This window comes from Astyanax mexicanus, chromosome 2, assembly GCF_023375975.1.
Source record: "Astyanax mexicanus isolate ESR-SI-001 chromosome 2, AstMex3_surface, whole genome shotgun sequence".
Lineage (NCBI taxonomy): Eukaryota > Metazoa > Chordata > Actinopteri > Characiformes > Acestrorhamphidae > Astyanax > Astyanax mexicanus.
Genome location: NC_064409.1, coordinates 17,277,660 through 17,421,838, shown reverse-complemented (window position 1 = coordinate 17,421,838; position 144,179 = coordinate 17,277,660). Strand labels below are relative to the sequence as shown.

General features: G+C 38.4%; 4 protein-coding genes across 8 annotated transcripts; 2 read left to right on the top strand and 2 right to left on the bottom strand.

The window, feature by feature from the left end:
• Positions 1 to 32,202: 32,202 nt before the first annotated feature.
• On the bottom strand, positions 32,203 to 57,184 carry brd1a (bromodomain containing 1a). 4 transcript variants are annotated; one of them, XM_022671327.2, is made up of 13 exons: positions 56,844 to 57,184; positions 52,422 to 53,805; positions 51,870 to 52,026; positions 50,748 to 50,879; positions 49,937 to 50,065; positions 47,304 to 47,616; positions 46,065 to 46,316; positions 44,563 to 45,054; positions 43,298 to 43,424; positions 39,458 to 39,594; positions 38,521 to 38,630; positions 36,722 to 36,876; positions 32,203 to 35,150 (listed from the first exon to the last, which is right to left on the bottom strand). In XM_022671327.2, the coding sequence occupies exons 2-13, from the start codon at positions 53,786 to 53,788 to the stop codon at positions 34,967 to 34,969; spliced, it is 3,555 nt and encodes a 1,184-aa protein (XP_022527048.2). In that variant the 5' UTR covers positions 53,789 to 53,805; positions 56,844 to 57,184; the 3' UTR covers positions 32,203 to 34,966. The 4 variants fall into 4 exon arrangements, with proteins under 4 accessions (XP_022527048.2, XP_022527049.2, XP_022527050.2 ...); XM_022671328.2 differs by having other exon boundaries at positions 39,458 to 39,591; XM_022671329.2 differs by having other exon boundaries at positions 44,764 to 45,054; positions 56,844 to 57,183.
• A 2,641-nt stretch (positions 57,185 to 59,825) lies between these two features.
• On the top strand, positions 59,826 to 68,782 carry zbed4 (zinc finger, BED-type containing 4). Of its 2 annotated transcripts, none has more exons than XM_007232394.4 (2): positions 59,826 to 59,972; positions 63,820 to 68,782. In XM_007232394.4, exon 2 carries the CDS (start codon positions 64,003 to 64,005, stop codon positions 67,804 to 67,806), a length of 3,804 nt encoding a protein of 1,267 aa, XP_007232456.3. In that variant the 5' UTR covers positions 59,826 to 59,972; positions 63,820 to 64,002; the 3' UTR covers positions 67,807 to 68,782. The 2 variants fall into 2 exon arrangements, with proteins under 2 accessions (XP_007232456.3, XP_007232457.3); XM_007232395.4 differs by lacking the exon at positions 59,826 to 59,972 and adding an exon at positions 60,123 to 60,379.
• Positions 68,783 to 72,561: 3,779 nt separating this feature from the next.
• Positions 72,562 to 82,870, bottom strand: alg12 (ALG12 alpha-1,6-mannosyltransferase). Its single transcript, XM_049473637.1, has 9 exons — positions 82,679 to 82,870; positions 79,261 to 79,393; positions 78,209 to 78,382; positions 77,211 to 77,405; positions 77,014 to 77,116; positions 75,996 to 76,220; positions 74,870 to 75,039; positions 74,695 to 74,770; positions 72,562 to 73,052 (listed from the first exon to the last, which is right to left on the bottom strand). The coding sequence occupies exons 1-9, from the start codon at positions 82,835 to 82,837 to the stop codon at positions 72,815 to 72,817; spliced, it is 1,473 nt and encodes a 490-aa protein (XP_049329594.1). The 5' UTR covers positions 82,838 to 82,870; the 3' UTR covers positions 72,562 to 72,814.
• A 3,168-nt stretch (positions 82,871 to 86,038) lies between these two features.
• creld2 (cysteine-rich with EGF-like domains 2) lies at positions 86,039 to 97,019 on the top strand. Its single transcript, XM_007232393.4, has 10 exons — positions 86,039 to 86,368; positions 87,395 to 87,477; positions 88,106 to 88,216; positions 88,671 to 88,762; positions 89,918 to 90,094; positions 91,728 to 91,826; positions 92,320 to 92,403; positions 93,837 to 93,932; positions 94,032 to 94,172; positions 96,663 to 97,019. Exons 1-10 carry the CDS (start codon positions 86,240 to 86,242, stop codon positions 96,740 to 96,742), a joined length of 1,092 nt encoding a protein of 363 aa, XP_007232455.3. The 5' UTR covers positions 86,039 to 86,239; the 3' UTR covers positions 96,743 to 97,019.
• The last annotated feature ends 47,160 nt before the right edge of the window (positions 97,020 to 144,179 follow it).

The window sequence follows — 144,179 nt, the reverse complement described above, 5'->3', positions numbered from 1 at the left end:
AGAATGACAAATCAGGCACTCAGACGGCACAGGCAGTGAAGTCATGCACTTCAGCAGATGGTAAAAAACATTTCCATGAAGAAGACAAGCTTGCTTCTGGGAATCCTGACTGGACCATTTGCCTTCCATAGTGGGGGACACACTATGGTGACACACACTCTATCAGAACATCTAGAGACAGAAATGTGTCTCTTTACTCATTGGGACCAAATGTCATGCACTTAGACATCTCAGGCTGTAAAATTTTCATTCAAGCGTATTTTGCTGTCCAAAAATGCTTAGTTTTTTTGCTGGACCACACACTGAGCCCGAGTTGTATAGCAGGGGTCGGCAATTAATTTTGGCCATGGGCCAGATATTTTTCAAGCATCTCATAACTGTGTGAGCCACAAAAAAAATCAGTTATGGAAAATTAAGTGTAATGAGATACAGAGTGACACAGACTAGTAGCTCTCCAGCCTAGAGGGTTGTTGAACCCAATTGCAGAAGAGTTGATCTCAAAGCAGGTAAACCTAAGAGGAAAGGAACAAATAAATGAATAAACACATCTCTCCTCACGCGGGATCAAACCTGTGTCGTCAGGGTCATGGTTGAATATACTATCCCTGCCCCGGCTACTGAATTGGGAAAAAATCGCCCTTATAAGGAAATAGGTAGCCCGAGAACAAGCGGAAAAACAAGACAAGGCAGAAACTAAAGTCACATCAAGCGGGACAGAGTGACAGGGGAGGAATGTAAACAAAAGCTCGCCAGAGAAGCATTTTATTTTTTACTTTTTTCATTATCGTTCATTATAGTTCAAACAACCTCGCGAGCCAGATTGTTGACCCCCGTTGTATAGTCTCTGCTCCAGGTTGAATCTTGGACAGATTTTGGCTCAAATGTCCGGCTGGAATCTGCCTGAGACAAGTGTGCCTGAGTCAACACACTGGTTACTGAGTATAATATGGCAAGTGTCAAAACTTAAGTTGCCAAGTATAATACAACAATTGGACCAAACACTTTGGTTGCTTGTTATAATAACAGAATAGACCTAAACAGCATATACCAACACCCCAGTTGCTGAGTTTAGAATGGAAATCAGTATAAACCAGTAGAGTAGAGACATTTGGCTCAATACTGCATGGTTGATACAAAGCCTCAGCTGATGCTGCCATATATCAGCCAAGCTTTTCAATTCCTCATGCTGTTTGGGGCCTAATTATTATATCAGACCAAATTAGTCCAAAAAAAAGTTAATTCACAAAAAATAGAAAAAAAATATTCACAAAACATTTTAATAAAATTGGTAGAATTTTGAACTTCCATGCTACTTCTTAGCAACATTAATGCACAGATTTTTTTTTAGATTTTTTTAGAGCCACTCGATATTAATTACCTACCGAACCGATCAACCAGCAACCACTAAACCACTCTATAGCAAACAACTGGTAACTGGCAACACCATCTTAGCCACCTAACAACTGTAGAGCCACTCGATATTAATTACCTACCGACCCCCCAGCAACCACTAAAGCACTCTTTAGCAAACAACTGGTAACTGACAACACCTTCTCAACCACCTAACAACTTTAGAGCAATCTAATAGAAATTACCTACTGAACCAATCAACCAGCAACCACTAAACCATTCTATAGCAAACAACTGGTAACTGGCAACACCTTCTCAACCACCTAACAACTCTAGAGCAACCTGAGAGAAATTACCTACCAAACCGATCAACCAGCAACCACTAAACAACTCTATAGCAAACAACTGGTAACTGTCAATACCATCTCAACCACCTAACAACTCTAGGGCAACCCGATAGAAATTACCTACCGAATCGATCAACCAGCAACCACTAAACCACTCTATAGCAAACAACTGGTAACTGGCAACACCTTCTCAACCACCTAACAACTCTATAGCAAACAACTGGTAACTGGCAACATCATCTTAGCCACCTAACAACTGTAGAGCCACTCGATATTAATTACCTACCGACCCCCCAGCAACCACTAAACAACTCTATAGCAAACAACTGGTAACTGACAACACAATCTCAACCACCTAACAACTTTAGAGCAATCTAATAGAAATTACCTACTGAACCAATCAACCAGCAACCACTAAACCATTCTATAGCAAACAACTGGTAACTGGCAACACCATCTCAACCACCTTACAACTCTAGAGCCACTCGATATTAATTACCTACCGAACCGATCAACCAGCAACCACTAAACCACTCTATAGCAAACAACTGGTAACTGGCAACACCATCTCAACCACCTTACAACTCTAGAGCCACTCGATATTAATTACCTACCGAACCGATCAACCAGCAACCACTAAACCACTCTATAGCAAACAACTGGTAACTGGCAACACCTTCTCAACCACCTAACAACTCTAGAGCAACCTGAGAGAAATTACCTACCAAACCGATCAAACAGCAACCACTAAACAACTCTATAGCAAACAACTGGTAACTGGCAACACCTTCTCAACCACCTAACAACTCTAGAGCCACTCGATATTAATTACCTACCGACCCCCAGGAACCACTAAACAACTCTATAGCCAACAACTGGTAACTGGCAACACCTTCTCAACCACCTAACAACTCTAGAGCAACCCGACAGAAATTACTTACCGAACCGATCAACCAGCAACAACTAAAGCACTCTATAGCAAACAACTGGTAACTGGCAACACCATCTCAACCACCTAGCAACTATCTGTTATACCATAGCAACCACCTAGTCACCCTATTTGACCAAGTTGGTGAATGCATATGAGCTACATTGACTAATTACCTGCAACCTTTTATCATTTTATCCACAAAATGTTGTTTTCTAGTTTGAATAAAAACATATTTTTGTAGAGAAATAAAAAAAAAACACATTCACATTCTGCAGTGACAGCCTGCTTTTTTAGTTTTATATCAGTAATAAACCATCAACAGGCAAACCCAAGAGAATTGTGACCCCAGGATTGACTTTTGAAAGCACTGTTTTAGGCTGAAAGATGCTGGAGTGATTCCTTCAACAAATCATCCATAGAAAGGTTCTTTAAGGAACCAAAGGCAGTGCAGCTCTTCTGAGGCATCACTGAAAGATAGCTCACACAGATAGCAGCTAACCTCACCATCACTAACAACAAGGGCCCTGCTGCAAAATGGAACAGCTCCGCGCTCTTCCCTCTGCTTACTTTGGTGTGGCAGAACATCAGGGCCTGTCTTTGTCACGTTTTCGCGAGCTCTCGTTGAACGGAGAATGTAGAAGTTCGCTTCAAACACCAGAGGGAGTTATCAACAGGCGGGGAATCGGTCTCATCTTCATGCATAATGAGGAGATCTATTTCAGGAACATCAGGTGGTGCGCGTTTTTTCATCTGTATTTTCTTTTTTTTTTTAATTTCCTATGTTTTTTTTTTTTTTGAGTATTATTTTATGGAGGTTGAGTTGAGATGTGATGATTCTATTCCTGGGCTGTGTGTGTGCTTCGCTTCAGACCACCCCAGAAACAAGAGCAGTGGGAATTCAACATGAATACAGAAGCATAATTCAAAGTTGCGGATAAAAAAATCTTGTTTGCAGTAGGAAAGTTGGGAAGGGGGTGGGAGGATTGGAGGGGGTTGAGAAACCGAATCGGCTGTGCTCTGATTCTTTAAATATGATGGTATTTTAACTGCATTAAATATAGACGCCCCCCATAAATAGAGGAAATCCACAGCAGTGTCAGAGATTAGCCATTGGCTGCCATGTGTTTTCACAGGAACGCTGTATTCCATTTCAGCTACATCTTCCGGAGAAACAGCCCGAAATAAACAAAGAGCGCGAGAGCTTTGGCAGAAGTCGCAAAGTCATAACAAATAATTCCTTTTCTATCACTTTCCGTCTGCCAGTAAAGCATTTGAAATAGCTCTGTGTTCGGGGACGATTTAAAGATGAAGGAATGCAGCAGCAATAACCTACAGGAGAACACATCTGAAGGACTGCAGGAATTGGATGCTGGGAGATTGGGAGAAGCTCTGTCACATGACCAGGTGCCTCAACAACTCACCTCACATAGGAAGTTTTAGTACATGATAAACAGACAGACAGACAGACAGACAGATAGATTGATAGATAGATGGTGTATATAATATATATGTGTGCTTGTAAAGCTGCTTTCACACTGAATGGATAATACATCAGGTTTAACTGCACCTGAACAGCTGCTTAGCTCAAACATGAGTAGTATATTAAACAGTTGGGTTGGATCGAGTTTGGATCATGTTCTCACTACAAACAAACCGCTCTAGAGAGTGTTTAGGACCACACCAATACATTGGTGTGCTCATAATTACTGTTCTCACACTGATCCGGTTTTAATTTGCTGTGTTAAAAGCAAACCAATGTGTACATAACATTGTTTTTTTTTCTAAACTGCAGGAACTGCAGGACGCTTCACGTGTAATTTCTCATGTGGCATTGAAATCACCTCATGTGAGCAGATTTACATTTAAATGTTAACTGTTCCCAGAGTCATACATGAGATGTGAACCAAAATTCTGTGGAATCAAAAATTAAGTCAAGAGGCTGGTATTGTTACTCCCCTACAATGTAGATAACATAAAAAAGAGTCACATAAAAATATATTTTATTTATGATGCAAGGTCGAAGTGAAGTATGACTCAAAAAATGCCTCGACTTGAAAACTTCCATTCATTTCTTCAGAGCACATTCACACTGTTACAGATGAGGAAGGGATGGAGGTAAGTGCAGAAATATATATATATAGTTTTATTAAATTAACAAACTAAAACAAACCATCAAACAAAATTAACCAAAGTTACACTAAATACAAAACTACAGAAGACTTAAACTAGAAAACAGGAAACTAAAACAGCATGAGACAAGAACCAAACCTGACAAGACTACGGACAGCAAACAAACTAACAAAAGACTAGACAAAGAAGGCTTGAAACAAAGGGGCTTATATACACAAGGAGGGAACAGGAAACTGGAGACACCTGAGGATCAATCAAGAGGGGGCGGGGTTACAAATAACTGATGACAGGGTGGGGCTAGGGCGGAGACAGGACCAAAAACACAACAGAAGCACATGGCTGGGAAACACATGACAGGTAAACAGAGGGGCAGGAGCACAAGAGACCAAATGAGGGAGAAACAGAAGACAGACATAGGCTAATATGTGACACACACAATGTCAAGAACCATATAACATTATTTCCTAAGAGTCACTGGGTTGAAATTACTGTATTAATTACTCTATTACTGTCACTGACCTTTAAATATTTGATACATTTTAAGATAACAATATAGAATTTAGAACTGAAGGGTGAATTCATCAAATAGGAGAAAAATAAAGCTTCATTCTGCGTTGCTTTTTGCTCTTGTGTCAAAAGCCAAGATAAACTTTACGTGTACTCCGTAACACATCATTGCGATATGGGCCTATAATATTTATTTTAAAAAGAGACATCGCCCCAAATATTTATGAGGTCTGTTTCCTCACTATCACACTACAGAAACCCTTCCTTACTGCTTTCATCCATTTTTCTTTCTCCTCAGCAAAAACTGGGTTTAGGATATTTTCATCTGCTGTGTAAGGTAGCCTTAACTTAAAAACAAACTTGGAATGGAATGATTAAAAATAATAATTAAATGAAAGCCCCCCCCCCCCCCCCCATTGTTTTCTCAGAATATAAGAGTAAAGAAGGTCAGTACTATTTAAAGAACTGTAAGATTCTTCATAAGTAGAATAATGACATTTATTTCCCTGTTGGCTCATCCACCATCCCTTATGGTTAATTTCCTGAAATGTTGCATTTGTATTTATAGAAAAAGAAAAGCATAAGAAAAGCATATTTAACTCAATTCAAGTCAAGTCAAGAGGCTTTTATTGTCATTACATCTGAGTACACAGTGCAATGAAATGTTACCCAATGTTATGTTCCTCCGGAACCATGGTGCAACATAAAACAACAATACAATAAACATAGACGAAAATGCAAACATGCAACGATTGTACAACATAGAACTAAAAACACTACAATAAATACAAGAGACAATTTAACCTACAGGAAAGTGCAGTACTGATGTGGTACATATGAAATGTGGTACTGTAAGTGCATTCACTCTTGATTGTTTCTCTTTGGAGGCAAATCATGGTGTTATAACCATCCCATGTTAAAACTGTCCCTGATTACTTCTAACAAGTAACAGGAACTGGTTCGTTTTTTTAGTACTTGTTTACTCGTAGTTTTAAGTGGAACAAGTAGAGCTAAAAACAGGGATCGAAAGGTCTATTACACGGATTTCCATTTCCTGTTTAAAAATGTCAGTAAAATCTAATTAAGCATATTATCCAGCTTGTACGGTCTAAACACTTTCTTCCTCTTGAGCACACAACCTTAAGGTATTTCCAATGAAAGCTTTTTTTTCCCCGTTGTTGTTAATCAATTTCCTCCAATTTTGTAGAATCGCCAATTATGCCCATTCGGCCGGTGGCTTATTAACGAGCGTGAGGCGGTGATTTATCAAGGCATTTGCGCAATCGCCAGGGCCGTCCATTAACAAGCAGCTAAACTAACCACTTCATCCATTTCCTGTGAAAACACGTGCCTTCACCCCTCCATAATGGATCTGTTAGAAGGCTGGTCGAGAGCCAGCAGTGACAGCCCAGAGATTGATGCCTATGGCCTGTGTGGCTCTGATAGGGAAGCAGGCCACAGCAGGCCCGGCTTGGCGAAGGCCGCTGGGGGAGAATACACACTGGACCAGCCTACAGAGCCTGACCTCACTCCCACTCTCAAATCTCAACATCTGGGTGGTCAGGGCATGTTAGGGACCCTCACATAGAGAAAGAGAGAGTGGCAGAAAAGTGGTACAGGGGAAAAGCAATAAAGCCAAGTATGTGCAAGGGGATATTTAACACATTCGCTCAGGGGAGAGTGGGCCAGAAAATGTCCTGTTTCCAAAAGGAATGAAACCCACCACATAATTTCTAGCCATTTTCTGCAGCAAACACCACATTATTTGCAGGCAGGCATTAGTGAGGGGTGAACATTTTATACCCACTCTCTCATCTGCATCTTCTATTTGTCTGTGTCAGCTTGTCTACCCACTCTCTTGCTCACTCACTAATTTTTCCTGACCTTATTTGTCTTTTTCCGTTTTCCCCTTCTTCCTTTTTTCTCTAATAGACCCTAATAGTCCCTATTCTCCCACCGTACCCCTCTTCACCCCAACCCCAACACCATCTTGGACCACCCCATTGCTGTTCTGGCCTTCACCACCGCCACCTTAGCAATGTAAATACCCTTACCCATCCCCACCACATCCCCATAGCGTCCTTCCCTATCCCTAACCCTTTCTTAAAGCACTTTTAATGATCTCTGTCTCATCCCTGTAGTACTGTCATCATCCCCACCCCATATCCTTTTAATACCCTTCACTTTTCCCAACCCATCCTAGTAATACCCTTCACCAAAACACCTCATTGCTGTAGTACCATCAGCATTCCTATCCCTGTAGTACCTATTACTTTCCCCACCCCATTCCTGGAGTGTCATCACCATCCCTTCCCCATATTCATTTAGTACCCTTCACTTTCCCCACCCCATCCTAGTAATACCATTCACCAACTCACCTCATTGCTGTAGAACCATCAGTATCCCCATCCCTGTAGTACTGTCATTATCCCCACCCTGTCTTTGCAGTGCCATCCCCATCCCCACCCCATATCCTTTCAGGACCCTTCACTTTTCTCAGCCCATCCTAGTAATACCCTTCACCAACCCATGTCATCCTTGTAGTACTATCAGTATCCCCATCCCCTTACTAACCTTCATTATTACACCCCATCCTTTTTGTATCATCAACCCACCCCATTGCTGGGGTGCCATTAGTATCCCCATTCACATAGTACCTATTTATTTCCCCACCAGATATCTGGAGTGCCATTACCATCCCTACCCCATGTCCTTTAAGTACCATTTACTTTCCCCAACCCATCCTAGTAATACCATTCACCAACCCATCTCACCCTTGTAGCACCATCAGTATCCCTATTTCCTTACTACCATTCATCATCCCACCATATCCCTATAGTACTGTCATCATCCCCACCCCATATTCCTTTACTTTCCTCACCCATCCTAGTAATACTCTTCACCAACCCACCTCAAACTTGTAGTACCACCAGTATTCCCTTTCCTTTACTATCCCTCATCATCCCACCCCATCCCCGTTGTATTATCAATATACCCATTCATGTAGTACTGTCACCATCCCTACGCCATCCCTACAGTGCCATCACCATCCCCACTCCATATCTTTCCTCACCCCATCCTAGTAATACCCTTCACCAACCCACCTCATCCCTGTAGTACTACCAATATCCCCATCCCTGTAACTCCCAGTACTTTCCCCACCCCATTTCTGCAGTATCCTTTATCATCCACACTCTCTCCCTGTCATACCATTCATCATCCCCACCACAATCTGTATTACCAAGCCCATCCCACCCCTTATCCCCACAGTAACCTTCATCTTCCCTATACCCAATCGCTGCAGTACTGGTCATCATCCCCTTCCCATCCATATAGTACCCTTGACCATTCCCATCTCTTCCCTGCTGTACCCTCCACCATCCCTAATACATTTTTCCAGTACCAGTCACCATCTTTTTACCATTCCTGTAGTAACCATCATAATCCCTCATCAAATCTGCCTTCCATTAGAGAGATTTGTCTTCAAGTATCTGAGATTCTATAATTTAAATAGCTGTCTATACATATTCCATATTCAGGATGCTGGCCTAATTAGTACATATATTGCTCTTAATGATATTTGTTTAAATACAGAAAGTGGAAAAATGCTTATTTTACACCTTTTTACATCTGCCTCTGACACGACTGACCACAAAATCTGTAAGGGCAGACGTGAGAACTGGGTTGGACTCTCAAGAACGGTCCTTAAATGGTTCAGTTCATACCTGCAAGGAAGGAATTACTTTGTTAAAATAGAAAATAATGTTTCTGAGAGTGCTCCACTGACCTGTGGTGTCCCCCAGGGTTCTATTCTTGGGCACATTTTATTTAATTTATACATGCTTCCTCTCAGCCAGGTTCATATCACGGCTGTGCAGACGATACTCCGATTTCTGTGGCCCTTACCCAAAACAACTACGGACCCCTTGACTCACTTAACAAGTGCCTTGAGCACATCTCTAACTGGAGGGTACAGAACTTTCTGCAGTGGAAAAAAGATGAGATTATTTTATTTGAGATTATTTTATTTGAGAAGAGTAATGAGAGGCACAGACTCTGCCGGCCTAAAAGAAGGCATGGGAAGTCCACAGGGCCATAGGACTGTCTAATTTTGCTATTCATCCAGGTCCTAGGAGGGACAATCTACTTTTTTGCAAACTTCCAGAAAGTTCACTTGGCTTCTGCAGACTTAGCTTGCGTAATTGCCCAGATGCGGATGTGACAACATTAATAAAAAAGGACTGGGTCCACAAACGGTCTACTTTATTATCCTTATTTATTGTTTTGAATCTTAACACAAAAAATAGTTGCATCCAGAATGAATCAACCGACAGGAATGAACCTTGGTGGCCAGTTGTGCCAGATGACACAATGGAGTGACAGCAGGTCATTTTCAGCAATTGTTGTTGAGTTGTTGTCTTGGTCACCCAATGGCATTGGCAGCCCAATGTTTTTTCACTATGTCACTATGTCTTTTCACTATTTAACAGGACAATGCACATCCATATACTCCTGTAATCTCAAAAAACACAGATGCTATGCCATGTCCAACCTCATCGCCAGACCTACATAAAAATATGTGGAATGCTATTGGACACTCTACCAGCTCTATCAACACTCTATCCATCTCTACAACAAGTTTAGCAGAAACTGTTTGTGACCATTTAAGTTGCATAGGTTGGATTATCAAAGAACGCCATTAGGAACCTCTACAACTCCATGCTGAGACATCTGGCATGTTGCAGTGTTACACACGCATTGCACTCTATTTCTGTATGTTTTATTTATTGTTGCTGTTAGCTGTTATGTTCCTTCTGAACATAAAATTAGTATTAAAGCCCTATTGTTCTTGTAAGCATTTCTTTTTAAAATGTAAAATATTGTTATTGTTTTCCTTCTTGTATTATTTTTTTCTTTTTAAGCACTTTGTATGACCTCTTTGTACTTCTCTTTCTTTTTTTTCTTTCTCTCAACCATTCCCTCTTGGATACTTTCTCTCTCTCTCTTTCCCTTTCCCTTTCTCCCCTCTACTCCCACAGGGGGCAGACCTCAGACCTCCAGCATATAAATTACTCTCCCTCCCACTGGAGTCCATTTCAGGCACCCACTCGCCCGCTCGCCCACACAGGCCTGCCCTGCTTCCCAATCTGCCACCACTTGAAGGCCGGAGCCTCAGGTCCAGCCCGGGGGCTGCTTCAGACTGGAGTACTGTACAGAAAAGAAATGAAAAAATAAAAAGACACACAAGAGCACTGTCCAGTACCTGGTTGCACCAGCTGAGCGTAGCCTAGTTTAAACGTGTACTGCCCCTAACGGTCAAGGTCACGAGCTACTAAACGAGATACTATAAAACCTAACAGTAGGTGTAACCTCTGCCATAAATAAAGTCTTTGAGATAACATAAAAAAAAAACATAAGACAACTCCGTTTGGGTTTGGAAAGCAATCTCTGAAAGCGTGCCTGTCTCCCCTGCACTCAGCTCTACCTGCGATCTCTGCAGTCTCTGGACTACAACACCCAGAATGCACTACACACTGACATCCCTCCCTCTCACGATCACATGTCACTGCACACAGCACCTCCAGGAAGTCAATCACCAGAATATTGAATTCACCTGTCCTCACCCATATCCCAAATACACCTTCATTATGCACACACACTGCAGAGCATTATTGGTTTGGACTTCTGCAACGTGTTTATCCTTTGCCTGGTTAACACTCTCGTTTTCAACCTTGTTTTGTTTTTTGACACAAATTTCTGCCTGATCTCTCATATATCCTGACCCTTGGACTGTCTCTTGTTTATGGTATGTCTGCTCCTTCTTGCTGCTGTTCAGTAGTGTTGACCCCTACTTTCTGTATTGATACTTTTTTTAAATAGTCCTGTACAATCATGACAGACAAAGCACACCCTCTTAATCATTTTGCCGACATCTTTTTATATTCAGTTTCCCATTTTTGTTGGTCAGAGATTAAAAGGATCACAGACTTCATAGCTGTACTACTAGTTAAGCTAGTTACTCGCACCTTTATGCAGATTCAAGCGTATGCTCATTTTCATTCTACTTTCCATAGCCAGAATGTTACCAGCTAGGGGGGGCTTCTGCACAAACATGTTAATTCTCTGTGGTGCAACTAAAAAATTCAACACTCTGTTAGTTTTAAACTAACTACGTTCAATGGGTGGGTTAATTTTACATTCAGCTGAAGCAACTGGTTACAGGTCTGTCCACAGAACTGTGCCTGTGTCTCACAAAGCGAGTGACTATCATTTTTCCCCCGTATTGACCCCTCTCCCAGCCATGACCACCGTTTTTTTCTCTCTGCTGCCGCCGGTACGAGCCTGATTACGCTAAATCAAGAGCTAAATTCATCATCACACTAAACACAGAGCCTAATTATTATGCATAATGCATTTCACATAATAGAGAGCTAAATTTCTTAACAGAGATTCGACAAGTATCAGCTATTTAACACACACTCCAAACAGTCCCACTGTGGCCTATGGCCGAGTGTAGATATCGCTCTGTTGGGACTGATAAGCTTTCTCTGACTCATTAAAATAGCCAACCTTTAGAGAAAAGAAAAACACGCATTTAACAAAAGCACTGAATTAAATCTGACTAGCAACAAAAGAAAAGCAAACGAACGGCAGTGTGATGTTATTCTATGATTAAGCTGCACACAGGCAGGCTTGCTATTGCTAGCTGCTGAGTCATTTTACAAGACAGCTGCCTTTTATGACTGCAACATTTAATGAGATGTGTACAGTATTTTTCGCACATTTGAAAAATGCATTATCTGAACTAAAGATTTAGGGGTGATTTTCTTCTAAACTTGGCCTGAAAACTCAAAAATATAGAGCAGACTTTGCATTTTTACAGTTTGTATACTGTGTAACCTGAGGTACTAAGAATTTAAGGCCATAGTAATCTGATAAAACACCAACATTACTTCCAATAATGAGCAGCTAACCACTAACTTTCGCATTATAAGGGGCACCAGATTATAATAAATGCCTAATGTATTGTATAATTTCACACATGATTATAAGACAAATTATGTGACACTAATAAGGAACAGAGGTGTAAGGAGCAGCCATGTTTTCCTTCTAATTCAGCAGGTCTCATTGCTGGGGAGCTTGTAAAGCTAAGCTAAGCTAAGCTACGTCAACAAAGCTGTAATTCTGAAAAAAACATTTTCTTTTAAATTCAAACAAGCACTGGGTGTTAATCTACACAGATTTCTCTGAAAACTGTTTATTTGGGTGAGTAAAACACTTCCCTTCATTTACAGTAAGCTTAGATTTCCGGTTAGCGGCTAATGTCGCCCGACAGCGCTACAGTGAGGAACCACTGTGATGTGTTCTGGTGAGCCAGGGGGATATTAGCTAGCGGTTTGTCTCACGTAGCTTGTTTTACCACAGTAAACACACAGAATACAGACTGATAATGCTCACCTCTGATCGGCAAAAGAGCTAGTGCTAGAGCTAATGTTGCTCCAGCAGTGCTAGCTGAGGTTAGCAGCAAGCTACAGGCCAACAATACTTATCTCTGGTCTGCGAAAGAGCTAGTGCTTAGTGCGATTAGCGGGTAATGCTAATACTACTTCAGCAGTGCTAGCTGGGCTTAGCAGCAGGTTACAGGCCAATAATACTCACCTCTGAATGGCAAAAGAGCTAGCACTTAACACAGTTAGCAGGTAATGCTAATACTGCTCCAGCAGTGCTAGCTGGGCTTAGCAGCAGGCTACAGGCCAATAATACTCACCTCTGAATGATGAAAGACCTAGCACTTAGCACAGTTAGCAGGTAATGTTAATACTGCTCCAGTCTCTGTGCTGGACAAAACAAATTTATACATAAGGTGCACCAGATTATAAGGCACACTGATGATTTTTGGGAAAATTCAAGTATTTTAAATGCACCTTATATGCAAAATGCAAAAAATGCAAAAAATATGGTAATCAACACTACGCATGTCTGTATGTGTATGATGATCTATACACAGCTGGGTATTGGTTGCAGCTTGGACAGATTTGACTGCTCCGGGGCAGAAGATCTCTCTCATGGTTAGAGTTCTGATGATCCTGTAATGTTTTTTCTCATGGTAGAGGGTGAACAGGCAGTGGTGGAGTGTGTGTATATATATTTGTGTTTGTGTGTGTGTAGGGTGTGAGATGATGCTGCTGGCGTTACTCAGGCATCTCTCAGTGTAGTGACTGTGCGGTAGGAGAGTCAGAACAGAACCAAGCCGAGACGTTTTCACCAGCCTCTGGAGAGCCCTGCGGTCAGTAGCGGTGGAGCTGTTGATACTCAAAATAAGTCAATATCTGACTACAGTGTCTTATAGTAACAACATTCACACACCCAGTGATATGCCTAGAGTCTGTACAGGCCCAAGGCAAAAATACATGGGGGGTCCCTCCAACCATACCTGTCAAGTTTTAGATTTAAAAATAAGGGACATTTTCCTCTGTCCACTCCCACCAGCCCACCAGCCCAACGAAGGTTCAGTATCCCTTACATTTTAAGACAGGTTTAAAAAAATCTAAAATAACCACATGTGAAACACTTACAGACTACAATTAGATTATCAGAATCTGAAATGTTGTGGACATTCCTACATATGTCATTCTTTTAATACAGCCAAATTAAAACCCCTTTTCTAGATATTTAAAAAAAAGGTTAAGATTTCATGTCTTTTTTGGCATAATGCACTCTTTTATATGATATATTTTTTTTATTTAATGGATTTAAAATTGAACAAAGAGTGCACAAATTCTGCAAAATGACTGTTGGTGACCTAAAAATAGTATCATGAGCTTTTACTAAAAGGACATGGACCAGATATATTCTATCAGTAAAAATTAGTCCTAAGGGGCCTACTAAATTAATAATTTTTAATTAATACTTCTTTCTTTTGATCACTCCTGATCAGTTCAGTTCATTTCGGTCCTCTACACATTTCTAGTTAAACTGAGTCACAAACTTTATTTTTTTTATTTTAAGAGGTTTAATCTGTGTGTTTTATTTCGGAGACGAGTATTTTTAAGCAGCTATCAGAAAAATCTCATCATAGTTTCCATTAACCTACCGTTACCTTTCTTTTAGAAAAATCGCTATAGTATATCCAGATATGTTTTAACATCAGCTGCTCCGACGAGCTGCCTGAACTCACAGCGACAGGGGGCTTACCTACACTGACCCTCCTTTGCAAGCTGATTGGCTGTTTCTCCTGAAAGGCGGGACTTTCTCCTTGAACCGGCTCCACGATTGGTTAAGAGACACAGAGCGGTCAGTGCCCTGTCTCCTCAATAATATATGTTTTTTTTATTTTAATATAATACGGGACATTTACGGGAAAATAATAATACGGGAGGACGGCGGGAAAAAGGAGTAAAATACGTTAGTTTCCCGGCCAAAACGGGAGACTTGACAGGTATGCCTCCAACCTGTGTTCATCACTATTATTTTATATACAGTATCTGATGACAACAAATAGGAAAATATAAACACTTTTTAATTTATTTTTTATTTATTTTTTTTTATTTCTGTCTTTACCCATTTTCTGCCCAATTTACACGCCCAATTACTCAGCCCACTCATTAGGACTCCCCCTATCACTAGTAATGTCCCAACACAGCAGGAGGGTGAAGACTATCACATGCTTCCTCTGATACATGTGAAGCCAGCCACCGCTTCTTTTCGAGCTGCTGCTGATGCAGCTTTGCCGAGCAGCATCACAGCGCACTCGGAGGAAAGCGCAGCGACTTGGTTCTTATACATCAGCTCACAGACGCCCTGTGCTGTGGACATCACCCTTTAGTGATGTGCGAAGAGAGCGCCATCTACCCGCCCGGAGGGAGCAGAGCCAATTTTGCTCCCTCTGAGCGCCGGCAGTTTGACCACTCGGCGCCCCAAACACTTTTTCCACAATACTAATATTATTAAACATAAATATATATAACACTTTCTATGAATGTCATGTCTATTAGACTCTATTACATTCTATAAACTCATAACACATTGTATTGCATCCATAAAGAACTATCAACATGGCTATAAATATTTAAAATAATAAATAAGACATTATAACCTTGTTTATTATGCAATATGAATTATGATTATAACGCATTATCAGCTTTTTATAAGATTATATATGTAAATACCAAGAACCTCAAGCATGCTATATATACTCTTAACCAATCATAAAATATACTATAATATATGTTAAATATTATAATATCTAATACTTATTTATAACTTATTATAATGTGTCATTGTACACTCAGTATCAGTATAGTAACAGATGTCCATTATGTGAGTATATTAATAAAAATATATATAATATTTTGATCCAAATGTGTAACCTATTATAAGCTTATTACATGGCTTATGATTATGTCCACAATTCGTAATGCATACTAAACATGGCTATAATGTGTCATACATGCCCTGTAAATGCCAGAAACTTTAAATATTACCTTAAGAAAAAATAATATTCTTGGGTGTAGATTTCACTTTTCATTGTTTAATATTTATTCAAACTTGTTGTGAGGATTGAGGATTTAAATTGTTTAACTGGCAACCAACAGGTTACATAATGAAAATATACAGTTTTGAATGGCATGAAACCACTAAGCCTTCACTGCATATGTAGCAGAGTGAAATACATTAATACACATACATGTATTTGAATTTAACTTTATAACTTTGCATTCATGTCATTTCACACAAGTCTTTGCCTAACTAATGTTAAACATCAAAGTAAACAAAATAAATAAAGTGATAATAGTGGATGTCTCTTGTTTTATCTCCCCTTTTTCATCTTTAGTTTTTTGATGCACGCCACTTGCAATGGGAGTGAGTGCAGTCGGATAGGAACCCCTTTAGACAGATCATTGCGCAGTACGGCTGTATAGTTTATAGCTTGTCAGCCCTCAGGGCCCTTCACTGGCTTGGGGCAACAATCAGTTGCCTGCCTTGCCTGATGGAAGGCATCACCTGTGCGTACACCCACAAATACACACACACACACACACGGAAATAATGCACCACTCCAGCATTCAAAGCAACAACAGCACTCAGTGAAGGCTAGCTGAATTAAACTGCTTTGACATGAGGAGCGGCAGAACGTGCTGGAGATGGCGAGATAACACTGCAGGTAATTATCCTGCATCCTCGTGCAATTCACAGGGCATTGTCCCGTCACTTTTGTTCTCTGATCAATACTCAAAGAGAATGAGCAGCAGCATTTATTCACTATTAATCAGTCAATGCGGCCGGCTGAGCGGCAGAGACGGGTAAAGGACGCCCGAGCTGAAGCACAGCAGGTTATCTGTTCAGCAGAGGAGGATCAGACAGCGGTTTAACACCAGTTACAAACTGTTCTATTCAACGTTATAAAAGAAAAGTTCGTTCTTCTGTCCTTTTTTTTTATTTTTTATCATTTAAGCACCTAATTTAACTGAACCAATTAACACCACCAACCCTATAGGACTCCCTATCCCCTATCACTTGCAACACTATGAGCATGTGGACAATTACATACCTCCTCTGATATATGTGACATCAGATCCTGCCACATTTCCAACCTATCAGAGTTTGGTTGTAAGGGAAATATTTGGTTTAACACTTGGCTTTACACTGCCTGGCCAAAAAAAAAATGTCAACACCTGGATTTAACTAAGTAAATGATGTGGGGTTAAAGCTGCAGTTGGTCTGCAGGTCTAGGTTCAGCAACAATATGTGCTGAAAGAATGAGGTCAGCTGACTACCTGAATATACTGAATACAGACCAGGTTATTCCACCAATGGATTTTTTCTTCCTGATGAACACAAGCAAATTCCAAGATGATAAAGGCAGGATTCATGGGGCTGGAATTGTGAAAGAGTGATTCAGGGAGCATGAGATCATCATTTTCACACATGGATTGTTCACCACAGAGTTTCAGTCCATTTTAGTAAAACATGATAAAAAGTACCTACCTTTAATGAATAGCACACCTCCGTTCTCCCATAACGTTCTGAGATTCAGAAATTTTAACAGTTTGTCCAAACACCCTTTAGACTGGGTGACTCAGGGTATAATTTGCCCCGATAAATCGCTTTTTCCACCCTTTTCCAGGCTCAAAGTAGCTCCACATCTTCTTTGCTACATAGACTCTGCATAGCGTAGCAGCCGGCACCAGGAATAATGGCGGCGCTTAGGGCTAAAACTCGCGTTATGGGATGTAAACAGTGGTATTTAATAAGTTATTAATGCCTTGTTTTAAATGTCAGGGCTCTCCAGGTTCTAGCAAGGAGGTGTGGAGCTAATTTGAGCCTGGATAACGGTGAAAAAAAGAACAATTTATTGGGTCAAATTATGCCCCATGTCACACAGTCTGAAGGGTGTTTGGACAAACTGTTAAAATTTCTGGATCTCAGAACACTGTGGGAGAATGGAGGTGTGCTGTTCATCAAAGGTATGTACTTTTTTTTTTTTCACTAAACCGAAAGTCCATTTTACACAGGAATTCTCCTTTAATATTTTAAGAATTAAGAAGGTTTCACCACAACAGTGAAGTTAGGTTGCGGTTTGGAAAGAGTGCAGGAAAAAGCGCTGAAGTGTGTCTCCGTCTTGCTAAAGCAGAAGAACCAGCCATGACACTGGATGTCTGCAGGAGTGACAGAGCTTAGCGACGGGATGGATATCTTCCAAATTCAGTGGGATAAAATCCGGGAAGTGGCCCTTTTCCACTGCAGATAAGACATATCACTCTAATGAAACGTTCTGCCGGTTTCAGCGAGGGGAGAAAGCTATCTCAGACAGGTAGAATGGGCTCGGGTGTGAATACTCTGGGTATGTAAAGAGAAGACACTGACTGAGATTGACATTAGGGCGGCCCAGTGCAAGAGCCCGAGCAGACATAATGCCTTCAGGCTGAGATAAGAGTTTTTTTTTAAATATACATAATGTGCTCGGCCTCCTCCCGCAGAAAGATCGTGCCTGGGTTAATGACAAACATTTCATTACGTTTCATCAGTCCTCAGAAGCTGTGAACATTGGCAGGAGCAGTCAGGAACCATTAGAGCGAGGCACATTACTGTTATCTACAGCATCTTTAAAGAACAAAGACCTGCTGAAAGCCAGCTTACCTAGCTACAATACAACTAATGCTTTAAAACTGGCTGTATTTGTACTTAAATGTGCAAATCTCCAGTGTATAACAGTGTGAGGAGCCTCCTAAGTGAACTGATACAAAGTACATTGATGAAGGATGGAGGGTGAAGGTTTGTTTTCCTTTATGTAGCACACTCTCGTTGGATACGCGTAGGCTACGCCATAGGTTCGACGCAGAAGTATAAATTGGGCTTTAGTCACCAACCTGACATTGTAGCAACTGCCTAATAACACCATAGCAACCAACCACAACATTCTTTCAGTCAGAAGATCACCAAAAGTTACAATATTGGTTATTCACATGTAATTCACAGTTATTATAGATACAATTGAATAATGGTATACTTAAATTCTGCTTCAAAACATAGAAAATAGTCCTATCTGAGTAATGTTCTAATTCATATTACTGCACAAACTACTCAATTAAAGAAAAACATAATTTAAGAAATAAAGATCATTCAAGAAAAAAAAATCAACAACTTAGAACGTATTCTCAATTGCAGACTCAAAGACCATCAAAAACATTATGATGGAACTGGCTCTCATCAGAACGGCCCCAGGAAAGGAAGACCAAGAGTAACTCTGTTGCACAGGATGAGTTCATCAGAGTTACCAGCCTCAGAAACTGCAAGTTAACAGCTTAACCCCAGATAAGAGCACCTAAATGCTTCACAGAGTATTTTGGTTTGTTCAACATTTTTAAGTTACTACATGATTCCTTATGTGTTCCTTCATAGTCTGAATGACTTCAGAATTATTACAAAATACAAAAATTATAACATTGAGTGAGAAGATGTGCCCAAATGTTTGACTGCATACTGCATAAAAACATAAAATTGGACAAAAACAATCTATTACGATGTGTAGTAGCTCTTTACATACACAGATACTTTCTCTCTCTCTCTCTCTCTCTCTCTCTCTCTCTCTCTGTGTAAACTCTCAGGGCAGAGCCCTCCACAGCAGCGAGTCCAGAAACACAGATTTCTCCACAGTGCTTTTTACGATGCTGCTCTCAAAGCAAGGTAATTCTGTTTGTTAGAAAGAGCAAAGGGGCAAAAATGACAGTGTAAATCTAACAAATCTCACGCAGAAGCCCCCGGCAGAGCCCCCCAGGATCAAATCCAATTCTGGCGAGATACACATTAAGCCCTGTCACTCACAGTGCCGCCCTTGAAAAAAGCAGAAAAAGAGGCATGTTGATGAGACTGGAGGAAGAGTTCTCCCAGGATACAGTTTTTCTCCCACAGGCCTCCCTCCTCATCCTCCTTTCATTCTGCCTCTCACACACACACACACACACAAACACATATATACAGTATATACACACATACACACATATACACACAAACAATTGTACACCACAGGCGTGTCTACACTGTACTTTTTATACTGTAAGTTAATGTATAGATGCACTACTGTTCACACTGCATAAAAATAACATTACTAGAAAATTATTAGAAGAATATTAACCCAATAATGAAAATTCATGCTATACCATGACATATTAATAATGGAAGGCAGAGTGTCTACATCAATTGTATAGAATTACTCAGTTCAAGATTGTTGTTCACTAAACTGAACCCAAACCCTTCGTTCTAAAACTTCGGGGTCACCCATTCCCTCATTACAATAGTTTATGCTTGCATCTATATTATCGAATATTAAGGGAAGACACTTATATCTATTTTTAGACAAGTTGAAATAGATCTGAATGGGCATTCATCACTTTCACATAAGGAGAAAAAGAGATTTAAGGGCTCTGTCACTTTCATGCAAATAAGCTCTTGCTGGCCACGCCCCAATGAATATGCTTAGCTTTACCACATTAGTGTTAGCTTGTGCTCAATGGCACCAATGCTTAAATGCGATAGAAGCAGGGCTCCGGCAGCTGATGGCAAGCTGCATGACCAGAATTCGAACCAGGGGTCTCCCAGTCATAGTGGCAGCGCTTTATACCACTGGAAAAAGCCTTACCTAGCTTTAGTTTGAGTTCAGGTAGTTTCACACTTTTTCTGTAGACACTTTTAAATCATTTACTGATATTATTTGTTTTGAAACAATATATACATATAATATAATATAATATATGTCTGAAACACTAAAGGTAAATAATATTGGTTGGGGAAGAAGATCTCACTTTTTTAGGTGTTTTTCTCAATGGGTTTCTTGTAGACGGTTTACCGCACTGGGATGTCATATATTTTTAGTTAGTAAGTTCCGCCCTTTCTAACCCTATATGGACTCTGTTTATGTGTGAAGGGATTCCTGAGTAATTAAACTGAGAACACAAGGTGCGATTTTGAACATAAAATCCGTCAGTAAGGGTTAAAGTATTAGCATCGTAATATGATTCTTTTACGCACAAAATTAGATCTTCTGCAGCCATAGTCTATCAGATATACTTACATAGCCTACATTCAACCCAAACCCTTCTTTCTAAAGCTCCACGGTCATCTACTCCCTCCTCACAATAGTGTCTGCTCTCGCCTCATTTCTGATGCCATAATTAGCTGCTAGCTTATGTACAGACTTGAGCATGCAGCGCTGAGTCTATTTACTTTAAAGCTGGACTTCGCTAATTATCTTCACTACACAACTAATTACACTGCACTTCAAAGCCTCCCCCGATGAGGCTCGGTCCCTGTTTTCAAGGTGGACTGAATCCTGACATTTATGGATAATTGAGTAATAACATGTTGCCTGCAGGAGAACGTGGCGGCGCTTGTGATTGGCAGACAAACGCAAATCGCGTTTCTCGCCCTTTTGTTGTGGGAACAGAGGACAAACACAAAAGCAGCGTCTCCGTAGCAAGGTCGTTCCGAATGTTTGTTTTAGCCCGACAGCGGCCTGATGCAAATCACAACCCGAAAACCTGAAGCGACTGGTGAAAGCGGGTCATGTGTAATCCATTTTCTCTATCTAAATATTTATTCCGTTTGTTCATCTCGCAGTGCTAACATCAATGGCTGCCGCAGTGTTCCTTGTTACAGTTTGGAGGGCTCCATTAGCATAAAAATCAATTCTGTGTGTAAGTAAATGTGGCCCACCAACAGAGTTTGGCAATGAAGAGGAAGCTCATCAATAACAAATGAGCCCGGGCTTGCCATTTTTTAATCAGGGATATGATTACAGACTGTGTTTGAGAGATGGAGCACAAAGAACCATTTCTGAACCATCATGTTCACTGTGCCTTGAAGGAAGATTCAGAGATTTCCAGATTTCCAACATTTCTGTCATCTACATCTGTATCATATACGACCAATCAGCATGGAGAGTCATTCAGAAGAGTACTGATTCAGTAGACACTTAGAAAATGTGGTAACACTTTATTTGAACATAACAGCTTCATAACACATTCATAAGCAGGGAATAATGTACAGTATTTATTTAGCAGTGGTAAAATATGCATGATTAGCTTATACCAGTACAGGAAACATAAAACAACATACATTTTATCAATTAAACAAGGCAGTATTGATTTAAAATCCCTATTGTTTTTTTATATCATACTTATATAATATTTTTATAAAAACCTTAATATGCATTGTCCCGTATACAAGCTAAAGGTGTAGGTGATACAAAACCCTTATTCTCTGCAGTAAATTAACTTATTTATATTCTGAAAATTTGAGGGCTTTGAAATCTCCTACAGGACACTTGGAGAAGCTCCCCTTTTTCTGTCTACTCCACTTAATAATTCCAGATCAGGAATCAACCCAAATTCTGCATGTGTGAAAATAGACATAAAATTAGACAGACAAAATAAAATGAAGAGTTTGGAGAACATTAACTGTTTGATTTCTATTCAGAAAAAATATTGATTTTATAAAGTTCAGAAAAGAGCCAATTTTATGATTTCATTCTTTATATTTTGACAGTTGCAATTTTACTTTACTATTTTTTTTCTATACTTTCTATTACAATTACAATTAGGATTTCCAGTAACGTTTCTTATCAAACATGGAATCTTTTTATATGTAATGCTTGAATAGAAATCCTCAAGATATTTAGGGGTGTTGTGTCAGGCAAAAAAATTGACAAACATCCTGACCTGTTAAAGGGTTTTAAGGCAGGATAAAACAATGATATGAGGCATGACATCACTCTTCTTAATACATACACAAAGAGTCTAGTGAATTCTGCTTAATAAAGGTGTTATGAATGTAAAATGTTTTACCACTTAAGTTTAAGAGCTTTAAAAAACATCCATAGAAGTGATATGACATCCTGCCAACCAATGGGAGTGATGCTTCATAGCAGTAGTTTCATAAATGAGCCACAGGTCCATCACTTTAAGGGGTTAAGGGCTTCAAATTCCTTAATAAAGCTAAAAAACATGTTTCTTAACAAACAAGTACCATCTGGATGGAATGTTTTTTTATTTTATTTATTTGTATTTATTTCTCTACATTATAAATTAATCTACAGTGCTGTTAAGTTTGTTGAAATTATCCTGTGCAACAGAGGTAACTCCTGGTCTTCCTTTCCTGGGGTGGGCCTGATGAGAGCCAGTTTCATTATAACATTTTTGATGGTCTTTATGACTGCACTTGAGGATACTTTCAATGTTCTTGAAAATGTTTAAATGGACTGTTTTTTATTTTTTTAAGTATTGTTTTCTTTACTTAGTTAAGTAGTTCTTGCCATAATATGAATTAAAGCTTTACTCAAATAGGGGTATTCACTGTATACCTGTAACTCTACCTCTTCACAACTTTACAACTGATGCTCTCAAACACATTAGGAGGCAAGAAATTCAAATAAACCTTCAATTAACTCTTGACAAGTTCAGCACAGCTGTTAACTAAAAGCCTTTTTTTTAGGTTACTCTATCTCATAAAAACTGACTGAGAAAATCCAGTCAAGATATTCATTAAACTGTCATCTAAGCAAGAAGTGCTACTTTGAAGAATCTAAACATGTAAAACATTCTGGTTTATTTAATACTTTTTTTTAAATAAACTTTTTGAAATAATACTTTTTTTGCTATATAATTATCTCATATGTTTCCTTTTCATAGTTTGGATGACTTTAGTATTAATCTACATTGCAGAACATTTTACAACGATGAAAACAACTGAATTTAAGGTGTGCAAACTTTTGACTGATACTGTACATTTTTTGCAGTATTAAATTGCATTTTGGAAAGTGGAAGCTCTTGTTTCATAAAATGACTTGCCTGTACTGTTATATAAACTGAAATAATAGCTGAAGTTATGATGTGGTGAATATGTTTCGCATCTGAAATCTTCAGCTCTTAGCTGTTATTCTGAGCTTCAGCAATGCCCAACATTTGACGATACCGAGTCAGTCTTTTAGCGTAGACGACCGTAGCGAGGTCTTTGAGTAAGTTTTAAATGTGTGTTTAATGTCAGCGAACTAAATGGAATGCAGAAATAAACTTCTGATGTTTGTTGTTGACTTGGCGTACCTTGTAGGCCTTTGTTTTTTTCCTCTCTCTCGCTCTCTGAGGGAGCTGTAGGTTAGCTAAAACAGAGCACATTAATATTTATTTAGCTGCTGCCTACCCAATATTATGCCGAGTTTCTCTGGCTGCCACTTGAGAGGGGGTCCGCCGAGGTAAGCGATGAAGTGCTTTCCGCACTCAGAATATGACTTAAAAGAAAGTGGAACTGTTTAATTCATTTCATTCCATAGTTTACATCTCTGAGATGCCGCCGGAATCTGTTCTGGCTGGTCTGCTCACGGCTAAATCGGTCAAATATGGTTTGTCCTGAGAGCGTGAGGAGGCATCTTTATTTAAACTGTCACCTCTAGGCTGTGGATCAGTCATTATGAAGCTTCTACAGTATTGAAACCACACTGCAGGAGGCCTGGGATTGACCTGTGTGTGCGATATTCAGGTGTAAGTTTCGGAATTCGGAATTAAAGAATAATTTGTTGGAGAAATTCCGCAGTGAGTTGGAAATAAAGTCATTCAGAGTTTAGGGTTTGATATGTAATGGTGCACTGCAGAGAAACTAGGCCTTACAACTCAGCGCATACTTTCTGAAGAGGTTACAAGTTTGCTTTAGATTGCCCTAATTGCACCACAGTGGCACAAATGGATTTTAAAAATGTCTCTTATTCCAAAAACTTCCAGAAGCAATGCCTCAGGCATCAGAAAGAGTGAGGACTGAAACATTTACTTTCACTTTTATTTGATAGCAGACAGTTTGAACCATATACTTTTTATGTTTTGTCTGGTCAACTCTATTTCGTTTGCCAATATAGCGCCGACAAGTGAATATGGAAAAGCCTGTTAATAGATATAAGCAGTGCAAAAGTAAGATATTTGTTTAAAAAAAGCTGGGGTAGCTGGGGCAAAAGCAGCTTGCATTTCTCGTGCAGAGAATGTTAATTCTCTGCACGAGAAATTAAAATGATCACATAATTTTAGAAAAAGAACATCATATTGAACGTAAAACATGGTGGTGGTAGTGTGTTGGTCTGGGGCTGCATTGATGGTGTAATAGTTGAAACCAGGAATTCTATTTTGTTTGCTAATATAGCGCCGACAAGTGAATATGGAAAAGCCTGTTAATAGATATAAGCAGTGCAAAAGTAAGATATTTGTTAAAAAATAAAAAAGATAGGTTTGTGTGAAAGTGAGGTTGCACATCTAAACCATATATTACGGTAGCTGGGGCAAAAGCAGCTTGCATTTCTCGTGCAGAGAATGAAATTAAAATGATCACATATAATTAAGAAAAAGAACATCATACTGAACGTAAAACATGGTGGTGGTGGTAGTGTGTTGGTCTGGGGCTGCATTGATGGTGTAATAGATGGAACCAGGAATTCTGCTGTTTACCAGACAATCCTGTAGAAGAATGTCCGGCCATTGGTATGTGACCTCAAGCTCAGGTGTACTTGGGTTCTGCAGCAGGACACTGACACAAAGCACACAAACGAGTCCACCTCTGAATGAAAAAAAAAATAAATAAATGAAGGTTTTGAAGTGGCCTAGACAAAAAAACTCCAATGTGGCTGAATTAAAACAATTCTGTAGATGTGAATCAATAAAGCTTGATTGCAGTTGTTGCCGTTAAGGGTGGCACAATCAAGTTACTAGGTTTAGGGGGAAAACAGTTTTTCACACATGGGAAAGATTGTTTTGGATATTTTTTTCTTTAATAAATTAAATTATCATTTAATATAGTAATAAAAATTAATTAATATGACAAAAATGCAAAAACAAAATAAATAGTTTTTCAAAACACTGAATATATATATATATATATATATATATATATATATATATATATATATATATATATATATATATATATATATATATATGGTGAAACTTTTTCCTCTGGTCCTTTACATTTATTTCCTGATTCTTTTGGGAGGATTTTATTTAATTTCGTTCTGTTTAGTTGGCTCAGCTCCTAAACTGGCTTGCTGTTGCTCAGAGACCTCTTGCTCTCAAACTGAAGCAATTTATTTCAGACCACAAAGAACCCAAACAAAGAAAAACTGAGCCTGACATAAACTTCAGTTCCTGATCCACTGATACACTAACGTCCAAAACTACCCAGACATTTCTTCTAACTACTGAATTCTGCCACTTTATGGTGAACCCATTGCTCCTACATGTGTGAGGAGGTTAGCAATCAGACCATAGGTCATAATGAACATTGTGCTTTTATTGTATAAACTACAAATATAAAAATATTGTCATTTAGAGCATTTATTTGCAGAAAATGAGAAATGGCTGAAATAAAAAAAAGATGCAGAGCTTTTAGATCTCAAATAATGCAAAAAAAAAAACAAGTTCATATTCATAAAGTTCATAAATCAATATTTGGTGCAATAACCCTGTTTTTTAATCACAGTTTTCATGCATCTTGGCATTATGTTCTCCTCCACCAGTCTTACACACTGCTTTTGGATAACTTTATGCCACTCCTGGTGCAAGAATTCAAGCAGTTCAGCTTGGTTTGATGGCTTGTGATCATCCATCTTCCTCTTTATTATATTCCAGAGGTTTTCAATTTGGTAAAACCAAAGAATCTCATAATTTTTAAGTGGTCTTTTATATATTTTTTTATCTAGAGCTGTATAAAATACAATATTTTGTCACAGATTTGCAGCACATTCCTGTATATTTGTAACACTTTGAATGTGAACCTCAAATTTGGTATTAGTTGAAATGTGGTGTTTGTTATCCATTCTAACACATATATCCACATCCCTCAGTCACTGTTTTGTTTATTTGCAGCAGTAGGATTTTACTTGTGGTCTTAAGCTGTGTTACAGTGGATTTGAAATGAATAAGAACTCATAAACTCATGAATTACAGCTCAGAGCATGAAATTATTTGCTACTCCAGTGACATTCAAGAGCTGTGAATTGAGAAAGTGAGGTGAAGTAAAAAGATAGCCCCGCAAAAATGCAAAAATCTAAAAACAGAGCTTTTCTTGGCATATGGCAGAAAGGTCGGTTCCGGGAGGCAGCAGGTTTCCGCTGGAGTTGACGCTTCCCACTGAAGCCTTCGCGACACCTCCATGCAGCGAGTGTGAGGGATTATAGAGCCCCTGGGTCGTCTCCGGGCTTCACCTGCTGACTTCGATCAGAGCAGCTCAAAGCCCCTGTTCCGAATGCAGCTAGGCCTCCCGAGTGCGTCCGGATAATTAGGGCACTTTCGGCGCCGTCAAAGTCATTTGATGACACTGATGTGGTAGATTGATATTCATGCTCCACTTGCCACCCTCTCCACCTAAGCGTGGCGCTCACCTCCCCGTGCAATTAGTATCTGATAGCAAAGAGAGACGACAAAAGTGGCGCCCGTCCCGTATTTGCATTCAGCGCCGCACATTCGACAAGCTCTAAGCAGCACAATCAACAGCTAGTTTGGCCCTTTCGACACGGGCAATTTCAGCACTGAAGATGTGAAAGAGTTTAGAGATTTCTCCTGATATTACTGATCAGGGGTTATTTTAGGCTTTTATGAATACTGAAACGTGGCCCTGATTAATATATGCGCATAATTTAGTCAAGTTTAGTCAAAGTTAGGCTGTGATAAATAATGGTGATAGCGGCAGAAAGGTTTGTAACCTAAGTAAAATGACTGGACTGATCAAGTACACTGATCAAGCATAACATTATGACCTTGTAGATCATATAGGACTTTATAGTATATGTATATGTATCTGTATCTCTGTATACTTTATTATCCTCCTTTCACTCTGTTCTTCAATGATCAGGACCCAAAATGACCACCATTAGGTATTATGAGCTGTTAGTGTGTGTTGGTGTATCAGACACAGCAGTGCTGCTGGAGTTTTTAAACACTGTGTTCACTTACTGTCCTCTCTATTAGGCACTTATACCACTAGCTGCTCCGCCTTGTAAATACAGTAAAGTCAGAGACAGAAGCCCTGAATGAGTTGCTGCAGTTTGTGTGGGTCATACTCTAGACCTTCATCAGTGATCACAGGATGCTACCCTCAGGACACTGCCCACATGATGCTATTCCCAGTCAACTAATGCCACTGAGGTGTTTAAAAACTCCAGCAGCACTGCTCTGTCTGATACACTGATGGTGTAGACAGGTGTAGTTAATTTATTCATAAGCCATGTAATTCATACTGGTGCTAATGTTGCTACAATCAATACCTCTATAATCTATAGACTATGAATAGCTAAATGGCTCTGCGAAACATACACACAATGATTACATCTTTTAATTTAGAAATACATACTAGTTGTAATGGTTTTAATTCCTTAAAATATGTAAGCTAAAGGAATTGGCCATGTATTGCAAATACTCAAAGTGCAAACATAAGTGATAATGGTGCACTCTATAGTCTTTGAATAGTATTTATAGTCTTTAACCTAAAGGAATTGTCTGGACTGTCTTTTACATCAGTATGAATTACAAGTCCTTAGTAATACACACTGGTGCAAATCCTGCAGTCTGTAAATATGCCTTTTAATCTGTAACCCAAAAGACATTGACTGGACTGGACTGTCATACAAAAACTCAGTAATACATACTGGTTACGCTAGTGATGCAATACGTTGTCTATAAAATAGGCCATCAAAGGAAATTTGCTGGACTCTCAATTTTGCACTAGTATGTGTTGCAGATACTCAGTAATACATACTGGTGCTAATGCTACAATATATACTCTTTAAAATCTCTAACCTTAAGGAATTGTCTGAACTGTCTTTTGTACCAGAAATATATAAATAAAATAATAAAATATATAAAATAGTCAATAATACACACTGGTGCAAATCCTGCAGTCTGCAGTAAATACACCTTTTAATCTGTAACCTAAAGGACACAGACTGGACTGTCATTTCCTCAAGTATAAATTACAAATACTCAGTAATACATACTGTTGCACTAGTGCTGCAATCTGTAACCTAAAGGAATAGCTTGAACTGTCTTTTGTACCGGTATGTATTACAAATACCCAGTAGTACATACTGGTCCTAATGCTGCAATATATACTCCTTAAGACCTGTAACATAAAGGAAATAGACTGGACTGTCTTGTGCACCAGAATGTATTACAAATACTCAGTAGTACACACTGGTGCTAATTCTGCAAAATATATACTTCATAAAATTTGTAACATAAAGGAAAATTGACTGGACTGTCGTGTGCACCAGTATGCATTACAAAAATACACAGTGATACATACTGGTGCTAATGCTTAGTTAAATATATAATGATGCAACACATACTGAAGAATCCACTTATGTTTCTGGACCAGGTGTTATTTCAGGTGTTTCAGGAAGAGCAAAAATACTGATAAAGACTCCTTTATCAGTGCAGTTTAATCAGCTCAAAGACTGGTGTGGTGACAGTACCACAGTTTATTGTCCTTAAAATACATAACCTAAATTAAACGTCTGCTCTGACAAGCCTTTATATTTCACAGTAATATGTTCTTGATTTCATTTATTTATTTATTTTTTACTATAAGTATGCTATTTGTGTCTGTGTTATGAAGACTAAATGAGGACTATGATACATTTGGAAGAAGCCACATCTGTAATTCATACAATGTCTTTCATATACATGAAGCCACAGTGCCATCCAGTGGTTCAACCTCACAAAACTTGAACCAACAGCGTCAAACATTTAAACCAAAGAAAGAAAGCAGTGTTCTCTTTCTCACTTTTTTATAATAAAATAATACCTTAATGATTTGACATGATCCATTATTTAGTTCTTATTATTTTTTTCTTAAGTAATTATTTTTATATTTTTTATTCCACCTGTGTTTTAGAAGCCTCTACCTCAAAATACCTCCTGAGGAATGCATTGAAATGTGTCCATATAGATATAATTTTTTATATTTTTCTACTTTGTATCCTATTTTCTCCTCAATTTTCAAGGCCAATTACCCAACCCACTTATTAGGACTCAACACCAGGAGGGTGAAGACTAGCAAATGCATCCTCTAATACATGTAAAGTGAGCCACCTCTTTTAGAACTGCTGCAGTATTGCCGAGAAGCATCACTCGAGTCATCACATGACTCGGTTCTGATACATCAGCTCACAGACGCCTTCTGACTATGTAACTTTTTTGGACGTCATGGAGACGTCTAAGACATGTGCAAGTAATTGTTATTTTTAAAGAATATATTTATTTTTTAAATTATAACATCAACATTGTTGTTATCAATATCATTAATCAATATGAATTGTTACTTTATAACTGAAGTCACTTTAATACTATTTATTACCAATTATTTATGTTGTGTACATTATATTTTTGTATCTATTTAATTAATTAACAAATTTAGGTATTTATTTACGTATGTATTTTTTTATTTGGAAGTGTAATTTGTGTGGAAGATTGTGAGGTTGATTTTAACCAGTCAACAGCACTGATTTATTTAGATGGCAATTCATCACAACCCAAACTCCACTGGGATCTGTGAGGCAACACACAAGCATTTTTTAGTTGCTTCAGAAGCTCAGCTGCAGTTCAGGACTTGTGTGCCACAAGCTGTAAGGTAAGTTTGGCCAGTTTCTATTAATTTTATGATCATGTATGTATTTGTAGTGTTAGTAGTTCTAGCTCTGTGGTCTCAAACCACCTGAACCTGCTGGCTTCAGCTCTCTTTTCAGGCAATTAGCTAGTTAACTAATTAGCTAGCTAGCTAATGATAGCTAAACATTGGCCATTGTTGAAATGGGATTACTTTTGAAAATTAAAAATTAAAAACAAATTAAAACGGAATACTTCTTACAAATAAGCCAATTTAAAATAGTTTGTTATAGGAAAAATCTAGATAAAATAGCCTAATGACAGAAATAAAACAGCACAATATTTCTCCTCAGGTGTTACATTTATTCCTGCTGTTAGCTTAGCGTTAGTGTAAAGAATTATGTAAGTTGTATGTAAATTTCATATAAATAAGACAATTTAAAATAGTTTGTCTTTGAAATGTTTTAATTAAATTAGTGTGTTTTAATTAAATTAGTGTGAGACATGTTTTAAAAAAAAGTGTGAGACAAGGTCTTGTAAGATTAAAAGGGCACATATTTCTCTCAGGTGTTAAATGTGTATTCCTGCTGTTAGCTTAGCGGTGGCTAAGGCTTAGCGGTAGCGTGATGAATTAAGTGTATTTAAATATTATATAAATAAGCTAATTTAAAATAGTTGTTGGGAAAAAGTAATTAAAATAGCATAGGGGTGTAACAGAGGTAACACTTGGTCCTTTTCTGAGGCAGTCCTCATGAGAGACAGATTCATCATAACGTTTTTGGTCTTTGCAACTGCACCTGCACCTTTCAGAGCTCTTGAAAATGTTCATATTGACTGACCTACATTTCTTCAAGTATTTTTTTTCTTTACTTAGTTGTGCAGTTCTTGCCATAATACGTATTAAAAAATTACACAAATAGGACTATTTAAGCCAACTCTACCTCTTCACAACACAACTGGGTTTTTTTGCATAGCTTGGATGACTTTAGTATTAACCTACAATGCAGAACATTTTAGAAACCCAACATTTTGAGAAAAAACAAACAAACAAAAAAACACTGAAATTAAGGTCCAAATTTTTAACTGGTACTGTATTTATAGTCGAAATATTGCTGTCCAATGAACAACAAGCATCTCAATTTTTGTCCATTTTTAGTTTACTGATAGATGTATTACACACAGAGTGATCCATTTTAAGTGTTTATTTTTATGGCTTACAGCCAATAAAAACCTAGTCTAAAAAAATTGAATATTATATAAAACCAATTGGTACTTTTGGTACCTTTGGTGCCAAATCCTGCTGGATAAAGAAATCCTCATCTTCAAAAAAGTTGTCAGCAGAAGGAAGCATTGATGCGCCATAATCATCAATAAAATAAATAATCTTTATTTAGAACGGATCACTCTGTGTGTAACACATCTATATAATATATTTTTATGTATAGTTTTACATTTTGAACTGAATTACTGAAACTTACTAAACATTTCAATGATATTCTAATTTTTAAGATGCACCTGCATATAAAATTGCAATACATGCGATCGTATTCAAAATGCACAAATAGGGACAGACTACAAAACTAGCTTTATTCTAATTGTGCTTTAGTGCATTCCATCCAATTAAACTAGAGTAATTATGCTCTCTGTAATTATATGTACAGCTGGGACAGTGTTCTTTAAGCACTGATTATATCCTTGCTTCAAAAAGTATATTGTCGATATAAGAATTTTTACGCAATACAATAAAGCAGTCAATCAGACTGCCCCACCTCTACTTTATGATGTTGCGATAAAAATTGAAGACTCGATCTTTTGTGGTTCATATCTTTTGTCTGTTTTATTATCAGTGTATCTATAAAAAAAATGCAAAGAAAAAAGAAATCCCAGCAACCGTTCTGTTATCAAACAAAAAAGAAACTTCTATGATGTATAAAAAAGATATCCAAACATCTACCCTTCGCTACCCAGTGAACAACTAAATGAATGTAATGAGTTAACTCACTAAACAGACCAAAATAATAAGAAAACAAAAGGCAACCAAAAGAGATCTGCCAGAATGTGCCATAAACGACTACATACTCTATTCTTTCTTTCCCACTGAATATAAAGTCAATGCAGACACTTTTTACCCATTTCTTCACAATAAATAAAAAAAAAAATACAGGCACATTATTCCACAATGATCTTGAAGGTCCCAAAAACACAACCAAACTGTTATATTAACAAATAAAAACAACAGCATTATATATTAAACAAAACAGAACATACATTAACAAAAAATAATGTAAAACAATCTAAATAAAAATGGAAATGTCTGGGCAGCATGTTTTTTCTTTTGGTTTCATGAGAACAACGCACTTTCAGTTTCCATTACAACACCACTTTGTGTGTGTGAATCTGAAGAATACAGATATATATATATATATTTAGTTATATAAATATATCAGAACAAAATAGCGCTAAAACGGTTGTAAAAAACATTATTGGTTACAAAAAACTTTTAATACCAAAAGTGAAGTTTAAGCAATATAAACTTCAATAATTTAAATGATAAAAATAAAAAAAGATAAAGAAAAAAAAGAGAAAAGGATAACAATAATAATAGTCTCACATTGTTTTCAAGCCCTGATCTCACATCCGTTCCTTGAGCTTGAGCTTCACATGATCACATGATTCACGTTCTTTTTTTCTTTTTCTCTCTCTCTCTCTCTCTCCTGCATCAGTGAGGAAGACAAGGGGATGCTGAAGGTAATTCACGTTCAAATTAGTCAAATAAACAAACCAGTAATAATAATAAAAAAAGAAAAGGAATATAAATACTACTATAAAAAAGAAATGAAATGTACAGTACCCACTGCGGTAACTCTACAGAATAAGTTAGCATGGGGTCATTTACAGTTATATACACACAGTTCCTTAAATAACTGGAAATGAAAACGCCAGGCAGAGTTAAGTGAGAGACGTGGCGAGTGGCAGTGGGGTTGGCAGCAGTCACTCGGCGACGGTCACTCGATGGTCACTCGGCACAGTGAGGAAGAAATGCTGGAACCTCTCCACACATTCAACACAGCAGCAGCAGCCGGAGCGGAGGACGAAGAAGAGCAGAGAGGAGACAGGCGACAGGTTCAAACTAAGGCTAGAAAAAAAGTACTTGCTGTAAAGTATGCGTTCACGTACGTATGCATGATGGCTGCCTCGCATAGCCTGCATTAGTTTGGTGTGTTGGTTGTGCGCAATATATATATGTGAGGTGCAGTACACACACAAAAATGCCAGGGGGCAGAGCAGCATTCAGCAGAATCAATGTAATCAGAAAACTTCTAGAGAGGAGAATACCCATTGGAGAATGCATTCTAGGTTAGACAGACACTAAAGGATTGAGTGAGTCAAAAAGTAATGGGTTCTAATGGAGCATTAATCAAATCAAATCAAAATGTTTATGCTGAAAAATTCTCATTTTCCAAAATACAGAACCATATCAAATGTTTTAGCTGTGCAGACAAAGATTAAAAAAGAAAAAAAGGAACTCTGGCATCCAGCCAATCAGCTCACAGTTATAGATTTCTTTGCTTTTTTTAAAGCAAAATACATTAATCTACTCTTTAAAATTAAACAATTTGAGTTTTCGTTTTTCTAACACTATTTTCATTTGTGTTTTTAGCTATTTAGCTATTCAGATCCATTTATTGGGGATTCACTCCCTGTAGAAGTTCTGCAGTAATTATCTAATATAACTAGAGGAAATTAGAAGTGGGCAGGGTCTCCATGGACAGGCTCTGATTAAGAGCTTCAAAAAACAGCTACCTGAACCTGTATAATATGTTCTTGCCACTGCAGCAAGTGGAGGCCTCCACTCAGTAACGCCTGTAGCACACAGGCAAATATGTGAACAGTTACATTCATGATGAAGCTGGTTGTCTACGTAAAGGCATGACCAAACAGCAAGTACATCTCTAGCCTTAAAGGCAGGATTTCTCAGTTTAGCTAAAAGAAAACCTAAACCAAAAGTGAGACTAGTCAAACAGAAATGTCCAAATGTCCATTTTGGGTTGAAGTTATCTAGCTAACTAATAATTCAAGTAGCATTTCATTTAATTTGCTGCACAAATTTGTTAATGTTTGTGTTATAGTTTAATGACATAGTACACTTTTTTACTATGTATGCAGTACAGTTTTTACTTTAACATAATGTGATTCATAATTGTTCAATGAATAGGCTAATACAAAAGTACCAAAATGAAATAAAATAAAAATATTTTTTTATATATTATTATTATTTCAGACTTCCACTGAAAGTTAAGGTTTTTTCCTTAATCTGAAAGTGTTGTTTTTTATATATATATTATTCCTTTGCTTGATTTAATGAGATATGGTTAATTAATCAGAACAAATCAACATTAAAAGACATACATTTAGTCACTGCAATTACTGCAAATTTCTAAACTGAGAAATCCTGTTTGGAGTAACACCACCCCAGAGACACCTCTGAGTAAGTGCCAGGCCGGCGTGATGAATACTAAGGCTTTTAGAAACCCCGCCCCCGCCCAGGTCCGCTGAGCTGTACAGAGAGGAGGCTAGTCGATATCACTAAGGTCACTGGTGGGCTCGTCCTGAACTCGGTTCAGGTGGTTCATCGCCCGGTTAAAGGCAACGTGAACGGCCTTGCGGATAGAAGAAGTGCGTCCCTCCATCGTTTTGATCTTGTCGATGGTCTTGTCGATCCCAAGAGGAACCATTTTGGATTTAGGAAGCCATTGCCTGCAGATCAAATAGACAATGGTTAGAATATGGTACTTAAACACGAAAAGCAGCATGGTAATAATACGCCAATTCTGTGTACTGTATTTTTCACACTGTGAAATATAATGGTGCACTTTATATTCTATAATTTTACCAAAAATCACCAGTGTGCCTTATAATCCAGTGCACCTTATGTATGTATTTTACCAGACAGGTTTTAAGGAGCAGTAAAGCCACTGAAGTACAGTGTTATATACAGGAGTTTCAGTTTAGTTTTCCAGCAAAGAGACTTGAGACTGGAGCAGCATTGCCTGCTAACCGTGCTAAGCGATAGCTCTTTTGCTGTTCAGAGGTGAGTATTATTGGCCTGTAGTCTGTGTGTTTACCGTGTAAAAACAGCTACACCGGTTAAAACTGCTAGCTAATATTGAGCTGGCTAACCGGAACACTGAGGGTTCCTTAGTGTATCGCTGTCGGGCGGCATTATTCGCTAACCGCAGTTAGCTTTAGTTGAAATCTGCAAAGCTAAGGTTACTGTAAATAAATGAATGCGCTTTGCTCACCCAAATAAACAGTTTTTTTCTGTGTAGATTAACATCCAGCACTTGTTTATTTATTTATTTATTTTTTTAGAATTAAATGAGCTCAGTTTCACAGGTCTCACCACTGGCTGCTGATCAAGAAGGAAAACATGGTGAGACACCCCTGTTCCTTACTAGTGTCGCATAATAATCTGGAGCACATTATGTGTGAAAATACACCAGAAGGTAATAATTACACAGATATCAAATAATCAATATGTAGCTAGAAAAGTGGACCACCAGCTAGAGCTCAGATCGGGCCCAAAAAAAATCCAGCCCCGACTTGACTCAAGCCGAGCCTGTGCATGTTCTGTCCGACTGTCAAAATGAGCCCGAGCCTGATTTAAACCAGACATTAATTTAGTAAGTAGAGCATTAGAAACTGACCTTTAACTATAATTATACGTTATAAGTGCCTGTACCTCCTGATTTCTGCCCCCAAAAGTTTTCATTATCTTGCCTGGTTGCCACGTCGAGTTCAGTTTAGAGTTCAATCTAAACTCTAGCCCCAGCCTGTCCCATACCCACAGAGATTCTCCAGATCCTCTAAATCTTCATTATATTACGTACTGTAGATAAGAGAATATAAAAATTCTTCACAATTCTACCTTTCCCTAAAACATTAATTTATATTTATTTTTTATCTGTTTTTTCCTTTTCGATTATCATTTTTAGTACCCTTGGTTACCATTTCCAGCCTTCTTATTTATTTCCGAACGCTTCTGAGATGTGTTGCTGCCATTAAGTTCTACATTAGTTAATGTTTTTACATGAAATGATAAAACATCTCACTTTCAACACCTAATGTGTGTTCTCTGTTGTATTGTAAAAAAATATATAGGTATTTTCAATGTGCAAATCTTTTCTTTCTGTTTTTATTTACATTGGTACTTCTTTACTACTCTAATATCTTGACATTGACAGCTATTCTCAGAAGTCTCAGCAGCCTGGAGAAACAACAGCATGCAGACAATTAAGGCTGAGCACTGAGGGCCTTTCAAAACTCACCAGCTGCGCTTGTTGTCGAAGAAGAGGACGAGAAAGAGCTTCTCTTCGGACTTGTACTGCATCTGCTCTCCGATCCTGAGCACATCGAGAGGGGGGGTTGGAATGGACACCCCGTTGTGATGGCAGCCCACCCGGGGCATGTGAGGGTCGATTATCTACAAGAAACAAGACTATACCAGTTACAAACTCAACCAGTGAAAACCGTAGGGGATCTGCAGTACGGAGGCAGCGAGCTGTGCTCGAATAGCTGGAGTCCATTAAAGACACAGGAGTTTATTACTGAACACAGTGGTTAAACTGGTCAGCTGAACTCTTTAGAGGCAGACCACTGCTGCCACCTAGTGGATATAGAAAAGCTTTATTTCCCAATAGCTTATCGGCATCCCCACATACTCTAAAGCTCTGGAAAAATTAAGAGACCCCTTCAGTTTCTGAATCAGTTTCTCTGATTTTGCTATTTATAGTTATATGTTTGAGTAAAATGAACATTGTTGTTTTATTCTATAAACTACAGACAACATTTCTCCCAAATCCAAATACATTTTTGTCATTTAGAGCATTTATTTGCAGAAAATGAGAAATGGCTGAAATGACAAAAAATATGCAGATCTTTCAGACCTCAAATAATGTGAAGAAAACAAGTTCCTATTCAAAGTGTAATGAGTTCAGAAATCAATATTTTGTGGAATAACCCTGTTTTTTTTATTAAATTACTTAAAATTACTTTTAAATTGAGATTTAAATTCTCCAATTGATAACATAATACTTTAATGTTAATTATTATGTAAGTAGTCTTTTTTTTACAAATGCGCATACAGATAAGTAAATTAATAAATTAACATAGCTAATTACAAAATAAATGTAGAGAAATATCAAATTAATAAACATAAATAAATAAATGAGCAATAAAGACAATTTATTTTTAAATAATTAGAAAAGGTAATATAAAAAAGGAACCTATAGCCAAGCATGTTAATACAAATAAATAAATGAATAAATAAATAAATGTGTATTTGCCAAGTAGGGGTGGGTGATATGGCCCTAAAATATCATCATAATATTTATTTGTATTCTGAACGCTGAATTAAAAAGAAAAATAATTTCAAGAATACACAGCTGCAACAAAATTAAGCTAAACATTTATTTAGCTATATTATTTTCACTAGATCGACATGATACGAATAATGCACTCCATATATTCATGACTGAAGTAAAATAAATTATACTGGACAGATATAATCTGTACATGTTTAATGGGAAATGAGAACAGTGTAAATTTTACTTTTGCCACAAACAGCAAAAATATTTCTAAAATAATAAAGATATTCCAGAGTATTTTTGTAATATATTCGTATTTATTTATTTTATTATTATTATTATTATTAATATTATTTACAGCCCTATTGCCTAGGCCCAAAATTCCAGTATCAGTGCATCCCAACTTTGTGTGAGACAAGTACAGAGAGCATTTTATATCAAACAAAAAACATGTGCGTGCATACAATATAAATGCATTTAAAAAGTTATTTTTCCCAAATATTTTCTTTAACAGTATACTTTTACATGGAACTAGTACATTTTTGTATTCTCAAAATCTCACTCATACACAAGCTTAAAAATAATGCAGGACATGCTTATTCACAAAATCGCATTAGTATCCTCATTACAATAGTACATACACTACATATGAGTCTAAGTGTGTATGCATGTGTGTGGCAGGTGTCACTCTCTTCATTCAGCTTCCTGCATGGGGGGTTAAAGGGGACAGTCAGTTTATACACAGGCATGCTCACACTCACCAAGGCAGGGTAGGAGGGGTATCCGCTACATTTTGCCCAAACTAGTTTTAAAGGTTCCAGAACAACAGTTGCAGCAGTAGCAGGCATCCATATATTGCTGTTGCCAACCTCTACAGAAGCAGGAATAATGATAATAAAGGGTTAATAAAAGGGGGGTTCACTGCAAACAGAGTACAACAGTAGAGCCATGCCTACAGCGGCAGAGCATCACAGCACAACACACCACATTACACTACAGCAACTTCTGTACATCACACTCTCACACACAATGCACTAAGATATCCAAACAAGATGCAGATAAAGACTCAATTATGGATGATACGTCATCAGACGTTCATCGTTCAAATTACTTCATTATCTCAAGAACAGATTAACTATTATCTTCTAAATTAATTTGGAATGATTATTTGGATATTTGCATTATGATGATGCATATATTAAATTGACCTACTGATCTCTCTTTTGATGAAAACATCAATTTACTCCAATGGATGGCAAAAAAACAATTTGATCTTTTTAAATATAGTTTTTTTTTATTCCTTAAATTAAGCATCGGAAGTGCATTACAATCCTTCTCAAAAGGTTGTAATTGGAGGGCCCATTTTGTGGATGGTAAGTAGCACCGCCCCACACAAATGTACCAGAGTTCAGCTTCTGTGGAACATGGCAAAAGTCAGGGTACACATTTCTAGTTCTTGACAAGTGGCATGTCAGTGTATAAGACAGTGAACACCCAACTATCAACATACAGTGGCCATGACATGCTGATGATGAAAAAGCATGCCTTCAATTATTACACTGCTTCTAATGAACAATTTATGCACTTGTCCAGCTACCACCCCCCCCACCCACCCCCCCCCCCCCCCCCCCACACACACACACACACATTCATTACAAGGTGTAAAAACACTGGCACATGCCCAGCTACCTTACTCACCAGCAGCGAGTCTAGCAGCTTTAGCGAAGTTACCGGTCTCTATGCAAGCGATGAGTTCGCTTTTGTCATCCACAGTGTGTCTCCGGACGAGCGCCGGCTTCCCCTTTCCGCACTTTGGGAAACTCAGAGGAATGCTGCTGAAGAGAGAGAAAGAGAGGGAGGGAGAGGGAGAGTTAGATTTTGTTTTAACTGTCTGGGTTGCTGGATGGCTAAAGCAGAGCTGGCCAGGCACTTAAATCCTGGAATTTGTTTAGGCCTGTCTGGGTAGTTACATTATCCACTTATCAGACAATAAATGAGCATTCCGTCAAAAACTGTTTTGCTGCTGCTGTAGTCTTTTACTTTGTTTAAATCAAGTAATACACAGACATCTGTAACTTATACTCAAATTCAAGACAAACCAAAATCACTTTAGCTTTTCTGTGTAAAAGCCTGCTTTGCACTGTGTTGGACAGCATGATTTAATTAAAAACATGGTCAGTCAGTCAGTCAGCTATCTGACTCCGATTGAACCAGAGCTTCTGTGTACTTAACACCACTGAGAATGTGACTTCAATAGGTCACAGGTTTAATCATTATTGGCATAAAGGTATCTTTAAATTACAATAATATTGTTCATTAAAATACATCCTACAACAATATATACAGAAAGTGAGGATTTAGGCCATTATCGACTTATCGTTCAATAAATTGACATGACTTCAATCATTTTAATAATCGTGATATCGTCCATTGTGTGTGCACTTACAAAATGCACTTAACATATTTTGTGACTGTGTGTGTGGCTGCAGTGACCCGGTAGTGCGAAAGCACAGAGAGACGGAGACGCAGGGAGTGAATTAACTTAAAACGTACCTTTATTAGGAAAAATGCCTTTCATCAACACACAAAACTTACTTAAAGAAACATAATAACGGCCCAGTACGGCAGTACTTTAGTGTCTTAGGTTCATGTTGCCTTAGCCTTCCATTCACCATCAGCGTAGGCAGGGTGTTTATGCCGGTTCAATGTGGGCCAGCTGGGACAGACCGGGGCTGCACATCATGGTGTGAGGACAGACCCATGGTTCCCCTGCCTCCGCACTTCGCAAAATTTGGTGCAGTTCCAAAATCAAGTGTGTGAACAGAAACGTAAAGTTTATTGTCTTAAAAAGGGGTCATTCCTTTATCATGTTATCATTTTATTAGAGCCAAATTAGTGCTCTGAAAAAAAAGGCAACAATATTGTTTATCGCAATAATTTATAGGACAAAAAATTGTTCGCAAAAAACTGTTAACGTGACAGGCGTATGATTTTTACTTTTTGGACCTGGATTAACCACCTCTGGTAAATCATTTAATGTCAGAACTGACCCAACTTTACTTGCAATTAAACGTCTTACATTAAATCTACATTAAAAGACATATCTGCTGAGGTTTCTCTTGACAGTAATTCTATGTCTCCTGTATGTGCACATGCTGCAGTCTTGCTAAAACACTGACCTGACTCTGTCTCTGCACATCATCCAATCAACATCAGCAAATGAAAGGTTTTGATGTTACAGAGAGGAAGAAGACATTCAGCTTTACATTCTGAAATGAGTACAGCGAGTCTGTCTACATCAATTACCATGAAACTGCTGACGAAGCTGTACTACAGCAGATAAATGTATGATATATGATGTACTGGACATCTCTCTATATATACACACACAGGAGGTTGTGTGATGTACAAGAGATTCACAGTCAGTGAAGAATTTTAATATATGAGACTTGTATTTTACATACTAAGAGTTAGAACAAGGCAACAAATGGCATTTCATACTTTTACACTATGGAACTAATAGGATTTATCTACTGCAGATAGTCCTATTACATTGTCAATAAGCCTGTTGCGACAATTAGATTATTGACTTATCGTACATTACATGAATGTCAGTAAGTTTTATCTGACTTGTTATTGCCTGATGTGTTTACTTGCATCTGTTTTACCTGAAACAATTCTAACAGTAACAATAAAAGTTTTACTGCTGCTGTCGTCTTTCACAGTGTTTAAATAAGGCAGTACAGGGATTATCTGTTACTTCTGTTTGAACGCAAGACACAACAAAACCACTTTTTACTTTTTCCATGTAAAGCCCAGAAAATTAGTTATTATTGTGACAGGCCTAACTAGATTATACAAGCTGTGTGCACAATATATGCTACAAGAACCTATACTTTAGTAACAAGTAGATATCAAATATAACAGTATCTGTTTTCTATGCTACTGAAAGGAGCCAAGACTACAGCATCAGTCAGTATTGATTGCTTAATGTATTTAAAGGCTCCATAAAACATTTTAAAATTAATATTTTGTATCAATGTACTTGCATTTTTGCATTTATAATGACTGTTTGCATTTTTCGTTAAGATTTTAGACAGCTAGGCATTGCAGTAAAAACGTTATGGCACCATAAAACAAAATAATATTGCTTATCATATTCTGAAACAAGCTAGCTTTTCATTATAGTTTTTTATTAATTTAGTAATTTTGTTTTTAGATCAACACCGGTACTGAATATCAAATTTCAGATATTGTTACATCCTTAACAATAAATATTTTAGTATTTGTTGTTTTAGCCATCATGTAGCTGACTGCATGCTGCTAACCACAGAGGTTTAAATGCAAAACCCTCTAAGCTCAGTGAAAATCTAATTTCTTCCACTCAACTGCAGACAGTGGACATATGTTTTCCCCAGACAGATCTGGCCCTGCAGGAAACTATAGAAATAGAAGCAATGTCTATATTTGGCTCAGCCCATCATCCAGGTAATGCACAGCTCTGCACATCTAGATAATGAAGGAGGACTAAGTATGAAGGATATAAAGTACACAGTGCTCAAAACATCATTAAGTAAGAAATTATATCAAGGAATATTGAAACAGACTAATGGATTGGCTATAGTCCAAACATATAGCATTATAGCATTATCATTCCAGTCTTCGTGTCAGTTTCAGTGTTTACTGTGAATATGTTGCGAATATATAAATATATGAAATATAAAAAAAAATAAATATAAATATTACTGACGCTTGAACACATTTATGGAAAATCCTTTAAGCCCACTTCTCTAAACATTTTAGTGTTTTCTCTGCTCCCAACTTTTCTGATCCATAATTCAGCTAAACAACATCCTGTTGTTGAGTTAAAATGGGTGTGTTAAAGCAGGAAAAGCATTAAAATGTGCAATGGGCCTCAAGTTCCAGGACTGAAGCTGAAATATTTGTTTTATATTCGGCAAAGATGAAGTTTCAACGGGTGCATAGAACCTCTGGTGTTAATAACAATAGAGTTAATAATAATAAACTAATAAAAATAAATTATTACTACAGACAATAATTGAACAGAAAAACTCTTCAGTTTTCTCTTATATTGTATTCATCAAGATAATTCAGTTATTTTCTATTGTACTTTTGTATTTACTATTGTATTTTCCATTCCATATCTTTCAAAAGCAGATAATATCTGCCCAAAATAATTGATTTTGTAAAATAGTGGTTAACATTTAAATTTATATTACAGATCAAAAAAATTTATTGCATTGTTAGAAATATTGTGTAGTACTAGTTAGAATGCACATGTAAACAGACTGTATACCGAGTGCACAGTTCATTATCTGCCACTAGGGTGTGCTCCGCTCTCAACAGTGAATGCTGCTGCCATTTAAAAAGGTAACAGGTGAACAAGTTGATTTAACTTCTTTGCCTAACCAGAACCAGAATCTTTACAGGACTTTTCAGCCAGTGTGTGTGTGTGTGTGTGTGTGTGTGTGTGTGTGTGTGTGTGTGTGTGTGTGTGTGTGGTGCGTGCGTGCGTACCTGGCTGTACCCAGCAGACTGCCGCTGGAGGAGATGCTGGATTCTGAAGCACACCTGCGGCGAGGCTCCTGCTTCCTGCTGGGACTCAACTTTTTCTGCTGCTCCAGAACAAACCCGTTCGACAGGCCTGAGAAAGAGAGAACAAGAGAGCGAGAGAGAGATAGAGAGAGAGAGAGAGAGAGAGAGAGAGAGAGAGAGAGAGAGAGAGAGAGAGAGAGAGTTAACATGCAGAACAGAACCTGCGGTGAGCATCACAGAACAGGCCTGAGGGGAAACAAACTGCAGCCTGCGAGTCAGCTAAAGCCTGAACACTACACTTTCATTTCATGTCCTTTTCCTTTAAATCAGTCTCTCTTTTCTCAACTCAAACCAAATCTGTTCATTCTTTTAAAAGAAGATCTAAGGCTATCAAAACAATGCACTGCATGCCATCCATTTACAGCACTGTGCAGCAGTCTTAAGCCAGCTGAGGAGATTTGAGTCAGCATTATGAGCAAATTTACTAGAGAGCAAATCACAAGAGACGAAATTATTAAATATTAATAAACAGGGGTTGGGGGGGTGCTAATACTACTGCACCCAGCTTAAGTGAAAATCTGGAAAAAATCTTAAAATTACTGTAAATAAACGGAAGCAATTTACTCACCCAAATAAAAAGTTGTCAGAAGAGAAATCTATGTATATTAGCATCCAGCGTACATTTGACCTTAAAATATATATATATTTTTAAGAATTACTTTTTTGTTAACTAAGCTTAACTTAACTTAATTACCACCAAAATCTGCTAAATACTGGAGCAACATGCAATGGATTACTGCAGAAAACATTAGGAACCTCTACAACTCAGATGATAAGACATATGGCACGCTACAATACACACGTTACACTACTTCTGTATGTGTAGCTCAAAACACATGATCAATAGTTTCTCATATTGTTCAACAGTACCAATCCCACAGTATTGTTCCTGGTAACCTCCTACCTTCTATCGTACTTATGAATAGCACTGCAATCTGACACTTCCTTCTGGGTACATCTATTTGTACAACTATGTACATCTATGTACATTGTATTAAAAAAAAATAATAATAATAAGCGTAACATACATCTATAACATCTATGTACATTGTATTAAAAAAAACATATTATTAATAAGAATAAGCTTAACATATTTTTTCGTTTTCTCCGGTGATTTAAGACTTTTGCACAGTGAAGTAAGTTAGTTAGGTTTGGATTCTGCTCTTTATGCTGCGCTTCGGCAGTACCAGTGTTAAGCCGTTTGGTGGGCAAATCCTCTTCCCCTTCGCTGCCCCTGCTGGCACTGCGCGTTCTCTTCTTGGTGTGGAGCAGGGTCTCCAGACGAGGGATCACCACAGACAAGAAGGTCTTGGCGCCCAGCTGAGGACACTCAGCCTGTGCTTCACCACCCCGCATGGCCTTCTGGGGGCTCGAACTTTTAGACTTACGGAAAAGTATGGACGTCCGTCTGTTTACCGGACCGGACGGCTCGGCCAGGGTAGATGTGGCAACCACACTGACGTCGCCATCATCGAGCAGCAGCCGGCCTCGCGAGTGTCCGTTCAGGTTTTCTTTGCGGGATGGGAAGGCGTCCAGGTGTCTGTCGGGTTTGCGCGGTCGGTGCTGATCTGAGCACGGCTCGATGGGCTTCAGCGTAGGGGGCTCAGAGGGGCCGTCTGTGTTTGGGAGGAGGATGTGCGAGTCTGAGGGTTCCAGTTTTGGAGGAGCTGATTTGTCACCTGTGAAAAAGACAACCAGTATTAGTGTTCATGCATTTCTTATTCTGAAGCAAAACAACAGGGTGGTAAATAGTCTTGTAAAACAAAATATATGAGCATTTTGACCCAACCTAAGTCACATACTTACTATAAGACGCACAATCAATTAACAATGTTTTTCTGGTCTATTTTCATACATAAGTACCATCAGATTATAGGGCACATTTTATGCTACACTACTAACTATTAGTAGGAACAGGGGTAATGCCAAGTTTTCCTTCTAATTCAGCAGGTCTCACCGCTGGGTGGCGAGACCTGTAAACCTAAGCTAAGTAAACAAAAGAAAAAATACAAAAAGCACTGGATGTAAATCTACACAGATTTCTCTCCTGAAAACTGTTTATTTGGGAAAGTAAAGCATTTCCATGTATTTACAGTAAGCTTAGATTTTAAGATTTACACTAAATCTAGAGCATCATCATTAGTGGCTAACCACTAGCAGTTAGCGGCTAATGCCACCCGACAGAGCTGAGACACTGAGGAATCCTGAGTGTTCTGGTAGACCAGGACGAAATTAGCTAGCAGTTCATCACATCTAGCTTGTTTTAACATGGTAAACGTGCAGCTTACAGACCAATACACTCGCCTTTGGACAGCAATAGAGCTAGCGTGGCTAGTGGCAAATGCTAATGCTGCTCCAGCAGTGCTAGCCAGGGTTAGCAGCAAGGTACAGGCCAATAATACTCACCTCTGGATGGCCAAAGATCTAACACGTAGCACGTTTAACGGCTAAAGCTAATACGGCTGGAGAAGTAAACTGAAACTCCTATATAACGTTGTACTTCAGCGGAGTGGCGTTACTGCAAATTACCTGACATGTAAAATGATTACATAAAATGCACTGGATAATAAGGTGCACTGAAGATTTTTGGAGTATAAAGTGTGCTTTATAGTGCCAAAAATACAGTACTTATTTTTACAAGGTTCTTGAATGACAACAACTATTTAAACTGTATTGCAACACATCCAACCTTCTTCAGCCGAGTTAAAGCCTACTGAAGGCTCCACTGCTGTTTTCCTCTGCTCAGACGAGAGTGTTCGACCGCTCCTCAGACTCATCTCCATCCTCACGTCACTAATGGCCTTCCTCAGCAACTTCAGTCGTTTGCTGCGAGAGGGACTGGTCTTCATGGCCGTTGTCAGGTCCAGCTTCTCCAGTAGCTCTTTGAGCTGCTCGTCAAGCGACATGTGCTGCCGATTGGCTGGGATCAGCAACCGGTCCACTGATGGAGAAAACAAAATGCTTGAGTTTCTATTCCCCTCATTAAAGAGGAAGATAGATGATCAAAAGCCATCAAACCAAGTTGAACCGTTTACATTTGGCACCAGGAGTAACAAAGTTATCCAAAAGCAGTGTGTAAGACTGGTGGAAGAGTCTTGCACATGCCAAGATGCATGAAAACTGTGATTAAAAACCAGGGTTATTCCACCAAATATTGATTTCTGAACTCTTTTGTTGAACGTGTTTTCTTTGCATTATTTGAGGTCTGAAAGCTTTTCTTATTTCAGACATTTCTCATTTTTAGCAAATAAATGTGCTAAATTATAATATTTTTATTTGGAATTTGGGAGAAATGTTGTTCGTAGTTTCTAGAATAAAACAAATGTTCATTTTACTTAAACATATGAGAGCAAAATCAGAGAAACTGATTCAGAAACTGAAGTGGTCTCTTAATTTTTTTTCCAGAGCTGTATATTTTTTAATTTAGTATTTGTCCTATACTGTGTTTATTAGTTAAAGATAAAACGGACATATAGGAAAGCTCCATAATGATTGTAATAAGTTTTCTGTATAGTAACAGTTATGTTTTTTCTTTCTCCTGTAAAGTTATATTTTTGCGAAAAAAGGTTTGTGCTTGACAAGGAGGATATACTTTTACAAATAAAAAGCTTGTTGCATGTAAAAAAATATATATATAGTAAAATTATTTAATATTTCAAAAATAGTGTGAAAACATTTTTTTTTTAATAATTTAAAGATACATTATGAATACTTTTTTACTGGTTCTTTAGGGAAACAAAAAGTGTTTCTTCTACAACATGACAACCATTTTGAGGCTCCACAACTTGTCCTCTCAATATCATGATTATTATCAGTTTCAGTGAACCTTAAATGAATGAAAACTTTTATACTGATACAACCCTTAATGTGGTAGGTTTGATTCTGTAGTACAAGTGTTTTGTGCTATTGTTTTAACATGTTTGTGTACCTTCTTCCCAGGAGAAATGAGCAGGTGCCTCAACATTAGGAACGTCAGTTGTATGCATGCCGCTATCAGAATCGAAGCCGATGCACTCGATCTGCCGCCTCGTCTTCCTGAGCAAGGCCCCGCCCTGGTCCCTCAGTCTGACAGCAGCACGGTGGAAATAGGTATCCTTGGCGTTGTATTTCATGCAGTTTGCTATAATGAGATTAAAATCAGCCTCAAACTCATCAATATTCCTGTAGTATTGTGCGTCTATACGGGTCCTCATGGTAGAGAAGTCCATGGGGTGCTTAATGTGGTCCAGGTAATCAGGCACCTGCAAGGAAAAAGCAGACTCCAGTCAATAGAGTGCCTTCAATTCAAGTTTACATTGACCACCTTCTTGTTTATAAAATCCCTTTAATTTTTTTCTGCTCCACTGAGCATATAGGAGCACTTTGGACTTTGTTGCTTTGTAACTATAGCCCTTCTGTTTCTCTGACACAGGCAGGGTGGTGGTGTGTGAGGTGTTAGTGTGTTTTGTGCTGGTATGAGTGGATCAGACACAGCAGTGCTGCTGGAGTTTTTAAACACTGTGTTTACTCACTAATCTCCACTCTATTAGACACTCCTACCTAGCTGCTCCACCACACATATGTAAAGTTGAAGAGAGAAGTTCATCTGTTGCTCATCCTCTAGTCCTTAGCCAGTAGTCATCGGACGCTGCCCACAGGACACTGTAAGGCCCAATCCCATTTCATCCTTTATCCCTACCCTTCTGTTTTGCATGTGCACGACAAGGGGTAGGGGTGTCCTGATTCGTGTTAGGTTGAATCACTGGTAAGATGGCGGAACAAGCGACCAAAGAACCACAAATGTAAGTATTTTCTGCGTTAAAGGTGACGTTTAGCACTATTTTACCATAATTTAATGTGTAGTTTCAATGTTTTATGGTCGAATTCTTCACAACAAGCATTAAAAAAAGAATCACTAGTAGTTTGTCTCAGTAGCTAGCTAGTTAGCTAACTTTCCCATTCCACCTTAAATGGTGCAATAAACAGCAGGGGATGCAGCATTTAAGGCGGAACTGAAAAATTTAATAAAAATAAAAAAATCAATCCTAATTTCAGCTTCTCATCACATCAAGAAATTGACAATAATAATTAGTAATAATAATAATTAATAATTTCTGCACCACCAGCCCCCTTTCTGAAGAAAGATAAGATACCCTACAATGAACTAGTTTACCAGCAGAAAGCTAGGTTACTGAACTTTAGCGATTCTGATGACGTATCGGGTGCTTGAAGGGTTGTCCCAATTCTTAGGGGGACAGGGCATGGTTTACACTAGAAAAGAATGGTAAGTGGTAGGGCCAAGGGGTGAAATGGGATTGGGCCAAAGTGGACTATTCTCAGTTCAGCAGTTAGGAGTGCTGAAAATAATGTATTCTGAAACGGATTGTGATTCCTAGTCCTGGCAATTCTGAAGCAATTCAAAATGCCCAAAAATCGAGTTTAAAATGTGTTTAGGTTTTATTTTCTTCTACTCCAGAGTGTACCGCATATTGCATTGTGTGTCTTCTTGGCCACCGTAGAAGGCACTCTAAGACACTGTACAGCAAGCTATATACCCAGCTCCCTTTTTCTGCGTGGAGTCGTGGTCGGAATCGAATCACCATACACAGAGATTCTCACCCCTATCAGCAGTAACGATGAGAGGTTTAAAAACTCCAGCAGCACTGCTGTGTCTGATCCACTCATACCAGCACAACACACACACTTACACACCACTACCCTGTCAGTCACTGTGCATTAAAGGGGGATAATTAAGCATAAAAAGGATTTCTGTCTAATCATTACTGTCTGCAATTATAAAACTACAAGATGCTCCTTTTTGCACAGTATAGCTGAAAAAAAGTTGCTAATGCCTGGACTCCTAAGCAGCTAGGTCAGCAATATTGGGGATTTTAAACTGGGAAAGCAACTGGGACGGATATTGCAGCTGGAGGAGCGGGGGGAAAATATATGTACTTGCAGCTTTCTGCTGTCGAGGCTTGCAGTTCTGCTACTGCAAAAAAAAAAAAAAAAAAAATAATAATAATAATAATAATAATAATAATAATAATAATAATAACAATAATAATAATAAAATTAAAAAAAATCAGTTTGCTGTAGTCAGATCTGCTTTTGTGTGAGCAAAAACACTCACTTTACCTGGAGTGTTAAAATTGACCCATCCAGTTGTCACAGATTAAAGCAGCATTATGTAGCATTTTTACTCTTTAACAAAAAGAGCATACTGAACTATAATGCTTTGGAAAAGGACAAGGACTATGCTTGTAAGAAATTCATAGTTGTGTTCACATGTGAACAAGTTGCACAAGTCATATTTGTCTAATTATTCCAGTCCACATGCTTGGGTATCTCTCAGCTTGTCCAGAAATGCATGTGTAAAGCTTTCCCTTTAGGTGACTTAAAGTGTGACTTCCATTCTCTGACTGTAGGGAGTACTAAGGAGCAAGAAATGCAAGAATTGTTTATCTACATGACAGTGGGAATTTTAGAACAAACCAACATCTACATTAAATCCAATTTGTACAGCTACTATGTAAACAAACCACAGGCCTGTGTTGTGTATGTGCACATTTTCATTCCTACCTCTGTGATGCTAACAGGCTCTGCAAAGATCCTGGCCTGGTCTTTTTCCTGCAGTTGTTCCAACACAGACCTTAACAGAATGGTGAATGGAGTAAGCTGAATCTCGAGCATCGACTGCTGCAGCTTCATCTGTGGAAAGGGTCAGACAAAATATGAATTACATAGTAGTCTATTTCGCTTTTTAGAAGGATAACATACACTAAACACACACAGAAGTTTAGGTTTATTATTCAGTTTGGAAATTCATAGTTGTGTTTACATGTGAACAAGTTGCACAAGTCATATTTGTCAATTTTATAAACTATTTTACATTAGTAAAATGTTACTGTGTGGTTTCCCAAAAGGTTCAATTATGAGAATAATTAGTTTTAGGGGTTGTGATCATTACCAATCACAGCGCTGTCCACTGTGGGTGGTAATGCCTTCTATGACGTATTCTTGGTATAAAATGACACTATGGACCGAAAAATGCTAAATGGATGCACAACATGACATGAGAAATAGAATGTTCCATTCACCAGGCACCCAATTTCTGGCATTGCTCCCATTAAAATTATTAACATTAATAATCCACATTGCCTTGCCATGAGTATGCTGGCCACTGGTCAACCTCATTTAAAAAAAAAATAATACCTCACAACTTATACAGGTGCGGACAGTCTCAAGCAGTCCCCTGAGCTGGCACTTTATGATCAATTCCCATACTTTTGTCCCATGGACCATTAGTTAGTATGAATTTTAGGTGAACTGTGTGAAACATTACACCCCTTAAATCATCAGAAGCAACTGAAAGCTTGATCGATGCCATTACCTCCTCCCTTTTGAGCTTCTCTCTTTTTCTGATGAGCTCCAGCAGCAGCCGGGCTCTCTCAAGGTCATGCCTCAAACGATGCCACTCCTTGAGCTGCTCCTTCAGTGCTCGGCTTTCCTCCTCACTGTGCCTCTGGAAAGACAAACCACAAAGTGTGACACAAATTATCACTCAATGTTTTAATCCACTATATGATTTGTCAAGCAAATACACAAAATTGAACCTTTTGTTGGAATTACTGTTACTACTGTCCAGGGAAGACTCTTATTTTAAACGGGTTGCAATGAGCAATTATATAAATGTTGGTGAAGTAGGGGCAGGGGATAATCACCACACCACCCCACATCATCCTCTATTCATCTCTTTTAAAAGAACTGGATGGAGCACCATCATTGCAGAAAACACTTTCACTGCTCCACAGCTCAATGCTGGGTTTTTTACCCCTTGGGTTCAAGTCTGGCATTACAAATGGAACCAAAATGTTAATGTTAATTTGCTCCAGAGATTTTTGTTTATTGGCATCTTGTTTATTGGCATTTCTCTCCTACATGGACTAGACACATTGTGTGTATACAGCTCTGGAATAAAAAAAAAATAAGAGACCACTTGGTTTCTTTAATTTTACCACATTGAAAACCTCTGGAATACAATCAAGAGGAAGATGGATAATCACAAGCCATCAAACCAAACTGAACTGCTTGATTTTTTGCACCAGGAGTAGCATAAAGTTATCCAAAAGCAGTGTGTAAGACTGGTGGAGGAGAACATGCCAAGATGCATAAAACTGTGAATAAAAACCAGGATTATTTCACGAAATATAGATTTCTGAACTATTATGAATATGAACTTGTTTTGCATTATTTGAGGTCTGAAGGCTCTGCTTTTTGGTTACTTCAGCAATTTCTCTTTTTCAGCTCATAAATGTTCTAAATGACAATATTTATATTTGTAATTTGGGAGAGTGGTCTCTTATTTTTCCCAGAGGTGTATTTGCACATCTGTTTTAGAAATGGGTGTTTAAAAGTAGCTGAATGTTAAATGTAAATTTTCTACGGAAAAGAAAATACAGTTTACAACTAGGCTTAACTCCTGTTCTGGAAAATGGATTAAGACTGGACTTACAGGCCGTGTGTTTTTCTGGGATTGTAAACTTGAGTGAAGTCGTCTGATCAGCGGCAGTCCGTTCCGAGATTGTCTCTTCAGGGTCCAGTAGTTCAAGACCAGCTCGACGAATACCTTCTTCTTCTGGAGAGAAACTTGATTAAGGATTGCGTTTAACCTGTGGAAAAAATGAAAAAAATGTAATGGTCAATCTAACACAATCTAGCAAGGTCCCAATGATGAGACAAATGCTAAGAGCATTTGCACACTTAAGGTTGGTTTGCTCTGGGTTGAATTGGGTTTTTTGGTGTACAACCAAGTGCAATTACTGTTTTTACACCTGCCCATACCAAGAGTAAAACAAATCAGATCCTATTTAAAGTAGATGTTTAAAAAAAACATCTTACCCAGTTTGCATTTGTGATAACTTAATAAAAAGCCTGAGAATTTAGGGGATAAATAAGCACATTGATTTTGGGTGGTTTATTTAGGAACTTCACACTTGTCTGAATTAACATTCAATTCTCTGGACATCCAGGGATGTTCCCCTTAGATCCTCTAAAGTTTACTTACCGTTGAGTTGGAAAACTAGGCACAGACGTTGCTGGCACAGCTGGCACCGGCTCTGCAGTCTTCTTGCTCTTCGCTTTCTTCTGCTTCTTTTTCAGCCTCGTTTGGATGCCCTTTTTTTCTGCTGTCTGACAGAATCCGTTTTTGGTTTGGTTTTTGGTGTCGTCGTATATGGTTAGGGGTCTCCTGACGGAGCCGTTGGGAGTGTGGGCTCCACAGTAGGCCGTCTTCTTCACAGAGAAGGTGGGAGCACCGGCCTCAGTCATTTCTTTGATGGGCTCCATCTTCATGAAGAGGCCGGCCTTTTGTGCGCAGCTGACGTGGAAGGCGGTGTAACAGTTGGCTTTGTGGCACTGGATGCAGGCGCCGACGCCCTTCTCCTTGCAGAGGTAGCAGGTGAGTTTCCAGCGAGCAGGGGGGATGTTTGCCACTCCGTCGATGGGCTCAATGAAGACTGTGTTGGAGAAGCCCACCTCAGGCACCCACAGGGCACAGACCACGTGACCCCAGCGATCGTCCTCAGTCTTTTTCACGGCACCACCTTTGTTGGGGCAGAGGATGCAGTCGGCAGGCTTGGAAGGAGACTGCAGGCAATGGCGACACAGCCACTGGCCTTCAGGGATGTACGGAACTCCGTAACACTCCTGATGCACAGCCAGGTTGCACATGTCACAGAAGAGGATGGCATTGCTGTCCAGACACTCCCCGTCCATGCAGATGCAGCACACGGCATCCTCGTCCACCAGCGACTGTGGATCTTGCCGACCCTGACTCTCCAAAAAAGATTCCTTCTCAAAGCGATCCACAAGGAACTCAAAGACGTTGGGGGACACTTGGCTGAAACCTTCACTCTTTCTCTTCTCATTGACCAGATCCAGCCAGGCGTAGTCCTCCTCGTCCATGTCGTACTCCACCTCCTCATCCAGCTCCTCCGAAGTCTTCTCCTCGTACTTGTAGTACTGCGAGCTTCTCCGTGGCACTGCCGGCAGGTTGTACTCCACAGGGCGGAACTTGGGCTCTGGGAGTGTGCAGACAGGTGCCTGAGGCTTCTGTGCATTCAGAGCGGCACTTTTCTTTTGCTGACTGATTTTGAGACGTGCAGAGCGCAGCGGGGCCTGCTGAGGCTTCTCTGTGTTCTCCTTGTTGCTGGTGCACTCCATCATCTCCTGGATCATGGGGTCATCATCAGCAACAACCTCCAACTTGTCAAAGATGCTGATCCGGTGCACCCGGCCATCCACCTCCAGGTCCACCATGCGCTGTGCCTGTGCATAGGTGAGAGTCTCCCGGTTCGGGGAGGGTTTGATGGGAGAGGGCGACCGCGACCTCTGCGGGGCAGGAGGTCTATAATGCCGTGCTCTCTTCCTCATGGTGGACCCTTAGAAAGCTGCAAAGGGGAAAGAGGTCGTTATTAGGGTTTGAACTTTATTTACATTTAATAACACTATCAGACGATTGGTACCGAAATGTTTTTTTCCCTTACTATTTTTTTCAAAATAGTTTTTCACAAAAACTACAGTTTTTTTCTCTCTCATTATACACACCCTTTAAAGATATGACTAAATCAGTTAATGATAAATGGCCACCAGTTTGAGAACTGCTGATCTAAATTCATCAGGTCTTAGTACAGCTAGTCTCAGGTGTACCCTGTTCAGTGGTGGGACAAAAGTTCTTCCAATTCCTTCTGTTAGAGATGGAGTGTCAGTGGAAGCTGATTGATAAAGCCCACTGCTTGATAAGCTTATCAGGTCTGCAAACATGCTTGGCTCCCCTGATAACCCCAAAGTTCTTTGCATCCTTACTTGCTTTTTTAAGCTCAAAACAGCTGAGCTCCTGCAAAGCTTAACAAGCATCCGTTGATGCAGAAACATTCTACATTTCCTGTGTTAAGTGTTGGAAGGTTTCAGTTGTTACATTCTAAACTTGTACTTGATGGTCAAGCTCATCTACCCACCCAGAGAGAGTTTTGCCAGTTTGTGCTTTCTTTGGCTAATGGAGTAAGAGCATGAACATGGGTTTGAACTGTTTTTGATCAATGCCATTGAAGAACCATATCTGAAGGAATTGTGAGATGGTCTGAGGGATCCTTTACATTTACACTCTTACATATAAGAATCGTCAAAAAAGGGGACATAAGTGCAATACAAGTCTTCTGCACCCAAAAGCACCCCCTGCAAATGCTCTTCACCACCACTAGGTGACTTAAGCTCCAACCACTAATCAATACCACCTGATCTGTCTTATTTATTTCCTCCAGGAGAGATTGATCAGTTATGTTAGATTTGAGACAAATGTGTAGTCATTGCCTACAGAAGGAAAACTTGAACCAGCTAATCATCTGATTAAAATTGACCCATCATTGAGTTAAAGAGGGTGTGATAAAGCAGGGAAAACACTCAAGTGTGCATTGGACCTGGAGCAAAGTTGAGAAACCATGCTGTAGGACAGGCACTGCTTTATACGTGACAGCCAGCTGCTGGACACCAGCCCTGAAGTTAGTTTTGAGTTCCCTAAAGCAGCATGACCTAGGATTTATACATTTTGAACAGTTCCTTAAGTGATGCATAAAAACAACCACTTCAGTTTGCTTGCAAAAAAGGACCATATTTGTAACAGAAATGTATAAGAGACTTGTACAAAGCTAAGAACCTTTGCATTCTTTCTATCAGACTTCACGTTTTTTTATACTCCAAAATCTACTACAAACTCTTCAAAAAAGAGGACATGAGTGCAATCACAAATCTTTAAATAAGTGCACCCAGGGCAAGTTTATTCGACCACTTGGGAACAAACTGGTCTAGATTAGGGGTCACCGACCTTACTACTAGAGAGCCACCATCCAGCTGACCTTAGCTCCAACCACTAATTAATTCCACCAGTTGCAACCAATTACTGTCACCTGGAGAGCTTGATATGGACTGGGGTTTGACTGGGGGTTTGCTGCCTAAAGTCCAATCTTTGTTTTGTAGACCAATGTTTCTCAGCCTCCAAACATTTATCAACTAATCAGCTGAATAAAACTCACTCAGGACAGCATATCTTGAGGACCACAACTAAGAAGTACTGCTGTAGACCAGCTATTGTTTTTATTAAATGACAGACAGCTGCAGGAACCTAGTTAGATTGGAGTTCCCTAAAGCAATATAGCTAGGATCATCCAACAGTTCTTTAAATAATGCCATAGAAGAACCATGTTTTTAACAGACTTGCGAGGGAACTAGTAAAGAACCTTTACATTCTTAATACTCCAACATCTACTACAAAGTGTACAAAAGGAGAAAAATGAGTGCAATGTCAAATTTACAATAAAGGTTCCCAGTGCAATTTCACAGGTCTAGATCAGGGATCATCAGTCCTACAACAGGAGGGCTAACTTCCAGCAGACTTTAGCTCCAACTACTAATTTCACCTGTTTAGTCTAATTACTGCTGCCAGGAGAGCTTAACATGGGCTGCAGTTGGTCCATTTTTGATTCTGTAAGCTAATGTCCCTCAATCCTGTTGCTGAAGTCCCATCGGCCTGAACTTTATAGCAGTTCCTTGCTTCAAACATGCTTAATCAACTAATCAGCTGATTAAAACTTACCAATTAATGAGTTAAAGCAGGTATATTGAAACAGGGAAAGCCCCAAAATGTGCAGGTGAGTGGGTCTTGAGGACCATGGACTTAGAAAGACTGTTGTGGGCCAGCTACTGTTTTTTATTAAATGACAGCCAGCTGCAGAAACCCAGTCCTGAAGTTAGTTTTAAAGTTCCCTGAAGCACTAAAGCCCTCCTTCTGAAGCTGCAGAGAACATAGGAATGAATGAAGGCCCATTCATTTCCTTAGCAATAACCTTGACACAAACACAGCCTGGCTACAGAAGCCTAAACAGGGGCCTAACAGCATAAAGTCATAAGGAGGAGACGAAATGAGCATGCAAGACAGGCAGACAGCGCTTCCTTGGTGCTCTGACAGCTTTTGACTGTGTTTCACTGTTTCTCTCACCACAAAGTGGGTGTTGTAATGGGTGTTGTGGTAGTAATGGTGGGGGCGGGGAAACACTAAAACCCCCAAACCTTTAACCGTATTTATCTCAGTAAGACTCGGTTGCTCGGTTCAGACTGTACTGCATTTCCTTTCCATCGATTTTTGTCTAAGAAACAACGGAAAAAAATGGAGACAACACGGAAAAAGAGAGAAAGAGACAGCAGCACACGATTATATTCTAGCTAATAATCTATATCAGAAAATAATGGCGTCCTTCACAACATAAGCACAGAAACAGATTTGTGGAGACCCTCGAAGAGGTTCTCCCCTCTCCACCATAAGCAGACCTGAACCTGAACCTGTGCGTCTATATCCAACATATTTTCCTATATTAAAGCAAACATGTATTTTAAGCAGCTGTAAATGCAATGGCTGTTCTCTCAGCGCAGTAACTACCTCGTAGCCCCGTCGCTTCAGGCTGCTGGTAACAGAGACGGCAGCGGCAGCAGCAGAAACAGCAGCTCCAGAAAGTAATGGCGACCCGGCCTGCTCGGCGGCTGTGATTCCGCACACAGAATATCATCCACGGCTCGCAGTTGCAGCTCTCACCGCTGAATCCGGACTCACGGAAAACACGGGTGAGCCGTGGACGCCGAGGCTACGGTTCCCGGAGCGCGATCCGCGGGGGGAAAACAGTTTTTAAAGCCATTCAAAAGCAGGAGCGATCCCTCTCTTCCCCCACAGACGATGAGCAGCCGCTCGCAGGGCTTCTCCTTCCCCCCCCAAACAACAATGCGGGCGGCTACTACACAACGGCCCACCCGCCACGCACGGCGACGTGATGACGTCCCACGTACAGCGCAGCCTCGCAGCTCACGCTCATGCGGCCGCTCTTTACGTCGTAAATATTATGATTTTATTGAGTAAATACTATAATATAAACACATTTAATATCCTGTAGACTTTGGCTTACTATCAAGTATTTTCAGAATGGTTAATATTAAGAAAAAAATTAAAAACTATACATTTTATATTATGAAAGCCCTATTTTTTTCCCACATGTTATCTTATTGTATTGATTAAGTTATGTAATACTTTTATACTATATAATATATTATACTAAGAATTTACAGATATATACACTTCAACTTGCATATAGACAATGTATTCTTCTTCGTCTCATTATTATTATTATTATTATTATTATTATTATTATTATTATTATTATTATTATTAATAATAATAATATTAATATTATTACTATTATTATGAGTAGTAGTAGAAGTAGTATTAGTAGTAGTAGTAGTGGTAGCATTAGTAGTAGTAGTAGTAGTAGCAGTATTTTATATTTACAAAAGACAATACAATTTATGTTGGTATTGTGTAATAATTGTAAGTAAAAAAATGTACTACTGTTTTAAAGGAATGCCTTACATGTCTCCTTAAAATTCACCAAATAAAAAACGTGTATGTAAAAAAGTATGTATAATAATAATAATAATAATAATAATAATGTTATATATATTTGTATTCATCTATCTTAGAATTTATGTTTATAATAAATTAAAAAAAAACTTTAAATTTTTTTTACAACGTACAGAGAAAAGAAAAAAAAAAGCTTATAAGTAAACAAACACACACATGCACACATCTATGCGTCCTGCAGTTTTTATGATTTTATGAAAGCAGTTTAGTTAGTTGTGTAATGTCTTTTCTGTCCTTGTTAAATAAATCTAATTAAATTAAAACAAGAATAATAATAATAATAATAATAATCTTATTTTTTATATATTTTTCGATTTGTATAATTTGTGTTTATTATTGTTGTTTATTATTAAGTGGGTACATTGTAATTACGTTTCTGGGAGGGCGCCTCCTGCTGCAGCCTATGCAAATGAAGAGAATAAAAGGCCTACATTTAAAAAGCAAAGGCCCCTATTTAGCCCCACCCCTGACGGCGCCTCTAGTGCCCCTGAGAGAGACCCTCAGGTCAAGAAACCCCGTATGTTTGGTTTACCAACACGATAAGGCTGCATTACACACGCTGCTCCCGGCTCCCGTCCTGCACTGCGTTATTGTAGAGGACCTGTGCGCGCGCGTGTGTGTGTATATATATAAACTGTGTGTGCTGAGAGTAACTCAATCTAGCTGGTGCGTTTCCTCCCTGACCCCTCCTTACAACAGCGTCTTATTTTAACCCCTGCCGGCGAGCTGTGCTTTATTTATATTACCCCCTCCCTCCCCCCGCACCCGCCACGGTTTTAATAGCAGACATATACAAACATACAAAGTATTATTAACATATATAAAGGTGGGAAATACAAAACAAATACATAAATAAACAACAGGGGGCAAAAAATAAAAAATATACAATTCTGTAAAATAGTTACGACAGATAACATTAAAGCACAAGGGTAGAATTATTAAACGTATGCTTACGGAAATTAATGAATGAAATCTAGCAAAATGAATAAAGCAAATAATCAAATACTTATAATCAAATCACATATATTTCTTTTAATAGTATGACATGACATCAAAAACCAAAAAAGTAGACAGCAGAATTGAAAATAACTACATACTTCAAACTGACAAACTAGTTAGTATCAGTAATACGTATCACTAACTGGGATTTACCCAAACAGTTCTCAGTATGTATTGTGTAGTTTTGAGTACACTCATTAAAAATACATACACTATTTAAAACTAATAAGTATTACTTATTAGTACACAATTGGGATGCACTGTTTAAGCTTTAAACATTTATAACGGATATTTGAGTGTACTCAACGTTGAAACATTTATTATATTATATGTACCAGTTACATACCACATATTCCAAAACTATTCAGTATTAGAACTAGTTAGTAATTGGTACACAATCGGGTCGGACGCAACCAGTTCTGAGTATGTATTGTGGGTATCTGAGTATACTCAACTCAAACACAGCATACTTTATATTTAAAAACTAAAAATATTTCACACTTTTACTCAGTAATAAAACTCTTGTATCCGGACTGAAATTGAAAAAAAAAAACAGGAGGACCAGTGAGTTTTTAAGCTTTCTCGGTCACATGACATCGCGGTCAGTAGCTCCTCCATTTCCACTTGCTGTTGTGTTTACGTGGATCTGAAAGTTATTTAAGTATACACGTCTTTTGATTCTCAAAAACTAGTTAATATGGAATTGGGATGAACCCAACCATATATCGTAAATATCTATATATTGTGAGTATACTAATCTTTGACATTTTATCTATACTACATAATTTCATAGTTAGTATTCAACAGTAAGTATTAGTAATTAGTACTCAATATGTATCCAAAATGATTACACTTACACCTTTATATTTACTGTCGAAAAAATAAATAAATAAACACCCGCCATGTTGGTGTTGCCCTAATACCCCCGCCGTGACGTCACGGCAGCGTGTTCCTTCCGCCCGACGCTGAGTGGAGCTGCAGCTGCTGAGTGTTTAAGCGCACCGGAGACAAAGCGCTGAAATTATCTGCCCCCCTGACTGACCCGGATCAATCAGTCCTGCTTATTCGGAGAGTTTTAACAGCAACGGACCCAAGCTGGAGGTACGTGACCTTTATTTTATACGACATGGGTACTTTAAAATCAGCGTTTAATGAAAGACGGACGGTCTGTGCTGGTCTGGTGTGTGTGTGTGTGTGTTGAGAGGAGGAGGAGGAGGAGGAGGGTAGGGGGGCAGATCCAGTTCTCTCACCCTTCACTGGCGCTGCTGCTACTGCTGGTTCTATCGAGCTCCTTCTGTCCTGCTGCCACCTCGGACCTGGTTCTGCCTCGCCTAGCTTGGGCTGTGCTGGGCCTAGCTGGGCTACTTTATTATTAACCCTAAGACCAGAGCTGATTAACCCTCGTGGGGAGACTTTACAATGTTACCAGGTCCGGCTAGGATAGATACATTTACTGCGAGTTGCCTCTGTCAGTGCTGGGGATCCATGTGACAGTACGGTAAATTACGGTAGGGCTCCTTCTGTTGTTTTTGTCCGCGCTTTGGTGGCTTAGCCTTAGATATATACAGATAGCTAGCCAGCCTAGCTAACTGGCTAACACTGCTAGCTAATACATCTTCTAACACCAATGCCTTGATGTTTGAAGTTATGGTAATTGTAATTTCAGTGAGTTGAGCTTTTCATGAAAACGTGTATTCCTTTATAGCATGTCCAGAAACAATAATAGTTGAAAACAGTTTAACCCATCCGATATCATAATAACAACGTTATTATTATTATTATTATTATTATTATTATTATTATTATTATTATTATTATTATTATTATTAATAATATTATTATTATTAATAGTAGTAATGGTTATTATATTTTTAGTAAATTAATATTTATTTTTTATGAAAGTGTTTCCCCACTAATGAGAATAAGAATAAAATGCACAGAAGTTTAACCAATCTAATAAAATGGTGTTGTTGTTATAATAGTAATAATAATAATTATTATGATGATTATTTTCATTATTATTAGTAGTATTAGTAGTAGCAGCTGTAGTAGATATGGTTATTATAATGTTATGTGAGTGGAGATTTATTTTTTATTTTTTTATTATTATTTTTTTATTTATTTTCATGAAAACTCCTTCAACGCATGTTCAGTAACCAATAATATTTGAAAACAGTTTAAACCATCGAATAACATAACGACGTTATTATTATTATTATTATTATTATTATTATTATTATTATTTTTATTAGTAGTAGTAGTAGTAGTAGTAGTGGTGGTGGTGGTTAAATTTTATATTGAATTAATATTTATTTTAAATACATAAAAAAGCATGTGCAATAAAAATACTAAAAAGAATAATAATAGAAGAAAAAGAATGAAATGTATAATAGTTTAACGGTTGTAATGACAATGTTGTTATTGAACACTGCAATTTTTATTTACTCTATCATGTCTCTTCCGTCCTGTCAAAAATGTAAACACAATGAAACAAAAAACAAAATATTATTATTATTATTATTATTAGTATTAGTATTATTATTATTAAGTGGGTACTTTGTACTCTCTCTGAGAAGCACCTTCTGCTGCAGCTTAGCTAACTGGCTAACACTGCTAGCTAATAAATCCTGTAAATAAAAGGCTTTAACGTTATTTACTTATTTATTACTCATATAACCGTGCTAATGATCTGCAGACTCAGCCTTAAATCAGCAACTACATGAACTGATATTTTAACTCAATTTTGGGGGTTGTTTTCTATCAGTTATCTTAGCTAACGTTAGATTAGCCTATTAATACCAGGTAGTTAGTTATCTGGAACACACCGCAATTTTATCGTGTTTATCGCTTTATCAGAAGAGTAATGAACGAAGTGCGAGGTTGGGACATGACATAAGACCTGTAACTTTAATATTCAACCTCTTTTACTTGTAGAACGCTATTGTTTTCCTTTTTATTGTGTAAAACGTCTGCTTGGCTATAGGAGCTGTGGTCCTGTTGGACTGACTGCCTGCATGACAATTCCGGTGTTGTGTCGATTTTGTGCTACCTATCAATATACACTACCTAGCAGCTCTGCGCATGCGCTGATCCATAGTTTTTATGTTTTAGTGTGTTTTTCATAATAATTATGTTCTACTCGGGTGTTTAATATCGCCTGAGCTTACTGTTATTGTTTGTTCGAGTGTTACGAAAGTGTAAATGGCGATTCAAAAAAAAATAATAATAATAACATTTAAAAACTATTACTTTATACTTACCCTGCTACAGTGATTTAGGCTAATTAACTAACCTACATATCTTCCTAGGTTTGGTTTGGAAACGTTCTGATTTCTGATATGCTTTCAATCTGTCGACATATTCTACCTGTTTTATATAAACAGCATTATCTATAAATATTCTCTGTGGTAGCACGTTTTTGCAAGGTAGCATAAACCGACAGAACACCGGAAAAGTTAGCTAGCCTATCTAGCTAGCACTGCTAGGTGGATGATGGATAGCTTTATAAATATATATGTAAAGATATTAATATATTTACAGTGACACATAAAGAGCTGGCAATACTAACCATAATTATATGCATGTTAGTTCTGTGGGTAATTATTTGCTATAAGCTAATTTATGGTTATATTTGGCTATTTTTTATTTTTATTATACAAGCTTCTATTTATTTTCGTACTATGCTTATTATTGTAAAGAGAAAATTACTGATCTAATGTGCAGCTGCTGCTGTTCCAGGGTCAGTGAACCACTGAGCAGATCTGTCAACACAGTCTGATAAACCCAGTTAAGCTACTATGTTAGATATCAGTCACTCATTATTCACTCAGCTTGTTTCATTTAGGTCTATTTTTTTATACAATACTGTTGTTTTTATTTATTTAAAACATATAACTGAATTTACAAGTGTTAAAACACAATACATGAATAAATCTTCCACATGAATTTTAAATAAAATTAAATTAAATTTAAATTAAATAAAAAATTCTTTGCACATTTCAGAGCACAACAAGAGAGTGCAGTTCCTACAGAAACTGCAAGTGTGACTGCAGCTCAGCAGTGTTGCTGTGACATGTTGGTGTTGGTTGCTGAGGTGTTGCTAAATGGTGGGATGCAAAAACATTTGGCAGCTCTGCCCACAAACTTTTGGCTAAATGTTGGGAGCTCTGAAACATTTGGCTAAGTGGGTGAATACAAATACATTTGGCTAAATAGTGGAATGCAAATGCCTTTGGTATTGTGTATTGTTGACATCAAAGAACCATCGTCTATTCAATCACTATTTAATTACTCACACATTCAACCGGTGTATTTTTTCTCATTTTTAACGTTTTATTCTATGGACTCTATCTATTTGTTTATTAATATTGTTATCATAGTTTTTGAGGCAAGGACGTATTGCAGCATGACTTGTGACTTAATATTTAGGTCACTATATTGTTGTCAAGTTCTGATTTACTGTTTATTTTAGTTAAATACTCGTAATAAAGTGAGACTCTAAATTCAAGAGAGTGTGTATTAGGACTGTACAATAGTGGGAGGGAAAAATCATACTGGAAATATTTGTTTAATTACATTTTGTCATTATGCAATTATATTATGATATTATGATATTACATATAATGATATTAAACAATACATGAAATTTCACCTAACTTTACCACAAGTCAGTAAGCCTTAATAATGAGTTGTGTATCCAAGACTGAAGTAAAATAAATGATATTGGCTAGATATCTTCTTCTGGTATATATCCCATGGAACATGTATATACATTGCATTCTGTAATGTGACTATTATTCCTGTATATATTATGTTGATGCTGAAACAATATATTGTCCAGTTCTAAGTTATAAAAAATAAATAATAACAGTATTAGTCAGTCATTAAATACTTGACTGTAAATAACTTTTTTTTTTATTTGAGCGCTTCTCCCTTTTTTCATTTTCAGATTCAACAAAGAGGGCAACTTTTTGACACTTTCCTGAATGGATAAGTCTGGAGTGTCTTCCTTGCACTGCTGTAAATGTTGCTTTAACGGATGATAGAAGAGCCAGCCAAACTGATGACACTTGAACCATTGAAAAGCTGCTTTCATTAAAGATTTCCACTAGCAGAAATCCAGTCTGCTAAAATGGATGGAGAGGAAGAGCTCTCTCAGAAGACTGAAGAAGTGCACCTGGACCATAATGGTTCCTTGGAGAACAAGAGAAAAGAGGCCAAAGGAACCTGTTTAAAAATCGAGGGGCAGGATGGTTATGTATTTAAGTCGTACAGCATGACTCCTCATGAGTTTACAGATGCAAAGGCATCTCATTCTCCCACTGATACACTGGCTAAAGACTCTTCCTTGTCTTCTTCTACTACTTCTCCACCTTCTTCTTCGTCGTCTTCTTTGTCTTCATCCCTTCTGGGGACACTGGATAATGTATCTTCTCAGGTCGATGGACATCCAGGAGAGAGTCCAGAAGCAGAGAACTGCAGTAAGCAGAGCTCTCCAACTTCTCCTGTCATCTTAAATAAAAGCCAGAGCACTGAATTAGACCAGGACAATTCAGCAAGTGAAACCAGTCTACATATCAAAGAGGAACCAAATGAAATTTGTGAAAGTTCTCAGGAGGATGACAGTTTGTATTTTGACGGTACTGTAGGTCCCTTTGTCACAAAATTTACTGATGACGACTATGGTAACCTGCTGAGTGGCTATTCCAGTATGTTTTATGATGTTGCAATGGATGCTGTCACACAAAGCCTTCTGTCCTCTATTAGACATCCTCTTAATCCTAGAAAGAAATCTCCTGCCTGGAACCATTTTTTCATATCACCTCGGGATAGTACCAAAGCAATCTGCATGTACTGTATGAAAGAGTTCAGTCGGGGTAAAAACGAGAAAGACCTCAGCACTAGTTGTTTAATGAGGCATGTGCGAAGGGCTCACCCCACTGTGCTCTTACATGACAGTGACTCTTTAAATACGTCCAATTCTGCCTCATCAATATTACCTCCCATTCAAGCACCAAATAACGGAGACCTGGCAGCTAGCATTAAACCCCACCTAAACAATCACACCTCACCGTCCACCTCTTTAGCAGAACCAGCCACAGATGTAGCACCCAAAGAGGCATTGCAAAAGGTCAAGCCAAAAGTGGAAAAGAATGCCAAGACCGACTCTGGCACAGTCCCTTCCCCACATTCCATCAACAACCACAACGATGACGCCATGGATGTCATTGTGACTGACTGCCCGAGCACAGCCCATAAAAGCTCCAATTCTCGAAGGCGTTCAGCTGTGTGGAAACACTTCTATCTGTCTCCAGCCGACAGCTCAAAAGCTGTGTGCATCCACTGCATGAATGAGTTCAGCCGGGGGAAAAATGGGAAAGACCTGGGAACAAGCTGTCTAATTCGCCACATGTGGCGAGCCCACCGAGACATTGTTATTGAAGAAAACGGACAGGGCACCACCATTCCGCCACCTTATACCACGCCGCCAACACTACTGATGAAGGGCCCTTTGAAAATCAAAAAAGAGCCTATCTGTAACTCCCCTGAAAACATATCCGATGGAGTGTTGCCCATCGATGATAGCGAAAGTATGCTTTTAAAGATGGAGCTGAATGACACCTCATATCTCTCTGGACAGGACTCTTCACTCAATGTATCTTTCGACATAAAAAGTGAAAACTTACTTCTGACGTCATCTCCCGACAACTCTGCACAAGGCTCGGGTCAAGACCAAGTTTTCCAACAGAACAAAAAAATTATGAAACGAGTGAAATCGGAAGTGTGGCACCACTTCATCGTCTCCCCCGTTGACCAGCTCAAGGCTTTGTGTCGATACTGTCCTTGTGTCATCAGTCGCGGAAAGCGCGGTGACTTCGGCACAAGCTGTTTGATGCGGCATCTTGTGAGGCGGCATCCAGATGTCGTCAAGAGCCAAAAAAGCACAAGCCTCAAAGACTCTTCACTGCTGGCGCTCCACGATTCTTTCGCTGCAGACGAGGAAATGTCAGCAAGTGCGACTGACAGCCCTGCTAGCGGAAAGAAGAAACACAGTCTACCCATGTTCAGCAAGAAGACGTCAAAACTGTGGAATCACTTTTCTATTTCTACTGGAGACCCAACGAAGGTGGTCTGTTTGCACTGTAACCGCACAATAAGCCGGGGCAAAAAAACAACCAATCTAGGCACTAGTTGCTTATTCAGGCACATGCAGAGGTTTCACGGACACATGCTTGAAAATAGTAGTAGTATCTCAGGTGATGTGTCATCTGCTGCACTTGCAGTAAAGCAGGAGCTCATGGACACTTCTGCGTATGTGCAGCAAAATAAGAAATTCGAAGATTGCCACCCAGTTGCCAAAAAAATCACAAAACTCATCGCAGAAATGCTTGCACTGGATCTTCAGCCTTCGACTGTGGTGGAGAATGTGGGCTTGAACCGACTACTGGATTATCTCCAACCACAGTATTCTGTACCCTCGTCGTCTTACTTCACCAGCACCGCCATACCTGAAATGTACGAGACTGTGAAGGAGGTTGTTCTGACTCACCTCAAGGAGGCAGAGAGTGGAATTATCCATTTCACAACAAGCATGTGGGTGAGCAGTCAAACTCGGGAATACCTGACTCTTACAGCTCACTGGGTGACGTTCGAGTCTCGTGTCCGACCTCAGGGCCAAGACTTCCACTGCTCAGCCCTGCTTGGTGTCTCCCCAATAGACTGTGATTACAATATGTTGAGCATTCAGAAGCAGCTTGAGTATCTTTGGGACACATGGATTGCTTCCTCAGGCCTGAAAATTGGATTCACTGTAACTGATAATCAAGCCATAGGAAATGTGCTGAAGGACAGCAATCACGCCATCATGCACTGTTTCGGTCACAACATAGACCTCATTGTTAACGAAGCCATAAAGAGTCAGCGTATGGTCCAGAACTTGCTAAGCATTGCACGGAAGATCTGCGAGCGGGTACATCGCTCAGCAAAGGCAAAAGAGAGACTGGCGGAACTGCAAAAGGAATACAACTTGCCTGAAAATCAGCTGGTCCAGGATGTTCCCTCCAAGTGGAAGACCTCATATTTCATGCTCGAACGTCTGGTCGAGCAGAAGAAAGCCATTGATGAGTTGTCTTTAGAGTGCAACTTCAGGGAACTTATAAGCTGTGACCAGTGGGAGGTGATGCAGTCTGTTTGCAATGCTCTGAAGCCCTTCGAGGTGGCCTGCCAGGAAATGAGTGCTCACACTTCCACCCTTGGCCAAGTCATACCACTCATTCATATCCTCAACCGCAAGATCGACATGCTCTTTGACGAGACTATGGGAATCGACAACATGCTCAAGTCTCTGAAAGAGGCCATGGTGACCAGAATGTCTCCCATACTTCACGACACACGGTATACCTGGGCAACCATGCTGGACCCTCGGTACAAGACCTCCCTGTTCACTGAGGAGGAGGCAGAGCAGTGCAAGCAGGACCTCATACGAGAACTTGACAAGGTATCACTAGCTACTACCTCTCCAGACACTAAAACTCAACTGTCCAATGGCTGCGTTGAGGTTCCAGCTTCGTCAGACGGCCCGTCCGGGAAGAAGGAAAACCTCTGGGCCCTGATGGATGGCATCAGGCAAAAGATCAAGCAAGAGGAGAGACCAAAGTCCCCAGATCTCATCGTTCAGGAATATTTGGAGGAAGAGATTCTTGACCAGAGCTGCGACCCTCTGGACTATTGGAATCTTAAAAAGTTCCAGTGGCCCGAACTTGCCAAAGTAGCCGTACGTTATGTGGGCTGTCCGCCCAGCATTGTACCAGCAGAGACTCTGTTCAGCACGTCGAGCGCAAACTGTGCCCTGAGTCAGTCCCGACCATTGCTAGAAAACCTTGAAGGACTCTTATTTTTAAAGGTCAACCTTCCTTTGGTATATTTTCAATACTGATGACTCTCTTTTTAAATGTATGCAAGCTTATTTCTTAGACACTGATAAGAAATAGACCCTTACCAAGGACCAATTCACTACTGAGATGGCCCTTTAAGATATTTTACACTGAGGTTTAGATTTGGTATACAGATCGTAGAGATCCAAGTTAATTTAAAGAAAAAAAAGAAATGTTTTGTATGTGTACTACTGTTCAACACTTGATAACTGGAGTTAGTCTTACACCAGGTGAAAAGTGTTTTCAGGGAGGGATTTAGGAAGGGTGGGTAGGTGGGCTTTAGGAAGGGTTGGTGGGTTGGTTAGTGGGACGGGTTTAGGGTAAGGGGAGGAGAGGAGATGCTTAGCTGTAGGGATTGTTGTGTGTTGCTGTTCACTTTTTTTGTTGTTGTTTTTATGGCCAGATTGTTCTGTTCTTCTCTCTCTTCTTGTGCCTTATATAAACTACTTCAGGTCAAAATGCTGTATATATTATCCGATGTGCACAACACATCATGGTCTTCTGACGTAATATTGACTATGTAAAATAGAACGGGATGCTGAATACCTTTTTTTTTACTGCTATTATTATTATTATTATTATTAATAATATTATTAAATAATGAACACATGGCCCAAAATTAAATGCTGTGACTGAAAGATGTTTAAATGTTTGTAATTTAATATTTTCATTGTGATATTGTGGCTTATGGTACTGTCCATTAGAGTTAGTTTCTTTTAAACGTTAAAGTTTCTTATGTAATATAATGCTGTAATTTCAGGGTGAGCTATCTGTTTTGATCATGAATTTTGCAAGCACAAATGTCTCTTTTATTTTTGTTTGTTTGTTTTCTGGGGTTTTAAATTATGGGTCAATGTCAAGTTAATGTACATTTTATAAATAACAATTTCCAAAACAATTTTTTGCTAAAGAATAAGCATTCAGACTGGAACCATGCAATTTTTGTGGTTATTTGGTAATAAAAGGTTTACCCTTTAATCATTTTTGATCTTGTCTTCATATTTAAAGCTTCAATTCATTTGTGTATGACTCTCTGTATTGTGGCATATTATGGTTTATTTTATCTTTTTTTAAGTAAGAAGTTTCAACTGGAATTTCTCACAAGTCAGCTTTCTACATGGTGAGTCGAGAGAGCCTCACCAACCCCAAGTTCAGAAATCCAAGATGGCGGCACTCTAAATCAACAGCAGTAAAACAGTAGTAATATATAGCCTACAGTGCTTACAGTAATGATACTGAATTAATGTTTGTGGGAATGTTTTAGAGTTGTGTTGATGCCCAAAATACCCTTAAAAGCTTTATCATCAATTGGTACTGCTAACAATGCTAACATGGCACTATGCTACTAATGATTACTTAGGGCATATGCTTTCATTCCATTTAAACTTGTATGTAAAAATAGCCAAATTTCAAGTAGACACAAGTCAGATCTACTCATTAAGTCAGGAAAGGTTCCCAATCGCAGAGTTGAAAATTCAAAACGTCTACACTGCATCTAAATAGTAAAAGCTGTCAGTGTAATGTTTATCAGTTTAATTTACTGACTGTATCTGTAGGCTAACTTCAAAATGAAGTAGAAAAGTTTTTTTTTATGCAATTTTTCAATTATCGAGTTTTTCATTTCAGCCTTTCGCAAACAGAATTTTAAGAAATATTAAAAGTTGAATGTTCTCTAAATTTTCAGATTTCTTGTACACTGCACTACATAAAAAAGAATGAGTTTTTACATCAAATTTTCTATTTTTGCATTTAACCTCAAACGGTCAGAAAAATAAATGAATATTACACTGACCAAAAACAATAGCATTGTACAGTTTATGAATTATTATAATTATTTATATTTGTAGAAATATTTCAGACATATAAATAATGCTTTTTTTATTAAATGGTATTACTAACAATGATAACATGGAAAAATTAGGTATGTTAAGGACATACAAACAATTAAGGGACACATATTGAATTACCAAGTAATCAAAAAAGAAGTGTTAGGTCTCCTCAATCCCCTGACCTAAACTTAATGAACTGAGATGGTGATTTGGGATGAGCTGGAGTTTCACAGCATGAAGGAAAAGCAGCAACTATTGTTCAGCACCTCCAGGAGCTCCTTCAAGATGCTGATAAAACTATTCCAGATGACTCTCCCTCATGAAGACACTGAGATTAAAATACCAGGTGATCAGATCTGTCCTCATAGATGGAGATAAATGTTTATTTTTTTGTTTCCAAATAATTTTGCATCTTAAATGAGGTGCTGAACAAATGCTGCTGCATTGTCCTCATTTTGTGCTCCAGCTCATTCCAAGGCCTCAACCCATCTCAGGCGAGTTTAAGTGAGGGCATTGTGGAAGACAAACACTTTCTTTGTTTACTATGTAATTCCATATGTGTCCCGTAATTGTTTTGATATTTTTTAATATTAATCTACAATGTAGAAACTAAAAGAAACATAGAAAAAGACGGAATGAGAAGGTGAATGCAAACGTTTAACTGGTTCTGTAAAATAAAACATAACATTATAATGCAATTACACATTTCCTTTAAAAAGCAATATATTAAAAAGTAAATATTAAAATGCTCAAATAACCACTGTAAAAACCACTGTAGACACATCAGCTCATTCATATGTCTATACACTGTAAGATAAATTGATAATATAAATATTCTGACAGGTCTAAATCACCAAATACTTTTTCTTACATATAAAGTAGCTATACTTAATATTGGTTGAAACTCATCCAAGTGATTCTACAGGAAATAACATGTGCCGCAGTAATGGCATGTTCTTTCACTCTTAGTAACAGGAAGTGGTGAGAGGATGACCGGGCCGTTACACAATCCCAGGTGCCTCTTGGAAGGCTGGCAGGCAGACGTGGGCCAAAACCAGTTTTTCTTGAGAGGCAAGAATACGTGCAGCACCGCCTCACAGGCTCCAGATAACCGTGTGTTGATTCGGCTCAGTGCCCGTCTCCTTTGCATCAATGAGAAACCACCTCCACACCACCACTACGACCAACAACAGTCTCAGAACACTTTTTTTTATCTATACAGCAGTACAACTACTGCAGATTAAAAAACAAGAAAAATACAGCCTACTCCATTTCTCAGATCAGAGCAAGATCTAAAAAAATAAGTTGAAGTAAATCTGATAAAATAGCTGGATTCAGCTCAGTAATGCTATTTCTCAGTGCATGTAGACTCTTAACAGAAGTATTCTGGGATTTTTTTTAGTCTGCACATAAGTGAAGACAGACTATGGTAGGTTATCCTGTGAGATTATTGGTTGGGATGCAAAGCAAACAATTTGATAAATCAGATTCACCTAAACATGTTCATCAGATTAATGACAAATGTTCTGCAGTAATTGAATTATGAGATGCATATAACAGTGCAGTGAAAAAAGTATTTGCCCCAGTTTCTTTTGCTTTTGCTTTTTCTTTTGTCATACTTATGACAAAATATATCAGGCAAAAATAACATAAAAAGAGTGAAAAAAGCTGTTTTTACATCATGAGTTTATTTATAAAGAGAAAAATATAAATATTTTAAATTGACAGTGATTAACCTGTCCCATTTCACTTGCCAGAATCAGGACTGATTACTACCAGACCTGTAGAATTAAAAAGTCACTTAAATAAAACCTGTCTGACAACAAAAAGCTGCTAAAATATCTGAAAAAGCAACATTAAGAAATGAATAATAATAAGAAACGATTTTAAGAAATTTAAGGCCAGATGAGAAAACAAAGTCATTGATTATCAGTCTGGAAAAGGTTACAAGGATTTGGAACTCCAGTGAGCCACAGTGAGAGCTATTATTCACAAATGAAAGACTGGTCGATCTTCTCAGGAGTGGCTGGCCTACCAAAATTAACACAAACAGGCATGGACAACTCATCCATGAGGTCTTAAAAGAACTCAGGACATCATCTAAAGAACTGAAGGGCTTACTTGCCTCAGTTAAGGTCAATGATTTAGTAATAAGAAAGAGACTGGGCAAAAATGGTATCCATGGGAGAGAGTTCCAGGGCAAAAAACACTGCTGACCAAAAAGAGGGCAAAGGCTCATGACTTAGGCTGGGGGGAAATTGTGAAAAAAAAGTGCTAGGACTGGATGGCCATACTGACTATTTTTAGAGGTAAACTCAAAACAGAGCAATATTTTCAAAAAAATATTTAATAACCACTATATTTCCATAGTTGAAAGTGTAGTTTTAGTCCATTTTCTTCAAAACAAGCATAAATCAAAAGTTAGTACTTTGTTTCAGTAGTTAATTAGCTAGCTAATTTTTCTGTTCCACCTTAAATGGTGCAACAGGCAGCAGAGGCTGCAGCGTTTAAGGTGAAGTGGAAAATACATTAAAATAAAGCTAATAAAACTTTATTTCAGCTCCCCATCACGTAGGAATTAAGGAATGGACAATAATCATCATTTGCTGCAACACCTGCCCTATTTTTGACAATATGATGCCCTAGAGTTAACTAGTTATCCAGCAGCTAGGTTGCTGAACTTTTTAGCACTCCACAAAAGAGAAATGATGGAGGATTTGTCCAAAAACATTCAAAACATCATTCCAGAGAACACGAGCCCATTGCACCATAGCTCAGTGCTGGGGGAGTTTATACCTCTCTAACCCCTGTACATTAGGCATATTGTCAATAAGTTAATATCTGTTGATATAGTCCAGAGTCCTTCCTTTTCAATTGGCAAGAAAGTCTCTACAGGAACTACACATAAGCCACAACACACAACATAAATTAGGGTATTTGTGTTTTTATTCAGTAAGATTTTTGGCTGGCTGCAAAGCTAAAAATCTGCTTATTGCCTGACTCAGTAATATGATTATGAAGTGTGTGTAAACGCATTAGAAAACTTTAGCACCACGGTCTACAGAAGAACAACAACCATTTCACCTTTTTGTATTAATGTATACAAAATTGGTCCCCTGATTGTTTTTTTTTTTTCCAAAACATATTTGGTAAGAAAAGACATGGAAGAAGCAAAGATCCATCAGCTGTGTGGAGAACGTGGCAGTCTCTCAAGTAGCACAAGCTTATTGTTCAGTTTTATGCTGAGTGGTGGAAACAGGGATACATTGACTGTCATTCCTTCATATCCCTGTACAAAGAGAACAGCTCGGTGAGAGCCACTGAGTAGTGAGATCTGATCAGGGTTTGCTTCCATCAGTATATGTGAGTAAGCCTTCATGAGTGGATCTCCTGGTGCCAGATCTTCTCTCTTGTCATATCTACAAAACAAACAACAAAAAAAAAACATTTATATATTAATTTATGTTGTACTGTATGTTAGGTATATCCCTGTTGAAATATCAAGCTCAAGATTTAGGAATCAGCTTTTTCTGGTAGCTTGTGTTGATTTAAGGCTACATTTCTACAGAGAGTAAATGTGGCCCTTTTACGTCATATGTGATAGGGGTGGGACAAAATATTAATATTGAAATATATTTTGTATTGTTTTAATCATTTTAGCACTGTATTTTTTTTAACTATAAGGCACACTTCACAGTTTAGAGGAGAGTATTATCAGCCTGTTGCCTGCTGCTAACTCCGGCTAGCACTGCTGAAGCAGTATTAGCATTACCCGGTAACCATGCTAAGCGCTATCTTTTTTGCAGCTCAGATGAGAGTATTACCGGCCTAGCTAATATGACCCTGGCTTAGCAGAACACTCTGGGTTCTTTGGTGTAGTGCTGGTGGGTGGCTAGCGCTAGCTAGATTAACATTCAGCGCTCGTTTGACTTTAAAATAAAACTGCCAGTTTTGTTTATTTAGCTTAGCTTTACAGGGCTGAATTAGCAGAAAAACATAGCGACACCCCTGTTCCTTACTAGTGTCGCATAATGCGCCTTATAATCCGGTGCATTTTATTTATAAAAATAGAACAGAAAATAGATGTATATTGATAGTGCGCCTTATAATCCGGTGCACCTTATGGTGCAATAAATAAGGTATATTATTCAAGGTTCTTACACATTTTAAGCAATACATTTCGATGTTTTTTTTTATATCACATCGCATGCCTTCAAGGCACATTTTTATGACCACACAATTTTTTAAACATCAGTGCAGACATTGACAATAAAACCAAAAGTCAACTAAGGCTATATGATTATAGTACGTCTAAAATGAATCAAAGAAAAATGTTGACACAAAATCTTTAATAATAAAATGTGTCAGATCCTGAGAGCTCCATTGTGTAGGGCTAAATTACTGAATTAACTCCGAGCTGATGTTTTTGTTAGTTCTAAACGAAAAGATTTTCTCCATCGATGAACTGAAACACAGTTTATCGATGGATGGACATGAATTGTAGACCAAATTTTCTTGACTTTTCAAAACAATTCTGGGTATTTTTATTTTTCTAAAACTTATCCAGGCCTGGAAATGACTATTTTCAAATTCCATGATTTTTCCAGGTTTTCCATGAGCGTATGAACCCTGTTTATTACAGTAGGGAAGCAGTTCTACTTGTTACTATATACCTCTGATATAATTGTAGGCAGCGTACAGATTAGACAGTATTAGGTAGGCCAACAATCCATCACAGGCAAAGATTGACACAGTCACTCTAACCTAGGGCAATTTTGAGCACCTCCAATTCATAGTATCCATAATTTCCTGATTGTGGGAGGAAACTGGAGCAGACAGGGATAAATGTGCAAACTCCACACAGAAAGACCTCGGTTGTTCCAGCAGGGAATCAAACCTCTACCGCTACCAGGCAGCCCGCTTGTAGACCAGTTTAACCATTAAACTCAAGCAACGACATACAGACTCCATAATTTGTTTGAGCAGCTTAAGCTTGCCAAGCTATTTTTTTCAGTAGGGATAAAAAAAAAAAATTTAAAGTATATTTATTTATTTTTTTACCTCCATTTACTATTCAGCTCCAAGAAGCGAGAGACTCCTGTCTGTGCAGCATATACATCAATGTGTACAGAAACATCTAGAACAAATCATACAAAAAGCCTTATAGTACCACTTTTCATTCTATATAATACTTTTAGTCCTCAGCTCCAGTCAGCTGCTACACAATTAAACATACCTGAATTGGCTGGTACTAACGAGTGCAGTTCCTGAATGCCTTTGCCTCCTGGGTAATTATGATGGGAAACGTACAATGAAACACCAGAGTACACTCCATTAGCCACCAAATGTCCCATTACAACCAGAGACGCAATTTTATACAGCCATGACTTCTGGTAGTTGTTCAAACTGAAATCAAAGACAAAAAAAAGAGAGAGATATCAGGTTTCCTGATTATGTGGAACATTTAAACAGATCTACAGGGTTCCTAATCCTTTTGAGGAATCCCACGTACTACACATTAACAACCTTATTTCCTGCACTTAAACACCTCATTTTACTTTCGTTCACGTTTCGGGAAACAGCTCTTATTAATCTTAGCATTTTAACCCCTGAAATGTCTGACAAAGGTTTTAAACAAAGGTTCATGTGTTTGTTATATTGTACACACTTGGGTCGGTTATATTGGTTTTGTACTGCAGTTTAAATAGAACACTAAAGAACATCACCAAAAAATGTTGTCGTCCTCATTATCTATTTGGACTGAGTCTCTCTATACCAGACATTTTGACTGGGATTCTCGCCATCTTGTTTTTAATCACTTAAGTATAATGTTGTCATGTGACCACTTAATAGCAAGGGCAGTGTCTCCATATAAGGCTAAAGGGTTAACGTTTAAAAAAATTAAGAATAATGATGCAGAGAAGCAGAAATATAATGTCCTTATATGAGGCCACTGGGTCTCAAGAGGATATTGCTGTGGAGGGGAGTCAGATTTCTGCACGTTTTTTTTTTCTTTTCAATTTTTTTAATGGCTGATGACAGCCTGCCTCAATTTCCTGAAATTAATCCAAAATTCCAACCAATCAAAAATAAATGCTAGAAATAAACCAGACGATGGTTCAGCTAATCCAATTGACTTCCATTGGAAATTTAGCTGGCTGTATTCTTCTTTTATTCAATTAAATATTAAAAAATATATATTTATTTTATCACAACTGTATGAAACCTGGGAAGTTCAAAAACACCAGGCTGAAGTGACTCTCTGATTTTTTTCAGGGCTTTTCGGGGCAGATCTTGTCAAGTCAAGATTTGAAACTATCACTTTCATATGTGGTCCTACACACTACTATACGATAACTTACATGAATGAACAGCCCCGAGCTGCCACTATATTGAAGATGGGGAAAGTGTAGATGATGAAGCGAAGCTCCTTGTGTGGCAGGAGGGAGTACAGCAGGATGAAGCCCACAGTGGGTAGCAGCAGCGTCCTCATTCGTCTGTCCAAAAGACCAAATGGGACAAAGACGATTGTAGCACCAAGGGCTCGAGGAACCGCGGAGTAAACGTACCAGAGGAAGGGAGAGGTTTACTGAGGGGAGGAAGTCAAGGAAAGACCGAGTACCTACATACCATCATCACTATAATGCACATACACTGAATCCTTGCTGTTGCATCAGACACGCCTACCTAGGAGAAGTCCACCTAAACGTCTGCATTGACCATGTACGTGTTTTTCTCAGACATCCTCTGAGAAAATTACAGGCTGATTTACCTACTGTTTTTCTCTAAACTTTGTTGTCCTATGGTAATTTTAGTTCCGCCCAGATCAACATTTGTGAGTTTTGTCACCTCGCGTTTAATAAAATAGATATTTGTTCACTGTCATGCACCGTAACTGCACTTTGGGTGCACGTTTCCACAAAGATCCACATAAATACAACAGCGAGTGGTAATGGGTGAGGAGGCTACGAACATTGTCACATAACCCAGAAAGCCTAAAAACTTTTTTGCAGTCCAGATGATTTGACCCTTCTGACAGAAATTAAACTTTTCCACGAGCACATGATGCATCTTTGCAAAAGGTTGTTTAACAATGAGAAGCTACTCACTGCATCAGTTAGGGTTAAACTAATTGTTGCAGGCAGAAACATAATCAGCCAAGCAGTAAATATCCAATGGGAGGCTTTTACCTATTTGCTTAGTTAAATCCAGGTGGTAAACTTTTTTTGGCCAGGCAGTGTATCATGACAATATTATCATTATAAAAAAAAATCCATATTGTAAAAAGAGAAGGATTTTCATCTGCATGATTTTATGCACTTAACTGCTGCCACACGGTTGGCAGATTAGATAACAGCATGCATTTAAATAAAGGATATTCCCCAGTTGGAGCTTTTGTTTAAGATGGTATTGTACCAGAGGACCTGGCCTTCAGGCCACAGAAGCTTCTTCCAGAAAACAGAGTCAACACAGACAGTGAGACCTGCAGAAAAATAGAAATACAGTACATGTTCAGGGGATGAACACCACAACACACACACAGTCAGTACACACCTTTAAACTCCAACTATGCCTACCCAGAGACAAAATCCCAGCAGGTACAGCATAATACAGCAGCCGAGGAACACTGAGTCTCCTGGATAGCAGAGACATTAGCAGCATGAGTCCCTGCAGAAGACACAGCTCTGAGCGGAACACGGTGATAACGAAAGCAGAGAGCCAGATGAAAGAGCCGTGTTTCTGAGCCATCCAGGACGTGAAGGCCAGCAAAACTAAAAGTGCAAAGATTAATAAATAATATTGATGCATTAAATACAATCAAGAATCAATCATAGACACAACATAGACCTCAAACTACATTAGTCTAGCTACCCGTATGAAAACTAAAAAAGAAAACATTTTAGGCAAGAGGAGAAATGATTATTATTTTTCATGAAAATAACAAAAAGGCTATGGCTACAATAATTAATTTCTTAATTTAATAATTTTATTATGAGGTTTATCCAATTAATTAAGATTAATTGAATTACTAAATAGGATCTTTACATAAAGAAACTGTCAAAGCATCTCAGTAGACAGGCTTGTGCTTCTGTTATAACCCTGTTAAGAACTCTTATATGTGGCAAGGAAATAAGGTTAGAAGTAGCTAGTTTGTTAAATGTGCTAAGAGAGTAGAGGTGCTCCAGAAGACAGAGTTCTTCAAAGAAACTTACTCTCCTAACACCTCTAACAAACTACTACTTCAAATATAATTTCCTTCTTCCTCTTTTTTCCTTCTCTATCCCATTATTTCCATTTGACCTCCTTTAGGCCCTGCTGAAAATGTTTTTTTTTTAAACTTCTATGTCTTCTATTAATAAATGTACATCATTACTTTAAGTTGCTTTGGACAAAAGCCTCTGCCAAATGAAATGTTATATAATGTAATGTAATGCAATTATATTTTACACTTTGTTTACAACTGAAATATATATTATTTTCGCACCATGTTCAATATAAAAGCTGTGTGTAAGGCTGAACTCCTCTAAACTCCTCATGTCTTTATGTTCTAGCTACACATCCAGACAATAAGTACCTATAGGCAGAGCAAATACATTAGGAAGAGTCCTCGTGCTGTAGAACATCAGGTGGAACTGTGAAGCGCAGATCAGACAGAAAAGGCCAGCGACCAGCGATCCAAACTGTCTCCTCACCTCTTTCTGCATGTGCCAGAGAGACAGGCACACACACACGCCCAGAACAGCCCGCACTGCACAAGACAAAACACTGTAGCTTTAGGATGCACTAGAACTGCCATTAGTACATGCACAATATACAGTAACACAGTAATACTGTGAAAAAATAAATAATATTGTAATAAGAGAAGTTTTCTGTCTGTGTACTGTGGAGCTTTAAGGGAATAATTGTTTATGTTTGCACTATATATGGATTGTTAAATTAAATTACTATTTTTACATTATGATTTTACACAAAATAATTTATTTTTGTTTAGAACATGCATTTTATTTTATTACAGTAAACATATTCATAAAATGTTTTTTCATGTCACGAAGAAAATTGTTAGCACCAAAAAATACGCTAAAACATATTGTGAGATTTCAGGGCACAATAAACCACACCTACTTGTTAGGCAAACAAGATGGTCAAACTTTCCTAAACTGTTGGAAAACTGTGGCACCAAAAAGGAGGTTAAAGCTTTAAGTTGTGTTCAATTAGCTTGTGTTGAATATCTGGCAACCTAAAGATAGATAGCAGATACGGTGACAGAGGGGGCTGAATTGAGGGTTTGAGGAAGCAGGGCTGATAGCAAGCTTAAAACCACATCCTGACCATTCTAAAAATGGTCTTCCATTATTTCAAATGACATTACATGGACATAAGTATTGGGATGCATGATCATGCATTGTTTATTAATACATCTAAAATGTGTAATATGTTTTGTCATTTTTCATTATTTTGACATACAATATCTGCCGTAATTCTCTAAATTGTATCAAAATTAACTTAAAATTGTTCCAACAGGATTTGGACTTTCATTAAAAAGTTTTTTTTTTTATTTCTTGTGTAAAGTTGGTGAGACAGGGTTTTTGTGTGAAAGTGATCATTTCTGGATGTTTTCATACATACCAATAATCTGTGTGTAAAACTTTGGAGCCTCTATCAGGGAAAGTAAACCTGCCATGGGGGAGCTGAGCACAGATATAAACAGAGGGCCAAGAAACGTGCGGGGAACCACTCCCGGGAACTCATGATGATCATACTGAAAAAGAACACAAAACAAAAACTATTATTATTTCTGTTTAAGGTTCAAAAATTTTAGTGATCCATAGGATAGCCATCAACCATACATTGTGCACCTAGATTTAACATGTTCTAATTCTCTTAATCATGGGTGTGTTTTGAGTGTAATGGAAATAAATCATTGTGTCACATTGTGCCATTTCCTTAAAAAGTCAGGTATGCTCTTTTGGTGGATTGATATTTTAATGGCGCTGTGCTTCTGCACGTCTCATCAGAGAAAACTGACCACTGAATTCAGGTGTGTGAGCAGCTAAAAAGCACACACCTAAAGCAATGCTATTTTATTAAGTATTCTGTTTATTGTTGATATAAAAGTTGGTTTTGTGCATTGTGGTGTGTATGTGTGTGTGACAGATTGCCAAGATAGCGATGAACATCTGCCGGTTGACTGTAGTCAGGGTTCATTTCGGTCAGTGGTACATCTGTGTTTTTCGCTGCCAATTTAGCAATACACCAAAAATGTACCTAATCACACATCACTTCGAGACCATCACACCCATCAGCGTAGATATATTCACAAGTGCCTTTGCTATTTAAAAGATTCAGGCACATAACGTGAAAATAAATTGTCGGCTGGGTTTAAGATAGCATCCAAACATTGGCTCTTGATTAGAAAAACATGATGATCAATACTGAGGTCAGCAAAATGACTGGGTTTGTCCACTTCTTGTGCAATAAATTAATAACCTAATTATGGTGACAGGCCTTATTAAGCTTAAATTTAACACCAGGAGCAACAGTTTTAACAGGGAATGACAAGCCTGTACAGAGTGAAAGATTTATGCGAGCACATTGGGTGCAGAAACCATTGGCACTGATGCAGCTTCCTCACCACACACTCACCACCCACAGTGTAGAAACCACAGAGCTAGCCCACCTGCATCTCTACACACTATCAGATAATGATGAAGAACTCTGGGTCTGTTTGAGCTAAAACACAAACTGATTTCCTGCATAAAGACTTTAGCTCTGTATTTAAGCAGCACTGGAATACGTCATAATAATATGCAAATGAGGAACAATAAGAAGAGCAAATTTTTACTAATTTTATGTGATTAAAACAGAGGAATTATTTTAGTTTGAGTTTTTATATTTAAAAATAGATTATTAGAGTATGTTACGTCCATTACAGACAGAAAACAGCACAGAAATTAAACTGCTAAGAAGCATTACATTTTTCTATTAATGTATCATTTTAAACTTAAAAAAAAAAAAAAAAAACATCTGGCGATCCTATTCTGGGGCTGGTTAACAAAAGAACAAAAGTGCCTGAAATAATTTCTTTCTGATATATAATAAAATGGTAATTTGTACTTAAAGTGTATGTAAATTGGAGACTGTTCTTATAGTACTGCTACAAGGAAAACATTGACTTTCCAACAGCTCACCCAAGTTCTCAGTTTTCCAAGGAAATAAAAAACCCTGTTGGCTGTTTGTGCAAAATCTCTTATCTCATCCCATCATATGAATAATTATTCTGGTATGGCTGCACAATATACAATTACGTTCTGCTGCTTAATACAAAGAAAATTCACACTGTTATCATGTAACATGATGATACGTATAATAGTATCACTTAGGTCTACCTAATTCCATTTATTACACTCAAATCATTAATGCAAGATTACACTATTAATATAATGACATGTTGGATCATTAATTTTGATTGAATTTGGAAAGCTCTATTGTAAGTATCACAATATACAGCTCTGAAAAAAATAAGAGACCACTTAATGATGTTTTTCCTTGATTTTTTTTCCCCAAATTAAAAACTTGGAATATAATCAAGAGGAAGATGGATGATCACAAGCCATCAAACCAAACTGAACTGCCCAAATGTTTGCACCAAGAGTGACAAAGTTATCAAACATGCCAAGATGCATGAAAAGTGTGATTATAAACCAGGGTTATTCCAACAAATATTGATTTCTGAACTCTTAAAACGTTATGAATATGAACTTGTTTTATTTGCATTATTTGAGGTCTGAAAGCTCTGCATCTTTTTTGTCATTTCAGCCATTTCTCATTTTCTGCAAATAAATGCTCTATATGACAATATTTTTATTTGGAATTTGGGAGAAATGTTGTCCGTAGTTTATAGAATAAAACAACAATGTTTACTGTACTCAAAGATATATATATATTTTTTTCCAGAGCTAAATATCGCATAATAACAAAATATCACAAAGTACATTTTTCCCAAAATCATGCAGCACTACTTCTGGGCCAGATGTACTTGGTGTGTATATATATATATATATTTTTTAAACTTTAGTTCAGTTAATATTAATGTAATTAACATTTAGTGTATTGAAAATCTTATTTTTAAAGTAGAGTCCAATAATTAGTGTAAGTAATAGTTGAAGGGCTGTTAGTGCAGCAGCCTTGATTTCAGAGGTTTTGGTTACAAAAACTACCCTACAGCGGATAGTGTAGACGGCTGACAAGATCATGGTTGGTATACAACATGGTTGGTATAGCCCTATTTGAGTAATGTTCTAATCTATATTATGGCAAAAACTACCGGTACTCAACTGAATAAAGAAAAAAAAATTGCCCCAGGAAAAAAAGACAGAGTTGCCATAGCTCTGTTGCACAGGATAAGTTCATGATAGTTATCAGCCTCAGAGACCACAAATTAACAACCCCCAGTTAAGAGCCACCTAAATGCTTCACAAAGTATTTTGGTTTGTCTTTTTTTACTGTGTGATTCCTTATGTGTTCCTTCATAGTCTGACTGACTTCAGTGTTCATTTACATTAAATGAGAAGGTGTGTCCAAACTTTTAACTGGTACTGTAGGTCACAGCATGGTGTGAATCATGTCTGCTGTATTTACTGTACGTATTGTAGTGTAATAGTTCTATGTGACACAATTTGTTGCATCTCTGCACTTTATCTATCTATATTGTACTGTTTGTTCCACGTTGCGCTTTGTTGGTCCTGGAGGAAAGTACTACTGTGTACTACTGTGTACTCAGACTTAATGACGTTTAAAGTCTTAAAATGTGTGTAAACAGTGCTTTTAAGGTGGTGAAACATTAAACACAGCTCACACAGTCAGTCTGCCACTACTGAATGACTCTCTACAGACATTAAAATGAGGAAGAGAAAACGCCACCGCCCCAAACTGGAGCACTGTGGAGCTACTCTCTGCTTTCCCTTTAAAACTTACAGCAGAGGCTGCAGGACAGCAGGAGTAAACATCTCATCACCTGAATACCTCAACACCTGCGCCCTCTTACCTTCTCTAGCTCAGCTCTGTGATACAGGAGGTCATGAGCTGCCTGCAGGTTAAAGCTCTCCTCCACTTTAGTGAACGGGCAGGTAAATAAATGCAGAAACGCTACAGACACTAACAGTAGAAACAGGGGAAACTCTGGAATCCGCCGTTTCCGCGCCATGATGCCAAAGCAGCCTGCCTGCGCATGTGCAAGAAGAGCCGGCACAAGTGGAACTTCGAGCTTTACAAAGTAAGAGTCCCTCTTTTTTAATGAGAGTACGGCTGTTTTTTTCAGATATTTACACACAAAAAATTTGCAGACCTCATATTTACACATTTATTTATTTATTTATTTATTTTTAGTTTGTTTTGGTTCATTATGGTTCTTTTCTTTATTATGAACTTTACTAATATTATTTTAATTATTATTTTCCAATATTTGAATATCATTAAATTGTAATAAATATATCGTCGTGCTCATAACTAAATGTATATGTATTTGAATATTGATCCCTTGCCCATTGGTCAATGTCAATATTATTTATGTATCTGTAAATGACGAGTACACTATTTACATTTTTCCTATATTATTGAGTAAATTGTTATATAAATATCCGTCAGCTGTTGTGTAATGTTCTGAATACTTTAGATTTTTTGCTGTAGCATAAAAACATAGAAAATGCCCTGTGATAAATTGTATACCACTGCACTCATTCATCTTTTATTTGATGGTGGATGAAAGCACTTTGTTCTTGTTTTCTCACTGCACAGTTCCCTATACTCTCCTCTGCCCCACTCTGGCCAGAGTACACTTCCCCTTTCCCACCTCCTCTTGGGAAAATCCATTGTTCACTGTACTCTTACACACTCAGGATTAAGAGTTTAGGGGAAGTGAATATTAGTGAACCCATAGACCGCAAGCTTTGTAATTTTATTCTGCACAGTCCTTATAAATAGTATTTCCGACACATCACATTACTATTGCAAAAGTTGATTCATTCATTTATCACTGATCTAACTCTTACTAATAACACAAGCAGAGATAAGACACACACAAGCATTTTAAATGTTCATTTATTAAAATGTATATCTACTTGCACACATTAATATGCTTATACTTATACTTATATTTATTGTTTAATTGTTACTATACAATATTTTTAATGTACTTTAATAAAATAAAATTAACTTGTAAAATAATTGGATTTATTATCATTAAATTATAAGATAAGATTCCTCATTTTTGTTTTGATATGTTATGGTTTCATGCACACATATGCCAAGAGTAAAGTTTTTTTTAGATTTTCCATAATGTAAAAGAGTGAAAAGTGACATGTTTGAGTTTGAAATGTAGTGAAGTTAAAGTAAAAAGTAGTCCAAAATAGAACTATTTCAGTAAATTACAGACATATGAAAAAAAACTACTCAGGTACACTATCAAATTGTATTCAATTTGTTACTGTTTACAACTGCTAATGGTAACCAACTAATTAATAGTAAACCGCGTTACTAAGATAGAAATGAATGTCTGACATTTAATTGTCAGGGTTAAATCAATCAGTGGTGCACCTGTGTTTTCGGCTACCAAAATAACAATAAGCCAGAAATTTTCCTGAACCTACCTCACTTCCAGACCACCACACCCATCAGTGTAGATATATTCATAAGCGGAGGTGTAGGTGTAAGAAAGCAATGAGCATAGGTGTAAGATAGTGCTCCTTGTTTGAATTGTCTGTAGGATTTTTTTTTGTTGATTTTTTCACTATAAATAATAAACACAATTTATTTATTTGTAAAACAATATTAACATAAAGTAATACAATAACATTCAGCTTCCTTTGTCTTGATATGGTACAGTTTTATGCACACATATAACCTAAAGAAATAACTATTGCTTTTCTTATATTTTGCACAACGTAAGGAGGTAACAGTAAGATCTATGATTTTAAAAGGAGTGTAAAATGTTATCCAAAATAGAAATATTTCAGTAAAATATAGATGTAAGAAAATGTTTTAATAAACGGTATTCTACACCAATTATAGTTGGTTAAGCCATTCATCCTTCACAGATCTAACTGTAGCTATTGAGGTTAGACATATGCAAATTAACATTTAAAGGAATGAGTTATTTAAATATATGCAAATGTTTTCAAATACAGTCATTTAAGATGAAGAGAGTTAGCTTTTCATGTTTGTATTTTTTTAATTTATTTTAATAAATGTGCCTTAATAACATAAAATAAGTTATTTGAATTAATGCATTTGAAATGTATTTTATTTTATATTTTTAATGTGAGTTTAAATTTTGAAATAATAATAACTTAAAATACAATTTTATTTTATTTTATTAAAATAAATGTGTCGTGTGCAAAGTTGTTCCGATCATAGACTGTATATAGCTGGACAGAGCATCGTCTCTCAAAAGTGAAGCCACCACAGGTCCGGCGCCCCCTGCTGTTCGGTTTCAGAAAGCTGTGTAACCCCACCCATCCCCGTAGGTTTCAATGGCAAAACAGACAACTTTCAATCACGTTTTTTTCTAATATACTGTAATTCTACCTCCATTATTTAAATGCAACAGCTAGTGTATCCTCTGCTTATATTGTTAAATTTTTATATCCCTACAGAATTAGTTTTTTAAAACGTTATTCAGCTCTATTCAAAAAAGGTGTGGTTATTGTAAAAGGGCTGGTTATGGGCGGGACCAATAACAGACCATCAGCTCCGCTCCGCCCCGCTCTGCAGTCTGTGACCGCGAGGCAGCCCTCAGGGGCGGGGTTATTTAAATGAGTAGGCTGCTATCCACAGTCTTTCTCCCTCCTCTGGACTCTACTGCGCAGAATCGGGTGTCAGGATCGCCAACATGGCGGAAGATTTTGGCTTCATTTTTATTGAATGAATGGGAACGGCGACACGGCGTCCATCTTTTTTACAGTCTCTGGTTCCGATTTAAAAATACAAAAAAAAAAAAAAAAAAAAAAAAAAAAAAAATATATATATATATATATATATTTATTTATATTTATTATATATATATATATATATATAAATCAAATATTAAAACAGTACTAGAACTACACTAGCAGTGCCATTTTAGCAAAAAAAAAAGTAACGTTACTAAACAATTTAAGAAAAAGGTAATTTTAACTCATTTTAAAATGGATTTAAAAGAATAAAATAGTGCCAGAAGTCCAATTTTGGAAGACAAGTGCAAAAAATATCGTTATTTAAATAATTCACACGGTATATAATTATATAATTCACTTTAAAAATAGAGCAGTTTAGACCGTAAGCCCCGCGCGTGGCGGCATCCCATTGGCTGCCGCGCTGACTGATCTAGCCGCCTGACCAATCAAGAGAAGCCACAATTGTAACGGAGGCTCGGAGCCGGAAGTGTGCATGTGTGCTGGACCCGGCATGGAGCTGTGTGTGTTTATGAGAGCGGAGAGCTGCGGGCTGGAGCAGGGTTACTGATCTTAGCCTGACACTACAGCCTGTCTATGTTGAGTGTTGAGTGTTGAGTGTGGGGCTGTGTATGATGGTGTTGAGGGTGTAGTGGGGGGGTCAGTGTGTGTGTGGAAGGATGCTGCTCTCTGAAACAGTCAGTCTCCTCTTTTGTCTTATCTTAGTTTTAGCTGCTGGATCTGGCAGCACCAGGGAGCATAAAGATCTGTGCTCAACCTGCAGACAGATCGTGGACAACTTTAACAAGGTATGTGGCTTGACTTAATCTTATTGTTATGGCAAGTGTGTATCAGTGATGTTAGACTTAGCCTTAGATTAAGTCTAGGTTCATTAGATGTAGTACAGTAAACAAGCTGTTACACTGTACCATGCAAAAAAATAAGATATACAGTACCACTCAGTTTGGACACACCTTTTCATTCAATGTTTTTATTTATTTAATATTTTTACACTATAAATAATATTAAAGTCATCCAGATTATAAGATTTCTGGAGTGCTGTTAACTTGCAGTTTCTGAGGCTGGTAACTAATAAACCTATCCTGGGGCGGTCCTGATGAGAGCTATTTTCATCATAAAGTTTTTGATGGCCTTTGCCACTGCACTTGAGGATACTTTCAAAGTTCGTGAATTTTTCAGACAGACTGACCTTCATTTCTTAAAGTCTTTTTGTTCTTTACTTAGTTGAGCAGTTCTTGTCATAATATGGATTAGAACATTACTGAAATAGAGCTAATCACTGTATACCTGTAACACTACCTCTTCACAACTTTACACAACTGATGCTCTCAAACACATGAAGAGGGCAAGAAATTCAAGTTTTTTTTAAGCATTGACTGATTCAGCACAGCTGTTAACTGAAAACCATTCAAGGTGAATACCTAATAAAGCTGACTGATAAAATCCAGCCAAGATGTGCAAAGCTGTCATCTAAGCAAGAGGTGCTACTTTAAAGAATCTAAGACATAAAACATGTTCTTGTTTGTTTAACACATTTTTTGTTTGCTAAATAATTCCATCTGTTTTGTCTTATAGTTTGGCTGACTTTAGTATTTATCCACAATGCATAATATTTTAAAATAAAGAAAAAACACTGAATTTATGTTGTGTTCAAATGTTTGAATGCCACTGATTGAGTATAGCAGTAGATGCATGTGAAGTTTTGTGCAAAGAACATTGCCATAACTTTATGATCTTTGCTGTGTATGTTTATGTCATTTTAGACCTTTAGATTTTAATTTTTTTAAATGTGTGTGTTCACTTCTTTATCATAGGGCTTTGAGAGAACAGCTAATAAAAACTTCGGTGGTGGGAACACTGCATGGGAGGAAAGAAAACTGTCCAAATATGAGACCAGGTGATGTATTTTTTATTTTTTAAATTTATTTTAAGATTTTTCATCACTGTAATTGAACAACTTTAATATTTCTTACTTTGAGCTTTGTAAAAATCTAAATCATAATGTTGTTCTCCACATTGACTTTCACATTTACATGACTTAACATAAAAAATGTTTAATTAACTCTTTAAGAAGGATTGATATTGGGTGTCTCTCAGCAGATGGAAGAGAAAAAATAATGTATTCAGCCCAGTTCCGTAAACAAACTGTGGCAGAAGTAAAATTGCACACATTGTAGCATCACATCACATTGTGAGATGTCATGATGACAGGTGTGTGTCAATTCCTGTGGACTGTAGCTTTTGATTCATTTGAGCATGATGAACTAGTTTTGGATGCTTATTTTTAAAGCAAACAATAGTAGCAATATGGGCTGGACAGTAATTTTTTATTATATAATTCAGTGTATGTAATGTATGGTCCTTTAAAGCATTTGTAATTCAATATACTGTACATTATTTACAGTATCTGTAACTGACAGTTGTTCATGACAGGGCCAACTGTTTCACCACTTAAAACGCCTCCTCTAAAGGTATTGCTATTGTCAAATTTGTTCCTTTATCAAGATTGTTTGTTTCCTTTCCAGTGAGATTCGGCTGGTGGAGATCCTGGAGGGCTTGTGTGACAGCGGCAGCTTTGAGTGCAATCACATGGTAGAAGAACATGAGGAGCATTTTGAGACCTGGTGGTTCAAGAGGTCAGTGCTTAAGATATGGTTTCTGAATGACTGAACTTCACTGACATACCAAAAGCCAACTAGGAACTAATATCATGTCTCAGAAGTTATGGAATGTTTCAATGGCCTGCGGGACTAATGTGTGTGGGTTCTCCTGCATGGAATGTGGATGTGAATTGGTCGTCTGTTCACAAGAATAATTTTGTCCAGACACCGATGGTTACGATCATTACCAGCCACTACACCGTCCACTGTGGGTGATAATGATTTTACGTCATCTTACAATGAGTTCAACCTCACTCACAAGATAACACCTCACAGCCATTTTTAAGCCGATCCCTGAGCAAACACTTCATGGTCAGTTCTATCCCTTGACTTGTGGCATGTCAGTGTATAATGCAGCTCATTAGTGTTTAGCTTGTTTCTCGCATGTTCTTGCTGTTTAATTTGTGAACTGTTTGGTTACTGTTTGCAGGAAAACGAAACATCCAGACCTGCTGAAATGGTTTTGTATTGAAACAATCAAGGTGTGCTGTCCCAAAGGAACGTTTGGACCAGACTGCAACAGTAAGTGACAACCAGTGTTCTTAACACTAGCTTTCATATCTGTAGGCCAGTCACACTAACTATTTTTGACAATATATTGTCTCAAAATAATTGTGATTAATGATATTCTTGTTTTTTTTTTTTAAAGACTGTTTTATGCTACTAATTTAATGATAACATATTAAGGTGTGAAACGTATTTACTTTCATTACTCAGGTAGACATATAGATGCTAAAGTTTAAAACTACTTTAGAAGTTAAAGTATCAACTCAAGCTTTTAACTCAAAAAAATTAGTAAAAGTACTGGGCGCTGAGTGATTAAGCGGTCTAAAGCGCTGCCACTATGATCGGGAGGTTGCAGGTTCGAACCCCCCCCCTCATCATGGCAAAGCCAATGAAGCTGCCGGCACTCAGAGGGAGCAAAATTGGCCCTGCTCCCTCCGGGTGGGTTGATGGCGCTCTCGCCCCACATCATTCCTAGGGTGATGTCCACAGCACAGGGCGTCTGTGAGCTGATGTATCAGAACCGACCCGCTGCGAAACGGTGGCTGACTTCACATGTATCGGAGGAGGCGTGTGCTAGTCTCCATCCTCCTGGTGTGTTGGGGCATTACTAGTGACTGTGGGAGTCCTAGGGAGTGGGTTGGGGAATTGGCTGTGCTAAATTGGGGAGAAAATGGGGAAAAATTTGAAAAAAAAAAAAAAAAAAAAAAAAAAAAGTACTGAAGGGGTGCAGAGTGGTCCAGTGGTTTAATGCGCTGCCACTATGATTGGGAGATGCAGCTTGCCATCAGCTGCCTTAGCCCTGAGAGAGCATAATATTGAGACTATTTTTAAAAATGTAAGGAGTAGAAGTAAAAATTTGGCTGAAAAGGTATTACTCCAGTAAAGTATAGATAACCAAAATTTCTACTTAAGTAAGGTAACAAAAAGTCATGATCTTTTCATTATTAAAAACTTACAGAGAATGGATTTATAGAGTATATTAATGGATAAATATGCTACATACCTAAAATAAAACGCTGATTTTAACAAAGTCGACATATCAGCTCAAAGGTCAGCTAAAATGAACGCGTTCATGTCCACACACTATATTAAGTCAATAATGTAATTACATTAAAAGGATTAATTGTCTGCCTTCTTTTGTTAAATTGATTATTCATTGTGTTTGTTCAGCATGTGTGGGCGGAGCTGAAAGACCCTGCCATGGTAATGGTAGATGTGATGGTGATGGGACGAGAGGAGGAGATGGGAAGTGCTCGTGTGATGATGGATATGAGGGGGATTTTTGCCTGGACTGTGCTGAGAGATTTTATAATGAGGAGAGGAATGATACCTTTTCTCTGTGTAAAGGTAAGCAGCACAGATCAGCCCAGGCCATATGAAGCAGACTATAATGTCATTAATGCCTTCTTTGTGTCTTCTTTGTGTTTATCAAAATAACACAGAACTATAACCTGGCTAGGCAAGATTAAGACAATTAATTAACACAGTTTAAATAAAACTCCTTTGTTAGTTTGGCAGCAACATTTTTTTTATGACCATTTTAGACATTTCATATCTTATAACCCAGTCTGACTGATCTACCCAGAATCAGGTCCTTTAAAACATTACAGTTTAAACCTCTTTGTGAGGTCAAGAATAAATAAGATACGTTTAGAGCAAGGCTCTGAGTAAATCTGATGTTTTCCTCTTATTTAATTTCACCGTTCCACCTTAAATGATGCAGCAGCTTGGTTCTCCTGGAATGTTCTCAGTGTAACTTGCACTATTTAAGGTTGAATAAGATTGTCCTGGGTGCCCTTTATAGCTCTTTTATTTTGTTAAAATGAAAGGTAAAACAAGGTTAAAAGAAATAATGCTAGTTAGGGTAATGCTCTAAATAATGTGCACAGGTGTAACTTGGCAGGCAGCTGCCTGTAAAAATATTAGATGTAAATCATCTTGCACCCTTTGCGGTGTATGTTGCAATGCTCATTTCTATCTTACACCCTCGAACAGTCTATTGTCAAGCCTTGCGCCTGCATGGTTTAAATAGCAAAGGCTTATGAATTTATCTTTATAGCATGGTGGTCTGAAAGTGTGAGGTAAATTTCAGGCATATTGCTATCTTTGCAAGGGAAAACACAGGTACGCCACTGACTGAGCTGAACCCTGAAATAAACAAAATACACAATAAAATAGCATTGCTGTTCCCGCAAATTATCTGCTCATGCACCTAAACAGTGTGAACGAGCAGGTCAGTTTCCTCTGCTGGGAAGTGCATAAGCGCTGCACCGTTAAAATAGCAATCTGCCAAAGTCAGAGCTCACCTGGTTCTTAGAGGAAATGGCAAGTAAGTCAACACACTGATTGCGTTATTACACGTTATGGCCAAAAAACACTTATGATTAATTAAGATAATTAGTCCATATTCTGCGCAAGGCATCATTTTCCTGTCGTTACGATGGCAAACACACATTGATTCACCCTAAATCAAGCTGCACAGTGCACGGTTGATTGCTTGCCTATACATTGCTAAAATAGGGCCTCATATCTTTTGCCTAGAGAATAATTGAATTGAGACATCCCTAATGCATTTTTTTTTCTGACTAATTTTACATTTCTTGAAAATTTTTGTAGCACTATTTTTAAGAGCATACAATAAAATACCCAGACAGAGTGCTGTTTTTTAGCTTCTTAAAGGTGCTTCAAATGATTATTTAAAGGGATAATCTGGTGTGAAAAAATGATTTTGTTGAAATGAATGTTTTTCAGCTATTGCTAAAAATATTTCTATAATACTGATGCATTTCCACAAAATTAATTTTGCAATCTGTTCCCCTGTCCTATCTATTCATTCATGCCGTTCATGTGTGTCAGAAGAGGCGTGTGCTTGTTGGGATCATTGAAAGTGATGGGGGGGACTTCTTGTGAGTGGAGGAGGGGGGGTTAACTTGGTCTGTTAACACTGTTATCCAGATTCAGTGCTGTGCTCCTTTTTCAGAGTGTCACCCATCCTGCACGAAATGCTCTGGAGGCACTGCTCAGGACTGTGAGGAGTGCAGGGACGGCTGGGAGGAAGACCAGGAAGGCACATGTGTTGGTGAGAGATGCATTTAATTAAATGACTGTGTCTTTTAGTGTAATTTGGCTGCTTTTCTTTAAGTTTAAGTTCTTTAAGAACCAGATTGTGATGTCATTATAACAAAGTATGCTGTATTTCTGAATATATTGTGGTGTTATGCAAACTCAAATTGCATTACCTGCATGCAGCATACATGACTGCATACTGTGCTCACATGGCAAAAGGAGGCTGGAGGTAGAGTGAGGTTGAGGTCCACAGTGAAGGCACATAATAAACTACATCTTATCCTGGGGGGAAAAAAACAATTAATCAGGCAGAGAATCTTCACTGAGGAGAGACACATTCATTTTGTCCATATTCAATTCTTTTGAATCCTCTCTATTCTGTGTGATGAGACAGAGGGGGGCATATGTATACAACTCATTGATATACAACTCTTGAAAGTGGGCGTGGCAGAATAAAGTAGATATTAAAAGCGCTTAAAATGTCCTTGTTCTTTATTTTCATTCAGATATCGATGAGTGCTCCAGTGATCCCTCCCCATGCAAAGAGAAGGAGTACTGCCTGAACAATGATGGATCTTATTCGTGCAGTGGTTTGTGAATATTTCAATTCTTTATGGTTCCACCGAGTCTAGAACAATATCACCATTTAAAAACTAGTGCATTTAGGGTCCTATCTTATACCCTGTGAAAGGCATGATGCGATGCTCTTTGCTACCTTACACCACCTCAATAGTCAATTTTCACACCTTACGCCTTATTGAGTTTGGGAATATAGAATAAAATATCATTGCTGTTCCCTTTGTACCAGGTCAATATCCTCTGCTGAGACGCACAAAGCGCAGCGCTGTTAAAAGAGAATCTGGTGTGAAATTGGCTTTTAGTGTAGTAATACATTATAAAGAGTACTAACCTTTGTTGAATACCCCACCTCCATTCTCACGCAGCTTTCTGAGATCCAGCAATTTTTTTGTGCAGTTTGTCCAGAAAGGCTAGAATGGGTTTTAATGGGGCATATTTTGCCCTCTACGGATAAATCGCTTTTTACACTGTTATCCAGGCTCAAAGTAGCTCCACATCTCATTGGTAGAATCCTGAGTCCGGACATTTAAAACGAGACATTAATAACTTTAAAAGTGCACAAGAAATGTATTAAAAACACTTTTTTTCTAACCTGTAGCGTAATCTACATCTCTGGGCACTGCCACCTTAAAGTGAAGTCATGATCAGAAGAGTGAGAAGCACGTAATGTTACCTGGAAAGCCTGGAAAAGCACAAACGCAAACCATTCTCTCTTTTCTACCCTTCGCCTTCTCCTCTGTCTCCTCTGTTATTCTGGTTGAAGGTACAATCTGAGCACAGCATTATCCTGGCCACGTCTTCTTCTTAATGTATACAGCATGTACTTCCATCAGCATTGCGTGCTCTTCACTTTACTAATCTTGACTTTACCCTGAGATTTAGGTTACTTTACGGGTTGTGAAAAGGGTTTTTAAATAAATTCCTTGTGCCGTTTTTAAGTTCTTAATGCCTAGGGCTTTTCAGGTTCTACCAACAAAGTGTGGAGCTACTTTAAGCCTGGATAACAGTGTAAAAAGCGATTTATCTGCAATTAAAACATATACTAGCCTCTCTGAGCTAAGCTGCAGGAGAGCAGAGTTGGGCTATTCAAAAAGGTTAGTACTTTATCATGTTTTACCACCCAAAGTCAATTTCACACTGGAAGAGTTCTCCTTTAAGATACGGACACACCAAAGTCAGAGTGCACCTGCCTCTTAAAGGGAATGAAAACTGACACACTGATTGGTGTATTTTTGTTAAGCCCAAAACACACCCACAATTAATCAAGAGAATTAGTACACGCCTTTTGCGCATTTCGAGCCGCGCAAGGCATATTTTTTTGCACCCTCACGATACTAAGACATATCGACATGGCTTAAATCCAGCTGCGTGATACACAATTGACCTAAAATTTACTTTAAAGTGTAAGATCTGAGGTCACCTCTCCTCTCTTTCTGTAACTCAGTGTGTGACAGCAGATGTTCAGGCTGTAAAGGACCAGGGCCTGGAAACTGCCTGGCTTGCTCAGAGGGCTACAAGGACGAGGAGGGCACCTGCACAGGTGTGTACCACTGCTGTACCCGGCGTCAGCTCTGGAATGGCTGTGTGTTTGTTTAGTGTGTGATAACGCTGACTTTGTGCACTTTATGGTTCTTGGTAGACGTGGATGAGTGTGAGCTGCCGGACAAAGTGTGCACTGAGGAACACCAGGAGTGCGTCAATACTAAAGGCAGCTATAAGTGTCTGTGTGAAAGTGGCTTTCAGGAGCAAGATGGAGTCTGTGTTCCACAGCCAGAAACAGGTATCTGTATCTATGGGTGTATCTTTTAAATGAAATCTGTAGTGATTTTCTACATGATCCCTGCCTAGCAAAGCTATACTAAACCTTGTTTGTACCTGGTTAGTTTATGTGACTAGTGTCTGGATTTTGAACGAATTGTAACCACATGCATTTTCAGTGGCTTGCAAAAGTATTCATACACCTTGAACTTTTCCATATTTTGTCACATTACAACCACAAACATATAAAATGTAAAATACAAAATATTGTATACCACTTTGTGTTGATCTTTCACATTAAATTCCAATTAAAAATATTTATGTTTCTGGTTGTAATGTGACAAAATATAAAAACAATTTCAAGGGGCAGAATCCTTTTGCAAGCCACTGTACGTTTGGTAGTCAGACATGGCTCTGGTTAATCAAATTGAAACTTGATTGCTGTGTGGGCTGGAATATGAAAACTTGCTTGTTGCACAGGAGTTCTTTTTTTATTATTATTATTTACACAGCTATAACATGGCAATGCATACCTAAATGGGTTTGAGTGATTGGAATGTATCTGTTTTAAATTCATGTTGGGTTTTTTTTCACTGTCCCTTCAAGAACTTTGTCTCCAAAGTGCTAATTTTTACAGAAGAAGGCAAAATGAATGTATGATAAAAGTTTATTCAAAGTCATTTTAGAATATATATTTTTTTTTATTTAAATTGGCTTTTCTTGCAGAATTATTTATGCAGTGTAGAGAGCAGCAACGAGACTACACAGTCAAATCCACAGTGTTAAAATCAGTGTTTCTGACATTTCTTAACTCCCTGGATTAGAGGTCTGCACTCCCGCGGGAGTCTCGCGGGACCCGTCAGAATATGTTGTGGCGCGGGACAGAACTGAATTGTTATTGGCGGGAGCGGGAGTTTAATCAATCCATGCGATGCAGGAGCAGAACCACATTAACGTGTATTGCTATCGCAAATTAATAAATAGTTAAGAAAATTCTCTCATGGGATGGACCGACACACGCATGCACGCACACCAATGGGAGATTTTCAGCATCGCCAGCAGGCATGTGCAGAGGGGGGGGGGCGGAGGCTGCTTGAGTACCTGCCTGCCCGTTTTGGTCTTTCTCACCTGAATTATTCTGCCTGAATTATTCGGACTCAATCCCTGCCTCTCACCTGAAAAAATCCACCAGCAGTAAATTTTAAGTACTAAATGTGATTCATTCAATCCATAAAAGGACCGCGGGACGGGAGTGGCGGAAATGTGTATGTGGCGGGCGGGCGCGAGATTAAAAGAAGTGATTTTTGGCGGGAGCGGGCGGTAACGGGACAAAAACACACGGGAGCGAGCAGGAGCGGGCTTAAAAAAGCAGTCCTTCGCAGACCTCTACCCTGGATGGTATCCTAACAACCCCTTAGTGCTAAACCATTCTCAGAGTTAGTTTTAACTCCCCACAGTTGTTAAAATTCATGCTGCAGTGTACAGTGAGTGTTATGTTCCCTGTTGGTGTTGAGTTGCATGTTCATTTTTATAGTGTAGCTAAGACTTTACAATCTCATTACGATTTGCTGGTGTATATAGTAGTTTGGGAATGTAACAGGCTCATGAAGACACTGAGATTAAAGTACTAAAAGTGTGCAGATCTGTCCTTAAAGCTGAATATAAGGCGCACTTAATATCCTTTAATTTTCCTTTAATTTTCAACAATCTACAGTGTGCCTTATAATCCAGTGTGCGTTATATATTATTTTACCAGTCAGGTTATAAGGAGCAGTAAATCCACTCTACTGAAGTTCAGCTTTATACAGGAGTTTCAGTGAAATTTCTCCAGTACTGAGGCTGGAGTATTATTAACATTAGCTGCTAACCGCAGCGCTAGCGCTTTCACCATTCAGAGGTGAGTATATTGGACTGTAGCCTGCGTGTTTACTGTGTTAAAACAAGCTACATGGGATAAACTGTTAGCTGATAGTGCCCTGACTTACTGGAGCACACAGAGTTTCTCAATGTAGCGCTTTCGGGCGAAGTTTACTAGCGCTAAGCGCGGCTAGCACTGCTGCTAAACACTCTGTTAAAAAATGTTCTAAGCTAATAGTCTAACGTTACTGTAAAGAAACAGAAGCAATTTACTCACCCAAATCAGCAGTTTTCAGGTTTTTTTTTTTTTTTTTTTATAGGAATTTTAGTTTTGTTTACTATAGGTCCTACCCCAACTCTCCTCATTAGAAGGGAAACATGGCGACACCCTTGTTTTTTACTATTGTAATTTTACTGTAAACAAATGACCAGAAAATAGGCGTTCATTGATGGCGCACCTTATAATAGTGTTCATGCATAGCTTTAATGTCTTTAATATTAAATTTACAATGTAAAAACTCATTGAATGAGAAAATGAGAAGAGGTGTGTCCAAACTTTTGACTGGTACTGTAGATAATTGCTTGTTTAAATTAAGATTACCTCTGACCTCTATTTAGCTATAACTAATTTTAATCACATTTCCTGTGTCCACAGAGGAGAGTGAAGAAGAACCTGCATCAGATACTGAAGATTCCCCCACTACCGATAAGGTAACAGAGCGTGAGGACCTGTGACCTGTTCCTGCAGTACTTCTCCTAACCACCAGGGGACAGCAACTCTCCAGCAGAAGTGTGCTCAGAATCACATGGAGCGCACAGCACTTACTGTACATACTCAGCAAACTGCACTTCTGTACCGGCGCAACATGGACAGCTTATTTTTTATACTGTGGAAACAGAACAGTGTTTATCCCAAGCACAGCCTCCCACTGCTGCCAAGCGTCTGTCGCCTTCAGGTTTTTAAACAGGCTGTTTTTTGTGAATTATAATAAAGTCATTCCACTAAAACTCAGTTTATGACCTCTTTCATGATCATTAATTGTGTTGTAAACTAAAAACAGTGATTATTGTGGGGATAAGGCTAGAGATGGTTGAATTAATCTCAATTGAGGAATCCTTTAGTTTTCAGTTTATACAATACACACTGCACAAAAAGGATTTTTTAATTCGCCTAAATGTCTTGAACTCAAAGTGTTAAAGAAATTTAACACCCTGCAAAGTGTGCTAGATGAGACTTCAGTTTACGATTAGGCTTAGGCTCAGGAAAATTGTTTGCTTTAGTTATAGTAATATTTTAACAAGGCTGCCCAAATGTTGACCTATTAACTACCTCACCCCCTCAAACAATCAAATGGGCTGTCTTTTAGCAAGCTATCAGCTGCACACCACAAACTGACATTTACTATAGACAAAAAATGTATACGTAAAAAAGGAAAAATAGGACATTTTATAAAGATAAAAAAAATTGACATAAAAAGTAAAGAATTTATATCTTATGAAGAAAATAATAATAGCAGTGAAAGTAAAGTAAAATGATAAAAATGATAAGAAATTATAAAATTTATATCAATAAGCTAAGAATGTGGAAAAAAAAATATATATATATTTAATAATTTGATTAATAAAAATAATTTAAAAAATAAATAATATAAACTCATTAAAAAAACTCATTTAAAACAATCACAGGCTTTCTGATAGTGTGCAGAAAAATAAATGTTTCAGTTTCACTTCAGTTACAAATCATTAAAACTGCTCACCAAAACCTCAACATATTCTTTATATTTAACAATATTTGATTAACTTAAGGGTCCTTACTTATTTTTATTTAACTGAACTGAGTTTTATATTGTTTATAGCCTCGCTCTGAATTCAGCTCCGCGCTGCGAAAGAGAGAAAGAGAGAGAGACTGTTTTAAGTTACAGTTATTTAGTCTGTGTGCTGAACATAAATATAAATCCTTATAACTGTCAGAAACAAATATAACTAATAATAACGTATAGTTACTGTGCAAATTTTTAAGTGTATTTTATTTTTATAGTTGATTGCTGAAGGCTCAGGAGTGCTACAGACAAGCAGCTCTCCAGCCCAGAAGGTTGATGAACAAACTTGCAGAACAGTAGATCTCAAAGCAAGATTTGAAGTACGGGAGTAGGCGAAAACGGGTGCAAAACGAAAACGGTTGTAAAAGGAAAACGGGCGGAAAAGGACAACGGGCGGAAAACGAAAACGGGCGTAATATGAAAACGGGCGGAAAATGAAAACGGGCGGAAAACGAAAACGGGTATAAACAGAGATCACGCGAGGAAGACAACAGGCAGGCTATCCTGGGAAGCGAGACAAACACACTGGAGAGAAGCACGAGGGAGGAGCCAGGGAGAGAGTGGGTGGGATGTATTTTTGCTAAAGGTAAGGGTGGTAAAGAAGTGATGGTGGGTGGTATACCAGATGCCGTATATAAATGATGTATTCATAAGTGTTTTGAATTATTTAGAACTCGACAACTTATGAAATTAAAATAGATTTTTATTAAATTTAAAATTAAATTGAGTGAATATCTTGAATTGAATGTCAAGGTTTTTGTGGGATAGCAGCAGTATCTTTATTCTTTTTATAACAGTATTTTTTGCATTGTTGTCACCCAAGGCAAAAAGTTAAAACTAATTTAAACTGATTTTTTTCTAAATACATACTAAACGTGCCTAATGCAAAGTAAAAAAAAATCATTCTTAAAATTGTGGACATGCAATAAATCACATAGTGACTGTTAATAAATTTAGTTAATTTAGGTAATTGTTAATACATTTAGATAGATAAATTTGCTGTATGAAAATTGTGAGCGCTGTGTTACTCAAAATTATTAAATGTCTATGCAGATAAGTAAATAAAAGTGTACAGTAGACAATAAAATAAATTATTTTATATCAGTTCATAATTAATCCCTATATTGACTAATTCCGACACACTATATTCACATAAAAATATCAGTCATTCTAACTGATCCATGTTTTCTGGAAAGCTTTTTATTGTTGGGTCCACTAGGTGGCACTACAGGATTACAATTTAGTGTAGACATGACAAGTTCTGTTCCCATGGATCAACCTGAAAACTTCCACTGTTAATCTAACCAGCCTTTTCCAGTTACTGAACTCATAAAAGAAAATAGTTTGCATAAAACGTTTGAAAATGGAGCTTTTGTTAAGACATAAAATTATGGTTTCTAAAGATCTGAATACACTTGCTTACAAATCTTCAGCCTGTATGACTGTAAACCCTCCTCCTGGAGAGCTAATCAACTCCAACGCAAGTCTAACCCCAACTCCAATTCAACTTCAGACCCAACCTAACTTAAATCCAAAACTAACCCCAACTCAACCTAAACTCCAACCCCACCCAAATCTAACCCATGTTCCAACTCAACATTAACCCTAACCCAAATCTAAACCCAATCCAGCTCCAAACCAAATCTAACCCAATTGATCTCCAATTTAACTTTAACCCCAACCCAAATGTAAACTCAACTTTAAATCCAACCCAAAACTAAACCCAACCCAGCTCCAACTCAAATTTAAAACCAACCCAGCTCCAACCCAAATCTAAACCCAACACCACTCCAACCCAAATCTTAACCCAACCCAGCTCCAACCCAAATCTAAACCTAATCCAGCTCCTACCCAAATCTAACCCAATCCATCTCCAACTCAACTTTAACCCCAACTCAAATCTTACCCCAAAACCAACTCAACTTTAAACCCAAGCTAAATGTAAACCCAACCCTTCTTCCTCCAAAATCTATCCACAACCCAACTCCTACCCAAAGCTAACCCAATTCATCTCCAACTCAACTTTAACCCCAACTCAAATCTTAACTTAATTTTAAACCAATTCCAAAAATCTAAACCCAACCCAGCTCCTACCCAAATCTAACCCAATTCATCTCCAACTTAACTTTAACCTCAACCCAAATGTAAACTCAACTTTAAATCCAACCCAAATCTAAACCCAACCCAGCTCCAACTCAAATCTAAAACCAACCCAACTCCAACCCAAATCTAAACCCAACCCAGCTCCAACCCAAATCTAAACCCAACCCAAATCTAAACTCAATCCAGTTCCAACCCAAATCTAACCCTATTCATCTCCCACTCAGCTTTTACCCTAACCCAAATCTAACCGCAAACAATCTCTGACTACACTTTAACCCAACTCAATTTTAACACTGACTCATCTTTATCTCCAACCCAAATATAATCCCAAATCAATTTTAACCCTGACCCAGCTTTAACTCAATCTAACCCCAAATCAAGCTCAAATTAAATCTAACCCTATAAATGTTCCAACTGTATCTGTATATAACTAAAGCTGTATAAACTGCTGTATTTTATATGTTGAATTTTCTGCATCAGTAATGCTCTACTTATGGTACACTAAATTGCCAAAAGTATTTGCTTGCCTGCATTGCGTTTGGTGGTGATGTGAGGTTGGATGGAGCTGCTCTTTCACTAATGTTTGTAGAAGCAGTCTGCATGACTAGGTGCTCAGTTTTATACACCTGCGGTCGTGGAAGTGGTTGGAATCGGAGGTCAGTGATTTGGATGGGCGAGTGAATGCTTTTGGTAATATAGTGTATGAGCTCTGACTGTAAGGAATGGGTTGCCGTGTTTGTCTCCGGGAGACATCTGCAGGAGACAGATCTAGTGCATGTTCAGACATGAAAAAGTGTTACAGCCTTCGTCTATATATTTCAGCACCGTCCCCTCCCTCCCTCCGTCCCTCTTATTTACAACCCTCTTCCTCTGATTCAGACAGGATGAGACTAGCGTGAGTGCCAGTGTGGAACGAAGACAAGATAATATTGCTGAGACAGTGGCGCAGCTCTGCAGAGTAAACAATGGAGTAGTAAATGCCATTCCAGTTGTTGCCCTTAAGTAGTAGTTTGAAGTTAAAAGTGGCTGTGTGCACTTTCTTTTATGTGTTGTGGTTTGCCTTCTTCAGCAGAGCGAGTTCAGACTGGGGTGATGGTTAGCATGAGGACAAAATCCCAGACAGAACAGTTCAGCACAGTTAACTCAAGGAGATGTCCTTGGAGCTGTCACTGTGCATTATATTGCTAATCAAGTAATCAAAAGAAACAACAACACAATAACAATCTGATTATAATAGAAAACAATGCATAGCACTGCTGTAAGATACAAGAAAAAAAGACAATAAAAAACGGTTAAACTGGAAGTCAGTTTAAAAATACTTCATTCCAAGTCATTTAGTAGCATTTCTATTGGTTCATGATTTATGTAATTGAAACAATATACAAGACACAGTAAAATATTGCAATAATAAGTGCTTTTCCTCCTATAAAAAAGACCCATAAAAATACTCTAAGACTTATTTTTTGGTAGTATACCTCTTAGTGAGTGATCGTTCACATGAAAAACATCCAATGTGCATTAAAAAAAATGATTTCCAAAACAGCAACTTGAAATGAGAGCAGAACATGCAAAATGGCTACAGCTGTCCTTTAAAACTTCAAAACAGCAGAGAGACTTGTCTGCCCCGTCCACCCCTCCAAAGATGCCAAAGCTCACTCTGGTTGCCAGGCTAAGGACACTGATCCTACACGAATAAGTGCAAGACAAGGTCAATAACTTCTACGAAACGTGTATCTAATGTTACATTGACTGTATTTTACATGATAAATAGCTAGCTATTTGCTGGGAATGGCTATGATTATAGTTTTTTCGTTACTCGTTTTGGACGCAGGAAATTGCTCAACATAAAACCAAACATTTGTAGCAAACTTCAACCCAAATCCAAACTCAGCTCCAACTCACTTTTAAACCCAACCCAAATCTATCCCCAATTCCAAATCAAGTCTAACCCAAACAACAACCCAACTTCAACCCAAATCTAACCTCAACTCTAACTCAACTTTAACCCCAACCCAAATCCAACCTCAGCTCCAATTCAACTTTAACCCCAACCGAACTCCAACTCAACTTTAAACACAATCCAAATCTAACCCCAACTCCAAACCAAGTCCAACCCAAACCCCAACCAAAATCTAAGCCCAACCCAAATCTAACCACAACTCCAACTCAACTTTAAACCCAACCCCAATCTATCCCCAACTCAAAACTCCAACCCAAATCTATCCCCAACTCCAACTCAACTCTAAACTCCAACCCAAATCTATACCCAACTCAACTTTAACCCCAACCCTAATCTATCCCCAACTCCAACTCAGCTTTAACCCCAACCCAAATCCAACCTCAGCTCCAACTCAACCTTAACCCCAACCCAACTCCAACTCAACTTTAAACCCAACCAAAAATCTATCCCCAACTCAACTTTAAACCCAACCTAAATATATCCTCAACTCAACTTTAAACCCAACCCAAATATATCCCCAACTCAACTTTAAACCCAATTTAAATCTAACCCCAACTCCAGCTCAATTTTAAACCCAACCCAACTCCAGCCCAAATCTAATCCCAGCTCCAAACCAAGTCTAACTCAAACCCCAACCCATCTTCAACCAAAATCTATGTCCAACTGAAATCTAACCAATACTCCAAACCAAATCCAACCTCAGCTCCAACTCATCTTTAACCGCAACCCAAATTCAACTCAATTTTAAACCCAACCCAAATCTATACCCAACTTCAACTCAACTTTAAACCCAATTCTAATCTAACCCCTACTCAAAACCAAGTCTACCCCACACTCCAACCCAACTTCAACCTAAACTTAACCCCACCTCAAACTCAAATCTAACCCCAACCCAACCTAACCCACATCTATCCCCAATTCCAACTCAACAGGAAATTGCTCAACATATAGGCAAACTTTGTAATTAATATTAAGTCTAACGTCTGGATTTCTGACAGATATTTTTGGCAAATTTGTCAATATCATGGTAGTAGTAAGTTATGACATGTCGACTCCTTTGTTGTGACTGATTTCAGTTCACATTAGCATGAATAGCATGACTGCATAGTAATCCAGCTTAGTCCAGATCACTTAAGCTAACCTAGCTAACGTACCTAGATAGCTAGTTCAGTAATGATTGCAGGTGCGGTCTAACTAGACACTGGGTCTTTGCCACTATAGTTCTTTCCCTCTACTGTCCTATGAAAAGACTCTCAACTCATTTTTGGATGATATACGTCTTAATGAGAGATCATTCACATGCCTCTACGATACACTTCAAAACTTTATGCCCAGTTGAAAGACTTTAAGAGGGGTCACATCATTGGACTAAGAGCAGCAGGATGGTTGTTTTAAAGAACTGCCCCCATCTAGTTTGTCCATCAGCCAACCCGCATCACCTTTGTTTGCAGTATAGTGTAGCAACAAATCCAGGTTGTGTCTGGAATCCAGGCCTTGTTGTGAATGCTTCAATCCTGCTTTTGCTGTAGAATAATATACTGTAATATGATATGAATCAGTTACCCCTAGTAGTCATACGAGAGACACTAACAGGATGACATTTGTAGTCTCTCAAGCCAGGGCTCCTAACTGGAATTTTTCACGTAATTGGCCTGTTAGGTTGCCAGATTTAAAGCCATTTGAGTGTTTATGGGACCATCTGGAACACCAGATTTGGCAGTCTACATTACAAGTGTGCAGGATCTACAGGCTCAGCTGCACCATGTGCTGGAGGATAACATACAGAACCCATATTCCTTTTTTATGTCCAACTGAAGTTGGTTCAGTGGCTAAAAACAGACTGGTTTATTTTTAGGCTGATAACCAGATATTACAGATAAAGTAGCCAAGCAAACAGTAATCTCACCGAAGACCGAAGCCGTAGTCGTGTAAACAGTTCGTGTTCAAAACCAAAAAACAGTCCAACCAAACATCCAATCCAAAAGGGGCAAAACAAGAGACATAAACCAGATAAACCAGAAAGTAGGGTCGTAACGAAAAGTCACTAGAAGAACACATGAGAAAACGCTTAGTATGCAACTAAAGTCGACAATACCTTGCGAAGATAGTTTACAAAATGCAGCCTTAAATACAAAATGCATGATGAGCATAACCTGAAACTTCCTCAGAACACAGGTGAATCTGAGCGTCGGAGCGTAACGTGATTGGGTGAAGGAGAGCGACTGACGGTGACGTCATAAACCATGGGATTCTGGGAAATAGAGTCCGGAGGAGTGGGAAGAGAGTCAGGTGGTGTGACAATAGAAATGGTAATATAATAAAAAACTTATTTTGATGTAGGATTAGTAGGATATAGCCTAAAGGTAGCATATTGCCACTTTCCAATAAAAAACAGGGAGTTCTAAAACAGCAGCTTTTCATGAGAGAGATAAAACCTTTATAACTTGGAACAATTGCAATCAGTGTTAAAAATATTTATGTAGTAAACTAAAAATCGACAAAATTGCAGATACTGTTTTTTCATTGGACAGCGATGATATAATGATTGGTGGTGGATATTAGCAGTCAGAATTCCTTTTGGTGACAGAAATCAAAATCCCAGACACAATCTGTTCTAAATATGCTTTATCTTCATACTTCAATAGTCTTCTTCTCAGATGCTCCTTTTGATTGACACGATCTTATTAATCTCTTACGCTAAGACCAAATCAATTGCCTCATATTTGCACACAGAAGAAAAGTACTGACCCGATCGACACTGCTGACCTGAATTAAACTCATGGGTCAGCGATCGTCCACTCTCCTCTCTCTCTCTCTTTTGCTCACACACGTAGAATAGAAAGCAGCTGCAGCATGTGCTTTCGCTTAGGCCCTCTTTTTCTGGTGCTCGGCTCTGCACCCCTCAGATGTGGTCGCCCTGTTTCCGACACACAGCTGGAGCTCCAGCCACCGTCAATAAGGACGGACAAATCTTTGGCTCGCGAGGCGCAGCTGAGTGCAGACGTTTGCCCCGCGCTGAACCTGACCGAGAGCACTGTGTGATACCAGAGATGATGTGCTGGACGCTGAGAAAAAAAAAAACATCTGTGTGAAATTAATAATAATGTACAGCTCTGTAAAAAAAAAATAAGAGACCACTTCATTTTCTGAATCAGTTTCTTTGATTTTGCTATGTATAGGTATATGTTTGAGTAAAATGAACATTGTTGTTTTATTCTATAAACTACAGACAACATTTCTCCCAAATTCCAAGCACAAATGTTGTCATTTAGAGCATTTATTTGCAGAAAATGAGAAATAGCTAAAATAACAAAAAAGATGCAGAGCTTTTTTGAAAACAAGTTCATATTATAAAGTTCAGAAATCAATATTTGGTGGAATAACCATGGGTTTTAATCACAGTTTTTTATGCATGTTGGCATGTTCTCCTCCACCAGTCTTACACACTGCTTTTGGATAACTTTATTCCACTCCTGGTGCAAAAATTCAAGCAGTTTAGCTTGATTTAACGGCTTGTGATCATCCATCTTCCTCTTAATTATATTTTCAATTTGGTAAAATCAAAGAAACCCAACATTTTTAAGTGGTCTCTTTTTTCCCAGGGCTGTATGTATGCTATACTGTGTGTGATTGAATGTTAGAATAAAAGGATACGTTTGTTATGGAAAACAGTTGTGTACAATTGAAAGGAGGCTTAAGTACCGTGTTAGGCACCTCTACCCTGGATAAAAGATGAGATAGGGTTGGGCATGGAAACATACAGGTTTTGTATAGAATCCCGCAAAACATTACCCACAGATGTTGCAGATGTGCCTGTCAATCTTGCATTTTTAGGTTGTGAAATCTGGCGACCCATCTGCTCCCAAAAATGCGTGATTGGTGATACCATTACCAAATTTTACTTTGGGCAGCAGTAAAGTGTTTGTCTTGGAATGTTGTGACTCTAACATTTAGTTTCATCAGTCTACAGCACCTGATTCCAAAATGAATCTGGCTTGTTCAAATATGCTTTAGCATACCTGAAGTGACTCTGTTTGTGGCGTGTGCTCAGAAAAGGCTTCTTCTGCATTAATTACTCTCCCATACAGCCTTTCCTTGTGTAAAGTGCGCTGAATAGCTGAACGATGCACAGTGACACCTGCATCTGCAGCAAGATGATGTTGTAGGTCTCTGGAGCTCTGAAGGCCTGTGGGTTGACTATGAGTGTTTTCACCATCCTTCTCCTCTGCTTATCTGAGATTTTTCTTGGCTAGAAATGTGCCTGTGGTCTTCCATTGAAATCGTTGGTAACTGTAAATTGACTGAAATTGCTGATAAGAACAGGGAAAATCATGAAAATTATCAGAGGTGCTCAAACCTTTTCATACCACTGTTCCAGTACAGTCACTGCAGTGTTAAGAATGACCTATGACCCAAATGATATTGTGCTGGTCTGTGGGAGACCTGTGAGGTCCTAAAAATTAAAAACCAGGGTGAAAGAAGGATAATAAAGTATGCAGTGAAATGTATACAAGATTACAGTCTGTAACCATAGGACTAAAGTGTCCTTTATGTGCTGTGTATTAGTGGAGCTGACAAAATAATGGATAGTGTTTGTAGAAACAAAAAGGGTGTCATAATGGGCTTGGTCGGTATAATTTATGTGGGTCACTTTGTTCTTTCTCTTTCCTCGAATCCCTCAGACAGGTACTCAGCACCTCTTAAGGTTCTGCTCTCTCACAGATCTCACGCTCTTTCCAGTCAGTGTTTATGTTCTAAGGGAGGACTGGTGGAGGTGGGGGGAGGGGGAGCTGGCACAGTTGCCGGCAGCCACTTTAGGAGGAGATTTTGCAGATGAGAGAGATGGAATGATGCGTGCTTTGTCTGCCTTTGATCTTGGGCCCGGTGCGTACGCCTCGTTCTGATCTCTCGCCCACCTCACGCTACAAGCACCCAAACAGCTCTGATCTGGCCCAGCACTTTGTCTGGGGGGGGTTCACCTCAAACACGCTCGCTGACGTGGTTGAGGTCAGCGCAGGCTGCGACTGATCGCTCTGAGGGATACCAGGTTCCTCTGTTCTAACTTGCTGTTGTGGTGTCTGGATGGTCCCGTCTGGAACATTAAGGTAAACAAATAACATACAGACTTCAGCAGCGCCTGCAGTAAAAGACATTAACCCAAGAAGAAAAGCAGCAACATGTATTATGACCTCATCAAGTCTGATTATACTGAATTACTGAAACTACATACTCACTTAACTACATACTCATATATATATATATATATATATATATATATATATATATATATATATATATGAACCTTGCTTTATTTAGCTATTGTACACTCACTGACCACATTACACTAGTAACATGGCCTCTTTATTAGAAACATCTTTGTGTTCATTCATTCACTGGCCAGTTTATTAAAAACATCTACTTTGTGCTTCTATTCCTTGGCCATTTTATCAGAAACACCTGCCTTTACTTTCTCTAACCACTTTATTAGAAACACCTTCTTGTACTTCCTCCCACTGGACACGTTTTAAAAAACATCTAACTCTACTTTCACTCACTGGCCACTTTATTAGAAACACTTACCTGCACTGTGTTTCACTGCCACTTTATTAGAAACATGTACATGCATTAGCCACATTATTTGGTACACCTCCTACTTTCATTCCCTGTCCACTTTATTAGAAACACTTACCTCTCCTTTCTTCCCCTGGCCACTTTATTAGAAACACCTCCTTGTACTTTACCACTGACCACTTTATCAGAAACACTTACCTCTACTTTCATCCTCTGGCTCTTTTATTAGAAACACCTTCCTCTACTTTCATCACACTGGCCCCTTAATTAGAAACAACTCCTGGTACTTCCATTCACTGGCCACTTTATTAGAAACACCTACCTTTACTATGATTTACCACCCCTTATTATTATACTTTGTACTTCATTATTGTAAGTCGCTTTGGACAAAAGCGTCTGCCCAATGTAATGTATTAGAAACATTGACATGTACTTTCATCTATCAGCCACTATATTAGAAACATCTACTTCTGCTTTCATCCACTGACCACTTTATTAGAAACACCTCCCTGTACTTCCTTACACTGGCCACTTTATTAGAAACACCTACCTCTATCTCCATCCACTGACCACTTTATTAGAAACACCTCCCTGTACTTTCTTACACTGGCCACTTTATTAGAAACACCTACCTCTATCTCCATCCACTGACCACTTTATTAGAAACACCTCCCTGTACTTCCTTACACTGGCCACTTTATTAGAAACACCTACCTCTATCTCCATCCACTGACCACTTTATTAGAAACACCTCCCTGTACTTCCTTACACTGGCCACTTTATTAGAAACACCTACCTCTATCTCCATCCACTGGCCACTTTATTAGAAACACCTCCCAGTACTCTCGTCCAATGGCCACTTTATTAGAAACCACCTCCCGGTACTTCCATCCACTGGCCACTTTATTAGAAACACCTAAATCTACTTCCACTTTCTAAATCTGCTCCCTGTCTTTCCTTACACTGGCTACTTTATTTGAAACACCTGAATCTACTTCCATTCACTGGCCACTTTATTAGAAACACCTACATCTACTTCCATCTACTGGCCACTTTATTAGAAACACCTAAATCTACTTCCATCTTTTGGCCACTTTATTAGAAACACCTAAATCTACTTTTATCTACTGGCCACTTTATTAGAAACACCTCCTGGTACTTTTGTCCACAGGCCACTTTATTAGAAACACCTCCCTGTACTTCCTTAGACTTGCCACTTTATTTGAAACACTTAAATGTACTTCCATTCACTGGCCACTTTATTACAAACACCTCTCTGTACTTCATTACACTGGCCACTTTATCAGAAACACCTAAATCTACTTCCATTGACTGGCCACTTAATTAGAAACACCAACCTCTTTGTCCATCCACTGGCCACTTTATAAGAAACACCTTCCTGTACTTTCCTTCACTGGACACTTTATTAGAAACACCTACCTCTACTTTTATCCATTTTCCACTTTATAAAAAAAAACACGTCCCTGCACTTTACCATTTGTGCTTACTCCACTTACTGACCAATGAATTATAAACCCATCTACACAAACACACTTTTGTCCCTCAGAATGTCCATTCAAGACCAGCTCTATGGTCCTAAAGTTGTGCATGATAAGCTACAGTCTTTATTAAGCATGTGTTTGTAATAATTTGTCCAGTGGTCAATGCATATTTGAAGTGTCCAGCATATCAAACATTGTTAATATCTCGAGCAGCTGAGTTCCCAGTCAGACATGTGTTCAGAGTGTTTGATATTTTCTGTATCAGCAGTCGGCTCTCGCTGTTTTTGTGCTCTGGGCTCTTTGGAGGAGGATAAGTGGGAAAATTAGCCTGTGCCGCTTTACGGAGTCTGTTTACCATGAGAACGCCACCACATGAAAGGATGTGGCGGCCTCGGTCATGAAAACTGGATACAGCGATTTTTTGCTTATTAAACAGAACCTAATGCGGAGCAGACTCCGCGTCTTTTGTGCTATCAAGGCACTTTCATTTCCTGAGCAATATTAATTCATATGGTTCTGTTTTATCTCGGAGGCCGGCCTCAGAATGCGACGGGCAGTGAGAGCGTTCCTCAGCGAGCGCTCAGCTGGGCTCAGCGGTGGAATTCGCCCAGCACCCTCATGACTCCCACCGGCCGCTGCCTGTTGTGTAACCGGCGAGCACATTTTCTGGGTATTTACAGTAAAGCGCACCAGATCTCAGCCAGCCAGCGAGATCTTTTCAAAGCTGGTGTTATTCTTTAGAGCTTCCTGAGGAAAGGTCACGCCGGAGGTCAAGGGAGGCCTGGGGTCTCTGCGATTTTCTCACAGATGCGGGATGATGCAACAGGACCAGCTGTAATTTCCTTATGGGCACCTGCAGGTCAAGGAGTTTGCACTCATGTGAAACCTGTTAGACACTATATCTTACACACACACACACATATATACACACACTACCTGCTATTATGGGAAACATGCACACAGAGTATCATCACTGTAATAACAAAGCCTTGTTTCTCTGAAACGTGAACTTAGCAGGAGACGAAAAAACCCTCTGAACTGTAATAAAAGTCATTTAAATAAAGGTGTTTCATAGTGAACGCTCTGTTTTATATTCTTAAAATTAAAGGCATCACATAAAAAAAAATCTTAGAAGAGCATTGTTTTATTAAAGAGAGTTTAAAGTAGTAAGTAACATTCGAGTGATCAAATGATCCCTGCTGGAAAAAAACCCTCTAAATGTATTTTTAGCTTAGTATTAAAAAAGTGCAATTAGAAAACTATTAACCAGTTTAAAATGTTTATTTAACATTGCACATTTTTATCATCCCAAAAGACATGCTAACAATGCAGAGTACGATGTTGCTACTACATTACTGTATTCTGCAGTTGTGGTCCACACAATAACGAAACCTTGCAGAGGGCTTTTAATTTGAAGGGATCTATACACAAAAGTAAAGTTTTTTTTGCTGCCACTGCTGAAATCAATTCTAGCGTTAGAGGAAACACTGCAATATAACCTATAATAAATTAGTCATTGTTTACTTTAGATCATTTAGGCTTTTTATTGATCAGCCTAAAACCAAAAGTACTTATTTTTTCTTACTTTCACTTTTATTTAACTTTTCACTTTTAAATTGTATCCAGCTTTTCTCCCAAATTTAACTATGCCAATTACCCCACCCACTCAGCTTATGTCCCCATCACTAATAATGCTCCAACACTAAGAGGGTGAAGTCTAGCATATGTCTCCTCCGACACATGTGAAATCAGCCACCGTTTCTTTTCAAACTGCTGCAGATATAGAATTAGCGCAGCGAGTCGGCTCCGAAACATCAGCTCCCAGACTCCTGTGCTGTTGGACATCACCTGTCGAGTAATGCTAACAATGTTTTTCAGAGCTGGATTATTTGCTGATAGTTGATGATAGACTGACCCCGGCATTTTTTTATGTTGATACTTTCACACCTGGACAGGTGCTGTATTATCACAATACCATTCTGGAATTCACTGAACTCCTGAGAATGACCCATTCTTTCACTAATGATGGTAGAAGCAGTCTGCATGCCTACGTGCTTGGTTTTATACACCTGTGGCCATAAAAGTGATTGGAACACCTAGTTTCAATGATTTGGATGGGTGCGTGAAAACTTTTGACAATATACAGCTCTGGAAAGTTTTTTTAGACCACTTAAAAATTATGAGTTTCTTTGATTTTACCAAATTGAAAACTTCTGGAATATAATCAAGAGGAAGATAGATGATCACAAGCCATCAAACCAAGCTGAACTGCTTGAATTTTAGCACCAGGAGTGGCATAAAGGTATCCAAAAGCAGTGAGTAAGACTGGTGGAGGAGAACATGCCAAGATGCATGAAAACTGTGATTAGAAACCAGGGTTATTCCACCAAATATTGATTTTCTTTGCATTTTTTGAGGTCTAAATGTTCTGCATCTTTTTGTTGTTGCTATTTCAGCCATTTCTAATTTTTTGCGAATAAATGCTCTAAATGACAACATTACTATTTGTAATTTGTTAGAAATGTTGTCTGTAGTTTATAGAATAAAACCACAATGGTCATTTTACTCAAACATATACCTATAAATAGCAAAATCAGAGAAACTGAGTTACAGAAACTGAAGTGGTCTCTTAATTAAAATCTTTCCATTGACTGTATGTCAATGTATCTCTATTCTGAACTCCTCATCCCATTCAAAATGTATACAGTAGCTTCTATACCAATGGGAGATTTACTTAAAACAGTACATTGATGCCAAGAACCAATTAGGAACCTGTATTTTTTTTGTATACGAGTGTAAAAGTGATATTAATAGTGTTTTACAGTTAAATGATGGACCTTACTGTACATGATTACATGATGTTGTGCAATGTTTCATGTCAAGAGGCCCTGCCTGCATGTGTATAACATGTATTAGAGAGAGAGAGAGAGAGAGAGAGAGAGAGAGAGAGAGAGAGATAGAGAGAGATAGACGCATAGTGAGGGAGAGATAGCGATGATTCTGCAGTCCTGCTGGGTGGAGCTGTGCTGGGTCAGCAAGGCTCTCTGGTTGGTTCTGACTGGTCAGCAGTTTGGGACATATATCAGCTACACTGACACACACACACACACACACACACACACACACACACACACACACACACACATCACCCTGGGGATTTGGGCTGTCACAAACAGAGTGGGTTGACTTCCCGTTGGATAGCGGCAGTGGTGGTCCCGCAGTCTTAAACGTGAACACATGAAAATTACACTCACAGTTATGCAGAGAGTGCGGCTGTCAGTCCGCTGATGATAAATCTGCGCAGATTTCAGATGCGGTTCCGCCCCTGACACTGAAGAATAGCTTTTACCATCATATTCAGCACATTCTTTACTCTTTAAAGTGAATAAGTAAGCTAAAAAGCAGCATTTTTTTTTTCATTTCATATTCTTTACATTTGAAAGCAGTGGTATTCCAAATTTTGGAGGGGACATATTATTCATATTAATGGTATCAGTGTCCTGCCTCGAACATCCCTGCATGCATTCAATATATCATTCCTGTCCAATGAAAAACATGTATCTCCAATACAGCAACTTTTTGCAGGAGAGAAATAAAACCTTTTTAACTTTTCAATTCAATTCAAAAGTCAATGTTTTGTAGAACATCTATTGATCCATTTATCAAGAAATTTTGACACAGTGTAAGAGTAACTTTGTGTGTTCAAATTATGTAGAAAAAAAAATTAGTCAAAAATGGATATTAAATCTAAATCATATTCAATCTAAAGGCAATAGAGTGATCTGGTAGGTTTGTTGTATGTTATTGCTCTCGAAATTTCGACAGCATTTAAAAGATAAACAATATTAACAAAACTAGCTAAACATAATAACAATATATAAGAATAAATACTTTTACACAGTAATTTACAGTGTTGTGCATGAAAGCATTCAATGAATAGTTATTGTTCTTCACACTCTCTGAGCATTTCATGATGAATGCACCAATGGAAATGGTCCGAAATAACTTTAAATATATAATCGTTTTAGGTCTGTTCAACCCCTTAATACTATAAAGGAAATATATTTATTATCAAAAAATAGTAGCAAAAATAGAAGATTGTCAGATTGCAGTGTTATCCAGAAGGAAAATAAAGGTTACCAGGAACAATAAATGATTAAAACTTTTAGAAATGTGTTCATCCTTATTGAGCTACACATACAGAAGTAGTGTATAATGCATGTGTAATGCTGCAAGATGCTGTCAACATGAGTCTCAGTGTGGAGTTGTAGAGGTTCTTAATGGTATTCTGTGACAATCCATCCAATGCATCACCAACCACCAATCACTACCAGTGGTGCAGCACTTGCATTGTTATCAAGTATTTATTTATTTTTTTTAGCTTTGTCTCAAAGCTTAGGCTGCGTTCATTGTCCACTATATATTCTGTATGTCAGATTATAGTCTATTCCACAGTAAAGCAAGTACAACTTACCAGACTACTGAGAAGGCATCTGCTAACAGACGCCTTCTGCTACCCGACATTACCTTCAGAAGATATTGTGCTCTCTCCGAGTCCAGCTGCTGATGACAAGCAGCATGACCAGGATTCAAACCAGATCCTCGGATCGTAGTGGCTGCACCTTAGTCCACTGGACCATCAATGACACATTTTGAGTATGCACTGTGAATGTTTGAGCACACACACTTTAGGATTATTATTTTTTACCTTTTACTTCAAATTACTTTATATTACGTAAAGCTAGTATTATTACACAATTGGGGATCCATTAAAAGGACAAAACTATTGAAATACCTGCCTATTACCTGCCTATTACCTGCCTAATACCCGCGTCTCTCTCCCCTCCATCACGGACATTTACACCACCCGCAGCATCCGCAAAGCAACCAGCATTGTGAATGACCCCACCCATCCTTCACACGAACTGTTCTCCCTCCTGCCTTCGGGAAGAAGGTACCGCAGCATCCGGTCCAGCACGACCAGATTCTGCAACAGCTTCTACCCCCAAGCCATCAGACTCCTCAACTGCAGAGACTGAACTGATGGTTTTTCTGTACTGTCTACTCTTACCCCACCTACCCCAGAAAATGAAAGCACTAAAAAAACCCTACAACCTCACTGGACTCTATTGCACACTGCGTAATAGAGGTAATTACTACCTCACTGGTCTTTTTTGCACACTGCATAATTTGCACACTGGCTTGATATTTATTTTTCTTTGTCTGTATTGGGTTGTATTGTCTGTCTGCACTTTTGTACTGTTGCACTTATTGTTCTGTCTACACTGTGTTTATGTGCACCATGGTCCCTGGAGGAACGTTGTTTCGTTTCACTGTGTACTCTGTATATAGCTGAAATGACAATAAAAACCACTTTGACTTTGACTTTGACTTTGATTCATTGTTTCACCAGAAATGGGTATAAAAAGAGCTTATGCTGCTTTTATTGGAGTAACTGCATTGTTGTACCTCATCCTCAAATATCAAACTCATCCAATAGATTCATGTTTCTCTGCTCAATTACTTGTCAGCAAGGACTAGACAAGCTGTGGTTGTGTTTCTGCTTGCATTTGCACATCTGTGTTAGCAATGGGTTAAAGTTGTTGTACATGAGTATAAGGAGAGGTGAGGTGTCCAAAAACATTTGGCCATTTGCCAGAAGTCACGGGACAGCAGTAGGTAAAATGATCATGAGTTACCTGTGGCTAAGTGAGGTTAAACCCTGGCAAATGGGTGCTCAGGGCTATATGATGTAAATTATAGAAGTTGAATTGAGGCCTGATAGTGTATGCCCTGATGGACATCTGTATTTTTGAAACTCATTTAATCTCAGTTATACCTCACATTTTATTTATATTATTTACATTACAGATACATATAAGTATCTAATTGATGTAATTGACTGGATAGAACAGTTTCTAATGTCCACTAGATGGCAGTCTTGCCAAAATTGAGGGTGAGGGAACTAAAGCAACTAATAGCAAAGGGAACACCTGGAATCATCCTAATTACCATGTAAAGCCATGCCTGAACCCGCTGTTCTACAGCAGGACACTTCCTCACGTAGCGGGGGGATATTGCACTGCTTGACCCTCTCTGCTCTGCCCCACCAACACCCCAAAGACCACCCCCTCCAGGTACAGAACAACAGAGCAGAAGAGAAAGAAAGAACAAGAGTGATAAGAGAAAGAGAGACAGAGAGAGTCAAAAAGAGAAAGAAAGAAAGAAAGAGACAGACAGTGAGAGAAAGAAAGAAGAGAGAAAGGAAAAAGAAAGAGAGCAAATAAGATACAAAGAGAAAGTGTTTGAGAGAGAGAGAAAAAAATAGAGATAGAAAGAGAGAGAGAAAAAAAAGAAAGAAAGATATACTGACAGTGAGAGTAAGAAAGAGACAAAGACAGAGTGAGAGAAAGAGTAAGAGAAAGAGAGAAAAAAAAATGAGATAAGGGAAAGAGCAGTGAGAGAAAGAAAGAGAGAGAAGAAAGAGAGGAAAAAGAAAGACTGCAAAAAAGATTCAAAGAGAAAGTGAGAGAGAGAGAATAAAGAGGGAAAGAGAAAAAGAACGAATGAGATATGGGAAAGAGACAGGCAGACCGGCAGTGAGAGAAAGAAAGAGAAAAAGACAAAGAGATTGAGAAACAGAGAGGGTGTGAGAGAGAGAGAGAGAAAGAGAGACAGAAAAAAGAAAGACAGCGAAAGAGAGGTACAAAGAGAGCACGAGAGAACACTACAAACAGAAGAAAAATGACAGAGAAAGAAAGATGGAAGAAGAGAGACTGAAAGGATTCCACTGCATGCACTGTCCACTGTGGGTGGTAATGGCCTCTATGATGTATTCCTTCTACACATGTGACACAATGTGGTTTGAGGAATGTTAACTACATGCACAACAGCTGTTGTGAGCAAATTGAATGTACCCTCTATCTGCACCCACTGTCAGACCTCACTCCAACTCCCATAATACATATAGTCTTGCCATGAACACACTGGCCAGTGTTTTTTGTTTTATTTTACTCACAAGATATCACCTCACAACCTATACACAGACTCAGTGTTCCCATACTGATGTCTCCTAAGGTCTCCTAAGATCTTCAAAAAGATCAATCATGTTACATATTGCTGTCTAATGACTATTGAAAAATCAGTATATGTATATATTTAATCATGTAGTTTATAGATTTCATTTCCATGATTTGGAACACTTTACATTCTTATTATTTAAAAGCTTTGGCTGCCCACGTTCCCCGACGCAGGTTTGCCGCAGCAAGTCGAGGGTCTGCGCAGCTGTGTACGTGAGCCACCTGCAGTGGGAGACGGAGCTGCAGTCTGTGCAGGAATGCGTAGAACACGCAGTGACAGGACGAGCACGCTGTGTACACAGGTTCAATTAAGGGGAAAATAACAAGTCACAAATCCAAGCCAGGCCGGCCTTAACTCCGCCTCCTTCCACATGCCTACACTTCCTCTGGTATGTGTGCCATCCTGATCAACATCGCAGATCATCTGGGCATGTTCGAAAGTGGTGGATCTGACATGAATGTAATTTTCCATTGTCCTCAATCCATCAATCAGCCAGTCAGGAGGAGTCTTAGGTTTGTATGGCGTCACATCAATGTCAAAAAGTCGGGGGTGCAAAAATAACAAGTGAAAAAAATTAACCAGCGTGTTTTAAAATTGTGAGTGTGTAAATTAACTTCTCGTGACCACAAATGTGAAAGTAGCGAGCAAAAAAAGGGAATTGTGTTTGCGCTAAAGAAAATGTTTGTTCTCAAGTTTTATTTTTCTCCTTTCGGGTGCTTTTTTTCCTCATGCGCTGTGTGAATCATAGTTTTTGCGCTCAAGTTTTGAAAGGGGTGGTTTTGACAGTTTGGGGGCGGGGCCAGGGTCGCCTCCCTCAGCGAACGCTATTGGCTGATATCTTCAGGGTTCGTGACAAACCACCTACCTCCATGAGCCGGAGGAGGCTTTTTTTTTGCTCGCTAGTTTCACATTTGTGCTCACGAGAAGTTAATTAATTTTTTTTTACCTGTTATTTTTACGCTCCTGACTTTTGACATTGATGTGGCGCCATAGGTTTGCTTCTTCACACCAGGTTTCCAAATGTTTGTGGAACACCCCTTTAAGATAATGCATCTTTTGCACCCATTGCTGACACTGCTGTACAAATGTACACCCTGTAACAGGTAAAAATACAGGCCAAAAGATTAGGCCTCTCTGGAGCAGATAAACATGAACTTATTGGAACCATGCCTAATGCCAAAAATGGGCTAGAGACATGCTACTGTCTTTCCTTGCAGCGGTGCAGTGTACACTATTGTTGTTTAATTTTGTCCTTCAGTGTTGTTCAGTGCATTAACATTAGCCAATGTAATGAAGGCCTTTAGTTGTTTAGAAGATACTTTGGGTTCCTTGGAGATCTTGCAGAAGATTACACACCTTGGAAGAGTAATAATGATCTTGAATTTCCTCCATTTGGACACAATCCGCCTGACTGTGGATTGGTGGAGTCTAAACTCTTCAGAGGTGGTTTTATAACTCTTCTGAGTTCTGAGGAACTACTGATGTTCACCTGGACATGCAGATGTGCTTCTGGAACTTTTGATGTTCCTTTGGACCTACTGATGTTTTGTTGGATCTGTTGATATTGTGCTGGGTCTGCTACTGTACTGCTGGGTCTGCTGATGTTCGTCTGGAACTACTGATGTTCTGTTGGACATGCTGATGTTCCTTTGGGCATGCTTATGTTCCACCTAGTGCTGTTCTGCTGAGCCTACTTTGTTGGTCCTGCTGACGTTCCACTGGACCTACTGACATTCTGCTGGACCCACTGATTTTTTTTGGACTTGCTGATATTCTGCTGGACCTAATGATATTTGTCTGGACTTGCTGATGTAATCTTAGACCTACTGCTATACTTCTGGACCTGCTGATATTCTGCTTAACCTGCTGATGTTCTGTAAGGTCTACTGATGCTCTTCTAAACCTGCTTATGTTCTGTTGAAACTACTAATCTTCATCTGGACCAGCTGATATTCAGCTGGACCTACTGATATTCTCCTGGACCAACTGATCTTCTGCTGGACCTGCAGATGTTCTGTTGGATCTGCTGATATGCTCAGTGCAATTGGCCAATGGTAAGTTGACCAAAATGTCTAATAGTTGTTTTTTAAATGTTTTATGGCCTCATTTGCAATCTAAACTACAAACAGAAGTGGTTTTATAAGTCTTCTTCTGACCTCCTCTGTATGTACCATGATACACATCCACATCCAGTGTTGTGAAGGTCAGACTCCTGTTGTTTAAATAAACCAGATTCCTCCTACTTATACCTGACCTTCTTATCCTCTTATGGTTCACATACCTTTGCTACTCACATCTTTGTAATATTGGATCAATTTCCTCAATAATCTAAAGAGCTAAAGGTGGTCCAACCCAATTTTAGAGTGTACTTATCCCATTATTCACAGAAGCATGGAATTTGTGTACTCCTTTCTCGACAATGATTGGTGTTTAGTAGAGCCACCTCTTCAATCCAGCCACTGTCCACAAATGAAATATCTGACATAACTTGCATATTTGCCCTGAGAATGTGCGATTGTTCCAGCAAAGCCTCCTTGCCTTGTGTTTTTCCCTCTCCTCAGCTTAGCTTAGCTTAACCCCTGCTGACCTTTCAGTGTGTGTAAGAGGCCGGGCAGGTGAGGGGTGAATCCCCTTTATCCCACTTAGCGCATTCTGAGAAGTTGTGAATGGGTTTGTGGAATGGCGGTGGCACTCGGCCGGGCTCTGCGTTAATGATGGCAGATTAATCAGAGCGAGTGTGAGCGCGAGTGTGAGCGTGAGCACTTCCTGCCAGCTCATATTTTTGGCAGCGTCTGAAGTCAGTTGCGACAGGTGCGTTCACAGCCGGAGGAGCGCTCGGAACGGCTATCTGGGAACAGCGCGGCTCTTTCTCTGCCCACTCGTCTTCCTGTTGCTGCCCACGCACACGCACATACACACGCACACACTCGCGTTCACCCTTACGCATGTACACACACATTTACACATGCTGTGAAATACAGGCCAAGATACCGAGGCCCAGATGGCTGCTCTTAGAACGTCCATTATGTAACAAGCTGGCACAGATTTATGTCAGTTCCTCTCACATGGAATCAGACTCTGTTACAAATAAGCATCTAAACTGAGCGGCACATGAGATTAACTTTATTAATCTTTTATAATAAGATTTTACAATTCTGATTACTACTGTGATTGATTAATCTATTGATTATTATTAGACTAATTGACTAATTGACTTGGCTCTACACACTTCCTGTCATGTACAGTACCTGTTAAAATTTTGGACACATCTTAAATTTAATTGCATTTTTTTCTGCATTGTACATTAATATTAAAGTCATCCAAACATATGGAATTATTTAGTAGGATAACTCGGACATGCATATCTTGGCATTTTCTCTTAATGTTTTTGAGAGCATCAGTTGTGGTGTGAGAGATAAAGTTGGTATACAGTGAATAGCCCTATTTGAGTAATATTTTTCTGGTCCTGCTGATGTTCTGTTGGATCTACTGATATTCTGCTTTAACTACTGATATTCTGCCTGACCTGTTGATATTCTGCTGGATCTGCTGATGTTTTGCTGGACCTGCTGATGTTCTTTTGGACTTGCTGATATTCTGCTGGATCTACGGATGTTCTACTGGATCTACTAATGTTCTGCTGGATCTACTGATATTCTGCTGGATCTACTGATATTCTGCTGGATCTACTGACATTCTACTGGATCTACTGATGTTCTGCTGGATCTACTGATATTCTGTTGGATCTACTGATGTTCTCCTGGATCTACTGATGTTCTGCTGGATCTACTGATATTCTGTTGGATCTACTGATGTTCTGCTGGATCTACTGATGTTCTGCTGGATCTACTGATGTTCTGCTGGATCTACTGATGTTCTGCTTTAACTATTGATATTCTGCTGGATCTGCTGATATTCTGCTTTAACTATTGATATTCTGCTGGATCTGCTGATATTCTGCTTTAACTATTGATATTCTGCTGGATCTGCTGATATTCTGTTTTAACTACTGATATTCCGATGGACCTGTTATTGTTCTGCTGGATCTACTGATGTTCTGCTGGATCTACTAATGTTCTGCTGGATCTACTGACATTCTACTGGATCTACTGATGTTCTGCTGGATCTACTGATATTCTGTTGGTTGGATCTACTGATGTTCTCCTGGATCTACTGATGTTCTCCTGGATCTACTGATGTTCTGCTGGATCTACTGATGTTCTGCTGGATCTACTGATATTCTGTTGGTTGGATCTACTGATGTTCTCCTGGATCTACTGATGTTCTGCTGGATCTACTGATATTCTGCTGGATCTACTGATGTTCTGCTGGATCTACTGATGTTCTCCTGGACCTACTAATGTTCTGCTGGATCTGCTGATATTCTACTGTATCTACTGATATTCTACTGGATCTACTGATGTTCTGCTGGATCTACTAATGTTCTACTGGATCTACTGATATTCTGCTGGATCTACTGATGTTCTGCTGGATCTACTGATATTCTACTGGATCTACTGATATTCTGCTGGATCTACTGATATTCTGCTGGATCTACTGATATTCTACTGGGCCTACTGATGTTCTGCTGGATCTACTGATATTCTGTTGGATCTACTGATGTTCTGCTGGATCTACTGATGTTCTGCTGGATATACTGATGTTCTGCTGGATCTACTGATGTTTTTCTGGATCTGCTAATGTTCTTCTAGATCTGCTAAAATTCTGCTGGTCCTGCAGATGTTCTCCTGGACTCTGATGTTGTGCTGGACCTGCTGATGTTCTGTTCGTCCTACTGATTTTCTTCTGGTCCTGCTCATGTTTTTCTTGACCTGCTGATATTCTGCTGAAACTATTAATATCCTGCTGAAACTACTGGTAATCTGATGGACCTACTAATGTTCTGTATGATCTTCTGATATTCTCAGTGCAATTGACCGAATAGTAAATTCAACAAAATGTCTCATAATTGTTTCTTAAACGTTTCATGGCCTCGTTTGAGTTCAGCGTGATCTCACTGACCCTGCACTTGCACATGTCTTTCTTTTACTGAGCCCAAAACACACTGCAGCTTAATTTCTCTCTCTCTCTCTCTCTCTCTCTCTCTCTCTTTCACACACACATACACATTCACAGCAACCTGTGAAAGAGAGGGATGGCTGGATGGATGGAAAGAAGCAGAGAGTAGTAGTAGGAGGAGGGATGCTTGTTTTGAAATGTAATCGGGGCCCCACAGGGTGGGTAACTGGAAGCAGCTGCGGAGGCTCCTGCCACACACAGCTCCGACCGGTCAGACAACGAGCCCTCTGTGGTGCTGCCGTCACCTCGCTGCCTGCCAGAACACTGCCGGCCTGTGACTCGACCCGGCACACTCCAGCCTCGCTCACCCACCAACAAAGAGCTCACACACACCCACACACACACATGGACAACGACACACATATTACCCTTATATATGGGTATACAGTACCAGTCCAAAGTTTGAAAACACCTTTTTTATACCACATTTCTCTTTATTTCTGTATTTAATTTATTTAGATTAATATTATAGACATTTAAACAATTAAGGAACACATACAATTACGTACTAAACTGTACAAATCTCCTGATCTAAACCTGATCAACTGAGATGGTGATTTGAGGTGATTTGGGATGAGCTGGAGCTTCACAGCGAGAAGGAAAAGCAGCAGCTATTGTTCAGCACCTCCAGAAACTCATTCAAGACACTGAGAAAATTATTCCAGGTTACTCTACCTGAAACAGGGTTCTGGAATAGAGTTCTGTCCATCCAACTGTGAGAAGACAACAGTGTGAAAATCTATCTAGCTGAATATCTGAAGCAGCTGATAATCTGATAACAATGGACTGATTATTGAATGTGTTCAGACTGCTTGTTTGGTAAGAAGCTGAAAATGCTTTGGGAAAATTTGGGAAATTAAAGCATCTAGTGAAAGTTCTACCTCATGAAAAAACTAAGATTAAAATACCAAGAGTGTGCAGATCTGTCCTCAAAGCTAAATGTGGCTAGTTTAGAAAAATCTGGAAAAAGATTATTTTGCTCATTTTAGGATCTTACTTAGGGTTTTCACCTCATTTTAAGTCATTTGAACTCAAAATAAGTTACAAAATGTCACTGGTCAAGTTATTCAGATTGTTTTTATATAAATTAATGCATGAAAGTTTCTGAACTCCTCAAAATGTTCAATATATCTGTATAAATATGACCTAAAAGATAATATCTTATAATTTTCCTTTAGATCTAGATTTCTGCTGATATAATTCAGAATCCATTGGTCCATCAATGATTGCAAGCCATTAATGATCCTTGCCCAGATGCATCAAAACATGATACTCCCACCACCATGTTTTACAGATGGGATAAGGCTTTTTTATGCTGGAATGCTGTATTTCCCTTTCACCAAATAGAATAGTTTTCATTTTACCAAAAAAATTATATGTTAGTCTTGTCTGTCCACAAAACATTCTTCCAATAGGCTCTCCAGGGGCCTCAGTTCTGTTCTAATTGTCTAATTGTTCAAACTAATCAACATTGAAATATTTTATCTTGCCTTGTTTCTTTAGATGTGTGTAGGTAGAATTTGTTAAACACACTTATACACACTCAGGCATGGTATTCACACTAAATTAACTAATTAAAGTGTCCTGATAGAACCGGCCTAAACCGCAGTAAATTGGGACATTATTTTAAATTAGTAGCCACTGGAATTTTATGACAGGTCAGCCTCTCATTAATTTTTACCTTTATCTTAATGGCTTTTATATTATTTTATTTTTTCCTGATATAAGGGAGCCATTCGACCAAAGGGGGCCTCACTACCACAGTACACAGCCAGGCCAGTGCTCTACTCTTTAGCTTCAGACTGTAGAACCGCTCTCTCTCTCTCTCTGTTTCTAATGTAAGTGCTGTTGAACCGGTGCTGCATAGAGACGCAAACAATAACAATAGAGCTTTTGACCCCCGTTTCGACCCCATATGACCCACATGACCCCATACATTCTCTCTGCCCTGCTTGTTGCATTGTGGCTGAGCAGAATGCCTCTGAACTGTTGCAGGAATGCCGACTAGCAGCTTGCTGATGCTCAGGGGGGTTCAGAGCGGAGTCAAAGAGTCCAGTGCTAATACAGGACAGTGGCTAAAGGCCTTAAAATACTAATCAGGAATTGGTGCAGATTGCTGAGCTTATTTTAGGGTTGTTTGTAGGAGTATAACGTCACTATTCATAAAAAAAAAAATGGCACCTCCAAAATGGCAACTTTACAGGAGAAGGACAAAAGTTGGGAATTTCCATGATTTAGTGATGCTCTGATACCCAATCTATGTAATAACAATGACCAAAAAAAGCAAAAATAGAAATAAAAGATGTGTGGCAATGACAAAAGCACACTGAAAAAAATTATGAGTAAAAAGTACTGCAGAAGCGCCCTCTAGCGGGCCCGCCGGCGGGCCCGTTCTGACTATGTAAATTAGAACGCTTAAAAGCGTCAAATATTCTAAACATACCGACCAAATAACCGACTCATATTCTTTAGTACTACTTTAACTACCTGCATGCAAATTTACAGCCATCTACATGAAACCAGTCGCCAGAAATCGCCAACTGAAAACAGCCTGTTTTTTCACATTGTTTACACGAGAAACACGCCTCCCCAACAAAATAGCCTTATAAAATAATATTAGTGTATAAAATAACATCATATTATATTATTGAAAATTCACTTACTATCACAGCATCCACAATACAGCACTGAACCGCAGGTAAAATATCCATAAAGTCCTTTATTTGCCTGCTCACGGCTCCTCAAAAACATGCGTTTAGTTTCAGCGCAGCCGTAACGTCGTATTCTCAAGCTCCCAGCGACTACACAATGGAATATTTTCCGTAAAGTTGTACGTGAATACAAAGCTAAGGGTGTCCTCTTCTAGATTCAGTGGTTTTTATTGGTCTACAATCCACTACTTTTCTTGAGTGATCGTCTTTTGAACCAATGGCGTGAGCGCTGGATCGCGCTGGTGTTCAGGGCTGTCCAATCAAATCAGATCATAGGCTTTTTCCAGCGTCACAAAAGTGATTGACACCTATTTCAACCAATAGTCCACCCTTAGACGAAAACACTGATACGTAATATGCCCTGATTGGTCTCCGAATGGCTGGGGGAGGGGCATGCCAAACCGTCACCAAGTCACAAAAAAAACACCCCTCTCCAAACGCTAAAACACACAGCGCACACAGCGCGCAAACATGTGATTTTATGTGTCATTTCATCAAAAAAATATTAATATTACCCTGAGATGGACTCACATTAATTTATTTTATCACAAAGAAACAAAAAAATATTAAAATGTTGTTTTATAGAGACAGATTCACCTCTGTATCAGACTGGGGCGCTCTGGAGAGGTTTTTAAGCCTTTGGTGACGCCTGGTGGACACCTTATATATAATGCAGTATAAATTCCCATGCTGATAAAATAATGTTTTCAAATTTTGTACTTTGTTTGACAAGACCCTAATAAACCAGGAAATGTAGAGAATGATTAGCTAATCATCACCAACATCCATACACACACTATAAACTCAAAATATAATAGGCGCTTTTTGTTTTTTTTACATTTTCCTCTGCATTTAATGTTCTCAAATAGATCCTAAATAATGAAAATTACCTCTTGAAAGTGAATTACTGTTTTGTCCCAAGTGTCTACTTCAGTTTAAGCCCTGACTGGTCATTGTGCTATATGTAAAACTTAAGATATCCAGTGTGATAGCATAGTAGTGCAAATCGCATGAAAATGAGCAAAAACATGGATCAGCAGTAAGGGGTTAAAAAAGTTTCGCAACTTTCTGCATTTGAGTAAATTTAATTTTTGATTATTTTAAGTAACTTCAACTCGGTTTCAAGACTTAAATGTTACATAGAGTAAACAAGTGAACTGAACTTCAGTCAATCCTTTCTTTTAGTAAACTTTATTTCTTTTATTTTTGCTGAATCAATCCTTTCTTTTATTAAACTTTATTTCATTTATTTTTGCTGAATCAATCCTTTATTTTATTAAACTTTTAATTACTTTCTGCATACAATATTACCTAATTACAATTACTTAATGTATACAATATTACTCAAATAATTTATGATACATAATATATTATAATTCCTGAAATTTAAATATTTTTAGTTAAACACTCATATTACACTCTCAACACATGGAGGTCATGTAATACATTCTTTTTAGTATACTTAGTATACATTCATGTGTTGAAAAAAATATATAAATTAAATAAATAAATTAAAATCAAAATTAAGTAAAGTTTACTAAAAGAAAGGATTGATTCAGCAAAAATAAATAAAGTAAAGTTTACTAAAAGAAATAATTGATTCAGCAAAAATAAAATTAAGTAAAGTTTAATAAAAGAAAGGATTGATTCAGCAAAAATAAAATTAAGTAAAGTTTAATAAAAGAAAGGATTGATTCAGTAAAAATAAATTAAGTAAAGTTTACTAAAAGAAAGGATTGACTGAAGTTCAGATCACTTATTTACTCTATGTAACATTTAAGTCTTGTAAGTAATATAATACAGGAAATTGACAAATCCTGCACCTAACAGCTGGGGTTATGCATAGGGCTCAGCCAGGATCTACTACTTACTCAACTAACAGCAATAGCCAAAACCACCACAATCTGATACTGGCTCGGACAAGGATCCAGAAGCACAGCCTAACACTATGTTCATAGTTAAATTTATCTGAAATTAAAGTCACTCAAAAAATATAGAAAAATACAGAAAGTTGCAAAACTTTTTTTAAAGTAAATTTTACTCATCATTTTTTCAGTGCAGTACTTTAATATAGTCTATAACATTAAAAAGCAAAGGTGACATTTTACAATAAGAGTACATTAATTAACAGTATTACAACAGAATGTCAAATAATTATTCATTGTGATAACATTCTTAAGTTTAATGTTTAATAATGTTAATGTTATCTTAAATAGTGTCAATTAATAATAAGAAAATACATTACTTTTATCAATTTGCCATCGTTTATTTTTTTAATTACTATTAATTGTCATGCTTATTATAAAGTGTTATTTTAGTTTTTCCCTGCATTTAAGCTCCTCTGGCTGTACAGTAACTGTCCTTCATGTGCCTTTATCCTGCCTCAACCTTCCGCCACATCCTGTTTATCTGATTTCCACGCCCACGTTTTTCCATGTTAATCCCAAAAATCTAAAGGGAGTAACACCACAAATCCAAACACAGAGGCATCACTGCCCGTGACCTTGGCTCCGGTCGGGTCACCTGCTGTTTGAGCCGCTGATTAGGCCTCTGCACTCGCTGAACCTGAGCGAAAAATCTGCACAGCGTGTGGAACTCAATCTCTTTCAGCAGCACACGCAACACAACCACCCCGAATAGCGTGTGGGGCCATCGGGGACAACCCAGCGGCTAACGGGATCATCTACAGCTGTCCTGCAACACTGAGGCTGGAGCAGTAACACATCAGGGTATGAGTTTTTAAATCACAGAGCATGAGATATTTTAAGTCAATGATCTGACAGCAGTCCTCCTGCATCACTTTTAGTTTTAAAAAAAAAAGAATAAAGTGCGTAAAACAATGACACACACACACATATAATATGAATATGTTTAAATATGTAGTACCTCTGCTATACATGGTCTCAGATACCATTCACAAAACATTTACTTAATCGTCATTTTTCTGTTATTTAATGTTATTTAAATTTAAAACCTCATGTGATACGAAATAATAACTGTAACTGTAACAGAAACTGTATAAAAAAATGAAATGATCACTGTCTAAATTAAAAACAAGTGTCTCCAAAAGAGCACCTTTACAGGAGTTAAAAGACAGTTAAAACCTTTTTTTTTTTACCTTCAATGAATGTCAATATAAAAATATTTATTTCAGTTCATTTTGGAGACTTTTTATTGGTTCATTTATCATAAAAAGGGTAGGTTGATACAGTTTGTGTGATCAAATGATGCAGTAATCTAAAACTGGACTAAAAACGCTTAGCGGTGTGCTTAAGTTGATGGTATTTTTTAAATATTTCTATCCATTTTATGTGATTTACAGAAAAAACAATGTTGTGCTAAGCCTATATAATCATGGTTTTTATATTAGCCGACTTTTTGAGAGCTTGGTGGTCCCTGTTCATATATGCATTAAAAAATAAGAACCACTGCTTGCCATGATTGCCTTGCAATGTAACTGCATAATGGTCCCCTGAAGCTAAAAAAATGAAAATGAAAACAAAACAGCCACAATAATAGAAAAAACCAAGCCATAGAGGGTTAAATTACGTTAAAAATATGATAGAATTGATAGAACATTATAGAATAAAAACAGAGATCATTATTTACCTCTATGTAATACAAACAGCATATATATATATATATATATATATATATATATATATATATATATATATATATATATATATATATATATATATATATATATATATATATACATGGTATTTTCAAGATACACCATGGTGTACAGCCACAGCAAGTTGATCTGGATTAAAAACCTTTGCTTAATCTAAAATATATATTTTTCACATTCACTGCCATTTAATGCACATAATATATTATATAAAAGTAAAACATGAATAAATACTGCCAGCTGCAATGCTAACAGCCTCAGCAGGATAGGAGCCAGGATAGCTGCTATGCTAACAGCTGGCCTCTGCAAAGCTGGAGCCGGAATGCTAATAGAAACAGTAGTCGGGCTTGGAAAGTTTGGAGTGGGTTATCTGCTATGCCTAAGCAAGGTTTGAGCCATAGTGCTAACTTTACGTAGTACAACAATAAACATATATACTATGTATATATTTAAAGTAAACAGGGATGCCTAAACGTTTGCATGGCATGACACATTACACTGAGCTCTGCTTTCCACTGGAGTGCTTGTGCTTTGCTCTGTGCATGACTCAGAAAAGCAGAAATGGAAAAATAACCTTCACATCAGATCTGTTTTGGTGTGTTCAGATGAGATTACAGAGGCAGCACAGGGAATCCCCCTCCTGATCTGCCGTTACAGTACAGATGATGAGGCAGGGATGTGACTGTGTTTTGGTGGAGGATGACAGCCCTGTGTGGTAAGACACTAAAAGCTCCAGTGACTCACGGTCTTAAGCCCAGAAAACAACATCAGCACTGATGATAACACCGGCCCTGAGCTCACCAACAACACCAAGCACTCCAGTCCTGTGATGACACTGCAGAAACAGGGCAAAGGAGCTGATCTGTGGGTCAGCTCACACTGCTGGAATTAGCTCAGGGAAAAGCACCTGATGTAGTCACTCTAAAAATTTCCACTCATTCATACTGTCATGTCTGTCTGAAGGCTTAGGATAGCTTCCCTTCACCTCACACGGGCCAGCGAAAAGTTTTAAGGCACTAGTGGTTCAGCGGCTGGGGTGCTGGGTCATTGCTGACAGAGGTGCAGCTTGGGCAAGGCCTTTTAAGGACCTTGCCCAAGAGCCTAACAGAGGCAGCTTGTTGATCCTGGGTGCTGAACTTACAACCATGTCATCAATTACCTGGTGCTCTAACAATCGTTTAGTCTAATCTTTTAGCCACTCTTTTAGGGTCAACTATTCTATGGCACCCTTGGAGCTTCCCCAAGGTGCTCCAGTGGTGCTCTAACAAGTGAGTCACCAGCACAAATTGGAAATGCTACAACACCCCTGGAGCATGGAGGGTTAAGGTCCTCTTTCTCAAGGGCCCAACAGTAACAGCTTAGCCAATCTGGGTTTGGAACCCACAACCCTGTCATCAATAAACGTGTGCTCTATCCACTGAGCCATCATCACATTGTAGGCCATTCTACAACACCCCTGGAACAGAAAGGGTTAGGGTCCTTTTTATCAAGGGCCCAACAGTGGCAGATTGATGTACCTGGGTAATAAACCCACAACGCTGTTATCTGTAACCTTTTTGTTCTATCCACTGGGCCAGAATCACAGGGTAAGCCATTCTACAGCATGCCTCGAGCAGACCTCTTTTCTCAAGGGCCCAACAGTGGCAGCTTAGCCAATCTGGGTTTTGAACCCACAACCCTGTCATCAATAACCTGGTGCTCTATCCACTGAGCCACCATCACATTGTAGGCCATTCTACAACACCCCTGGAACAGACAGGGTTAGGGTCCTTTTTATCAAGGGCCCAACAGTGGCAGATTGATGTACCTGGGTAAATAAACCCACAACCCTGTTATCTGTAACCTTTTCGTTCTATCCACTGAGCCACCATCACATGATAAGTCATTCTACAACACCCCTGGAGCATGAAGGGTTAAGGTCCTTTTTCTCAAGGTTGCCAACAGTGGCAGCTTTACCAATCTGGGTTTTAAACCCACAATCTTGTCATCAATAACCTGTTGCTCTATCCACTGAGCCACCATCACATGGTAAGTCATTCTACAGCACCCCTGGAGCAAAGTGGGTAACGGCCCTTCCACAAAGAAACCAACAGTGGTATCTAAGCCAGTCTGGGTTTTGAACTCACAACCTTGTCATCAATAACTTGATGTTCTATCCACTGAGCCACCATCACAGGGGAAGCAATTCTACAGCATCCTTGCATGGAGCATGGAGAGTTAAGGTCCTTTTTCTCCAATCCCAACAGTGGCTGCCTGATGAACCTGGGTACTAAACCCACAACCTTGTTATCTGTAACCCTTTTGCTCTAACCAGTAAGCCACCAGCACATGGTCACTTATTCTACATAGCATCCCTGGGGCAGAGGGGGGTACAGTCCTTCTGCAAGAGCCCAACAATGGTATCTTAGCCAATCTGGGTTTTGAACCCACAACCCTGCCACCAATGACCCAGTTCTCTAACCGCTACATTTTAGAATCAATTTTTTTGAGTTTGGCAAACTGACTTTACTGGACCTTTGGAAATGGCCCTTAGTCTTCACTGCTCTCTGGGCTTCTCACTATGTTTACTGTAGGCAATACTTTTACAAAACTGTAGTACCCTGTTAGTTACATCTTAGCAACCCCCTTAAATACCATAGCAAACACCTGGAAAACTTTAGCAACCAATATTATAGCAAATGCTCTAGCAACCATCTAGGAACATTTTTAAGCTGAAATAAACAATACATTTTGCCCTGACCTAAGCCACCCTGTAGCAACACCTTAGCAACCCTTTGAAATACCACAGCAACTTTGCAGCAACTGGAGTCCATGGAATATCGTAGTATTGGCATAGCAACACCCTAGCAACCACATGGGACACCACTTTTCTAGCTCTACAGCACTTTATGTCCACTTATTCACCTTAAAGTGCCCAGGGTCATTTTATATGAACACTAATACAAAGTGACCAATCAGAACAGAGGTCATAAACATCCCTAAAACATCACAAAGGTCATTGAGGGACTTCGCTGCTGTTCATATATCTGTCGTAAGGGGCATTCCTGAATCAGTGGCTGGAGATGAGCTGATGAGCGATTGTCCTCTGTGGTATTTGAAGTCCTGCCATACTGGTCACGAGGCTGAGGGGGGTGTGGAGGGGGGAGTGGGGGGGCGCTAATCACTGCCCTGTGGTTCAGTGAATGGGCAGCACGCTCTCTCTCTCACACACACACACACACACACACACACACACACAACCTCATTACAATACAACACCCCCCTCCTCAGTCACATGAGCGAGCAGCAACACTGACTGAGTCTCTCAATCATCACAAACTCATCCTCCATCTCTCACTTCCTTTTCTCCTCCTCCCTCTCCTCACCATTACCCCCTTATTCTAAATCTCTCTTGTTCTCTTCCCATCTCTCACTCCCTCTCTTCTTTCCACTTTCTCTTCCTCTCTTACCCTTTCCCCTTTTCTATTACACACAATCTTCGCTCTCTTTCTGTCCCCATCTCTCCTTCCTTTCACCATTTGCTCTTACTCTCTCTATGCCCATCTCTCACTCACTGTTTATTTTTCCTTTATCTTTTTCTCCGTTTTCATTTGCTTTCTCTTACTGTCCTTCTGCTCTCCCTCTCTCTCTCAGTCTCTCTCTCTTGTCTTCCCATCTCTCTTCCTCTCTTACCCTTTTCGCTTTTCTATCTCTCTCCTCTTTTCCATCTTTCACTCCCTTCATCATTTGCTTTCTTTTCCAATTTTCCAAGTTCTCTTCCCATCTCTCACTCCCTCTCTTCTTTCATCTTTCTCTCCCTCTCTTACCCTTTCCCTTTTCTATCGCACACTCCCGCCTCACTTCTATTTCCCAGTCTTTCCCTCCTTTCACTATTTGCTTTGCTTACTCTGGCTTTTTTTTACACTCCCTCTCTCCGTTTTTTCTTTTTCTTCTTTGTCATTTACTTTCTCTTACCGTCTCTCTGTTCTCCCTCTCTCTCTTGATCTTTCACTACCTTCGTCATTTGCATTTACTGTCTTTTTAGCTTCTCATCTCTCAGTCCCTTTCTTCTTCTTTTTCTGTCCTTCTCTTATTTTTTCCTCTTTTCTATCTCTCTCTATGCCTTTTCCTCCATTTCTTACTCCTTTCTCCATTTGCTTTCTCTTATTCTCTCTTCCTCTTCCCATCTCTCACTTCTTCTCTTTTTTCATCTTTCTCTTCCTCTCTTACCCTTTCCCCTTTTCTATCTCTCTCCTTCCCTTTCTCCCCCTTTTCCCCATCTCTCACTCCTTTCGTCATTTGCTTTTTTTCCCCTCATGCCTCTCTCTTCCCATCTCTCACTTCCTTTCTTCTTTTGTCTTTCTCTCTGTTATCTTTCCCCTCTTCTATCTCTCTTCTGCCCTCTCTCCCCATTTTGCCATCTCTCACTCCCTTTATCATTTGCTTTCTCTTACTGCCTTTTTCTCTTCCCATCTCACTCCCTCTCTTCTTTTGCTTTCTCTTTTCCCTTTTTTATGTCTCTCTCCTTATTTCCTATCTGTCACTCCCTTCATCATTTGCTTTTTTTCTCTCTCTCTCTCTCTCTCTCTCTCTCTCTCTCTCTCTTCAGTGGTGTGAGTCAGGCTGGACGGTGGTCTGGGTCGGACCCCAGTTGTGACAGAAGCGAGCGACTCGGGTCCACTCTAATAATATCCGCTGAACACGCGCGTGTGACGGAGTGACAGGGTGACACGCACGCCGCGATGACGCAGGCGCTTGTTTTCATCCTTCTCTTGGCCTTTCTCTCTCTCCCTCCCTCGCTAACTCTCTCTTCCCCTCGCTCGCTCACCCACTTAATGCCCTGGAAAAAACAGGCCCTCAGCCCTTTCCACATCTTGAATAATTAAGCACTTCTGAGCAGTTCACTGAGCAGATAAATACACAGCTATTTTTAGCCCACATTAAAACACACACACACACACACTGAGGGCTCATGACTCGATAAAATGTGAGAGAATAATAGCGTGCTGGGAAAAAGCAGAAAGGCACTATGGGAGCAAAAACAGCACCATGATTCATGAGCAGCATCTTCCTCTGAACAAAAACAACCAGAAATCACAACACAAACAAACATAACCCCGACAGCACAGAACACACCGCAATCAGAGCTTTCAATGAGTCCCAAAAGTCATGGGACTGCAGTATGTAAATGGTCATAAAGTAGTACCTCAGGGGACGGCTTTGGGACACCAACTTTTGTGCTTGTGGCGAGGTGCTATCTTTTGAGGGAGGTTGATATATATGGCCAGCAGGCTCATGATAAGGCAATGTGAATTGTCAGTGTTTGAATGAGGCCTAAATACATACTTGAAGGCATTACCATCAACAGTGGACAGCACAGTGGGTGATAATGATCGTGACTGGCAGCTTCTGGCTAGAAATGTGCAAACAACTGTGGCAGATGTATATGACCTTCTATTTTCTATCTTTCTTCAAAACCTAGTTGAATATTGCATACTGGAAATACTTTGAAGAAGGCATTACCATCCACAGTAGACAGGGCAGTGGGTGGTAATGATTGAATGATTGTGACCGGTGGTGTCTGGCTAGAACTGTCCGTGCTAACAAGTGTTCCCGAGTCCATGCAGTGATACAATACAGTACAGAACCAGAACAGCCTTTAATAGGTTTTAATGCCTGCATCTACCCCTCTTTCTATCTCTCTTTCTTTCCCTCTAAAACCACTTTTCTTTTTAAAACTACTTTTAGCAGATAAACGGTAGAATAAACAGGTAGGAGAGAAAACATGGCATACTTATTATGCATTATGGCAGCAGCAGAGAGAGAAAGAAACAGAAGAATGAATGGAGAATAAGACAAAGGTCAGACTGTAAGAGTTTTTTTATTTGCCTTTTCTCTTGTTTTCTCACGTCCTTTTTTTTATTTAAAAAACTCTCATTCTTTCTTTTTTCTTATCTTACTTTCTTCTTCTTTATCTTAATTTTATTCTATTTGTCACTACTTTTTTCTTTGCTGTCTCTCCCATTCTCTCTCCCATTCTCTCTCTCTCTCTCTCTCAATCTCTCACTCAGTACAGCATTCTTTAGCTACCATGGGACATGTCAAAAGTCATGAGGGACAGTACAAGTTACTGTTGCATGACTTTTGGCGTGACAGTCTATTTCTTTTTTGTTGTCTCTCATTCCCCCAGTCATCCCTTAACACTGTTATTGTCTCCACTGTTCAAAACAATGGTGTAATCTTTCTAAAATTATTTTGAGGAAGTGACACAGTGACACAGTTCCATTGGCGGGCTTTCAGTAGAAGTACATTTGTCTCCCTTTTTTTATGTATATTTAGCACTTGGGTCTAACTCAGTGTATCAACACTTAAAGTACTTAAACTTAAATTATTGGTTTTCATATATAAACATATTTAGCATAGTGCCAAGTATGGGATTATCTTTTTAAAAACATAAATACTTTTTCTCATCTGTGTCTGCCAGAATAGAAAGACTGAAACACACAAAAATCCATCAACCTGTCACGTTCAACCCAAAAACTACAACATTTTTTAACTTGATGGGGTGGAATGGTTTGGCTTTTTTTTTTGTTTCCTGAAAATGACTAACATAATAGTGTTACTAAAATTAAATTTGAATGCTTTTGAAGGTGCAAGTTAAGTGTTAGGTGAGCATCTATGAGGACAATAGACAATCCAAATAAAGTAATGCCTCAGAATCTCTTAATCTGCTGAGTAAAGGTTTCAGGGAGAGCTTTAGCATTGACGCACAGATACAGACACTTTAATGAAAGAAATTAACCACAGCTATCTCTGCATTAAAAAACAGTTTTCTGTTTAAAACTACTTTAACTTTAACATGTGGATTAAGCAGGTAGGAGAGGAAGCATGGCATACGGATGCCTCACAGAGAGAGAGAGAGAGAGAGAGAGAGAGGGAAACATGGGTAGGAGAGTGAGAGTTATTTATGAGCGTTAATCCATATTTCATACTTATTACACCCATAGTCATTAAAAACATTAGGAAACCTCTTTTCTTCATATTTAAACATACAGATATTGGATCTTTATTTAAACAATATTTAAAAAAGATGCAAGTACTATAACTAAAAACCCAAGAAATACACATTTTAAATGTGATTGTAGTAAATTGCAGGCACACTATTGTTTTTCTTTTTTTCATTTTCTTTTTAATTTCACTTGTTCTTTGGAGACACTACTCTTGTTATATTTTTTTGGAGATATTAGCACTGTTCCAACTCATGACATGAACATCCTGATGCTGGAATAATGTAAATGTATGCAGTTTTTGGATAAACCCAAATGTATTTGTACAGTAAGCATCCAAAAAATATTTATATTGTGGTCAAAACTTTCCCATAGGAATGTATTGGAATGTGTCTATAAACGTTTTACTTTTTTAAGTTCAAATTTTTATACTTATGATTGTTGTAAAATTATTGTAAATTCATTTCCTATAGCAATCCATTATTTTTCCTTGCCACAAAAAGGTGAGATGTGGTGATATAGGGTTAGTGGTAAAGAAAAAATAAGACACTAAATAATTATGTGATTTTTAGAAAAGGTGATGTCAACAGGTGATTGTAATCATGATTTGGTAAAAAGGAAGGCTCTTTGAGTGCAGTTTTTTAACACACGAGAGAAAATAATTCAAATGTTAAAAGACAAAGAACTCCTTAAAGAAATCAACATATTTTCCTGCACTGTCCATGCATTGTTCATCAAGACAATGCAAAGTCACATGCTGCTTACATTGAAAAGGCATGACTGTGGAATTACAGTTTTTCCCAAATGTTTAAACGCATTTCTAGGAACCTGGATCAGTTTTTAAAACTCTAAACACAAACTGAAAATTATTAACTGTTTGTTAAAATTCTACAAATCTCTAGCAAAACTGATTCCTTCCACCAAAACAACACACACAACTATTTATATGCTTATCTCCTGCAGAGCATCAAATAAACACTGACAAGATAAATTCAAAGCACTGTTATCAGAAGTATTTGGTTGTGTTTTTGACTTCATGACGCCTTTGTACAAATTCAAATGCATACAAGTCCATGGAAATATATTGGCTTTCTGTTCTTTATATTTATTTGGTGTGGCGTAGGGCCCCCATATAGCATTACAGTACTACATGTATATGCAACACAAATGTGAGCCATTTGTACTGTATGTAATTTGTTGCAAAACTGTAATTTTCACCTATGTAAGTACAATGAGAAACATGACGAGGACAATCAGTTCACATACAAAGAGGTAACAAAAATGTATTTATTGCAAAATGCAAAGAAACAGGTCACTGTTCATCATTCTTAGGTGACTAAGGTGTACTTAATGATGATTTAAGGTATACAGAAATTCTGCAGTTCATTTTGTTCAAAAGATTTTAACTTATTTACATCTATAGTAAATTTATAGTAGAATTAATGTTTTACATGGATTTTTACAGTTTACATGAAGTTTTGACATATGATACATGTTACTGTATACAGATTTTATTGCAGTTTGGAATGATTTTAAATGAAAATTGGAATGTTTGGTCCAGTCATTGATGTTAAATGTTAAGCTGTTTGTGTAAATATTAGCTGGAGAGTGTAGTAGTTCAGTGCAGTGTATCTACACCCTCTGACCATTTGAACTGGATTGTGGGATGGGGTCTCATGCTGTGTCTGCATGAGCGTTTCGCTGCTCCTAATACTCCGGAATGACCCAGATTCACGCACTGGCCTCCCAGTGAACCCCAAAGCTGGCTGGATTATCCGCAAGGCTCTTTACACTGAGACTCCCATCCGCTACTTATTCAACACACACCGGCCCTGCTTTCCCTTCTGCTTCCTATGCACTTTTTCTTCTTCTTCTTTTTATTCTTATTTCGTGGTTTGGCTCTCCACACACAGACATGCCAAATCAGCGATCGGCACTTCCTGAACCTGTGAGAGAAAAAAAAACATGCACGCAATATTACACTTACTTACTGTTTGTTTTGGGTGTAAATGGCTGACCTCACCACAGTTCATTCAGATTTAGATTCTTTACCCCATGGCCATTGCTGGTCTCTGGTACTGTACAGTGGTTTTAAACAAGACGCATCAGCTTTAATTCTACTGGTTCATCAAATTCTGTCACTTATTTTTCTTCCCACAACATAAGTAGGACCATAATAAGGCTGCTTAATTTTATTATTTGAAAAATATTAATGCAGACATAGCATTTACAGCTTTGGTGCGCACCATTTGAAAATAGAGTGAAATACACCTGCAAACTTATAGCACATGTTTACAGCCACCATTAAGTATGCTCAATGGCATACACACATACACACACACACACACAAATGGATCTGTTTTTACACAAAGTCAACACATAAGGTCAGAGGCATGCCCTGTACTTATGCAATAGAACCCAAGACAAGAGTGAATGAGTTAATCACAAACAGCACAAACAACCACAGTCATACTTATGATGTTATTTAGAACAAAGCACATGGTTCCACTCCATCTCAGTTTTATTATTCCAAATAATTGTACTACTAAAGTGTAGCATTCAGCTCTGGTGCACACCATTTGAAAATAAGGTGAAATACACCTGCAGACTTGATGAATGAGCACAGGTTTGCCGACTCCTGACTCGTTAACATACAATGAATGTTCTTTTTGAATGCAATAGCAAATCTGAAAAAATGAACAGTATTGACAATGCATTTACTTTGACTTTATGTTGTATGTATTTTTGACTTTACTATCATGTTTTGTCTGCACAACTTAATTTTAATTTATAAATATACATCCATTCCTGCATTTCGGGCCTGCAAAAAATGAGGTTAAAAAAGCAAGTTTTATTTATAAAGAAAGTTGGTGTGAATAGTATCTAAGAATAGAGTCTAATTAGTTTTTTCTTAAATTCTCCTTCTACAGCGCATAATATAATTAAACCATTTAAGAATTGGGTGGAATATGTGGAATCTTCAATTTACTCAAACGTATACCTATAAATAGCAAAATCAGAGAAACTGATTCAGAAACTGAAGTGGTCTCTTATTTTTTTCTAGAGCTGTATATCCATTAGAGACAGATTATATCTGTCCAGTATTATTCATTTTACTATTATCCTAGGTGCATGGAAATATCTGGAGTGCAATATTAGTATGATGACATTCTGGATCATTGACTTCTGTTACATATCTTATCAAATTCCTATTTTTTTAAACTCTCAGTTAGTGTATTCTTAAAATCATTTTTTAAGTTCAGAGTTTTGTCATATCGCCAAGAGTATCATTATCACGAAAATACCATGAAATATCGTGATATTATTTTAGAGCCAAATCGCCCACTCCTACATCACACAGTGGAAACATGCTGCAGTACTGCAGTAAAAAGAATCTGGAATCATATTCCAGAACTTTTTCAGAAGAAATAAATGCCATGTGCTCCACACCAATGATGGAAATTACCATCCAGATTGTTATTAGCAACAAATCCAAAAACCTGACTCTGAAGAAAAAAAAAAAGAGACCACATAAAAATTATGATTTTTTATTTTTATTTTACCAAATTAAAAACCTCCACAATATAATCAAGAGGAAGATGGATGATCACAAGCCATTAAACCAAACTGAACTACTTACATTTTTGCACCAGGAGTGTAAAGGCATAAAGTTATCCAAAAGCAGTGTGTAAGACTAGTGGAGGAGAGAAGAGAACATGCCAAGATGTGTGAAAACTGTGAATAAAAAAATATTGATTTCTGATCTCTTAAAACTTTATGAATATGAACTTGTTTTCTTTGCAGTATTTGAGGTCTGAAAGCTCTGCATCTTTTTTGTTATTTCAGTTATTTCTCATTTTCTGCAAATAAATGCTCTAAATGACAATATTTTTGTTTGGAATTCGGGAGAAATGTTGTCCGTAGTTTATAGAATAAAACAACAATGTTAATTTTACTCAAACAAAAACTTATAAATAGCAAATTCTGAGAAGTTGATCCAGAAACTGAATGGTTTCTTATTTATTTTTCAGAGCTGTAGGTCGGTAGGCCTGTTGTACATATATTTTGCAGTTCAGTTTGTATAAAGGATTTTAAGTTACATACATCTATAGTAAATTATGCGTCACACATAATAGGTTTTGACATATGTTAGATGACAGTGTGTAAACAGATTCAACAGCGAAAAGTCCAGATGGTGTTTTTAAATAATGTAAAAAATATTTCTAAAATGAGAAAAATGTAGAGACCCCCCCTCTCCCCCCAACCCCGCCCCCCACAGTGACTAGGCATGTTTATGTTTTGCTAAATGGTGAAGGACACTCGCCTAACTGACATCTGATCTGAGGTCAGTTCACTGTCACCCCATGACCAGCAACAGGTTTCAAAACAAAAACACGCATCTGTGTTTATCTGTACCTACCTTCCTCTGCTCACACACACACACACACACACACACACACGCCTGCAAACACCGCTCTGTTTTTGCACAATGTCAACACATGAGGTCATAGGTTTGCCCTGTACTTAAGCAATAGAACACAAGACAAGAGTGAATGAGTTAATCACAAACAGCACAAACAGTTCATAGTTATAGTCATGGTTATAGTGTTATTCATCACATATAACACATGCTTCTACTGCTTCAAATAAATAATCACATATAATTATATGGGCTAAACACTCTTCAATCATACTGTGAGTTCAGAACGAGCAGGTGTTTAAGCCCTATATGAAGAGAATATATGTTTACAACTTATATGTTAAAAAATAATGCAGTAATGTCTCAGGCAAATAGGTGAATAATTAGACATTGGGATTTGCCACAATAGATCATTTTGGACGTGTGTCAGTTCTGCCACTGTGCACTTCCCAGCATGCACCCACATCATTCCCGCTCTCCGAGCTACTGATTGTTTCCACCTGTCCTTCCCTGTATATATACCCCTTAGTTTACTATCTTCCTGGCTGATAATTTAATCTAGTTTCCTAGCTCTTCTACAAAGCATTTTATTTGTTTCCAACATGTTTTTGTATTTCCGACTGTCGCATTTTGCCTTTGCCAAATTTATTATTTCTTTCGTTACCGACCTTATTTTTTATTTTTGACTTCACAACACTTCCTTGTCGAGCCCAGGCTCCAGATTTATCACCATTCGAGTATTTATGGGACTGGCTGGGATGCCATCTTCAGCAACCTACAAGTGTAGAGCAGGATCTAAAGGCCGGCTGCAACTGCATCTGTGAGTAAATGTGTTGCAGGATGACATGTTGTCCCTGTATACCTCCATTTACAGCCATCTCATGTACTGTTTCTCTCCTCTCAATTGTAGAGTTGTCCCCAATAAACATATATTTTCACCCATATATTAACTGTAATCACTTACATACCATTATTACATTTACACATACAGAACTGTGCAAAAGTTATAGGCACTAAAGAAAATTACACTAATCCATTTATCTCAGCAATATAAGTGTTTTTAAAATGAAAAAGCACCACATATGATTTAAAGAGATGGAAATTAACATAAGTACAGTAAAACGTGGCAAGGAATTCTTATTTTAAACTAAGTATGTTGTTCTATCCTGTGAGCCAAGCTGAAGAACAAAGTGTAGAGATTCCAGATTTCTCCTGGATGATTTCCCATAGCCAGCATGTGTATATTATGTTCAGTTCTGTCAGCAGCTCACCTGATTTACCATTTTTTTTTTTACTTCTTATAATTTTATTTCTAATTTTTTCCCATTTTCTCCCCAATTTCACATGGCCAATTACCCAATCCACTCATTAGGACTCCCCCTATCACTAATAATGCCCCAACACCAGGAGGATGAAGACTAGCACATGCCTCCTCCGATACATGTGAAGCCAGCCACCGCTTCTTTGCCGAGCAGCCAGCGCGCTTGAAGGAAAGTGCAGCGGCTCGGTTCTGATACATCAGCTCACAGGCGCCCTGTGCTGCGGACATCACCCTAGGAGTGATGTGGGGAGAGAGCGCCATCTACCCTCCCAGAGGGAGCAGGGCCAATTATGCTCCCTCTGAGCGCCGGCAGCTTGATGGCAAAGCTGCATCAGCGGGGGTTCAAACAGGCGACCTCCCGCTCATAGTGGGACCTAGTGGGACATAGTGGGACCACTGGACCACTCGGTGTCACCTGATTTACCAAATTTACTGTTTTTTTTTTTTTTATCAAAACAGGTGTTGATATGATGAGAAGTAGAAATAACTCTATTAAACTCAGATGAGGAGAGATTAGGAGATGTTTTAAGTAAAACAGGGCTGTAAAAGCTCTGATTTTTGAAGAATTGTTGTTTATATTTATTGTAATGCTGTAATGTGTTTTACTGAGCTAATAAACACTTTTTCTTTACTGAAATTCCAACAGGTGCCTAAAACCTTTGCACTATACTGTATAAGTATTTGTTTATTGGGTAATTTGTCAATGAATATATCTATATTTAGTGTATATACATTCACACACACTGCTGTCAAGTTTTGTGCTCTGCTCTTGTGATCACATTTAGCCAGTTACGCTCAGGTCACGACCTGCAGTTTCCCACTCAATCCACCCACTAATGAGGCCCGGTGTGATTTTTTATGACATCCTCAGAAACATGCTGATGAACCTGCTGATGAACAGCGCTGGCAGTTAATCGACATGGCAGTTAAGGTAATAATGAGGTCACCCCACATTAAGTCCACATGGCAAAACACCTGGACAACAAACCTCATCACCATGGTGTCAGACCACAGCGCTGCACTGTTTACAGGATGTGAATCTGAACGTTTTCAGCACCTCTAAATCTCAAAGAGATCAGCACTCAGTGCGGGATTCTCTTTCAAGGACAATTCATATAAAAGAACAACAATAATTCAGAGATATTTAGGTGGGTTTTTTTTTCTTTTATGCATTAATAAATAGCACTTTGTTTGTGTTGTGTACATTATGCATGCCTTGTAGACACTCACCAAATGTTCAACTTTTGGTTTCGTAACGACACACACGCGTGTGTGTCAAAATGTGCAAAAGGCATGTACTAATTCTCTTAATTAGACTAATTAATCTGTGTCACGCCCTTGCCCTGTTCCCCTGTGTTTCTCGTCTCCCTGTGTGTTCCCCAGTAATTTTCCATTCACATGTGTCTAATTTGTAGTTCCGCCCCCTTGTTACCTGTTTCCCCAAGTGTTTGAAGTTTCGTGTGTTACCTGTGTATTTATAGTCCTAGTGTTTCAGTCTGTGTTCGTCGGTCTTTGCACCTTTCCGCTGTTGTTTTGTCATTCTGCGTTTAATCTCATTTATAGCCCTAGTTCATTGCTCCTTGTTTATCTCTGTTTATTTCTTGTTTATTTATCTTGTCCTGTTCAGTTTATTCTGTCTTGTTTCAGTGCTCTCGTTTGTTTTGGTTTATTTCTTTGTTTCTTTGCTTGTTCGTTTATTTGTTTAATAAATAAATAAATAATAAATAAATAATAAGATCTTTCGCTACTGTTACTAGACTGCTATGTTGCTGATGTGTGATTGATACTCTATTAAGAGTTTATTAAACATTTACAATGGACCACTCAACTAAAAAATATTTTACACAGGTTGAGCTTGAGTTTTCTGGCAGGGGTAGACCTTTCAATGGTAATTCCAAACTTGTGAACAGATTGCACATTAACTGAAGTGCTCTCTCCCTCTCTCTCTCACACACACACACACACACAAACTTGTTCCTGCCTATTTGAAGCAGTAAACAGCGCCAGCCTCCAGCACTGAGATTTCAAACAAAAACTTACGAGAAGGTCATGCTGAAACCCTACACTCGGGTCAGAACATCAGGAAACAATGCCTTCCTCTGGCGAAACTCCACCAGCGCACAATGTGTCGTCAGTTCGCTTTCATCATGGTGACTGCCGAACGGCAGCAGCTGCGGTCAGCCCGGTTCTTCCTCGTACAGCAGGAACACGCTGTTACACTGTGTTACGGTGTTGAGTCACAAAACCTTTGCTGGGAAGAAGATCAGAGCTGAAATTCTGTAGCCGTGCGTTGGGTTTTCTTTATTTCACCATCTCAATTCTTGATCAAGTGGGCTTAGGTCATATACTGTACAGTACCAGTCAAGGGTTTGGACACACCTTCCCATTCATTATTTTATTCGTTCTGTTTTTAATTCATTTTCTACATTGTAGAAAAACAATTAAATGGACACAAATGCAATTATGTGGTAAACAGTAAAAAAAAAAAAGTGTTTGTCCTCCACATTAATCCCCTGATCTAAACCTGATCAACTGAGATGGTGATTTGAGGTGATTTGAAATGAGCTAGAGCTTCACAGGGTAAAGAGAAAGAGCAGCTAGAGTTGTTCAGCACCTCCTGGAACTCCTTCAAACTATCATTAAATCAAATCAAATTTATTTATATAAAATATTAATATTTGTTTACAAATGATGTCGCAAAGCAGCTTTACAGAAATGATGATCAAGAACAGAGAGTCAGCAATAAAGTACAGAACCCTAAGTGAGAAACGGACGCAAGGAAAAACTCCCTCAGAGCTGAAGGACAAAGAAGAATCCACACAGGTCTTATGCACAACCCCTGGCAAAAATGATGGGATCACCGGTTCATTCAGTTGTTTAATTTTGTAGAAAAAAAGAAAGCAGATCACAGACACAAAACACAAAACTAAAGTCATTTCAAACGGCAACTTTCTAGCTTTGAGAAACACTATAAGTCATGAAAATCAAGAAAAAATAATTGTGGCAGTCAGTAATGATTAATTATGTAGACCAAACAGAGGGAAAAAATTATGGAATCACTCAAATCTGAGGAACAAATTATGGAATCGCCCTGTAAATGTCAATTCCCAAAACTAACACCTGCATCAAATTAGATATGCTCGTTAGTCTGCATCTAAAAAGGATCTAAAGAAGGCAGAAATATGGAATTAGTTTTGAATGGATTTATGGAGAACAGACAACATGAAACAATATCAGAGTGTGGCTAATGACTCCAGCAGACCTGAATAAAACAGCCTTTACTAAAGGGAGAGAGCCAGAAGGTAACATAGACACGGAGACACCCTGAAACACTGGCATCCACCCACTCCTCCGTCCACAATGGGCAGGACAACAGCACTAGCATCTCAGTTTATCACATCCCCTATGCCTATGAACCCCTGGATCTGCAGCCTTTATCTCTTTAGGGGAAAACCATTTTTTTTATTTACCAAAAGCTAAACTAAAAGTCCCTCTACCTCATTAAGCTACTGAAAAAATACCAAGAGTTTGCAAATCTTTCATCAAAGCTAAATTTAGTATTTATAAGAATCTAAAGTAAAAAAACATATTCCGGTTTGTTTAACACAAGTATAGTCCCTGTCACACAGGCCAGACATAATATAGACATTTGCAGATGAAGATTACAGTACTTATTAAAGGGATTGAGAAGTAAGTGGTCATGAGGGACAGGCAAGGTGGATAACGCAAGGGCTGCATAAACAACCAACAAACAACATACCAAAAGAATGGTCAAGCAGTCCAGGGTCATACACGGTAAATCAGGTATCAAAGAGAAGGCTAAGGCAAAGTATAAAAAAATCAGAAAGGGTGTTGCTAACAAGCCAATCAATATAATAGGCATGGCAAGAGAAAGGTCAGAGACCAAACAGATAACGGTAACGGAATACAAAACCAGAAAATGCATCTGTATGAGGGTTAGAAAACTAGATGCTATACTCGGCAG

Excerpts from the sequence above, each read along its gene's own strand:
- brd1a (XM_022671327.2), bottom strand. The coding sequence starts at position 53,788 with ATGAGGAAGAGAGCACGGCATTATAGACCTCCTGCCCCGCAGAGGTCG. Across the intron at positions 50,066-50,747 it reads AGAAGCTCAAAAGGGAGGAG|ATGAAGCTGCAGCAGTCGAT; the intron begins GTAATGGCATCG and ends CCCTTTCCACAG. Across the intron at positions 35,151-36,721 it reads TTCGACAACAAGCGCAGCTG|GCAATGGCTTCCTAAATCCA; the intron begins GTGAGTTTTGAA and ends TTTGATCTGCAG.
- creld2 (XM_007232393.4), top strand. The coding sequence starts at position 86,240 with ATGCTGCTCTCTGAAACAGTCAGTCTCCTCTTTTGTCTTATCTTAGTT. Across the intron at positions 92,404-93,836 it reads TGGATCTTATTCGTGCAGTG|TGTGTGACAGCAGATGTTCA; the intron begins GTTTGTGAATAT and ends TCTGTAACTCAG. Across the intron at positions 94,173-96,662 it reads TGTTCCACAGCCAGAAACAG|AGGAGAGTGAAGAAGAACCT; the intron begins GTATCTGTATCT and ends CTGTGTCCACAG.
- zbed4 (XM_007232394.4), top strand. The coding sequence starts at position 64,003 with ATGGATGGAGAGGAAGAGCTCTCTCAGAAGACTGAAGAAGTGCACCTG.
- alg12 (XM_049473637.1), bottom strand. The coding sequence starts at position 82,837 with ATGGCGCGGAAACGGCGGATTCCAGAGTTTCCCCTGTTTCTACTGTTA. Across the intron at positions 76,221-77,013 it reads AACAAAAGCTCCAACTGGGG|AACCTCTCCCTTCCTCTGGT; the intron begins AATATCCTTTAT and ends CTCCCCTCAGTA. Across the intron at positions 74,771-74,869 it reads GTTAGTACCAGCCAATTCAG|ATGTTTCTGTACACATTGAT; the intron begins GTATGTTTAATT and ends GATTTGTTCTAG.